Source organism: Schistocerca gregaria, chromosome 3 (assembly GCF_023897955.1).
Source record: "Schistocerca gregaria isolate iqSchGreg1 chromosome 3, iqSchGreg1.2, whole genome shotgun sequence".
NCBI lineage: Eukaryota > Metazoa > Arthropoda > Insecta > Orthoptera > Acrididae > Schistocerca > Schistocerca gregaria.
The window spans coordinates 446679993-446824171 of NC_064922.1; the positions used below are offsets into that span (position 1 = coordinate 446679993).

Consider the following 144179-nt stretch of genomic DNA (forward strand, 5'->3'; position numbering starts at 1 on the left):
ACACGATCGAGCGTCTGTTCATAATGCACGGCCTGTGGCGGAGTGGAATCCATGTAATGGACTGGCTTGCACAGAGTCCTGACCTGAATCCCATAGAACACCTTTGAGATGTTTTGGGACGCCGAATTCGTGCCATGCCTCACCGACAGACATCGATACTTCTCCTCACTGTAGCACTCTGTGAAGAATGGCGTTCCCCAAGACTGAATGTATTCCTGTGAGAGTGGAAGCTGTCATCAAGATTAAGGTTGGGCCAACACCATATTGAATTCCAGCGTTAACGATGGATGGCGCCACGAACTTCTAAGTCATTTTCAGCTAAGTGTCGGGATACTTCTGATCACATAGTGTTTAGCTGTCTGTAAATGGTTATCGTCTTACTTGTTACTTGGGATGATGATGACACGAGACTGAAATTATTCTTCGTTTTTATCAATTTCAAGCTAATGAGAGAAACAGGTTTGAATCCCTTAAGGAATGAACATGATGTTTATCCATTTAATATCCTTGCTTCTGACGTTACTAGACGGGTATAAGCATTTCGTTTCCACGCGTGTGTCCCTAGCGTGACTGTGGAGCGGTCATTACATGACTGGCTTCTTACCCTCTGCTGCCGTTGTCTTTTTCTGTCCAGCAGAAACCTACGCTATCTTTGTAGGCGTAATGGAGGCCATAATTCACACGGAATTTATTCGTACACGCCATGCTTTGAGGCAGTGCGTGCAGGGTGCTGGATTATCGCTTTTTCAGCCAATGAAACTACCATTTGTCACTGTTAGCGTATAAGGCTGCACCAAATGTGTTTTCCCCGTGAATTATCTCCACCATTCTTACGTTATTTTGGTAGTGTTCAACATTCTTTGCGTTCTCCACATATTCGTATCAGTTTCTAATTTCTTTTCGTGTTGATAGTTTCTGCGCATAATAACTGAACACAATTAATTAAATAATTGAAGAGTTTGTCTTCTTGATCTGTTTTTCATTTGTTCATCACGTTGTACCTTCCTTCTCTCCGTTGTAATAGCAAACATTAGAGGTAGCTCAATTGCAGAGGTACTCTGACTGCGTTTACTACCAGGAACCGTCTCATATACAAGTATAAGCCGAAACCGCAGCCTCTGTCCTGTAATACACTCAAGATTGCGCTCTATTTGCTATCCATCCTACCCTCCATATATCCACATATTACCTACAGCTCCATCTCAGTAGTGCCATATCCGTGTGTCACTTCAGAAAACCTGCACAATTATAACAACATATCGTTAAAACCAAATGGGTGCGATGCACGCGGGACCTATATCTATCAATCAGAAATCACCACACATTACTGAAAAATATGTACATGTACGGATATCATTCGACTAATTGGTAACTGAGGATACCCAGTTGCTCATCATTCCAATAAATCCTTGAATGGAAAATCGTTTAACCAGCCAGCTACAGTCAAAAATCACCAACCGTGTATAAAAGACCGTCATTCTCCCATCACCACTTATTCGGTGGTGCAGCATGGACCTCCACAACGTCCTAGTATTAACATTCTAATTTGTTGAAAGATATGCATGTCCCTTACTTTGCATATCATAATAACTTATCCCACCTTGATCCAGTACCTGCGCACAAGAGTTTTCTTATAGTTTTAAGAACGTGTAACACCTTCAAAATGGTTAAAATGGCTCTAAGCTCTATAGGATTTAACATCTGAGGTCATCAGTCCCCTGGACTTAGAACTACCCTAAGGACATCACACACACCGATGACCGAGGCAGGATTCGAACTGCGACCGTAGCAGCAGCGCGGTTCCGGACTGAAGCGCCTAGAACCGCTCGGCCACAGAGGCCGCCTTGTAACACCTACCACCATCGTTCACTAATGAACCTGACTTCCAGCACTCTCACTCCACTACCTCTCATTAACAGTCCTTCGTTGCCAGAATAACAACCTCTCTTTCATCGGCATAACTTCCACATTCTATCCTGGACCGTTTTAAACATGACCCGTACACAGTCCATAAGCTAACGTAGCAGACTATGAAGCCTGAACAGCGACAGGCTGGGTAGATAATTCTAAAAATAAGACAACTTCAACTGCAAATCCTTTATTTACAGGCACGATCGGATTAGAAGCAGTTTAGATTTATCGTCAGGCATAATAAAATCGAGTCATGTTACAATCGAAAGAGGAGAATAGGATGATCCAGCGTTCATAGGAGTTTTTCGCTAGGTAGCGGACGTCAAACGTTTGTTGTTGTTGTGGTCTTCAATCCTGAAACCGATTTGATGCAGCTCTCCACGCTATTCTATCCTGTGCAAGCTTCTTCATCTCCCAGTACCTACTGCAACCTACATCCTTCTGAATCTGCTTAGTGTATTCATCTCTTGGTCTCCATCTACGATTTTTACCCTCCACGCTGCCCTCCAGTACTAAATTGGTGATCCCTTGATGCCTCAGAACATGCCCTACCAACCGATCCCTCCTTTTAGTGAAGTCGTCCTACAAATTTCTCATCTCCCCAGCTCCATTCAGTACCCCGTCATTAGTTGTGTGATCTACCCATCTAATCTTCAGCATTCTTCCTTAGCACCACATTCCGAAAGCTTCTATTCTCTTCTTCTCTAAACTATTTATCTTCCATGTTTCACTTCCATACATGGCTACACTCCATACAAATACTTTCAGAAATGACTTCCTGCCACTTAAATCCTTACTCGATGTTGACAAATTCCTCTTCATCAGAAACGTTTTCCTTGCCATTGCCAGTCTACATTTTATATCCTCTCTACTTCGACCAAATAGCAAAACTCATCTACTACTTTCAGTGTCTAATTTCCTAATTTAATTCTCGCAGTATCACCCGATTTAATTCGACTGCATTCCATTATCCTCGTTTTGCTTTTGTTGATGTTTATCTTATATCCAGCTTTTTACACTGTCCATTCCGCTCAACTGCTCATCCAGGTTCTCTGACAGAATTAGAATATCATCGGCATACCGAAAAGTTTTTATTTCTTCTCCATGGATTTTAATAGGTACTCCGAATTTTTCTATTGTTTCCTTTACTGCTTGCTCAGTATACAGATTGAATAAAATCGGGGAGCGGCTACAACCATGTCTCTCTCCCTTCCCAACCACTGCTTCCCTTTCATGTCCCTCGACTCTTATAACTGCCATCTGGTTTCTGTACAAATTGTAAATAGCCTTTCGCTCCCTGTATTTTACCCCTGCCACCTGTAGAATTTGAAAGAGAGTATTCCAGTCAACATTGTCAAAAGCTTTCTCTAAGTCTACAAATGCTAGAAACGTAGGTTTGCCTTTCCTTAACCTTTCTTCTAAGATAAGTCGTAAGGTCAGCATTGCCTCACGTGTTCCAGTATTTCTACGGAATCCAAACTGATCTTCCCCGAGGTTGGCTTCTACTAGTTTTCCATTCGTCTGTAAAGAATTCTTGTTGGTATTTTGCAGCTGTCAAACATAAAATATCATAAAATGACATAGAACGTTCCCTTGATTCTCCTCCTGTTGTTACACATCCAATGTGCAAGCTTGTGGTGGTAGGTGTAGCCTCTCGCCATGTGACTTTGTAATGGGTTGTCTTCTATCCATTAAGCTAATCACGTAGACGAGGCACCGTGAGGTGCTTAATTTTTTACAATACCATAGATGAATATAAACGGTCGGATTTTGATGGTGTTTTCGGTACGTGGGAACTCGTTAAACCGAGCGATGTGGCGCACTGGTTAACACACTGGATTCGCTTTCCGAAGGACATCGGTTCTATTTCACATACAGTCATCCATATTAAGGTTTTATGATTTATCTAAATCGCTCGTGGTAAATACGAGGAATGTTTGTTCCTTTGAAAGGGTACGTCGAATTTCCTTCCCCGTTCTTGAAATTTTCCGAGCTTTTGCTCCGTCTCTAATGACTTCATTGTCGACGCGACATTAAACACTAATCTTCCTTCCTTTTCGAATCAATGAGCTCACCATATAATGTTACTGATGCTACTACGGGAGCGTTCTATGCTATTTTATGTTTGACGTCAGCTGTCAAACGAGGAACTGCTGAATGTGAACGGTGGGTCATCTTATTTTCTTTTCTCGATCGGAACATGACTTTATTTTATTACACCAGATGATACAATTAAAATGCTGCTAAATGGGTGGTGCCTAGAAATTAAGGGCTTAATACCTGAAACAATCTGGGTTCCTGGTTTCGATTCCCGGCGGGTCAGTGATTTTCTCTGCCTCGTGATGGCTGGGTGTTGTGTGGTGTCCTTAGGTTAGTTAGGTTTAAGTAGTTCTAAGTTCTAGGGAACTGATGACCATAGATGTTAAGTCCTATAGTGCTCAGAGCCATTTGAACCTGAAACAATCATAAGATAATGGCTGATTCGTGCTCCAGTTCTACAGGAAACCTTACCACACAACCTACTCAAAATGAGGGCTCCTTCAAACTGTTATCACTCCAGCTAACTATCGATTCCTTCATCAACATGAGTCATTTGAGTTATCATATTTCCTCCATTTCCTTCGTGGCTCAATTTTATTAATTGATTTACCAGGAGCCCAAGCCATGGTCATCCTAATCGTCATCATCAACAACGCTTTAATGGAAAGAGGAATTTTACCAACATACTCAGAGGCCTGTTTAATTTGTTTTAATGGAAATTCTGTTCTCCTTTAATTTGTAGATAAAAGCCATAAGAGTAGCAATTTACCTGCTGCCAGCCTGTGACTAGCAGGGTATACCTAAGTCACAGACAAAAAATTGAAAATATAATCGTGGTATTTTTGGAGGACTGTTGCTACAAACAAAAAACAAAATATACAGTGGTCCTAAACATTTCTTGTGGTCTCTACAGTTTTCTCATACTGATTAATAATGGCATCAGTATACTGAGAGAAGTCAGAGTTATTACATGGAGTAATCTATATGCACGTGTATTCTACAGCAATAAATATCAGGAAAATTCTGAGGTACAGCAGAAATATTCACCACATTATCTCCTACAATAGATTGTGCTCAATTCTATCCTTCTGAATACATTTCGGGTTGCCTGTCTCATTTACCAGCTGCCTCCTATCTTACACTGAGCTCCCTCGTACGATTCGTCATGCGCACTTCCTCTTTTGTTTCGGCAGTTATTTGCAATTCCGTTTTTGCAATGTCATGTGAAACAAATACTACTAACCGTGTCTTTTATCAGCCTCCCACTGTTGACGGAAGGTGTCAGTTTGTTTCCTATAGCAAACAAAATACTAAATTCTATTTAAAGTAGACGTTCAATTGCTGATTTGATAGTATTTTTAAACATTTAACAAACAAAGCAATTTATCAAATACTAACAGGTTATGATTTATCAATAATCCAAATCATAATTTTTACAAAATTTTTCAATTGACTTTTAAATATTGTATAATACCTTAAATGAGTGCTGCAGCTTTGTTAACAACAGCAGTAACAGAAGCAGTGCGTCACTTCCGTTGGTGACATTAGTTCAGATCCAGGAGAAGTTATGCAGATACAATTCACCCCCGTGACAGGCGGGACGTCCCGATGGACACAGTGGGCGGTGTGAAGTCGCCAACCACCGGCGTGCTGGTGGATTGCACAGGTCACGTACAGTGTGAGTTACAACAGACTAAAAACTTACCTCGGAAGCTAGTAACACTGTACTGCGTTACAAAGGCCGGCACATATTTGTTACCATTTAAGAGCCAAACATAAATAATTTTCCCCGAAATAGGACATAGTGTGTCACGGACATGGACAGGATTTGGGGTGGACAACATTAAAACAAAGGCGTTTTTCGTTGCGGTGGAGTCTTCTCATGAAATTCCAATCACCAACTCTCTCCTTCGAGTGCGAAAATATTTTGTTGATGCCCATCTACATAGAGAAAACGATCATAATAATAAAATGAGGGTAATTAGAGCTCGCATGGGATGATATGGGTGTTCGTTATTTTCACGCACTGTTCGAGATTGGAGTAATAGAGAATTATTGTGAAGGTTGTTCGATGAGCCGTCTGTCGGCCCCTTAAGTGTGATTTGCATGGTATCCATGTGGATGACGTGTATCTCGATGAAATATACAAACATCTACCCAATCAGCGAGTATTGTTATCAGCAACGAAGCACTTAACAAGGAGTAGCACTCTGATTACAGGATTGAGGAAACCAGTGAGCCTCACGTGTTCCAAAAATTAATTGACAAGCAGCTACTTGTCTAATTATGCAGTGGTAGAGTGATTACATACTATTTTGAAACAGAAGAAAATTTAAACTCGTTGATTTCTAATATCTTTTGCAGAAGATACTAGACGTAAGTAACGAATCAGGCAGCTCTTACTAACGTAAACTCCATTGTTTCAAATAATTAACTAACCTATTTCAGACGACAAACTTTGTTCACCAAGCTGCCTGTCACAATTACAGTGGAACAGTGCATTCCTTTTTTACAGAATTTAACATACAAATTCTCAGGGCAAGTCACCTAACAAACCCACCAAAATTCTTGACAAACACTTAATCAAAATGATAACAGTGAAAAGGCACTCTGATTAATTACTCACCCCTCTAAAACATTATAAAAACGCTTAACAGAAACGATTACAAAGAAAATTCACTCTAATTAAATTACACTCACCCCACTAAAATATTTTACACATGCTTAACAGAAACAATTACTATGAAAAGGCACTCAGTTTAAATTAGACTAAAACGCCTTGTAAATGCTTGACTAAGAAGATAGTAGTGAAAGACATTCTGATTAAATTACACTCATCCTATTAAAATGTTTCACACATGTTTAACAGAAATGATTACAATGAAAAGACACTCTGTTTACACAACCCACTGAAATATCTTGCAAAAGCTTAACTAAAATGATGGCAGTGAAAAGCACTCTTAAGTAAGTTAGACTTCACTGAAATTGTAAGGAAGAACAACACATACCTCAGATCTCAAAATGGTGTTTGGTAAGCCACCCGAAATGTGACCAATTTAAACAGGCAGTTCTGATTAAAATACCTCACCTAGCTCTCTAACACATATTTCCCAAACAGCAGCGGCTAACATCTGTAATGGAACGCAGTTGCTTCCATTAAGATAAACTACAGTTCTTGTGGAGGGAACACCCATAACAGTAAATACAGAAGACCTTCTGGGAATGAGAAACTAGTTGCCACACAACGATTTAACGTAATGAGGTACAGAAGCCACAGAAAGAATCTCGCCAAACTATTTTATGAAAGCAACCGCGAAATGCAACTCAAAACCTCCACACTCTCGGCTCAGCACCATCACAGCCAATTAAGGACATCATATTAATGGGATGGGGGTTTGTGCTCTTGAAAAGGCATTTACTATCAGCGACCTCCTGCTCCCCACTCTCTCCTTCCAATTAGGCCCGCCAATACTGTCAACCTTCATGCGGTCAAAGCTCCTCGTGTGCAGATTCAGCAAAGACCATACTCTATGACTACGATCTAGCAATCAGTTGGTAGATGCGAGTGGGCATGTCTCAACAAGTATCAACAGCTCGTATGTAGTATTCAGCAACAATTATTGGAATACATCCCATTGGGGATACGTTACTGTATATGGCAATTACACACACATATTTACAAATCTTCGTAACTCAACGTTTGGAGATCAGCAAAAACAAATAAATCTGCACTCTTTCGTCTGCAATTTTATCTGCACATAAGATAACAGATGGAGACAGTCAGTATGAATCTGTGCAAGGTAAGCAGGGATTTACTCGTAAGGCTACATTACCAAAACAACGATAGTGCTTCTCCCCTTCGCGAGTATCCACGCGTGGAAGATTAAGAAGAGTCCTCTTTTTGTAACGGGACTGAAGCACATGATTCGGAAGTTAGACTGGCAATGTGGCAACTGCTCGTGGGAGAGGCCGAGGTCCAATTCTGCTACATATTGTTGAAGAAGTTACTGTTGCCATAGCTGCGATTTCTGGAAGTTATGTGTGTTCTTGAAACAGCACACGACCTGCATCACAACAGCAGAACATTCCGCAGTCAACCGTACGAAATGTGCTCCAGAAATTTGTGATATGTTATCTCTAGCGTGATTACAGGCTTTCTTGGATGCAGATGGGCGCCACACTGAGCAACGTTTATAGCCTGAACCATAAATATGATACGAATTTTACAAATGTTAATCTCCTACATGGAGATTAAAATGTATTTCTTTGAACGGTTTATTTTTATTGATCTTCCATGTTGTTCATATAAAATAATGTTTCTGTGGAGTTTCATTCTCCTATATTCAATCCTTTTCCATGTTGCTCGTCCCAACTATCAAACTTGTAACAACAATCACCCTGTATAACCAGCAATCAAGGTCAACATTTTGACCACTTGATATTAGGGATAATAATGAAAATACAGCCTGAACCCGAGTAACACGATACAGTACCATTTGTATGGTGGCGTTGACGTTTATTTGGGGTACTGTCACATGTAACTATTTGAAGAAAGTTAGGTTCAGAAGAAAATGGAATCATTTGAAATTTGGTACTATAGGAGGATATTGAAAGTCAGGTAGTTTGATAAGGTAACAGAATATGAAATTCCTCATAGAATCAGCAAAGAAGGTAACATAGGGAATGCACTGACAAGAAGGACAGATTGCCACCACATGTGTTAAGATGTCAGGGAATAACGTTCATGGCAGTAGACAGTAGAGATGGATGATCAGCTCCTGAATGGACCCAAAGCCAGATCATTCTAAGGAGTAAGCAATCAGTGAAGAAAGTTCCGTTATCTTCTCTTACCCAAAATGTCCATCTGGCGACATTAGAGAGATGGCTGAAGATTCTGCAGCAGGCTGCGCCACAGGACATATTTTCAAAGCTGCAAAAAAATTGATTAATTAATTAATTAAAAAATTAAAAATAATAAATAAATAAATAATTTAAAAAATAGTGCAATGTCGACTATGCACATACATGGATTCACATATGTTACTAATGTCTGCAGCTTTCCTAAGGCCCCAGAAAATGGAAAGTGACGAAAGGTATGATGTCTGGATTAGTGCAGAAAACACTTTGCCATGTTGTACTGTGTGTGAATGATAAGTCTTTTACAGTGTGTTATAGTTGGATAGAGGAATTCCAGAAAAATCAGTTTGTATGAGACACTTGTGATCTGTCACGTCAGAATACTAATTGGCCTATAAAAACTTTTGAAGGTACAGAACATATGTCTTGAGTGAGAGCATCTTCTTTCGCCAGCTTTGTGGATATTACGCAGCCTAGATCAAAATATGAAAAAGAATAATTATGTAGAAAATTTAATGTAGTTTAATGTTTCGCAACAGAACTGTTTTTCCCAAGTTATTTAGGAGAAGCTTACGAAAGTGACCTTTACTCTCACCACGACTTTCACATTCAACCCTCACCAGTAGAAATATCTAACGTGTTACTCATGACAATTGCCCCCCCCCCTCCCTTTTCAATATACAGAAATGTACTGTACCACATATTACTTCCCATACTCGAAATACTTCAGGCTTTATTGTATTGTGCTATTACAGTCTGGCTTAGTTGTTCAGTTTAGAACTACAATACTGACTTTTTTGTAAATTTCATCTCACAGTTTTCTGATTTTTACCACCATAAAATTAATAATTAAATCGTTTTTTTATCTCACCTTCTGACTGCCAACCTGTTGTGCTGGTATGGGTTAACACATACATCGAACTATAAACGTAGTTAGTTTCTGTATAATGTTTACAAAAGTTTTCCTTTCTGTCGTTATCTTCACAGGAAACCTTAAATAGCTGTTTAGCCCCATGGTGTAATAGCCCAGTCAATTAAAGCCAAAAGGAATCGAATCTAGAAAATCGTTTAACCACACGCTTTTGTACAGTATTTGGAGGGAATGCGATTTCCAACATATGGGCTTTAGATGAATGTGGTGGTGGGGCTGCACTTTGAAGATCACTTTTGTACCTATATCTTGAGGAACTCGAAACAGGCGGCCTCACACAAAAAAATACCCAGTACAAGATTGAAGGACTTTAAATTTCCTGCAGTAAATTTCCTATTATCTTTCCATAAAGAGAGTAAGACAATGCTGAACATCTCACATGACATGCGAGGGTTGCAGTTTACGTGACTTTCTAGGCCAATTTGAGGTACTTTCCCGGCAGCATAGACCACAAGTGTCTTATGTCAAATTTTTTTCTCGATTTACTCTACAATATTGTGGTACATGGTAAACAGATTTGGTTTACACCATACACTTATGATTTTTATTAGTGAAGAAAATCTCAAAATTCCGAAGCGCAATAAATGTTCACACACTTTTGAGTAAGTTGTTATTTTTTATCCTTTACCATTGTCAGAACGGGTCTGTACTGTATCAGAGTTTACAAGCAGTTAACATTCTGGGGAAGACAACACACAAAACCTCAAAGATAGATATTAGTACGAAAGGGACGATATAGGAGGTCACATAACCATGCTGCAACTTCTCTGTATACTACAGCATCATCCGCGAAAAGCCGCATGGAACTTCTGACACTATCTACTAGGTCATTTATATATATTGTGAAAAGCTATTGTCCCATAACACTCCCCTGTGGCACGCCAGAGGTTACTTTAACGTCTGTAAACGTCTCTCCATTGATAACAACATGCTGTGTTCTGTTTGCTAAAAACTGTTTAATCCAGCCACACAGCTGGTCTGATATTCCGTAGGCTCTTACTTTGTTTATCAGGCGATAGTGCGGAACTGTATCGAACGCCTTCCGGAAGTCTAGGAAAATAGCATCTACCTAGGAGCCTGTATCTATTAATTTCTGGGTCTCATGAACAAATAAAGTGAGTTGGGTCTCACACGATCGCTGTTTCCGGAATCCATGTTGATTCCTACAGAGTAGATTCTGGGTTCTCAAAAGCGACATGATACTCGAGCAAAAAACATGTTCTAAAATCCTACAACAGATCGACGTCAGAGATATAGGTCTATAGTTTTGCGCATCTGCTTGACGACCCTTTCTGAAGACTGGGACTACCTGTGCTCTTTTCCAATCATTTGGAACCTTCCGTTCCTCTAGAGACTTGCGGTACACAGCTGTTAGAAGGGGGGCAAGTTGTTTCGCATACGCTGTGTAGAATCGAATTGGTATTCCGTCAGGTCCAGTGGACTTTCCTCTGTTGAGTGATTTCAGTTGCTTTTCTATTCCTTGGACACTTATTTCGATGCCAGCCATTTTTTCATTTGTGCGAGGATTTAGTGAAGGAACTGCAGTGCGGTCTTCCTCTGTGAAACAGCTTTGGAAATAGGTGTTTAGTATTTCAGCTTTACGCCTGTCATCCTCTGTTTCAAAGCCACCGTCATCCCAGAGTGTCTGGATATGCTGTTTCGAGCCACTTACTGATTTAACGTAAGACCAGAACTTCCTAGGATTTTCTGTCAAGTCAATACATAGAATTTTACTTTGGAATTCACTGAACGCTTCACACATAGCCCTCCTTACGCAAAATTTGACATCTTTTAGCTTCTGTTTGTGTGAGAGGTTTTGGCTGCGTTTAAACTTGGAGTGAAGATCTCTTTGCTTTCGCAGTAGTTTCCTAACTTTGTTGTTGTACCACGGTGGGCTCTTCGCGTCCCTCACAGTTTTACTTGGCACGTACCTGTATAAAAAGCATTTTACGATTGCCTTGAACTTTTTCCACAAACACTCAACATTGTCAGTGTCGGAACAGAAATTTTCGTTTTGATCTGTTAGTTAGTCTGAAATCTGCATTCTATTACTCTTGCTAAACAGATAAACCTTCCTCCCTTTTTTTATATTCCTATTAACTTCCATATTCAGGGATGCTGCCACGGATTTTTGATCACTGATTCCCTGTTCTGCACTTACAGAGTCGAAAAGTTCGGGTCTCTTTGTTATGAGTAGGTCCAAGATGTTATCTCCACGAATCTGTTATCTGTTTAATTGCTCGAGGTAATTTTCGGATAGTACACTCAGTATAATGTCACTCGATGCTCTGTCCCTACCACCCGTCCTAAACATCTGAGTATCCCAGTCTATATCCGGTAAATTGAAATCTCCACCTAAGACTATAATATTCTGAGAAAATTTATGTGAAATGTATTCCGAATTTTCTCGCAGCTGTTCTACCACTAATGCTGCTGAGTCGGGAGGTCGGTAAAAGGAGCCAATTATTAACCTAGTTCGGTTGTTGAGTGTAACCTCTACCCATAATAGTTCGCAGGAACTATCCACTTCTACTTCACTACAGGATAATCTACTACTAACAGCGACAAACACGCCACCACCGGTTGCCTGCAATCTATACTTTCTAAACACCGTGTGTGCCTTTGTAAAAATTTCGGCTGAATTTATCTCTGGCTTCAGCCAGCTTTCTGTACCTACAACGATTTCAGCTTCGGTGCTTTCTATCAGCGCTTGAAGTTCCGGTACTTTACCAATGCAGCTTCGATAGTTTACAATTACAATACCGATTGCTGCTTGGTCCTCGCATGTCCTGACTTTGCCCCTCACCCTTTAAAGCTGTTGCCCTTTCTGTACTTGCCCGAGGCTATCTAACCCAAAAAACCACCCAGTCCACGCCACACAGCCCCTGCTACCCGTGTAGCCGCTTGCTGCGTGTAGTGGACTCCTGACCTATCCAGCGGAACCCGAAACCCCTCCACCCTATGGCGCAAGTTGAGGAATCTGCAGCCCACACGGTTGCAAAACCGTCTCAGCCTCTGATTCAGACCCTCCACTCGGCTCTGTACCAAAGGTCCGCAGTCAGTCCTGTCGACGATGCTGCAGATGGTGAGCTCTGCTTTCATCCCGCTAGCGAGACTGGCAGTCTTCACCAAATCAGATAGCCGCCGGAAGCCAGAGAGGATTTCCTCCGATCCACAGCAACACTCATCATTGGTGCCGACATAAGCGACCACCTGCAGATGGGTGCACCCTGTACCCTTCGTGGCAACCGGAAGGACCCTTTCCGCATCTGGAATGACTCCCCCCGGTATGCACACGGAGTGCACATTGGTTTTCTTCCCCTCTCTTGCTGCCATATCCCTAAGGGGCCCCATTACACTCCTGACATTGGAGCTCCCAACTACCAGTAAGCCCATCCTCTGTGACTGCCCGGATCTTGCAGACTGAGGGGCAACCTCTTGAACAGGACAGGCAGACATATACGGCCGAACATCAGTATCAGCCGGAGACAGAGCCTGAAACCGGTTCGTCAGACAAACTGGAAAGGACTTCCGTTCAGCCCTCCGGAATATCTTTCGCTCCTTGCCACACCTCGAGGCGACCTCCCACTCTACCACATGTGAGGGATCAGCTTCAATGTGGGCAGTATCCCGGGCAGCCACAGTTGTAGTCCGATCGGGGGATGCGTGGGACGAGCTGGCCGTCCCCGAGGAACCCCCATCCGGACCCCCACAGTGATGCCCATTGGCAACAGCCTCAAGCTGCGTGGCCGAGGCCAATACTGCCTGAAGCTGGGAACGAAGGGATGCCAACTCAGCCTGCATCCGAACACAGCAGTTGCAGTTCCTATCCATGCTAAAAACTGTTGTGCAAAGAACGTCTGAATTAATCTACAGAGAGTACAAACAATTCGATACAAAATTTAAACGGTTATTAAAATACAAGAGTGCCTAGTAAATGCAGTAATGCTGCTACTTGCGCACTGCTGACACACTGCTTGGCGGCGGAAGGAGACTACGCGATTTTTCACTATTCAGGTACTAAAAACCCTCAAATACTATAATACTCCCGAAATTTATGAATTAAACAATGTAAGTACCAAAAACACGCAAAGAAATTAAGAATTAAACTATGTAACAAATGAGTGAGCCAGGAGTATACGACTTGCTGCTCATGCTGCTTATCCAACGGCGGCAGGGAGCCTTCAGCCGCCAGTGTAGCCTGTTGCAGTCATGTTTCTTAAAATGATTGTTTTAGAAAAATTATTTCGTTAAATGAAGTATACGTGTTTACTGTGTGGCTCCGTCCATACTTTTTACTGCCTTCCCTGAGTCCCAAGTATCAATAACATTTATCGTTATCTGAAGGTATAGAGCGGATATGGAACTGTAACACATAAAATGGCAATAATACATCAATTTTATGAACCATTAACTAGTGAAACACAAAACATATAATATGATCGCTATGGTATTACTACCGTTTCTGGCAAGGAAATAAGCAAAACGTTTCTCAGAATCAAATTACAAATTCTTGGGAACGCTTCATTGCATAGAATCTGAGTGCTTTGTGAAATGGGAAGGAGGAATACCGACTGCTGAGCGTAATTTAGCAGTAAATCCGGTGCGATGTTGGAGGTTGGAGGTGTAGTATCCGATGGACGGCCATGAAGTATGAGAATTTTTGATACCAGGGCTTCGACATGAAGAGGGAGTCGGAAAATTACACCAACTGACTGTCGGATCGTAATCTCACGACCATGAGGAATGATGTACCTTGCCCAAAAAAGAAACCTAGGCTGCGAAGATGAGGAGCATCCTACTGAATGCTCATGTACACCTTCAGTTAAACATAGTGTGCAAAAGGAACAGAACAGGCTCAGGAATATGGCTTGCTAAGGGTTACAAAAATTTCTTGTGCAACCCCTCATTAAGTTAATTATCATTTTTGAATAGCAGAACCGCACGACTGCTACAGTCGCAGGTTTGAATCCTGCCTCAGGCATGGTTGTATGTGATGTCATTAGGTAAGCTACGTTTCAGACACATTTTGAATAGACCATTCTATTTATCGGCTGCATCACTAACGCAGATAGTTTTTATTCAAGGTGATGCTACACCATACGTGTCAAATTTTATGCCTTGTGCTAAAGTACTCATTTATTGCTGTTATTATTTTGTGGCATTTCATGCTTCTAGCTTGTGACCACGCTTCGTGCTTACTTAATCGATCACAGTTTTCTACTTTATTCATCAATTTCACAGTAATATAGTTAATGAACCGTAATATTGGTAGTTGCAGAAAATAGTAATTAATGATCGCCGAGAAGGAAATATGCCTCCTGTGGTAAATCGTAGTCTAAATTCGATAACATGTGTGACTAATCGCAATTGTGACAACAACAGCGTCATTGACCTAAGTATTCTTTCAGTATGAGAGTCGATATTATACAAACTGACAACTGAATCACAATAGTGGTTTGTGACAATTTATAGACATTAATAAACAATATTTCAGTTTGTTCCAGTATTGTATTACTTAAAAAGATGTATCTGCAATATTGAGCACCAGTCATCAACAAATATGTGTTAAATTTGAATAGTGGTTAGCACCAATTTAATACAATACGATATGAGTATCATTGCAAATATAGGCAAAGAGGTGGCGGTGTAACTCTTTTAATTGGGTTACAATGACCATTCAACACAGAAAAGTGATTAGACGATATTTCTGATGTTTGACTGGGTAACACTGGATATGATTGTTCATTTTGCTAACGTTATTGAGGTTCTCCATGGTTTTTCTGTTTTTAGTGGGGCACGTACTCATTTTGCTTTAACTAATGTAGCCGCCGAAGTTGGCTAACAGTTGCCTTAGTGCGCGCTGATTCTGCACTTCGTTGTTGACAACGAGGCTTCAAAATATTCTGCCACGTAATCTTCCCGCATACAGTACGTTTATGGCAACGCCGTTTTATGGTTCTATGAGTGCATATACATCTGCTTATTGACCTTTTCGCATACAGACATTTATGATAACTCACGCTCATCTTCCTACTAATTTTTATTGACAATCCTGTATTTGTAAGGACTGTGGTAAGGTATAGTATTCGTAAGCAAGGCACATGGGCTGCTGGAGTGGAATGCTGTCCCCATTTGAGGATGTAAAAATTTATTTTCACTACGTTAATTAAAACAGGACACTGGTAACAACACAATGACTAATTAACATTTGCAATTTGCGGTTATCTACACCGCTTATTCAATTGTATAAAAGCAATGAGATTAATTAAAAGAAATTTAACACAAGTACAGCCTTGTATCCCCAATTTTAAATTAATAAAAAATTACTTTGAACAGATATAACTTTAACACAACTGCAGATCTGAGCTCACTAGTGGTCAAACTAAGTCAATTATCAGGCCTTGTGAATATGAAAAATAAGAATTTATAAGGGCTATTAAGTTTCAAAAATACTAAAATAGCAAGATATCGTAAACATACGCGAATTAACTATTATGGAAAATATTTGGCAATATGAAGTTATGGTAGCCTGAAGACCTACACAACAATCCGCATATCGTCGACATTTGGTGTTCACATCGGCCGCACATCTGAATTCCATGCACGAGAGCTCAAGTGTCAACAACAGGCAGGAGAGCCTCCGCACACCAATAACGGCTTCTAGAACGCACAAAACCAGTATTAACACAGAGCTCACTGAAATACTAAAACCAACATCCAGACACTCGGTAGCGCCAAATGCAAGGAAGAGATGTTAGACGTTATAGTGACAAACCGCAGTTACTGTTAAAACAACAGTTCATTAAACATTCTCCAATGACCTTAAATTTGACTTGATAAATTTATAAACCACATACAATGAAGGCTTTCACGACCCCATATTTCGGCCACCGAGAAATCGTCCGGGTTGTATGGCCGTGGTCCTTGGAACTTTTCTCTCCCTGACGTTTCGTCCAAGGTTTGTTGAGGATTGAAGCTATGTATCCCAGACTTTTACGGCCTACCAAAAGTTCGTAAGATTAACCTTCCTCTGAGACCCATTTTAGTGCTATTAATTCCCCAACGTACCAAATAGCAAGATATCTGGCAACTTGTTATCGACCACATATTGTCCGAACTGATTCTTATGTAAACAACTATTCCATTAAGAAACTGAAGGGACTAAAGTTGGCTCCTGAGGATATTCTTGTCAGTTTTGACGTAGTGTCTTTATTTACAATGATTCCGTTTAACGAAGTTATGGTTTACATAGCGAATGTTTTTTTTTGACGGCTCTTTTCAGGCACTGTTTCATCTCTAGTCATTTCCAATGGGAGGATGGGTTTTATGAGCAGGTTGATGGTGTGGCTATGGGTAACCCATTGAATCCTACGATCGTACGATCGCCAATTTTTACGTAGAAAAATTCGAAGAATTAGCTCTGGAAAAAGCGAATAAGAAACGATGTCGATGGTATCGATACGTGGATGATACATTTGTGATTTGATCACTTGGCAAGCTTTAGTGGAATTCTTTTGCTATTTATATAGTATAAACCCGAAAATCCGGTTTACCTTGGACATGGAGAAAGATAATGCAGTATTCTTCTTGGATGTCTTCGTTATGAGACTGAAGACAGCTTGAAACATAAAGTCTTCCGGAAGGTTACACAAACCGACAGATATATGTATCAGGATTCCTACCATCATCTGCAACAGAAAAGAGGTGTTATTACAAGTCTTGTGGATACAGCTAAAAAGATTTGTGCGCCGGAATACCTGGACGCCGAGTTAAAACTTCTAAAGCAGACTTTTAAGAAGAAAGAGTATTCTAGTGTTCTAGTAAGTTTAGCGACCGGATAACAGGAGGCCTAAGAACAACGATAGGACACAGCGATGGAAGAACACGGTTTCTCTACACTTCATCAAAAAAGTAACCGATCAAATTGACACGATTGGAAGGAAACATAGCGTTCGAACGATTTTGAGACCAACTAAGAAAATGGGCCGAGCACTGCTTTCCGTTAAGGGTAAACGTTCCCCCGCTGTCTGCAAGTGGTGTATACAAGATTCCGTGCACATTTGGTAGGATCTACATTGGAACTACCAAGAGAAGTATGAATACACGGTTGAAGGAACATAAAAGTCTTTGCCGACTGGGGAAAAGAGACAAGTCTGCCGTGGCGGAACATGCTCTTCCGTCCGGTGATCACGTAGTGATATTTTCGGAAATTGAAGTTTTATATACTATGACTAACTATTAATCACAGATATATAGAGATGCAATGAAAATATATAAATATGGGGATAATTTTAACAGAAAAGTAGAAGCTATGAAACTCAGCGATATGTGGACAATGGCGCTACAGAATCGATGAGAAGTTTTTATCTTTGACGTACTATGATCGAAAGTTATACTTTATCCTTGACAAGATTTATCTGTGCTATTACGTGAAATCCTAACGCCTACTTTCCACTGTAGTTAGGCCGTTCTTCGACGTCCGACCCGTCAATCGGCAAGACTCTGCACAGCTTTGGACCAAACGTCAGGGATAGAAGAGTTCCATGGACCACGGCCATACAACCCGGAAGAGTTCTCGGCAGTTGTAAACTACAACTAGCTCAAGGTGATAAGGACCAGACAATCCGCACACAATCTTAAATACCACAGCACTGTTTGACGGCCCAAAATTGTTACCGTTATAGTTGCCACAAAGGAGAAGTTTTCAATCCCAATTCAAATTATCGGCTGAAGTTTTATCTAAAGATTAAACTTTGATTCATAAAATTGACCACTTAACATATCAACAATAATAAAAGAAAATGAAATCGATGAATATCGGCCGTACATGTAACTCAAGATAAATGCAATGGAACCAGGGCACAGCACAGTTACAAGGACTTGCAATACCAAGTATCCCGGACCTATGTCCAAGTGGTTGAAGGAACGACTAGTAAAAATAAAATATTGGCTACATGGAGCAATCACATCCAACAGTTCTACCACAAAATGGCTCACCATTTAAGTCCAATGGCTCGCTGTTAATATGCACTCCAGCTTAAACTCCCGCGATCTCCTCAGCATTCTGGACACCGCTTACAGCCTATGTTGACCGGTGACTGCTTCCGCACTCCAGTTCCGCTCACCAGACCCAAGCGCCATAAAGCCAACACCGTGAGTCCTCGCATACGTCAAGCGCCGACTGACTACTCGCGATGCCCCGTGCTCTGTCTTTCCTCTGTCACTGCCGCCGACAGAGTCTCCGCCACTGCCCCCCACCGAGTCTCACCACGTGAGCCATGGCGGTCCTAAATGGCGCTAGCCAATCAGGACGCAGAGAAACTATACTGCCAAGAGCATTGCAGGATTCACGGCTACGACGAGACACATACTCCCTTTGATGACAAAATTTTAAAAAAAAGAAAACAGAAAATTGCACATGCCAAGTAATGATCCTAGCTCCTATTGATAGTCCCCTTTACTATCTATATTCATTTGCTGACGTTCCTGGAGCACTTGGAAGAAAGCAGGGAAATTTTTGAATGCTTGTGAGCTCATCCGACATAACACATTGAATATCTGTGACATCTCAATGAAGCTTTCCTTTCAGTTGCCTTTTCACTCGGTAAAACAAGAAAAAATCGTAAGGAGAGAGGTCGGACGAATACGACGGGACAGAGGTGGCAATAACAGAATGACTGGCGAGGTACTCGGTAACAGATAGAGCAGAATATGGTGCTGCATTATCATGCAGTAACAACCAGAGTACGCCACAAATTAGGTCAGCTTCGTCGAATTGCTTGTTTGCAGTCGTTTCAAGCCTTTCATGTAAAGAGTTTTGCTCACTGCTTGACTTTGAGGAACTAACCCTTTACTGTCAAAGAATACTGATGATTCAGAACTCCACCGTTCAGCACCTTGACGCTGCTTGTGAGGGTTATAATGGAAGCACCAACATTCCGCATTAGCAATAGTCTTTGACAGAAATATGGCATCACGTCTGACTCAGTCCCATAGTTCTGCAGAAATTCTTCATCTTTCTTCTCTCTGTTCGCCAGTTAGTGTGTGAGGGATGAGGCTTGCATTAAGTTTCCCTTTCCCTAAAACTTCGTGAAAATTTTATTACACTTCACCACGATTCAAATTAAGTTCTTATATTGCATGCACAGTTACATGACGATATTCTAGTAATGACTGCCTTACGCACTCCTCACTTGCATCGGAATGTGCTGTGGACGGACGATGAGCTCAGGGATCGTCTTGAACTGCTTTCACGAAACCTCCTGTGCCACTTGAAAACAACAAATTATTGAAAGTGCCTCACCCTCATATGCTTGCTTATCAGTGTCCTCGTTTAACTAGGGGTTTTGCCGAGATTAACGCAGAACTTATTGTTCACTCTTTGCTCACAATCACCATCAATTGTGTCACCGTAAGTAATGCGCCTAAAATTCTCACATTGCGTTGCTAAGCACTGTTGTGCGACCTAGTGTGTTTGCTCGGAAACATGCCAAATTAGTTTGAAGGACGCACATATATCAGGTAACACAAAAACAACATATATTCCTTTTTAGTATTGCAGACATATAAATAAAAAATTCTATCCTGGAACTTTTCTGGCAGACTGAGTACGTAATCTGTCGTAAAGAACTGGATACCATATAACATTATACATGCATTTACTGTATTATTTTTATGAAAACTCTGTACCAAATTAATTTATATATAAATGTAGTGTATTATTTTATCATGTTGGGATATGGTATGAATTTACTTACATATTATGATTGTACCAACACAGTGTCCACAGTGGATCTTCATAATACTTAGTAAATATATTATCTAACAATTTTTCTCTAAAATGTATAAAGTGGCCGAGCGGTTCTATTCGCTACAGTCTGGAACCATGCTACCGCTATGGTCGGAGGTTCGAATCTTGCCTCGGGCATGGATGTGTGGGATGTCCTCAGATTAGTTAGGTTTAAGTAGTTCTAAGTTCTAGGGGACTGATAACCTCAGAAGTTAAGTCCCATAGTGCTCAGAGCCATTTTTTTGTAAAATGTAAACTTTCATGGTCGGAATTGCCACAACTAATAAAGTATTCGGGCTGTTATGCCATGCTCGAAGGATATGACTTTAAAATCCAACGTATCGTCACCATCTGCAGAGAACCTTTTACAGGGTGGTCGTAAGCTTTGTCGAATGTCCGATCCACACCCTGGCTCGCTGCTGAACAACAAAGCTACGGACACCCTTGAAAATGCCATCCGCTGTTGGGGAGGAAATGTCGGGTTAAAGTTTAAATCCCTTCAACCAAGGCATAATAGCCCCGAATACTTTTTATTAATTGTGAAAATTTTATTTTATTGTAAAATAAGTCTGTGCGTTGTGAAACCTATACACTCTTAACCACCTCATTTTGCATATAATTGTATCTTAATGTGAAATTTGCCATTAGGTAGCATATAGTGCTCGACATCGTAATTTTGTATGAGCAATAATAATTAGTGTTCGAAACAATCTCACTGAGAAAGTTCCTGTCGCTGCTGAGAAACTTCTAATACCTTTATTGTGAAAACTACTGTCTCTAATTGTGGAGTTTAACAAACTCATATTTGAAGAATTTTTATCGTCGGGAACCAGTCTCTAGCCAAATAAACAGTCATTCCTTCTTCCAAATCTGAATATACTTCAGATTTAAATACGAAATCGTTCCACCACGGTGGTGCAGTTAATTCTGTTTCCTTATAATGATACATTTGTAAAGAAAAATGGTGTAAGTATTATAAGAGTTTTGGTAAACGTTACTAGAAAATCTACAGATTTTTGGCGATTCTTCTCAGTGCCGCTGCAGATAGACTAGTATGCGCTCTTCACGTCACTGTGCATGTAAGAGCACCGCGAGTAAGCCTGTTGACTAGGCGCCAGTCGGCAGACCATTGGAAGCGCACCGCTGGGCAGCCTATGCGCGCGGCGGCAGGAGCAGACAGCACGGCGCCTGCGCCCGCGCCTGGCGGGAATCTGGCGGCAGCGCCGGCGGAGCGTCAGTGCTCGGCCCGGCCTGGCCCGCGTCGCGACGCTTGTCTGCCTGCTACCAGCGGACGGGCGAAGAGCGCCTCGGAACGCCGACAGGTGCAATAGCCGCGCCAGAATTCCTGGCACGGTGGCACCACTCCCCTGTTAGCTGGGTACGTACTTGGGTTGTCACGTGTCATAGTTACGAACATTTCACCAGCACAGTGTCAAAATACCTTAGTAGCTCATTAAATGTCTAACAGATCAGTCCATAGCGACACAGGGGTAAATTTGTGTAAAATATTTCTAGATGACATATTACTTAGTTCGTGTATTACCTCTGTAAATAAAAAAGGATGATTCATCAGTTCAATGTCACAAAATCTCATACCTTTGAGACTACATCTGAGGTAGAGCTGCAGTTTATGTTTTTTTTTTTTTTTTTTTTTTTTTTGCCTATTAAGTCAACTGTCAAACGTTATAAGTAACTATTCGAAATTTTAAAAAATGGATTTATGTGTCTAAGCCTATAATATAAGAAAAATGTTGCTGTGGTAATATTATTACCACAGCTAAATATAATTTTTCTTCTAATAGTGGTTGGTACAGGAGCTCCACTAATGTCAATGATGTGAAGGCTAAAATTTGTTCCAAGTCGAAGTAATTCATACACATGTAATGTTTCTGAAGACGCAGGGATTTACTGATATGAAATAAATATATCAGTAGTCTTTACTCGCTAAATAGTGCTTGTAGTAGAAATAATACTATCAGTACTTTTTCAAGCCTTTGTGCCATAGTTCAATAACAAACGTGCTTCCTAGCTTGTTCTTCTTTGGGTTTATTACTGCACGAAATGGAGTAGTGGTTAAACCACTGGACGTCCATGTTTCAGCTTGGCTGGGTTGTGATTGTGAAACATAATTTTAAAACTGTGGCAGTTCATAATATAAAACACAAATGGAATCAATTGTCTGTGTCACTCAAATGTCTGTCGACAACTGTTTTCATTAGTCTTTTACACTGCACTTGCATTTTGGGAAGCGATACTTAAAATATTATCCATTCCGTCTAATTTATATGACTTTTCGTTTATTTAGTCATATTTTCAGATGCCAGGATAGTAAGCTTATCACGGATACGTCATATTAAGTTAATGCACTATCTCACATATCAAATATTTCGTCATTATCCTCCCATTCTTCCACATGTTAATTTAATCTAAACAGCAGAAGAATGCAAAACTAGATTTACTCTCGTACTCGTTTGTTCGAATCCAAGGATTATCGTAATTGCTGTCCTTAGGTCACATTGTGTGCTAAAGTATTATAAACTATGAAGTTTTTCTAGTACAAACAAGAATACTTGCAGTCAGAGCTAATAAAGTTTTTGTGTATGAAACTACTTCGCCATCACCTGCAAAGTATTCTGCAGCATTTATTCCGGTGATAAGTGGACATTTTCTGGAATTAGTGCCGGTCCATATATTCTGTTGAGAAATAGGCAAAATTCAGAATGTATGAAATCTGCGAAGCACTCCACGTTCCGGTAGTAGTAGAGTGTGCTATAGGGACGTTACTATAATGTGTAGAGCTGAGTCTCCACTAGCGAAAGTGGGCGGGGGCGCGGCCTGCGTGCCAGGGTTGCGAGATCCCGGCCGTTGCGCCTCGAGCAGCAAGTGGCATTCAGCTCTGCATCATAACACTGTACCCTTCCCTGTAGCTAGCTTCCTGTTTTTCACAATTCTCTAAAGGGTCTATATCCTGAAACCTTGACATAAACGAATTTATATCGACCTGTTTTCCTTTTTCTACATGTTACATGTTATTTTCTATTTTTTTAAAGGAAGAAACCCCTCAAATCACATTCGCTAGTTTCAGCATTTAATTTTTCCATACATACCGGCGAAAAAAGTAACTGCCAACTAACTGTTGCCGAAACAGCGTTAAATTATGAACTTTCAGTTCGAATGTGATTATGCTAGCCCGAGTGTTTAACGCTAAAACTATGGAGTGAAGTACCTGAACCACTGAAACCTGCATATTTAATTTCAATGGCGTGAGGGGTTTTCGGAGTTTTGTTATATTTATTAACAGATGGATTCAGTTTTAACGGGGTTTATGTGTTGAATTTTGTAAGATACTGGAAATTGGAAACATAAACAAAATTTTAAGAATACTTTCATAAGAAAGTTTGTATTAATTTTCGTGCTTTTGCCAAATATTTACAAACCTTCTAATGACCTTCTTGTCTACATTGACTACTTTCCAGAAGCATATGTAGAGTACATGCTTGTTTTCATACAGTAATATTGCAGAGATAATATACAAGGACACAGCGTTTTCATAGACCTCACTCATACATTAGAAAGAAATATGCTACATGTACTTCACAACTATAGGCGGTATTTCTTTTGCTGTTAATTATCAACAACAATTTGACTTTTGTGAAGTGAAGGATACAACGTATATACACTTCCGGATACCTCATAGCGACCAGTGTATTACTATTTATAAATGCAATAGGGTATTGAAGCATGTTTCTATGTACGTTCGCTGCTGTACATCTCTTAGAAGAAGTCATTTCCAGCCTTGATTCTTCATATATTCTGACATTTTATTTTATTATTTTACCGATATCCAAATTTTGCACTATCAAGTTACAACACAAAAAGATTGGTATGTCCACATGACGCTTACGCTATGTTATTTCTCACATTAGCTTAGAGACAAACGATTTGTGTTGAAGTCCCTTACAAACGATTCACACAAATATTGTAGTTACAAGAATAACTATCACAAATATCCAGATGTATAATGGAAAAGGTGCAAAACATTATGTCGTATGTTAATGTGGTCGAAAATATATCTAACACAACTAAATATGTTAGTGTCACTGTTAAATTGGAAACACTCAGGGAGTGGTCAACGTCTTAAAACCAAATAGTATCTTACTGTCAGTATCAAAGACTCCCTGAAATGAATTAACGAAAATACACTTTTTTTCATTGTTTTTATCCAAGAGTGAGTAGTATAGCGTCGATAAAATTATACGATGTATAGAAAGACATCAGTTATACAATCCTACAATTAGGATGAATTACACTCAGTCCTTTAAACCTTGCTGTCATTATCATCATTTAATTGCTCTGATGCTTAACAAGAGTTACAAAACCACTGCTAGTTGATATGTACTGTGCATCTTCATCATGTGATCGTTCATGCAGTACTAATATTCTCAGGAAAACGTAAGTATCTCATATTAGAGTTTAGAAGTTATGTGGTTACCTTTGCATGGCACCCATAACACTTGTAATGAAATGGTCGATTATTTAAATGGTTTTACTTAATACTGTTGTGTTTCCTCAAGTCGTTTCTAAACTGCAGGCAATTCACTATTAATGAATTATAATAAGGTAAACGCTGCGGGGTACTTTATGGCGATAGAAACTGAGAGAGTGAAAAGTAGTTTTAACTGTCAGTTTTATGAGCACTTACTTTTCCATACCACCCCAAATTGAAACTAACCTACTATCGACAAAAAGTATCAGCTTCACAACAGATCTTTCACTAATACAATGCAAATGTCCCGTTACAAAACTATGAATATTTCAAAGAATTTATGAACCTGTTGTTACATAATAGGTCGCAAAGATTTTATTGCTAATTCTTTGTATTCCATTCGCTGCTTTCCATTCACTAAGTGAAACGTTTATGCTACAGAATGTCTGTCTGAAGTGTAGGTCCACCTTGTTTCTTTTCTGCACGACTGTAGATTAACATTAGCTCGTAATATGACGTGAAGTGAGCAGTGCTTTAATAAAAGTTGTTGAAGTCTTTACATTATGCAAGCTGACATGTAGGAGGTTTGTAACACAGAAACTTACTGTAACATTAGGATGACGATTAACAATTATTATGACACTATTCTGATTGTAAAATTTAAATAAACCACTTTTTCTACTACTACTACTTCTACAATTCCAAGTATAAAGGACGTGTAATAACACCGGATCGCATTTTCTGATTTTAAGTAAAGTACGAGAGAGGAGAAGTAGGAATTGCAGACAGGATTTCTACATTTGAGTTCAGTAATCGGTAAGGCTGCTGTGATCAGATTCTGACACTAGTCGCATACCTTTCACAAGTACAGTCATTTATTTTTTGACATTCCCCAAGGGACAGTGTGCTTAGTACGTAACACCAGGCATTAGTATTATGTGTTTGAGGATTTCATAAACATCTGTATGGATCTTGCATATTAGTAATAAAATTTATTAGCGCAGAACAGACGCTATGATATGACACAAGTTGCTGTAAAATTTCATACAGGCAAATATCATCTATACGTCCTGTAAATAAGATTTATTATAACAGTGCACAACTTATGTAAACAGAATTATCGACGGTTATGGGTCAAATCAATAAACACACAGACAATTTGATCTCACTGTAAAAGATAATTATAATCTAACAGTTAACAGCGCAGGTATTTTATAAGCCTGTAATTGGTAGCAATGGCCTTGTTCTCAAGTTCAGTTTGTCCAAATTTACTACAAACGAGTTGCATTTGTATTCCTTTTGAGATGGATTCATTTATCTATTTTGAGATGATGAGATGTGCCCTCCATTTTCTGTCTTCTTTACACCCATGGCTCTTCTTTATTAGTACTCTTTCACCGTTTGTACTCACAGCTTTATTTCGCAGATGCTGTAGAAAATTATAAAGTATCGATTCAATATTTTCAGCATACCACTTATTTCGTAACATACATTTATACTTAGAAACGGTATTTGTGGATTTAGGCCTATTCGGCCACCTACGTCTGTCTGTTAGAACTTGAACTTCCAATGACATCTTAATTTCACTTGCAGATCAACACGAACTGTACCTTCCAAGTGCAGTTTATTTACGTTATGTAACTGTCAAAAGAGTGGAATGTGGCCTGGCCGTATAGCGCTAGGAGCAGCTAGCTGGGATCCGATCCAGGGAGTTTGGCCGGAGCCGCATCGAATTCGCACCACGGAATAACGGCTATAGGCTAGTACACTTCTCAGCCCGTATGTGGTATCTGGCGTGGATTACCACGATCGTTTCAATAAATGCTGGTCTGGTGTCCTGTTTCACCCCCGAGAACACGATAAACGAAATGGACACACACAGGACAAAGATTACACGATTAACTGCCGGACTGCACGAACAGTTTCCCTCCCTTAGTGCACTCTGACGACTGAGACGTCAGGAATGGCGTCGAGTCACAATTTCCAACAACAGAATAAAATTTGCCTGCTTCTGAAAATGCTGACCTCACGCGAAACGGTATGAACGCTAGTAAACAAAGTCATGAGTCTGAAAGGCAGGTAGAAACGTACGTTTTAGCGTGTGAAGCACTTGGAACCATTAGTGTCTCGTACCTTTTATAGTATATCGCACTGCTTTAAGTTTCCTGTTACCTTTATCATTATTATTTAATCCAGTACCAATTAGTTTATTCAGAACAACTTATAATTCAATGGTTTTTAGCGCTAAGTTCATCACTTACATTGCCTGTTCGAGAATTACCTAGTACGAAATAGAAAGGATTAAGAGCTGTTGTTTTACCTATTAATTTGAAATATCATTTGACATCTACATCCTTGATGATCTCCTCACAATGTACGAAGAGTACATATACTTTGTTTTTCATGTGACCAATGGGACGAAGTTCCTCAGGTTGCTAGTGAACAACTTTTTGTGGCGTATTTGTATGCAGTTGTTATTTGCTGTAAAACCGCGATAGGTGTCATTAACAATAAACTATTAAGAGGTAGTACACGAGCAGTTTACTGTTTACCGACTTCTGGTTTCCTTCTACTTTTATTTTCCTTAGATTTGAATGAAGATTTCGGTGAGTCTAGTAGATGGAAATTCTAAGCAAGTGGTGCTTTCCAAATAAGCCTTCTGCACAAAAATTTTTAAAGCAGCACCATTAACACATGCCTGGATTCCAGAGCCACAACATTACACCTTGATACACTGTTGTAATTATCAGTATGAATTTCCACCCATGAAACCCAAGGTGCAAGATTCCAGCCTGACACTGTAAACTTGAGTATATAATTGAAGAATAAGCATATTGTTGAAATGCAATAAATATAAATAAATGACTTTTGCTTCCCTTTAGAAACACGAAAAATATTTTAAATTTATTGTTCTAGATTGTGCCACCTAGTTCAACGTAAATATTTTTCACTGCCGAGATTTGTGTACCCACCTTTTTGATACAGTCATCTTTTATATAAGTAACAGATTTTTCAAAAGAAGGCTTTCTGTAAATCCTAGAGCTATGGATGACACACTACTGCCACATAAGCACTGGCTAACCTATTCTTTCTTTACTATTTTTGGTTTAATGATAGTTTTGATGCACTATTTATTTACCCATAGTGATACAAGTTACGTGACGAGCTCGTATTGGTGATTTGCCTTTACGAAGTATACATCCGATGATAATATAAAAGGTATATTATTGTTCCTAACGTCTATGTTAGTCTATGCCTACGTATAGCACCTTATGCTTACGTCTTAGCTAGTATGACGCGGTCCGTATAGTACATTGGAGGGTAAACGTCAGTTGTATTTTCGTTGTGATAGGACCACGTTATTTATCTATTTATTTGTGTAATATTGTAAAGTCGTTTTTCGACAGTTTTTGTGACAGCCTTGGCTCCAGCGATGCTACATGTTACAATGGAATTTCTACTTCGTGGAATGTCACTGATTACGTTTAACCTTTCAGATAAAGTACTTTTATTGTTTTTACGTAAATGACAAGAATTTTGTTAATTTGGTGTTTATCACGATAATTTACGCTTTCTCTTTAATAATGTCAATTAAATTTGCTAGGTATTTTTTACTTTCATAATCTGTTTGTTCGTTGAGGGTGTCTTCTGGTTATTTCTCTGCCTGTGTGTCAATTTCCATATCCCATCCAAAAAAAAAGGTTCGTGTAATCAATGACTTTCCGTGAAACAGAAACTCCGTTATAAACATATAGCACAGCTTGGGCAAACCTGTCACAAAACTGTCAAGAAATCACTTCACAAGGTCACTCAAATTAAAAGCAAACAGACAAATAGTGTGATCGTGTCATAACGAAAAGGCAAGAGACATGTACGCTCCAAGTAGTAAGACGTACGTATTACGTGCCATATGTAGACATAGACTAACATAGATATAAAGAACAATATTATACCTTTTATACCAAACATACATGTACACTTGATAATGGCAAAGAGCTCGTCGTGTAACTTGTATCACTACGAGTAAATAAATAGTCCAACAAAGCACATGTGCCTAATATGAAATGGGTCGTTCTTCAACCTTATGCTGGGGGTCCATTGGAAAGGAAATTGTGAATCCAGAGATAATAGATATACTATGAACTTTGATGCCCTTGTGACAGTGAAACATTTTACCAACAGTACAACGCGATAGATCTGTGAAGGAACCTTTTTATTTGAAGGACAGAGAGAGCTGTTAATCTTTCCGTTCACGTTATTTACTGACACTTCTTTTAGTGTGACTGAATGTACTAATTTTCAATATTTCCTCTTTTTCACACAAGTCTGCAATGTATACAGCAGTGTACGATTTACCGAAAGCTCTCTTAGTAATGAAAGCTCTCATCGCCTGATACTGAATTTTATGTATCTTTACTTGTGCAACGACAGCACACAGTGAGTCAGCCCAAACATCACTCTGGTTATGCTAGTGTTTGGTGGTGCACTTCGATCAGAGGTCTTCAAAACTGATTCGATTATTTTTGTATTAGATTACATGGAAAGTAAATTGTGAAACATATAAATGGAATAATGAATTTCTATACTGACTGAATACGAAGGATTGAGCACATTTCCTGACCTATGCTTAACGTTTAAACACTGCATAATGTATACTGAAGGTATTTTCTGTTCTTGAAACGTATTAAACTCCTTTATCGTTAATGATGTATCACAGAGAATGTTCCAGAAAATTTGTTTTACATCTCCCGACTTTTTACATAACATTTCGTAGAATGTAACGCAAAGGGTAGGATTCAACAATCACAATGTGTCTCGAAACATATAAAGGTGGTGCTCCCTCTTGTATCTCGCTGATACCTCAATTTCACATCCGTTTATGGTTCAATATAGTGATAACGCCCTATAAATTGGCCTTCCCCTGAAATCATTTTGTTATACACAATTCATTTTCCTGTATTTTTAATATTTGTTAATATTTATTAATATTGAAACTAATTGAACGTCTCTTCGTTTCTGCGTTAACTAACAATCAGTCTTCCACAAACGATTTCAACACCAAAACCCACATATATTCCTCTCATAAGAAATGTCCACAGTTGTTCCTTTGCTTTCATCGTTCACCATTAGTCCGCAGTACCAGCTGCGATGCACAGCTGAAGCGAAGATGTTAATAATGGGCAGATGTACCATTGTTTAACTATTGACCTTGCAAATTATGGACTTGTAACAATTATGGCCTCCAGAAAGTACAGCTTGGAGAGAATACTGCATGTGCAATGAGGCCGGTGATTGTCCCATTTTTCGGAAATGACCTAGAATCGTTTACGTTAGCAGTGAGGGTGCAGGGGAAATATAGCTTCTGCTTACACAACTAATTGATGAATTATTGAAAGAAATCTCTGTTGCAGAATAACTAAAGGAATATGTGTAGTACACTACGTGAAGTGCTCTCGCTTGGTAACCATTATAAAGCAGTTTCTTTAGAAAGCACAATACCTTTGATATTTAAATGTTAAATAAAATAATCTAGGAAACCGCAAGAAGAGTCCACGATATTTTCAAAAACGTAACGGGAAAACCGACCACAAGACGAAAACAAAAACTCATAGACGTGCTTCGCAGGAAGTTAAGTCTGTCATTGGCGTAAAATTATTGTCCGAACATTTGTAACTGACATAGGGAACAAAATGAAAACTATCGAACTAAAATTGTATTCGGAATCCAGGAGATCCTTCGCAAAAGGAAATCAACAGTAGCTGAATGTTCGTCCCTGTGCAAACTGTAGGCGATGTAATTAAATTTTTCAGTGACTTGTGTTACAACTCACATAAAATGTAAGCATTTAACTTTAAAGTGAACGAAATTATACACATTCCTTTTCTGTGGTGATAAAAATGTGGTAAAAATCTTCAGTGACGATTTCCCTTGGATTAGGGACGCATATCCAAGGAGTACAGTTATTTTCTTAGAGTAGTTTCGCGGCATTTAGACAAGAAATTACGTAGCACATAATTTTAAAAGCATGGTTTCCAGTGTTGTACAGCGAACTTCTTAGGCTCGTTTTCTGCAGGAACGTACCAGATGACAAGGAGTAAGCGCTTTAAAACTTCATCGGTCATTTCAGAGTTGATCGAGTGACCAATAGTTATGATGTCCACTAACATCACTCGGCTGCTTTCGAACGTGAAGATAAACACTGTTTTCAAGACTGGACTCTAGCAGAAGAATCATTTTGTATAATGAGAACTACGTTGAGAAACATCAAATTGTCCTCAGTTCTGGACTCATCCACAGCTGACATTGAAGAAACAGTGAGTGACATTGTGACTTTGCATCATTGAGCCAGTAAGTTCAATGTTTCATTGTGTGGAATGATTAATTGCTGACATCTCTGGGTGGCACTAAGTTACACCTAATGAAATATTGTCAATAACGCTGTAACACATGGACATGACATATCATGAAAAATTTACTGTTAGTCAGGAAAGCTGTTGAACCAATCTGTAGCTCATTCGATGTTCTCTGCATTTGTTCTAATGTCCGACAGATTGCCATGTGTTACCAGTATTCACATTCACCATGTTGGACTGCTGAAACCATACGACATTACTCGATATTGCGACATCCATTGTAACAATTCAATCACCGAAATTTTGAAGGTTGCCCTTTGAAATACCAAAACTGATTGTGTCAGGAAACTGTCGTCAGCAGTAAATATCTCCAAGTCATGTATCCTAACGGAATCATTACTTGTTGTAAAATTGCTTTTCAAGTAATTCTTCTCCGCTTAGTCGTATTTTATAGAAGGTCGCTTAAGTAAAGTGTCCATCGGTCAGATCCATTGACGGTTTACCTTTCGGATTCATAACTATCATAGCCACATTTCAGTCGTGACAGAGACCATACGATTTTTGTTGCCATACAGGTGATTGACGGATGGTACAAAAGTGATGACTCGAATAAAGTATGGGCACCCCTTTGGACTGCTGCCTTTGCCGGGAGCGCTAATGTAGCTGGACGTTCCTTTTGTAATACTTACCTACGTTATTCCGAATATTTTGAGCGACTGTGGAGCTCGGCCAAGGCGCAGCGGATTTTCAAACGGACGGAAGTGCCCTTACAACGAGAGCGGATTCAATAGACCCACTGGGACCTGGCAAGCACAGACATTAACTTAATTTCTCTCCAGGAATGGAAATTTCGCACTTGGTCCGCGAGTTGCGCTCACAGAGGAAATAGTAGACAGTGTTGAAGCAGGGATTCGTAGTGCTGACACAGTTACAGCTGCGGAAATCCATGTAGAAGCTGTAAGAGAATTACCCCACGCAAAGCCTCCAAAATATAACTTAACTGTGGATGAGGGGAATGCCATACTACGCCTAAATGCGCTGACAAGGAAAATGCGACGATTGTTTTAATTGAGACCGACTATCATCAATGGTAGACCCGCAGACATGCAGGAAATGGAGCTGTTATTCAGTTGATAATAAAGTCCTCTATTGAAAAGAGCGTTCAGAATAGTGTGTTCGATTCAGTTGCGCTACCATCAAGGCATTATCGGTTGCCGTAGGTTCTTCTAATAACTACAGTGAGTGCTAATGTTTCGCACTCCAATTCCATTGCCAAGTTTTTGACGACATTATTACGACCGTATATAGATTGACCGGGTTCGTATATCAAGAGCTCGGTACATTTTAACAGTGAATTAAGCAGCATAGTGTTGTTGGCCTCACTATTTACCATAGTTCCGCTCAGTGAACAGATGAATCGGATTTCTCTTCCCGATATTGTAGAACTCTTGGAATACTTTTTTAAAACGACGTGTTTTAAATGGAACGATGAATTCTATGAGCAGACGGATGGTGTCCCTATGGGGAGGCGCTTAAGCCTAGTTATAGCAAATTTCGTCTTGGCAAAATTCGAGGAGCAGATACTGGAAACTTCTAAAAAGAAACCGTATACTTGGTTCCAGTGCTAGGGTAAACGTTTGTGTAGTAGAGGCGTAGCAGAGAGGAACTAAGTCGTTTTCGCAAGCATCTCAATTTAGCATGGAGAAGGAGGCAGACTGAATATTAAATTTTTTGATGTGCTGGTTCTCCACAAAGAAAATGGTAGCTTAGGTCACACACTTTACTGAACCGACGCACACAGACGGTTACCTACACCAGGATTCCAACCACTACCCACAATGAAAGCGATGCATCGTGAAAACGTCGGTGGATATAGCAAGGTACATCTGTGAACCAATTATTGACGAGGAATTAAAACATCTCACCAATGTATAGCTCAAGAATGGTTATGCATCCTCCGAGGTAGTAAGAAAAGCGTTAAGACCGCCGCACAGAATTCATAACTATACACACGCGCCTGTGGAATCCCAAGTTTCTTCCCTTTCATTAAAGACATTACTGAACGCACACAAAAAATCTTTAAAAATTAGAACCTTGAGGTAATCTACAAACCGACCCAGAAGATACATCACCTAAAAATCGCCAAGGATGCTATGAAACAGCTGTAAATAGTAGTAATTTACAGGATTACGTGTAGTTCTGTGGAGGTGAACGTGGATGCTACAAAAATAACGGTCAAAGAAACGACTGGAAGAACATAAGGGATATGCTGTTGTGGAATATGCTTTGCCGCCAGGAGACCACAGTATTCATTTTGATATGATTCAAGTACTCGTAGCCACAAGTGGATACCACGAAACGCTGTACACAGGGGCTATGCAGGTGGGAAAGACGTCACAGAAATTCCAGTCGGAAGGAGGAGGGTGTCAAACTGAATGACATTTGAATAACGGTGCAGAAGGATATATGTACGACGGTAATCTATAACGTCCAGTTGCGCTGTGGTATACAAACATGTGACCTCGCGCCACTGCGAGGAAGCAGGCGTAAACCAAATTTTTCGGAAGTCCGTAAAGAGTCAGGGTGTGATTCGACACTCAAAGAGGCTACGATGTCCTCCGCAGATGGGGACGAAATGTTTGGTTTAATTGTGAAATCCATTTGACCACGGAAGAATAGCTCGTGACATTTTATTCATTCCGATTTTATTCATAAGTAATTTGGTTGCAGGAATTCTTACATTTATTACTTCTGAACATGCAGAAAATGGAGGAATTTTTGTATGAACAGTCACAAATAATAACAACAATAAACAATAATAATAATAAGAAGAAGAGGAATATAATGCTATGTGAGCCCTAACCATTCTCATAGCTACTAGCCTGTTCTGTGCTGTCAATTAGTTCGAAGAAATTGGCGTATTCTTTGTACGACCAGAGTAAGTAATAATAATAATAATAATAATAATAGTGATGGCCCTAAGCATTATTTTAGCCACTAACATAGTTACTGTTGTGTTGTGCTGTCAAATAGTACGAAAATCCGTTTTGAAAGGAGTAATAAAAGAATTTATGGTCCATTGTGGGAACTGCTTACAAATTGCAGAGGGCATTCTTATGAGATATTTAATCATATGTAATGTATATAACTCATGTTTACTGTCAAAGACGCATAGTACCAACTATGTGTATAGTGGGCCCACTGTGGGAGCAAGAAGACGTTCGTTTATTCGTTTCACAAGCTGAAACCTTCACCACAGTGTGTGATGAGTTAATCCCAGTATTTGAAACAAGTAATTATTGGTAACGTACGAAATTAGTATTATAGTCTCTCAGCATAGTGATTTTAGTAAAGATCTTAAAGAATAACTCAGATTTGTGACGGAAATATCGAGGCCCTTTGTTTTTACCTTTAATGAAATTTCGTTTTACCCATAAGGGAGTAATTAAACCGGGTCGGAAGCCAGTGCTCTAGTTTCTCCTAAGGCTTTCACACATTTACTCGTGCATGAGATTCATTCATGCTGTGCGCGTATCCGTGTAGCTGGAGAGCGTGCTCGGAATGAGGCGTAATAAATGTGGGAGTGAGCGAAAGGAGCTCTTGCTGGGAGACGGAACTCGTTACTTATAAAATCGCGCGCCTAGCGGCCACACAAGCGGCCCGGACAAAGGGCCGACCGCGAGGGGACCTTTGTTTGCGCAGCAGCGGCGGTGGCGGCAGCAGCAGCAGCAGCAGCAGCAGCAGCAGCAACTCGCGCCGGCGCTGCTCACCCAGCTTTTGTTTACGCCGCCGAGCAACTGCCGTCTGCCCCACCCTGGGCGGCAAACTCACACGCATACAAACTCAGACCGCCTCACCAGAGCTTCTGACTTTCTCTGCCACGAGCTAAGGATGTGAAACTAGCATATTTTACCACATTTTCATTAACTCGCTTTCTTGCCTGTCTTTCTGTTTGGTACAGATGATGCAGCTGATATTAAACTAAGTTCCCCAGGGAGTAGAGACTTTATACTTTGAATATAATAAAGAACTGATAGATAATAAAATATTAGATCGCTTTCTTGTTGGTCTGTTTGGTAGGGGCGAAGGTTCAGGTGAAAAATGGTAGTAGCACCAGAGATCTAGGCAACCCTACACGACCAAAGTGTTTTGCAGGTGGAAGCAGGTGAAAATGGTTAGTACTGCCAGAGGTGTAGGCAGCCATAAACAAACAGACTGTTGTGCAGAGGCATACAAACTCAGACCAGCGCACCAGAGCTTCTGACTTTCTCTGCCACGAGCTAAGGAATTGTGGGCAAATACTCTACATCTGGGATAAGAAGCACAACTCAGGACCTGTTCTCACAGCTTAACATTCACCAATACGTCATCACCGGCCTTCCAAACTTCAAAGAAGTTAAAATTTCCTGGCAGATTAAAACTGTGTGCCGGACCGAGACTCGAACTGAGGACCTTTGACTTTCGCGAGAAAGTGCTCTACCTTCTGAGCTACCCAAGCACGACTCACGCCCCGTCCTCACAGCTTCACTTCCGCCAGTACCTAGTCTCCTACCTTCCAAACTTCAAAGAAGTTCTCCTGCAAAACTTCCTGCACTAGCACTCCTGAAAGAAAATAGAAACATGTCTAATCAGGATCTTAGTGCTCAGATACGTTCTTTATACAATGTTTTTCTTTGATTAGTAGAACTACTTGACTTAGATATCTGGTACTGTTAATGTGATACGGGAAAATTGTGTATTAGTGTCCGCGGAACCTGTCCATCAATATGGTCTAAATGTATAATTTCTTCTACTTCTTCTGGTTCTTGCCAGGAGTATAGTATCCTTGAGAATTGCCTATGTTAATCCGCCCCCCCCCCCCCCCCCCATTCCTTGCGAAGGGAAAGGCTAGTGTCTGATGGAATACTCTGTAGCACTTTTTTCAGTGGGATCTCTACTTCTGAGCTAAATCTTGCAACACAAATCTTGTGACGCTGCACACAATACGATGCCGTTATGTATAGAATAGGTACAAACAAGAATGCTTTAAGTTCACAAGTTGGCTGGCGATGGGCCGTTGCCCCACAGCGGGACAAATAAAAGAACTGTCACAGCCATCAGAACGACAATGTTTCCGTTGCGTTATTTTGAGCGAATTCTAATCGCTGTTGACAATAAAATAATAAAAAACATGCATGTACCCCAATCTGACAGTAATACTGAAAGTACAGAAAGAAATAGTGTGATAATTACGAATTACTGAATTACTGTGCTGCGGTGTCGTAATATCAGGAAGCTTAGCGTATCTTGTTGCAACATAGACACACAGTGACTGCCTTCCAAACCTTCGTTTCATCTTCGCTGCTCCAAAGATGTGTCTTTTTACAGTTAACGTCTAACGCCTGATAAAAGCGGATCCTGTACTACTTTTCGCACATAAATATACGTAGGAACATTTTTAGGTGCCGATATAAGCATTCAACCGGATGCACTGTGCTGTACGCCTACCAGGACTCGACTCATTGTCTGGTGTGGGGCGTAGCGTGCACTCGCTGTCCACATATTTCTTTGAAACGTTTGCGGCCACGAGGAGCAGAAGACTGGCCTCCACCTCCAGGTTTTTTTTTCAATCGTTACTCCAGTTTTACTACCTATACACTGTATGTATGAACAAGTAAATATACATTAATGGTTACAAGTAGTCAGGAAGGAATCATTTAAAATATGCAATAATTAATAAAAAATTATTTTACAAGTTTCAGTCAAAAGAGTAATGAGGAAATTTCATTATATGTGTGAAGAACATGTGGCAGTTCTACAGGCTGGTCATGTTAGATACGAATTTTCGGTGACATTTTGTGTAAAAGGCTTGACTATTTTGTCAGGTACGCCGAAGATATCATAATGCTGTTGGTTTGCTAAGAGAAAAAGGTGTCTACAGAATCAGCGTTGCATTAAGATAGCCAGCGTATCATATTTTCGGGGGCCATGTTATTAATAATGAAATCTAAAGACCACACTTTGTAATATTAACTAACCTAGAGAGAGCGGGTGTGAAAGTTTATTGCAAAAAGTGCAGTACTTTTTTTAATGTGAGTCCAGACAGCGGTGAAAATGGAAACAGAAAGAATTTTTTAAACTCTCTTTTTTGTGAAGTCTCTTTTACAAAAAAATATGGGAAGTTCTTGTGCACTTCATTGGTACATTGTTGAAGTCGTCCATGTACTGATTTTCGCAACGTATCGAATGTTCCTGGGTTTGTGAGTTTGGGACTCATTCACTCGTTCGCATTCCGGAGAAACTTAAGCTGCCGTTTTCCGTGTGTAGCACATGGGCGAATTTCCGAAAGACGCTAACGACATCACCTCTCTGATTTCACCCTGCTAAGTTGCTTTACTCCTCTGTATTCTGAGTTAAAAGCATAACGAGATGTCCCTTACAGAAAGAAAAGATGCGTGCCAACGAGCAAGGATTCCGCAATCATCCGTCGGGCAAAATGTAACTTCACTCTTGCGTCATTCACAAAAACACGGATCAAGGCAGCTACGAAGATGCAGTGCAACTGCACATCCTGCAGTATCTATAAAGGATGACTAGCTGGAAAAAAGCCAGTCACATATTGGCAAGATTTAAAAATGATGTAAACATTATTAAATTCCTTCATTGTTTGAGAAATGTGGTACTGAGCACTTACGCAAAAACGTAGTGGACTGTAACTACAATATTACTGACTCACAACTGGAATCGGTCAACGGACACAAATACTAATGTGTAATAGTCAATAAGGATATGAAACTAGACACACAGGCTCCATCACAGGTAAGGCAGTTGGCAGACGTCGTTGTACTGGAAGTATACTTTCACAGCCCAATAAGCCTACAAAAGTGATTTCGTACAGTCCACTGATCAGGGGTAACCTAAAATATTGCTTCCGTGGGTGAGATTGGAGCTTATTAGGATTATCAGGATATAATCCGCGTATACAAAGAAGGGTAGCTGTAATAGGCACAGGTTTGGTAGACTCGTGGGAAAGCTTCATAGACAGTCTGGAATAGGAAACTGCAAATTCTAGACTTCGCCAAAAAACAAGATTTCCAGAAATACGTATTAAACCGAGAAACTAAGAATGTACTACAGGTCACTCTGTATCGATCCACTTGGGAGTGTAAGGAGAGATAAAGGTAATAAAACCGAGCACAGTAACATTTAAAGTGTTACACATCCTACTGTCCATAAGCAAATGCATCACGTGGGACCTAATGCGTTAACAGTCTTCTTCATCCTTTGCCATGCCCTACACACTACTTTGTAGAATGCTATTGGAAGTAACAACTTAAAATTTTCCGGACGTCTTTGTAATTTGTCAGTAATGGTTTACAGTATTTATTAATAATCTTACCACTCCCATCCATTTCAAGATATTTGTAAAAATTAGTTACCGTGGATTATCTGTCCTACAAAAGTGACCATATCCTAATGGTACAGTGGGTCTAATTTATTATATGGGCGGTTTAACTGTCATTGTTGTATAATAAAAATATGTTTACATAAGGAGGCTATTTTTTGAGTCTTCAGTTCTCTCACAGGTTTGATGCGGCCTGCCACAAATACCTCTTCTATGCCAACCTATTCATCTTGGAGCGAATCTTACAACGTACCTCCTCAACTGCTTACTGGATGTATTTCAAACTTTGTCTTCCCCTGTACTGTTTTTCCCTCCGCAACTCTATTTAATACCATGATGGGAATTATTCCCTAATGTCTTAACAGGTGTCTTTTTCTTCTGTTCCGTCTTCTTGTCTGTGTTTTCCACATATACCCTTCCATGACGTTTCTGCTGAGATCCTCTTCATTTCTCACCTTATCAGGAAACTTAAAATTCTTAAGGAATGTTCAGTTGGAGACTGGCTTCCAAGGTATTCATCGGTAGAACAGTCTTTTTTACAGCCTTCTTCTTTAATGTTATGTTTGATCATTATCGCTTTCTGTGTCATTTTCAAATAGTCGGGTACCTGCTAGGGAAGCACTGCCTGTAGCTAAAAGCACATAATAAAATGCAAGTGCTCATGTGAACCGAGTTTGAAGGAACTCTCTTTCCTGAGTTCGTAAACTTGTTGATATAGGATTACTGCGTGCACTAGTCGCTGATAATCGAGAAGTTCCGGATATATACACATCCTGACAAGAAAGTTAAGCACCCAGAGATGGAGGAGAACACAATTTTAACTTCTTGAGTTGAGAGATATGTATTGCTGTTTCAGTGATTAAAATGTCAAGTCAAACGTAAAACCAACATAGTAATATGAGTCCACTTATTAGCACAACAATGTACTCCCTCTTGAAGGGATGCAAGCAGCAAGCACTGAATCGGTTGAGCAGGACTTCGTAGAGCTCTTGTATCCTCTCTTGGGGCAACCAGGCTGGTGACTGTTGTATCTAGACTTTTGTCTTCTCCGTAATGGCACTGGGGCTGAGTTGACTTGTGAGATGGTTCCACACATGTTCTATCGATGCCAGATGTGAGTATATTGCTGGCTACGAGAATATCTCAACAGTAGACAGTTCATAGAGATACTTTCGATGTGCTGAGGAGCATTGTCCTGTACATAAATGGCACCACGATAGTGTCGCATGAGAAATACTAGATTAATATGTAAGATGTTGAGGCGTTATAGGTATGGTTCCGATGTAGAATTGTAGCAGAAGTCCTGCTTCCAAATTTTCAAATGTGTGTGAATTCCTAAGGGACCAAACTTCTGAGGTCATCGGTCAGTAGACTTACACACTACTTGAACTAACTTACGCTGAGGCCAGCACATACACCCATGCCCGAGGGAGGACTCGAACTTCCGGCAGGTGGGGCCGCGCAATCCGTGACATGGCTCCTCCAACCGCGCGGCCACTCCGCGCAGCTCCTGCTTTCAATTAATCAGCCTTGCACTAGGCTAAAAATTAACTTCTAATTATTTATGACATGTTACTGTGTTCCAAGTTGTAAGCCATAAGTAAATTTGGGAATCAGTTAAATAAGCTCTCTGATAAGAAATTAGTAGATCCGCAAGTCGAGGCATTCATTCTTGAGTAATATTGCTTTAACTTCGTCCAAAATTTGTCAGCTATAAAGCCTACATTTGGAATGGACAGGACCGCGGGTAATCTACGACTTATTTGACGTATTTGCGTAGATCATAAATCCCTAATGATTTTCAATTCTCTATGTAACTAACACTCAACGACGGTAAAATTTCTTTCTGTGAGTTTCTGTAAAATAGTTAATCACAGTCACCTGAATGATAAAGGTAAAAAAATTATTTTCGCTTTTGCGAGAATTATTACGTCGATAGGAATTACACAAAGGACAACCACGGACCTTGACAATAAGACGTCAGTAAGTGTACTGAATCATATCATAACTTGTTAAGAAAATGAATACAATAATATTCGTTTTGCATCAGTGACAGAATATTCGTAGGCAATACTGTCAATAGCAGAGGTGAAAAACAATCTCCGACTGGGTCTTGGTCTACACGCTGGCCGTCACTTGGCACCTGGCAGTGGTCGGCTTGCCGTATCGGATGTCGGCGGGGACGAAGATGCTGGCGTAATCACATTGCTGCACTCTTCCTCACGGCATGAAAGAGACAAAAACAACTAACCACATACAACTGTCTAATTACAAAACTATCTTGATGATAAGTTGAAATAAGAATTTAAATTCTGAATCTAATACACTGAGGTGACAAAAGTCATGGTATAGTGATATGCACATACACAGATAATGGTAGTATAGAATACGCAAGGTACAAATGGCAATGGTTTGGTAGAGCAGTCGTTTGTACGCAGGTGATCCATGTGAAACGGTTTCCGGTTATTGCCACACGACGGCAATTAAAAGACTTTCAACGCTGCTTGGTTATTGGAGCGACATTCATGCGACATTCCATCTCGAAAATCGTTAACGAATTCAATATTTCGAGAAACACAGAGTCAAGAGTTTGTCGAGAATACGAAATTTGTGGCATTCCCTTGCCACTGACAATGACCGAGGCCAGCGCCATTGGCGTAGAATGGTCATTGCTAACAGACAAGCAACAATGCGTGAAATGTGACAAATCAACGTGGGATATACAAGTAATGTATCCGTTACGACAGTGCAGAGAAATTTGGCGTTAATGGGCTACGACAGCAGACAACCGAAGCAACCGCCTTTGCTATTAGTACCACATCGCCTGCAGAGCGTTCCTGGGCTCGTGGCTATATTGGTTGGCTCATGGAAGACAGGAAAACCGTCGTCTGGGCAGATGAATCCCGAATTCAGTAGGTACGAAATAGTGGTAGGGTTCTTGTTTAGCTCAGCCCAACGAATTCATGGAGCTGAGTTGCAGACGAGACCGTTCAAGCTGGTGGTGGCTACGTAATGGTGTGGTCTGTGTTTACATGGAATGGACTTGGTTCTCTGGTCAAACTGAACCGATCATTGCTGGATATCGTTAAGTCTGGCTACTTGGAGACAATTTTAAGCTATTCATGAACCTTATGTTCACAAGAAACTTTTGAATTTTTATGCATGACAATGCGCCATCTCAGCGGGCCACAGATCTTCGCGGTTAGCGAACTCCGTGGCCAATTCGAGAGAATGAGTTGGCCACCCAGATATCCAACATTAATCCAATAGAACATTTATGGGACATAATCGAGATATCAGTTCATGCACAAAATCCTGCGTCGGCTACACTTTCGCAATCATGGACGGCTATAAAGGCGGAATGACTCAGTATTTCTGCAAAGCACTTCCAGCGACTTGTTGAACACATGTCACGTCGAGTTGCTGCACTATGCCAAACAAAAGGACCTGTGACACGATATTAGGAGGTACTCACGATTTTGTAATGTCACTGTAGCTTATCAGAAATCATAACATAATAAAGGCTGTATGAGAAGAGTCATCAGATTTTTTACGTCTATATTTCTGAAACTAATAAACATGTACAATCAATTTTGTTTTTCGATGAACGAGAAACTCAAAACTTCTTTTTCGTACCTTTTCATAGGTGTTAAATATGCCTCCTTGAGATGTACGGCATATGTCTATGTGGTACTACAATTTTTCTCACCGGTAGTGAGCCTGTCTTAAGTACAGCTTCCGTTGCTGCTGTCATAGGCTATCTCAGTTCATTGATAGTTACAGTTGAAAGAAAACATCCCTCGGTCACTATTTTTAACGAATTAACCGGGTTTCAACACTTCTAGAAGTGTCTTCCTCAGAATTTAAATCAAAGAATGGTCTATCTAAATTCTGAGGAAGACACTCCTTGCAGTGTTGAAACTCGGTTAATTCGTTACAGATAGTGACGAGGGCTGTTTTCTTTCGATTGTAACTATTCACGGTCTCTGATGCCCTGCCATGTACGAAATATTGTCCTTGATTGTTGTTGGTCACGGAGGCACATGTACAGAGTCTTTTATAATCCCCCACAAGAGATAATTACATACAGTGAGGTCCGGTGACTTTGGAGGCCGGTAATGGAAGACTTAATTACGTGGTACAATACGACCCATACTATCGTTGAGGAATCCTTTGATTTAAAAATTCACGCACATCCAGATTCCAGTCTGCTGGTGCCCCATCCTGTAGGTAAATAATGTCGTTCAAATCAAACTCCAACTCTGAGAAAAAAAGTTCTCAAGCATATAAAGATATTAGCTCCCTGTAACAGTATTAGCGAAAGAGGGAAATGGACCATAAAACTTGTCCCACGTAGTGGCACGACACACATTCAATTTTGTATTGTCCCTCTCATTTTGTACTGCTTCATGTAGTTGTTCTGTTCCGATTATTCTCATATTATGACGGTTCACCTTTCCTTTTAAATGGAATGTTGCCTCGGCACTAACCACTAAGCGTGGAAGAAAACTGTCATCCTTCATCTTGCCAAAAAAGAAATTACAGAACTTCAATCGTTGTTGTTTGTCACCTTCGCGAAGAGCTTGCAGTGGCTGAATTTTGTATGGTTTCATGTGTAAACTTCGACGCAACAAACGGCAGAAGGACATCGGGGGCATGTAGAGCTGTCGAGCTATACGGCAAACGGATTTCTGCGGACTCCGTATGAAACTAAGGCGGACGCGTTCGACGGCTGTATCGGACACTGGGGGACGGCCCGGCGATTTGCCTTTACACAAACAACCTGTTTCTCGGAATTGTTCATCCCATCGTCTAATTCTCTGTGCTGCAGGAGGATCCACAACATACAAAGGACGGAAATCACGCTGGACAGTTATTATTGACACGCACTGCGAAAAACGCAGAACACAGAACGCTTTGTCTTGTGGCACAACTTTTACTAGAGCTGATGTGGGCGCACACTGCTGCTACCTAGCGGGAACCATGTAAAACTCAAGAGTTCGCTGTTTTCAACAGTTCGTTGTTCACGCACATATCTCAAATAACATATTAGTTGTAACTGTTTATTTTAATTCGGATGATTCTTTTTGATTTTTTGTGAGTCCTCCTTGTGGGGGCCACACATGGTTTGCTGGAACCTTTATGACAAGTATGTTCGCCCTCGTGTTCCAAAGGAGTCCAAGGTCGGGGCACTGCTATATCAATGTGACCTGAAAATCTGAATATCTTCTCACATGCATACACTGGAGTGGTAAGAATCCTGTTGTAACCACTACTAACTTCTGTCACACCGCAATGTCCTAGTCTTATCGTTGCACCTTCTGAATTGCCTAAATCACTGTCAGTCTAGTGATAACTGTGACGCCTGGAGTGACAGCGCAGTGCCAGTCCAAAACATTAGAGGAACGTGACCTTTCGCCAGGTCGCCACCATGCTCGCCGATGACGGTCCTCCGGGGCAGCAGAGAACCGCAATTCGTTGGTGAACTCAATACGACGCCATTTATCAGTGGTACCAATGGTGCAGGATGAAATGGTGTTATAGAGAGTCCATTACCTCTTCTCGATGATGGTGATATCTGGTCTTTGGGGCGCTCAACTTCGCAGTCATCAACGCCAGTACGAAGTCCCAATTTTTACTAGTCCAATTTTTATACAGTCCAAGTTAGCTACTGTCACGAATGGTAATGATGATGATGAAATAATGAGAACAACACAAACACCCAGGTCCCAGCCAGAGAAAATCTCCAAACCGGCCGGGAATCGAACCCAGGACCCCGGGATACAGAGACATATCTATTCTCGGATGGTAAGCGCAGATGTGAAGGGCTGACGACATCCTGGGGAACAGTATGGTGACTCCTCCTTGTGGGGGGGCCACACATAGTTTTCTGGAACCTTTATAACAATTATGTCCGCCCTCGTGTTCCAAAGGAGTCAAAGGTCTTGCCACTGCTACATCAAAGTGACCTAAAAATCTGAATATTGCGCGTTTGACCAGCTGGCCATCTTGAAAACTCCTTTACGTGAAATAATGCTGTCTCAGACGACTATGTCACATTTCTATGACCTTCACGCTACGTAAAAGTATATACATTGCCAGGCCTAGTAACAGCACTAAACATGAAGAACACTAATGCTCTCTGGTGGCCGTTCTATCTGTAACAAAGAACTGAAGCTTCAATCACTTACACACCCGCTGATGAACGATCTATTGACACGTAATCAGCATGGCTTCAGAAAACATCGCTCTTGTGCAACGCAGCTAGCTCTTTATTTGCACGAAGTAATGGCCGCTATCGACAGGGGATCTCAAGTTGATTCCGTATTTCTAGATTTCCGGAAAGCTTTTGACACCGTTCCTCACAAGCGACTTCTAATCAAGCTGCGGAGCTATGGGGTATCGTCTCAGTTGTGCAACTGGATTCGTGATCTCCTGTCAGAAAGGTCGCAGTTCGTAGTAATAGACGGCAAATCATCGAGTAAAACTGAAGTGATATCAGGTGTTCCCCAGGGAAGCGTCCTGGGACCTCTACTGTTCCTGATCTATATAAATGACCTGGGTGACAATCTGAGCAGTTCTCTTAGACTGTTCGCAGATAATGCTGTAATTTACCGTCTAGTAAGGTCATCCGAAGACCAGTATCAGCTGCAAAGCGATTTAGAAAAGATTGCTGTATGGTGTGTCAGGTGGCAGTTGACGCTAAATCATGAAAAGTGTGAGATGATCCACATGAGTTCCAAAAGAAATCCGTTGGAATTCGATTACTCGGTAAATAGTACAATTCTCAAGGCTGTCAATTCAACTAAGTACCTGGGTGTTAAAATTACGAACAACTTCAGTTGGAAGGACCACATAGATAATATTGTCGGGAAGGCGAGCCAAAGGTTGCGTTTCATTGGCAGGACACTTTGAAGATGCAACAAGTCCACTAAAGAGAGAGCTTACACTACACTCGTTCGTCCTCTGTTAGAATATTGCTGCGCGGTGTGGGATCCTTACCAGGTGGGATTGACGGAGGACATCGAAAGGGTGCAAAAAAGGGCAGCTCGTTTTGTATTATCGCGTTATAGGGGAGAGAGTGTGGCAGATATGATACACGAGTTGGGATGGAAGTCATTACAGCATAGACGTTTTTCGTCGCGGCGAGACCTTTTTACGAAATTTCAGTCACCAACTTTCTCTTCCGAATGCGAAAATATTTTGTTGAGCCCAACCTACATAGGTAGGAATGATCATCAAAATAAAATAAGAGAAATCAGAGCTCGAACAGAAAGGTTTAGGTGTTCGTTTTTCCCGCTCGCTGTTCGGGAGTGGAATAGTAGAGAGATAGTATGATTGTGGTTCGATGAACCCTGTGCCAAGCACTTAAATGTGAATTGCTGAGTAGTCATGTAGATGTAGATGTAGATGTAGATGTAGATGATGTTCACGTGTAGGAAGTTGCACTTTGCTTATCTAGTACTAAGGGGAGAAAATACCGTATGAAAACATGGGGAGAGGAAATAGAGCAAGTGAATAACTTCAATTACTTGGGAAATGTAATAATGGATTATATGTATTGCTCAACAGAAATCAAAAAAAAAATTTAGATGGCGAAAGAAGGATTCAAGAAGAAACAGAAATTACTTTGTGGACCGCTAAACAAAGATCCGAGGAAAAGCCTTGCCAAATGTTACATTTGGAGCATTGCACTATATGGTGTGAAGACCTAGATATTGTGGAAGGGAGATGAAAGAAGATTGGAGGCATTAGAGATGTGGATATGGAGAAGAATGGAAAAATTGAAATGGGAAGACCAAGTAAGGAATGAAGAAGTATTAAGAAGAGTTGGAGAAGAAAGAAACATGCTGAAAGTTATCGGAAAGAGGAAACGGAACTGGATTGGACCTTGTTTGAGGAGGGACTATTTATTGAAGTAAGGAAAAGAAGGAATGGTGGAGGGAAAAAGGTGAAGAGGAAAAAGAAGATATCAAATGCTGAACAATATCAAAGGATGCAAATATTCAGAAATGAAAAGCCTGGCTATGGACAGACAAAATTGGAAGAGGCTTAACCCATGACAAGACCTGCCGTAAGGCAGAATACCACACAAACATACGTCTAGTACCACCAGCAAGAGAAATAAGTCTGGATTTCATGCTTCACAGGAAGTGTCTCTGAAAGTTAAAACCAACATATACAATAGATGTACTGTTATTGGTTTCATATGATAGCTCCAAGTTTTCTATAGACCGACAAATGCAACATACTGCCATCAAATGACGCCGATCATGGTGAGTTTAAAAACAAGTTTCTGCTAACGAGAGATAGTAACATTACATCATACATCTTAGTAATTGAGAACTAACCTTAATTCAGCATAGCAGAAGACTGGTAAACTGTTTGGTTCAAGTCAGGCGTATTCCTGTTACATGGTAAGTAACCTACAAGAAAATAAAATATACTATGACAATATGCTAGTACAAATATGCGTTTTCCCTTCACCTACGGGATTATTATTTTATAAATAAAGATGCATCTAATGAGCTGAGTGATACATGTTTTTATAACACCATTTCTCGGGGCATCCGATAAAATGCGTTACAGTTTAAGGAAAAGTTTCTTTTTCTGTTTCATTTCTTCCCTTGTGTCCCGATTATTTTATCGACAAACAGTTGTACCTGATAAATTTACATTAAGTACACGGTTTCAACTTTTCCCTCAGTCCCAGATTTCAAAATAGTGTAACAGCTTTTCTTGTTAGCATATGCGGTGTGAATATTCAAATATCATAATCTGTTTCCACCTCTCTCACATTATAAACATTTTTGTATCCTTATTACAGTGCTCAAAATTGAAATTGGACTGGGACTAGGAATGTGATGAATAACGATGTCCTGTAAATATTTATAGTAAATTTCATTTTTAAGAAACATGACGTTTAACACATTTTAATGTTAGGTATATCTAAGAGCCAGTTTATTACCTTATTGGCTTACTGTGAGAAGTTGGTGAAACGTTATTATATGCTAAAACTCAAATTTTTTCATTAGTTTCATTACTGAAAAATGCGTTTTTTTACGAAAAACGTATTACTGTAATCTCTGTAATCGTGATTGTCAATGAAAGAAAATTTCTACTCTTAAAAGCTTCATTTAGAGCTACAAAAATCGATTTCACCCTTCTTAAACCTAAAGGAGTCTTAGGCCTACAAAAGAAATGATCTATGACTGTTATGGTTGTTTCTAATGAGAGACATGTTTTCTCCTTTCTTCCTTGTTTCTAGGTGTTCCGATTTTGTTACAAAAAAGAAATCGCCAGTCGCTTGACTGTAGTGATGAGTATGGCGTTTAAACGAATACGTGCCTCATTCTGCCTATTAGATTTTCAGATTGAAAAGCAGATCGTCTCGCTTCCAGATTTTTACGTTAATAAGAATTTTTTTTAAACCAATATTGCTGTTTACATACTCTTGGGCATTAAGAAATATTTATCAGGTAGATATAATGATACTTGTGAATGTATACAGGACAGCCATTGAAGCACCATAAGGATATACTTGGTGTCATTAATTATTATGTAGTATGGCTAATATCGTGCAATCGGTACAGAGACTAAAATTTCTGTAATAGTTTTCTCAAGAATGGCGTAAAATGAAACAATATTCGATATTCGGAGTTTACCATCTGAATAATCAAGACTTGCAGATTATTTTAATCGGCACTAAATTATGTGACGTTAACGGCCTTGTCACAGTGGCAGCAACGGTTCCCGTCAGATCGCCGACTTTAAGCGCTTGGTTAGCACGTGGTTGGGTGACCGTTTGGGTCTGTCGAGTGCTTTTGGTAAGCGGGGTGTACAGCTCGTTTGAGGCCAATTGAGGAGATAATTAATTGAGGAGTAGCGGCTCCGCTCACGAAAACTGACAACGGCCGGTAGAGCGATATGCTGGCCATATGCTGCTCCACATCCCCATCCGGTGATGCCTCTTGGCTGACATGGTGGCTAGTTGGTATCGGTAGGGGTACCGAGGCCTGTTCCGACGTGTTGGTAGTAGTAGCAGTAATGGTAGTTAAGCATAAGACAGTACGTTCCTAAAATTGTACCAGCATTATTTTGTGAATTACATATTACACAGCTACCAATTTCGCGTGATATGATCATGAAATATCGTTTTCTCCTATCATGAAAGATTGCATACGACTCAATGCTGAGTGTATATGCTTGCGGCCTCGCCTTCTTTCGTACACGTTCTCGGTCGTGCGCATATATGTCCGTGTGATCGTGCTTAGGTGCGTACGTGTGTGTATGTGTGTGTGTGTGTGTGTGCGTGTGTGTTCTTCACCTGTACTTGACGCACATCTGCAAACAGAATGTCAATTAAGGTTTTCCTTAAGTACTAAGGATGCATATTCTCACAGAATGGGAACATAGTGATTGAACTGGAAGCGAGGTGTAGCAAAGCTAATGCAGTGAGCACTAAACTACGATCTACTCTCTTCTGAAAGAAGGAACTCAGTACCAAGACTAAGTTATCTGTGCACCGTTCAATCTTTCGATTAACTTTGATGTATGGGGGCGAAAGCTGGGTGGATTCAGGTTACCTTATCAATAAGGTTGAGGTTACGGATATGAAAGTAGCTAGGATGTTGCAGGTACTAGTAGATGGGAACAATGGCAGGAGGTTGTCCACAATGAGGAAATCAAAGAAAAACTGGGAATGAACTCTATAGATGTAGCAGTCAGGGCGAACAGGCTTAGATGGTGAGATCATGTTACACGCATGGGAGACGCAAGGTTACCCAAGAGACTCATGGGTTAGGCAGTAGAGGGTAGGAGGAGTCGGGGCAGACCAAGGAGAAGGTACCTGGATTCGGTTAAGAATGATTTTGAAGTAATAGGCTTAACATCAGAAGAGGCACCATTGTTAGCACTGAATAGGGGATCATGGAGGAATTTTATAAGGGGGACTATGCTCCAGAGTGAACGCAAAAAGGCATAATAAGTTTTAAATGATGATGATGATGATGATGATGATGATGATGATTTGCCTTACCTCCGTCCGTATGAAGGGTGACTGGGAACGTGGCTCCTTGCGACTTTATTTTCGGTGCTGAAGAGCACCATGAAAAGACGTCGTTTTGCCATCACCGATGAGATAAAAACAAATCGATAAAGGAGCTGAGCGTCATAAAGAAATGTGAATTCCCGAATTGCTTTCAAGATTGCAAAAAGCGCTGGCCGAACTGCATTGTATTTGGAGTTGAGGGGGGAAAAGTAGATTTTGGTCAATAAATGAGGATTCAGCAAGGAAAAAAATTTCCGTTAGTTTTTGCTCACACCTCATACATCTGTCATCCAAGCTGCGTTCTTCTCAATGTAAGCACGGATTGTTGCTGACTGTTGTAGGAGCTTTGCATACTAAATTTGGCATCGTCTCTATGTCCAGATCATCTACAGATTTAATACCGTTTTCTTGCTATATACTGAATACACACGACTAAATAAAATTGGCAAATTTTTTGTCATTTATGCTGTGTTAATAAAGCCCCTCGGTCTAGAGACTCAGTAGCTACTACAGAAACTGAAAGAGATAATTAAAGTACGACTTGCATAAACAGTAATGCCGGGGCGTATAATGGGATTAGACACCAAGTTGCTAATTTTCGGTGTGTAATGATTTTGATGGAGTGCATAATTCTGTAAAGCAACCTACGTGCATGCCGGACAGCTTAATAAAGTTTGTAGCTCGTTTTCGCTTTGAAAGCCTCTGTTGTTACGCTGAGTCTAATTTTCTCGCTGTCTGCAAAACGGCGCAATAAGACAAATTGGCGTGTAACACGCGTTTCCAGGAACTTCTTCATATAAATTTCCACAGGCTTAGTGCCGCGACTTAACGGAACTCCGCTGGTCGCATATCCAGTGTACTCGAGTCACGACCCTCTCGCCGAGACTTAGAAGCACCCTTAAAGCCGCCAGAGTTAATTACCCGGTTACAGATGAACAAGCGCCGGACAAGGTGCTTAGACGATGCACGAGAGTATTACATTAGCTAACGACTATGACCGTGGCCACTGATCTAATGAAGCTCCGTGCGGGTCACCTTCCTCTTATTACACTCTTCACTATTTAATCCGAAAGAGCTCGTAAGGATGATTAAGGAAAGTATGTGCTCCCAGAGACCTCAATTACTTTAACAGCATCTATATACGAACAGAAATATAACCACAGTACGTACACTTCATGCCAGGTAAGAAACCTCTCACAAAGTTCGTCGCTTAAGATAACACAATTCATGGGCACAAGGGATCCATTGAAATCATTGTTTCCAACTACATTTTATAACACAATGTTGTTTCCAATAGCTATATCGATCACCTTAAAATTATTTCTTGTACAAAAGAAACCTTTAGATTAATACGATCCCTTGTTGTTTTATTACGTAATAGAAGACCATGTGCACATTAGCATTGAAATTTAATATAATAACTAAATCATCTGTCTAGCCAGCAGTACCATTGAGGAAGGTAACGAACGAAAATAGTCGAACAGATAATTTATTGACACAGAGTCAACAGGGATACAGAAGACATCGTTCTTGTGAAACACAACTATCTCTTTACTCACACGAAATCTTGAGTGCTACTGACAAGAATTTTGACACTGTACCTCATGAGCTGCTTGTAGCAGAATTGCGTGCTCCTGAAAGATAGCCTGATTTATGTGACTGGACTATTGATTTCCTGTCATATAGGTAACAGTTCGCAGTACTTGATGCAAATTCTTCGAGTAAAACCGAAGTGATTTCTTGCGTTCCCAAGGTATGTGTTACAGCCCGTCTGCTTCTCCTTATTTATATAAACGATTTAGGGGACAATCTGGGCAGCACACTTAAGTTGTTTGAAAACGATGGTGTTGTTTATCATCTAGTAAAAGCATTAGAAGATCAAATCAAATTCCAAGACTATTTAGAAAAGATTTCTGCATGGAGCGAAAATTGGCAATTGGCCCTAAATAATGAAATGTGTGAGGTCTTGACATGGGTACTATGAGATTTCCGTTAAACATCGGTTACACAATAAGCCAGTCAAACCTAAAGGTCGTAAATTCAACTAAATACCTTGGAACTACAATGCGAACAGCTTAAATTGGAAAGAACACATAGAAAATGATGTAGGGTAGATGTAATGGTTCTTTATTTGCGAAACCATTACCACCCGCCACTCCGTTTTTCGATACCGTAGATTAATAAATATTTTTCTACGTAATGTCTCATATTTTTCACTCTATTCAATTTTGTTTAATTTTTATGTGTACTTACGTCGATATTTTGAGATTTTGAAATCGATATATTATTTAGTGTGTATATCTTTGTACTTATTGTTATCTTTGAGGCTGGCTTGTGACTTTCGCGCAGGAAGCGTAGAGAGTAGTCAAGTTTTTGTGTTGAATATATGGTCTTGACTTTGGGTTGCAAATGAAAAGATGAGCCTGAGTTGTGGACAATGAAAAATGTTGTGAGTTTTATTAAGTGCAGTAACGGCTGCGAAAGTGTATTATGAAGTAATGTTTTGAACATGTGAAAGTATAAGAAGTTTAATAAATGTGAATTTTTGTGAGAAATTGTTTTCGTAATTTCTTCAAGTTGGCGTAATTAACATCCGAGTGCCTTTCACACCAACAGCGATAGTCATGCTAACTAGACAACATTTTTAATTACGAGCCGAAGCCAGAGCGAGATCGTCGTTGGGTTGCAAATACAAGATAAGTGATATATTGTTAATTTTCTTCAGTGACTGTTATCATTTGATGTAGCATTACTTGCCACATTAAAGACCTTTTAGTTGCGCAATAAAAAGGTCATAGTTTGAGTGCGCGACGTAATAATTAACTGTTACTGGAGGTATTATTATAAAGGAGAACCAAAAACAGTGTTTTATTGTCAGGACACTTATAAGGTGTAACAGATCAACTAAGAAGACTGCCTACACTACTCTTGACCGTCCTCCTTTGGAGTGCTGTTGCGCATTTTGGGATAGTACAAGACAAAAAATGGTTCAAATGGCTTTGAGCACTATGGGACTTAACATCTATGGTTATCAGTCCCCTACAACTTAGAACTACTTAAACCTAACTAACCTAAGGGCATCACACAACACCCAGTCATCACGAGGCACAGAAAATCCCTGACCCCGCCAGGAATCGAACCCGGGAACAGTACAAGATAGGATTAACGGAGTGAATGGAAAAATTTCAGAGAGGACCAGCACTTGTTGCATTATCGAAGAAGAGGGGAGAGAATGTCACTGAAATGATACAGGATTTGGTGTGGGTCCCGTTAAAACAAAGACAATTTTCTTTGCGCCAAAATCATCTCACGAAATGTGTCGGCCGCCATAGGGAGAAATTATCATTATAATAAGATAAGGAAATTCAGAGCTCGCACGAAATGATATAGGTGTTGGAGCGCTGTTAGCGATTGGAATAACAGAGAATTAGTGTGAAGATGATGCGATGAACCCTTTGCCAGGAATTTTAGAGTGATTTGCAGAGTATCTATGTAGATGTAGATGTATATGTTGAATAGGACGTGGAGCAGAATTAACAGTAACTGAAACAAAAGTGATAGATAGTGACCGACACAGTAAATTATAATATAAGAAGTACAAAATTTTTCTGGGAAAGAGAAATACAGTGACAGGAACGACTTGGGAATGAAATCAGTAAGAATCGCAATTAAGCCAATGTGAAATAGCAAGAGGGCGAAAGTGAAGAAATCGAAATAGAAAGGATCGACGGGACGACTGATTCAGCATGTAGACAAGTCAAAAGAATCTTCGACGGACCTAAAAGCGAGGCCCTTACTACTAAGAGAGCAAAGGGAAAGTCCCTTCTTGGGGATGGGTTATCAGTGTAATATTTGCTGGTGATTCTGCTATAGATGAAGAAGGATTACAGGTCATTTTGAATCGAATGAATAGTGTAATTAGTTGACAATATGGATTGAGAGTGAAACAAAAAGGTGAAAGTAATAAGGGGTATCGATAATGAAATAAGCGAAAAAATGAACATCAAAATTGATAACCACGAAGTAGGTGAAGTTACGAAATTCTGTTACCTTTTAACTACAAAGCAAGATGGAGAGAGTGAACTAGCACTGTCAAAGTGGGCGTTCCTGGTCAAAATAAGTCTGCTAGTAGCCAACAAAGGTCTTAATTTCTGAAAATATATGTTTACATAGTGTTGTATGGTATGAGGAAAATCCGGAAAAGAGCAGAATCTAATGATTTGTCATGGATAATAGAAATCGGGTGGTCTCATAATATATGCAATGGAGAGGTTCTTCGCAGAATTGGTGAAGATAGGAACATGAAAACACTCATAATGGACAAGAAAACAAGCAAAATTGACCGCATGATAGGATATATGTTAACACATCAGGAAATAGAATGAGATTTCGCTGTGCAGTGGAGTGAGCGCTGATATGAAAGTTACTAGCAAATTAAATTTGTGTGCACGACGGAGACTCGAACTCGGGATCTTTACCTATCACCGGCAAGTGGTCTAACAACTTTTCCCCCCTTTTTTCAGTATCATTCGTTGCGTTTGGTCTAGGCGGACGTCACAAGACATCCAATCAAGTTGATCGTTGATTTTTTTACTCAGTTTTTTTTATTACAGAGGAAGAGCAGTCCTCTGACCGAACACGCTGAGCTACCGTGCCGGCTTACCAACACAGGTATCCAAACATGACTCATGTCCTCTCCTCACAGCTTCAATTCTGCCAGTACGAGTCTCCTACCTTCCAAACTTCACATAAGCTCTTCTGCGAAAATTTGGTGAGCTAGCGTTTCTGGAAGGAAGGATACTGCGGATTCATGGCTTAGCCACAGTCTAGGGAATGTTTCCAGAATGATATCTTCCCTCCACAGCGGAGTGGTAGAACACTTGCCCATGTAACGTCCCGAGTCCGAGCGCACAGTTTTAATCGGCCAGGAACTTTCACATCAGGAAATAACTTCCATGTTACTAGAGGGTACGGTAGAAGGTAAAATCATAGAAGAAAATGTTTTTTTATGGCAACAGCTGAACAGTTTTATTCATCCTCAACCGATTTCAGTACTGGCTACCACGGGCACAGGAGATAATAATGTACAATACCTGGTCAAAAAGGCGTCTCTGACAAATCGGGCAGCATCAAGTGTGACATGAGGCGAATTTTGTCACATGTTATTCTTGCTGCCGTATTTGGCAGATATGCAGTTTTGACCAGTTGATTTACAAGTACACTTTTACCTCCAGTGAAGATGATAGTAACGAAGCTAGTATGGAATAAATAAAACTGTACAGCCGCTGGCACAAAAATGACCTTTTTTCCAAATATTTACGGACTGTAGGTAACCACTTGAGCAAAGCTTTAGTAAAATCTCAGGCGATGACAGAGACTGGTATACACGCAGCAGAAGATTGAGGTCGTGTGGTACATGAGCTATTCTGAGATGAACAGGGTGGCGCAAGGGGGTAGCGCGTCAGTAGAAAAAGATAATAAATAATTACAGGAAATCTGAATTGTCAGAATTTCTGTAATCCTTCCCGTTCGCACATTAAAACTATGCGAAATATTGTCATTCAAGCAATTATCCTTACAAATTTGGTAGCTGGAGATATCTCCTTCATACCCCATGTACCAATGATCCAAACCGATTTATCCATTCAGTTTCAGCGGCTTTTATTTCCTATCAATGTTTTGCAATAACAGCAAACAACGCTGAAGGTCAGAGAGTAGGAAGAGAACTGTAATGGCGTGGGAGTGGAGTGAGGAAATGGACGCAGAGAAGGGGGAAGAGGAGCGTCGGAGGGAGGGGGGAGGAGTAGACGGACAGAGGAGTGGTAAGACGATGGACAACGACATGGGGAGGAGGCTGACAAAGTGAAAGAAAGTAGTACAGGGAGAAGGAAATAAGAATGTGTATCAAATTCCCATATATATTTAGTTACTACGAAGCACTGCCGGATTTAGTAGTCCTGTGTAATATTATAGAGAAGAGGCAAAAAACAAACAGAGAACCGTAAGACCAGTGTTTATGTACGCTATGGTGTAAGTCTGATCTAATGAGCTGTTCAGTTCCCCACTGCACGAACGTAAAACGTTGTCTCTTCGGGAAAATATTCACGCGTTTTTTGTCATTGGTGAAATAAACTGTATTCTAATTCGACAAAATAAAACAGAAGTTTCAAAAACAACGCATGTGGCGGACAATGTAAAATTTCGGCATCTTTTAAAATTGTGTAATTTAGTAACGGAAAGACATACGTACAAGCAAATTTTTGAAACCATCAAATGAATCGAATTCACTATTGTGAGGCTGTAAGTCGACTGTGAACAAAATTTTAAAATTTGGTTCGACAGTGTTGAAAATCATAAAGTGTTAACTTATGTACCATTTTTTACAGTCATCCTTTGTAAACGTCGAAAATTGTACATCCTTCCCACCGTGTACTACACTACATCATAATGCAACTACTTACGTTTTCACACTGCACACCGGAAATCTTTTACACGAATTCACATTGGCGTCATTATAATTTATTCAACACCTACTCGCTAGAGCGTCAGTGATGGATGGGCGTATCCAACGGCAACATGCGCTATCACGTTCTACGATCTGCAATTCGCTTCGCCGCTTATAAGCAATTGTCCGTACCCAACACATATGTGAAACACTAGCGACGTATCGATTTGTTGTGACAGTTTACGAGGAAAGCCACGACCAAGGAACAGAAGGAAATCTGTGGAGTTGGAAACAGCATGAGAGTGCAGGAGTAGCATTAAGGAGACGTAATGATAACAGCTAACGGATATAAGTCAGGGAAATGAACAACCTACGGTGAGCCACACTGCTTATTATTTAATACTTGGCAGACATAATATCTATTACCTGCATTTCTCATGCGTCGCTGAAATTGGCTATAACGATACAGGAGGACTGATGTTCTCTAAGCCAGCACCGAAATGTAGCGGAATAATTTCTTGGCAGTAAGTAGAAAAAATTTTCGTCTCAGTTTAATATTCCAATGGATCATTGAAAAAAACAGAACTGGTAATTACATAAGGTTTTCATCATACACACTACCAAAGGGACACGTCGTTCCATAATTATATGAATTAAATGGTTTCACATTTATGCTTTCATGGTTTGATTTATGTTTACAATGATAGTCTAGGTCTAAGAAGTGTAATGTCCCTGACCACAACATCTCTGGCCATAGAACTACACCAAGAAGCTTTAACGACAATATAAACTTGCACTAGCTACGTCCAGCACTTGTGATCGCAAAGTCTGTCTGTTTCCTTCATGTGCTGCGATACATTACACATAATCATGCCACTCCAAGGAGGTTCTACCGAGTACTGCAGTGCACCTACAAGTGACAGACGTAAATGACTTTATGTTAAAACACAGCAACCAAGTCACTGTAACACTCAGAACGTTCTATCAGTAGTTCATTTCGTCGACAGTAAGAATCCGCTCCTTTGTCACGTATCTGTAAGAGAACCACTGTGTTAACGTCTGCATCGTTGGAAGAATCTCTTCGCCTACTCATCCTTTCCCCATCCCCCCCCCCCCTCCACCCCTACCCCCCCCCCCCCCCCACCCGCTCAACATATGTTCTTTCAGTTGACTAAAAACTGGAAGCCAAGGGGTGTAAAATCTGTATATATAGCTGACCAGCATCACTCACATTTGTGCGGTGTTTGTCATAGTGTTGGTCTTTCACCAATGCTGGTCCATACACATTAAGGAAAATGTCATGTATTAAAAAATCAATATAGCTGCTGTTATCTCGCGACGAATATATGGACTATAGTAAGGGCGTGGCACGTTACGCTCCAATTAAAAATACTGCACCAATAAGTGGCCACTACAGGCAACATGTGAACATTATTAGGAAGCAGAACCGGTATTTAATCCTGTTATATCACTCAACTAGTGTGATGCAGTTTTCGCCGTTGACTTTGCTGATGTGCTGGCACGTTTCTGTACTTGTCGATTAAAAACTCACATCATTTCTGTTACGCTGTGTTCAGTGACGCTGTGTTGAGTGAAAATCCAGTGAAACCAGTTTTTGTGGGATGGAATCGCTTCATCCTTTCGGCGAGTTCTGCCGGGGTGACGTATAACAGGTTACCACCTGTTGCAGCCGTTTTCAACGTTAAGGCCCTCTGTCAGGGAAGCAATAATTCAGTCCGCTGTTGTAAAAGTTGCAACATCAGCGTAGTGAATAGCTGACCTACGAATTCCAAAAGGTAGTACTGGTGCTTCTGTAACGTCCGTAACTGGCCGACATACAGGTAAAGTAGAACCTGTCTTTTTATGTACAGAGACGACTGTTTCGGGATAAGCGCAATAAATGTTGTCTTTTGTGGGTACTAGCAAGCCAACAACACCAGAACGTTCATTCAATTAACTGACAGCAGAAAGCCTTCATACTAAAAACTTTAAGCGTTAGTGTTACGACATCGAATGTTACGGACAGACTTACGAACATTATTAACATACCATTTTATTGGCTGAATTTGCGTCGACACTGAATAACGTTCCTACCGAATTTTGTACTAAGTGTGTACGAATGATAGTTTTACCTATGATATCTGCCAGCAAGGAAGAGAGAGCTTAATTCATTTCTTTGATATTACCCTTTTAGTATTAGCAAATTCATCATTTACTGCCAAAATATTGATTCCGTTCCCACTTTTAATTTTTTTTTTTTTTTTTTTTTTTGCATTAGATGTACCTTTCGATATAATCAAAATCTTTAGTTGGCCACACGGCGAACACTGTCCTGCGTCAATAGAAGAAGAACATAAGCATTAATGCTGTGGACCTAAATAGAGAAAAAAACCGCTACTTACTTAAAAACAGAAACACTCTCCGCCCTCCCTCTTCCCCCTACCCCTACTCTCTCCTATTCGTTTAGGCGATTCCGACTCTCCGTGACTTCATGAATTAGGAAACGCCATTTCCTTCTTTCCTGAACTTTCTCCCGCGTCTGTAATGCCTTAGATCCATATAATTATTTGCCGGGCGCGTCACCTTCCGCCTTCGGTCTACCCCAGCATTAACTTATTTTTCCACCGACTTGCGTATTGTCTCAGAAGAGGTGAGGGGAGCTGTTAGCTGAGTGACGGCTACGTCTTTGTATTACTTCAAATGGTGCAGTGTTTTCATTTCTGAGTTATTGTACGGAAGCACGGTGATAGATTCCGTGTCGGAGGGACTGAGATATGCGTACTACACTCATGCTCATAAATTAAGGACAATGTTGATACATGGTGAAACAACGCTCTGGTGGGCAGCTTGAGGGTTTAAATCACCTTAGGGTATGGCAAAGCGGTGCATCTGACCTGCGGTCGTCGCACGGTGGCGCTGGCAGCAGTCCACATACGCCGAGGTGTGTTGGTGCATGTCAGAATACGGTCCATCGAGTAAGTGTGCAGACGTTTTCAGACGTTCTAATGGTGATTGTGTGTTGAAAATGGCTCAAAAAACACTATTGATGACGTTTTGAGGTGTAGAATATTAGAGCGACTGCGGGCTGGTCAAACATAGCAGGTCGTAGCGCTTGCCCTCCGTCTGCCACCAAGTGTGACCTCACGATTATGGCAGCGATTCCAGCAGACAGGAAACGTGTCCAGGTGCTACAGTACGGGTCGTCCATAGTGTACAACACCATCAGTGCCCCCGCAGACGGCCACGGCGTACTGCTGGTAGCCTTGCTCCAGGAACCTTACTGCAGCCACTGGAACAGTTGTCTCCAGACACACGGTCTACAGATTGCTGAACAGACATGTTTTATTCCTCCGGAGGGCTGAAATGTGCATTCCTGGTCACAGGAGCGCCCGTAAAGTCAGGTGTCAAGAACACAGTACTTGGTCTTGGAAACAGTGGTCCCAGGATTTGTTCACGGACGAGTACAGGTATAGTCTGAACAGTAGTTCTCGACGGGTTTTCTTCTGGTGTGAACGAGGAACCAGATATCAACGCCTTAAGGTCCTAGAAAGGGACCTGTGTGGAGGTAGTGGTTTCATGGGGTGCGGTAGGATTATGATTGGTGCACGTAAACCCCTCCATATCCTTGACAGACGAAATGTAAGAGGTCAGGTGTACCGGGACGTCATTTTTCACCAGTATGTCCGCCTTTTCAGGGGTGCAGTTTGTCCCACCTTCATCTTGATGGGCCGGCCGCGGTGGTCTAGCGGTTCTAGGCGCTCAGTCCGGAACCGCGCGACCACTACGGTCGCAGGTTCGAATCCTGTCTCGGGCATGGATGTGTGTCATATCCTTAGGTTAGTTAGGTTTAAGTAGTTCTAAGTTCTAGGGGACTGATGACCACAGCAGTTGAGTCCCAAAGTGATCAGAGCCATTTGAACAATTTTTTGGCACCTTATGGATTTATTGATTGTTTATCTTTAAATGTTGTTGAACGTAATGTAGATGTGGTACTCTGAGATTATAGTGGTATGCTATATTGTTATTCTGTAGGCTCGCTGAAACTTGGCATCAGGGTCGCGAGCGCACCTTTAGGTGAGCACCCTTTAAGGAGCTTTTGCGCATATGCAGTGGCATGAAGAAATTGCCTCAGGGGCAAATACACACGGACTGATTAACAGAGCGCACAGTTCTCGGCGTGCACAGCTAGCCCTTCCTTCTCAACTACGAGTTTACATCAGTGCCAAAAGGTGGCATAAATCCTGATGGACGGTAGCACACTACCCAGATAGCAAAACTGTATTGGGCGTCAGTATATGTTACACTTGTGCTGATAGAAAAACCTATTTTTCAGTATTCTGAATGAGATACAGTATATGGAGGTTTGGATTTTATCGTAAAGCAATCCATTTTAGGCGCTTAGAACCATTACTCACATCACAGTCGAATGTGAAACTGCTGCATTTATTCATGCTTCCGACATCAGTTGATCCAATGGTGGGTTTTATCTCTACTGTATGCCAACATGGTACAAATGTCCAGTAGGTGATCAAAAGTATCCGAACACCCCCCAAAACATAGTTTCTCATATTAAGTGCATTCTGCGGCCACCTACTACCAGGTATTCCATATCAGCGACCTCAGTAGTCATTAGATATCGTGAGAGAGCAGAATAGTTCGCTCCGCGAAACTCACGGACTTCCAACGTGATGAGGTGATTACGTGCCACATGTGTTATACGGCTGTAAGCGAGATTTCCACACTCCTAAACATCCCTTGGCCCACTGTTTCCGATGTGATAGTGAAGTGTAAACGTACTGCACAAAAGCGTACAGGCCGACCTCGTCTATTGACTGACGGAGACAGCCAGCACTTGAAGAGGGCCGTAATGTGTAATAGGCAGACAACTGTCCACACCATCACATAGAAATTCCATATTGCATCAGGATCCGCTGCAAGCACTATGGCAGTTAGACGTAAGGTGAGAAAACGTTGATTTCACGGTCGAGTGGCTGCTCGTATGCCACACACCACACCGGTAAATGCCAAACGACGCCTCGCTTGGTGTAAGTAGCGTAAACGTTGGACGATTGTGCAGTGGAAAACGTTATGTGGAGTGACGAATCAGGGTACACACTGGCAGGGTGTGGGTATGCCGAATTCCCGGTGAATCATCTACCAGTGTGTGTAGTGCCGACAGTAAAATTCGGAAGCGTTGGTGTTATGGTGAGTTCGTGGTTTTCATGGAGGGGGGGGGGGGTGGCTTGTATCCCTTGTTGTTTTGGTGGCACTATCACAGCACAGGCATACATTGATGTTTTAAGCACTTTCTTGCTTCCCACAGTTGAACAGCAATTCGGGGATGGCGACTGCATGTTTCAACAGGATCGAGCACCTGTTCATAATGCACGGTCTGCAGCGGACTGGCTACATGACAATAACATCCCTGTAATGATCAAGCCTGCACAGTGTCCTGTCCTGAATCCTATCGAACAGCTTTGGGATGTTTTGGAACGCCGAATTCGTGCCAAGCCTCACCGACCGACGTCGATACCTCACCTCAGGGCAGGGGTGTCATTCTCCAAAAAACCTTCCAGCACCTGACTGAACGTATGCCGTTGAGAGTGGAAGCTGACATCAAGACTAAAGAAGGACCAACACCATATTGAATTGCAGCATTACCGATTGAGGGCGCCACGAACTTGTAAGTCATTTTCAGCCAGGCGTCCGGATACTGTTGATCACATAGTGAATGAACACTGATGAAAATCTGTCTCACTGGCTTCTCTGATATTCACTTGAATGTGGTATCGAAGAGGCGTCCATATGGCCCTTATGTCTCTCAGCGCACTTTTGTTCTAGGCAAGCAATCTTGCTGGTGGGTAGTATTTCTTGAATGTAATCATTTCCACAAACGACAGCTTGTGTCTGGAGTTGGCTGTTCACTGGACCGAATTTGCTTTCCTATGTTATGTCAACATGAACTGTACTGAATCTGTTTTAAGTGCTAACAGGAAAGAAAACTGCCAAGAAAAATTGGCTCTGAGCATTATGGGACGTAACGTCTGAGGTCATCAGTCTTCTAGAATTTAGAACTACGTAAACGTAACTAAACTAAGGACATCACACACTTCCATGCCCGAGGCAGGATTCGAAACTGCGACCATAGCGGTCGCGCGGTTCCAGACTGTAGCGCCAAGAACCGCTCGGCCACTTCCACCGGCTGCCAAGAAAAGTTAGCCGTAATGGAACGAGATCATTTACCCTCTCGAGTGATGAAATCAGTTAAACGTGACTGCAAGCGAACATTCAACAAAGAAATATATAATAAGCGCGACTTGTCGTGATGCAATGTAGGAATGTTAGGTTTCCAACTCGGCGGTTAATTCATCAGCTACGTATCTCGTACATTACATAACATTTCATTCTTGTACATAAATCATAAGACGTATTAGTGAGCTTGTACATTGGCCCGAAAGAATAAAACAAAAGCGCGGAAACGCCCACTTACACAAAAATGCGAAATTTCTAACAAGTTAAGCATCTCATTTTTATTATTATTATTGGTATTGACACCGGCTGACGTTGTCCAAATATGTCGATAAGCATAAGTGTTACACATCAGGTGCCATTAATTTCACATATATATCTGAATCTAAAAGTTTGTGAACACACAGATGTATACTTACGAGCGGCCACTTGTGATAAGTAAAATAAATAGGCAGTGCAGAGACTATAGGGGGATTATTCTAGCAACGACACTGGCAGAAAATGAGGAAATCCACAGACGTTAGCATCTTTGACAAATAGTAGATGGGTGTGGTCCAGCATCTACACGGTGAAGCTGGTTAGCAGTTCGCGTGGTCATGTGCAGATTGATTGGATGCGAGACGCCGACAATTAGTTTAACGTACATGCCTCAACGCAGAACGTGGACTTCGAAGGCGTGCCCGTTTTCTGCAGTAGGATAGCCGACCGTCTGTGGCAGGGTTGATGACAGGGTGACAGGGTAGAGTGCAGTTGCAGGTAAAAGAGTTGCTGAGCTCCCCATATACCGCAAATTGTGAACCATTGTGCAACGCAGCACACGAGACGAGAGTCCTACCATAAAAAAATGTAAAACAAAGAACGCCTTCAGCCGTCTGTAGTTAGAAAGACAGACGGCTGGACATGATTTTTATTTTGCACTTTATATTGAACACTTGAAGTCCCTCATTCTGTACGAAGAATGTCTTACAGGGACATTAGTGCTCCAGTCTTGAAGCATCGACGTCGTAAACTCTGACTGCAGTGTTCACGGGAACATCGAGACAGACCTTAAATCAGTAGAAAAGTGTCGTCTGGTTCAAAGAAACACGTTTCTTCTTACCCTAGATCAGTTGTCTTATCCGGACACCCTGTCACCAGATTAACGGCTGTTGCTCATCGTGTACTATTCTGCAGTGAAGTAGATTTTGATAGTGATGTCTTAGTCACCAAATTCAGGTAATCTAAACCATGTGCAATACGTATGGGTCTCAGTTTGTTACCATCTCGACACTCAAAAACCACCGGAACTGCGTAATCTAGGCGTCGATACACTACTGTCTATTAAAATTGCTATAGTGCGAAGATGACGTGCTACAGACGCGAAATTTAGTCGACAGGAACACGGTGCTGTGATATTCAAGTGATTAGCTTTTCAGAGCATCCACACAAGAATAGCGCCGGTGGCGAAAACTTTAACACGCTGACGTGAGGAAAATTTTCAAGCGATCTCTCATACACAAACAGCAGTTGACCGGTGTTGCCTAGTAAAACGTTGTTCTGATGTCTCGTGTAAGGAGGATAAATGCGTACCATCACGATTCCGACTTTGATAAAGGTCGGATTCTAGCCTATCGCGACTGCGGTTTATCGTACCGCGACATTGCTGCTCGCGTTAGCCGACATCCAGTGACTCTTGGCAGAATATAGAATCGCTGGTTTCAGGAGAGTAATATGGAACGCAGTGCTTGATCCCAACGGCTTCGTATCACTAGCAGTCAGCATGTCAGGCATCGTATCCGCATGGCTGTAATGGAGCTTGAAGCCACGTCTCGATCCCTGAGTCCACACATGGGGACGTTTGCAAGACGACAACCACTCTGCATGAACAGCTCAACGACGTTTGCCGCAGCATGGACCATCAGCTCGGAGACCATGCCTGCGGTTACCCTTGACGCTACATTACAGACACGAGCGCCCGCGATAGAGTACTCATTCTTCGGATGAATCCAGGTTCTGTTTACAGCATCATGATGGTCGCATCCGTGTTTGGTGACATCGCGGTGAACGCACATTGGAACCGTGTATTCGTCATCACCATACTGGCGTATCACCCGGCTTGATGGTATGGGGTGCCATTTGTTACACGTCGCGGACGCCTCTTGTTCGCATTGAAGGCACTTTGAACAGTGGACGTTACATTTCAGATGTGTTAGGACCTGTGGCTCTACCCTTCATTGGATCCTTGCGAAACCATACTTTCAGCAGGATAATGCACGTCCCCATTTTGCAGGTCCTGTACGGGCCTTTCTTGATACAGAAAATGTTCGACTGCTGCCCTGGCAAGCACATTCTCCAGATCTCCTACCAATTGAAAACGTCTGGTCAATAGTGGCCGAGCAACTGGCTCGTCACAGTACGCCAGTCACTACTCTTGACGAACTGTGGTATCGTATTGAAGCTGCATGGGCAGCTGTGCCTCTACACGTCATCCAAGCTCTGATTGACTCAATGCCAAGGCGTATCAAGGCCGTTATTACGGCCAGAGGTGGTTTTTCTGGGCACTGATTTGTCAGGATCTATGCACCCAAATCGCGTCGCAATGTAATCACATGTCAGTTGTAGTATATTATATTTGTCCTATGAATACCCGTTTATCATCTGCATTTCTACTTGGTGTAGCAATTTTAATAGCCAGTAGTGTACTCGGTCACATATATCTCTGGAAACCTGCAAAGTAGTTTACGAATCTATGCCAAGCAGTATTACTGATGTATTTCGTTCGAAAAGTTGGCCAGCTCACCACTAAGGAGGTGCACACCAGTGTTTTAGAGTATCAGTGTCAGTGCACCTGGAGAGACAATAACGAATACACCAACATCAAGGCAGTAGTACGTCGTGCCGAAGTTGAGCAGTGTTGTGCAGAGAGCCGTAGACGGAGATCTGGGCCACTCCTGGCATAGGCAGACGGTATCTGGCGCTCGTAACTGCCTTCATTAGCAGTATCGCGGCACTGGCCGAGGAGCAGCCGTCCCAGCTATGGAGGCACGCCTCCACGTGACCCCGTGCAAGACGGTTTGCTTGCGCCGTGCCTGCCGATATCACAATGCCTCACATTAACTCTGCTGGTCGCAGCCAGCTAATCCCAAGCAATCCGGTCACTGACAAGTCCGTTTGCGTTGTGAAATTGCTTAGTGTAAACCGTACACAAAGTTTTAGACGTTCAGGCTCACTATAATAAGGAGAAACATTTGGTATTAAATGCGAGAAGATAAGTCTACTACCATTGCATTCCTCACGTTCGCTTCGACAGTATAGTCACAAGCTCAGACATTTATATGGAAAGAGGAAAATGCAACCCTTTAATACTGGGGGCAGCAGAATGGAACTGCCAACAAGCAGCACACCGTGCCCACTAGTCGCAGAAGAAAGTTTACTCACTTGGATCGGGAAGTGTTTCAGTTTCGTGTTACAACTTAATTTTTACGATTGTTCATATTACATTAGTCACTTGCGACACAGAGTGGTCCGTAAGTTAGTACTCCGGTTGCTTTGAGCTTATTTATCGATTGCAATTTTTTATTTGTAGTTCACATTTGTTATTTGAGTTTACATATTGTCACTTGGACATAGTCTGTGGAACAATATCGAGTCCAAGTGAGGAAATCGGAACATTTCCAACACATTCTTTAGCTTGAGTTCAGTAGATAGGTGACAGCAGTGGAGGCAGCCAAAAACATTAGGGCCACTGGACGGAGCACGGCGGGGAAACGGGTTCCTCGTGTTAAGGAGTACCGTTTTGACGTTAGTGACTCTCCGCGTTCAGGAAGACCTTCGTGGTTTCGTTTAAACGCATTAATCTCCAATGATCCACGTCACGTATCTCGAGAACTGGCAACAGTGATGAACTGTGATGACTCCAGCATCGTGGGACATTTTCATGCAGTGTGAAAGATTCAAAAATTGGGTGTATATGCACCGCATGCAATACGTATGGGTCGCTATCTGGCGAAATCAGAAAAGTCAGCGGATGGCTATGTGTTCATCTCCCCTTGTTCGTCATCTACTGACTCGTGAAAAACACCGACCGCTCGTACTATGACGAGAAATGGTGTCTTTACGCTAACGCAAAGAAAAGAAAGGAAAGACTGAACCCAAAATAGCAGCAACCTTCCGTACAAATATCTGTCGCTCATCCACTAACAACAATATCTTCCATCTAGTGGAACAGCGACGGCGAGGAGTACAACGAATTGCGTCCCTGATACGCAAACATCACTGCTGACATTCATTGTCGACAGCTGAGACGTGTTGCAGACCCAGTTGTGGAAAAACGAACAGGTAGGATTCGTGAACTGCGCTACTCCACGATAACACTCGCCCGCAATCTGTTAGTCTATCACAAAACTCTATGCGGGAGTTAGGACGACAGGTCATTCCGCACCAACCTTGTTCACCTGATCTTGCACCCTCAGACTTTCAACTTTTCCACTTTCTGTCAAACAGCGTCCAAGGAACTTTATTTCCGGATGAAAATGCGATCTAAATGTGGCTCTACGGGTTCTTCGCCTCACAACCCCGTGATTTCTACCCTCCTTGAATCGAAAAGTTATACCAGGTTGGTAAACGTTTGTAAATAGCAAAGGTGAATATATCATTGAGGACTAAAGTCAGAGATATGTGTATCTGTAGCGTTTATTAAAATTTTGAGAAAACGCGACGAACCTATGCACCAATATAATATCAGCACCTCACCTTATGACTTTAATTCACAGTAAATTCTAAATTTCGTCCTCGTTACGTCTAACTGATTTGCAGTTCTCGAGTTCATTGCTAAAGTCCGAAATCCGACACAACTCCTCAACAATTATTCTGTACGTATCATTCTGAATATGTCACATGAAAATGAGCAGAATTTATTAGAAAATTAAGACATGATTTAATGAAATTAAATGAATAACGTAAGTGATCGCAAGGAAGATAATATAGAATTAAACCACTGGAGATGACGACTGAACAACGAGAAGCAAATCGACCGTGATTAAATGTAAGATACCATCACTGATCTTGCCCTGTTAGTATACGGCAAACAAGGAAAGTGTGAACTACAAATGGTTAGAACTGTCAAACGCGAGTTACGTCTCTTAAACCTAGTTCCAGTTCAGTGCACTCGAAAAAGAAAATAACAGGCCACGATTTCACTATCTATCGCTGTGCCTTCTCCACCTATGATACAACGAATTTCAGTTGCTCGTAGAATACTGCTAGGTTCTGTTACTGCGTATTTGGTATGATTACTGTGCTATGAAGAGTTTTAGAAGTATGTCCTACGACGGAAATAAAGCACATGCAAACCCGCCATTACTCTTCAGGCCAGATGAACTCACGTTAATAACTTCTAACAACGACCTCAGTTTCAATTATGTCCTCAGTTTGGCAAGTAGGGCAGCCCACAAGTATGAACGTATCATATGTCCAGCCGAAGATCCATTGAGGATTATATGTAGTAGATTCACCAAATTGCAATGCTTCACTCACTGTTACGAATATTCTCGTAAGTGTTGAAGAGAAGTAAGATAAGGCACTGTAGAAGGACAATCGTAAAATGATAGGTTTATTTTGTGTTTATCAGACCATGATCTTAAGCATTCCTGTGAACACTTCTGGTCTCCCGGAGATGGAAGTGTCCGCATTACACTTATCATGAAAATGTAGTGTAACATGCAGCAATTGTTTGCTGTGAATTCCGAAATAAAAATCAAGGTACACGTTCATGATATCCTCAATACGTGGGTTGAAGTGAAGGTATAAAAAAACACCGCCGAAGTATTACAGTACCACCTCAATCCACAATGACGCTCGTATCTCACTACTGGTTGAACCACGCATTGAGCCGCCGGTGTAGTCGACGCCTCGTAACATTTGAGAAGACCCAGAAACGCCACTGGGCGTGACCCCTCTACACATCTAGAGTCAGGTACTGTCAACTTCATGTGCTGCTCGATCCATAGAAGACATGAGGATCACTGTATCGCTTTGGCCACTGGCTTTTGCGAGCTACTTATTGACACTGACCTGCTTTTATTTCCAGCAGGAATTCCTCTCAAGTTACAAATTGATTGTCATTGACAAAGGGTGATACACACTCACTTTCATGCAGGACAGAATTTTATTATAACTGATGTTCTTACGCCATGTTATATGGTGACACTGACACACCGTTCTTTGTAGAGATGTAGGAAATACACGACTAGATCAGCATACTCCTTCCAAAATGTGCTCATAAAATAAACAATCACGATAGCGTTTTTCTCCCATTCTATAAAGTCTTCTCGTGAATCCACCATATAATCCACGGACACATGCGGTATTGCGACATCATCATCGGCTAATATTTTCCGCGGTGAGCTTATTTTCTTCTTCTGTGTTTATGAGAAATATCTGCTGGAAGTTTCATCTTGCCTTTCTGTTCCCCTCGTTTATTTTTAGACACAAACGTAGTGCGCTTGTAATATTATAGTTAAGGTAATCTGACGGTAAATACCAGCAATCACCTGTCGCGTTTTTACGAATCACTGTAAAACTTAAAACACAAGAACCAAATATCCAAAATTGTGTTCGGTATCGTAACGTTTCCGGGGCTACCCTGGCCATGGTGTAAAAGATTCATATTTCGCCTGAGCTCGTAGTACTGAGAGACAGTAATAATAAACTGAATGTTCACTCAACTACATAGTCACATACATATCTACGAGTACTACTTTATAGATTACGGGGTCACGAACGTCCGATATAAGTTATAGTGACAGGTGAAAAACAAATTAAAATTAAATAAGAAATACAAAAGAACTTAAGATCTGCAGTGGGTCGTAGCAAGCATATATTTACTTCTGGAGGAGGTAGAACAGATACTGAAACACACAAAAAATAGTAGATCATGTTCTTAAATCATGAACAATCCGAAATACTTTAGTTGGTAATAACCGATGTCCATAGGAACGAAATATGTATTTGTTACTGCCGCTGAACTCTACCACGTAGTGCAATAGGTAGTGCAATAGATAATTATTGATTCATGCACCTTTAAAAACTTATCGATATTTACGTATTGTGTTTTCTGTTTCTGGGTTTCGTATATTCTCAAGCGCTTCCTTCGAAGACATGACTGCCCTCCGTTCCACTCTGAAGTAAGTAATCTCCCGGCAGCAGTGGCATATGGAACCTCTTGAGGACTCGTTACACCTGAACCTCTCATTCCTTGCTGAGTCAGGCAGCAAAATTCCGTGCTTGTAATTCTGTCGTGAAGCATCAGCTTTTACATGGGACCTCATTTTTCGGACTAGACTACAGAATTCATTTATACTTCTTTCAATGTGATTTCTTCTGCGTATTTCACAGGGACTTCATATCACAATTGATACTTGGGTTTCACCGATGGGACGGTTTCACTATGGTGGATTTCTGCACACTCGTCAACAGTTACCTCGTTAGACAATAAGTTATTGTCACGTGGTATGCAACGTCACAGATATTCGCTTATCACCCTGGTGTTATGTTTAGTTTAAAGTCCAGCAATCGAAATGCATTTCAACAGAGAATGACTGTAACGCAAATTCTCTATCCTGCATAGGTAGAAGACAGATTATGAACACTCTCGCTGATAGGAACACAGAGTCCGGTGGAGCAAACAGAGGTCGATGACCACGGGGTTCACGAAGTAAACGGTTAGCCAGAAATAAAGTCCTGGGCGTAGCGAAGTTGTCTAAAGCTCGAATCAAAACGAGATATAGGCAAGGTCAAATACTCAAGTAATGAATGGAGCGGGCTAGGCGCTTCAAGGGACTAGAGACAGAGAGACAAGTGGCGGAACGTGGTGTTTACCTCCACTCTAAAGTCAGTGGACGAACCCACGTCATATATCGAAGTCAAGACCGATTTAAAAGGCAGACGATTTGAAAGGCACCTCTGCGGCCACTGTGATGGTAAATCTATGCGCTTTTGATTATAACACATCTTATGTACTAGAATAAATTTGGCATGAGTGTTTGTTGGCACCTAATTGAAGCTTATCACATTAGAGCGAGCTAGAATTGTAGCATTTCGTCGTTTAGTGCTCCAAACTTTTGGAGTGAAATGTGTTTAGCATTCATGATATTTCCGTATCTGCCACACCACGTTATTCACGTATCGTACCACATAAAGTGTACTGGCGAATTCTGCTGCGTGACTGGTCCTGAGATCAACATCTGAGCTACTTTAAAGCATCACAAAAAGAAACATTTTGAATATCATGTCCACCGGAACTGTAAAAAATGAGAGCTATTGTTAAGAAAAATAATGTAACTTAAGTGATGTTTCTCTTCTGAAATCTGGGAGTCCCTAATATAAAATAGATAAAAATAACCATATAACTGTACACTACTAACCGTTAAAATTGCTACACCAAGATGAAATGCAAATGATAAACGGATATTCATTGGACAAATATTTTCTACTATAACTGCTATGTGATTACAGTTTCAAACAATTTGGGTGCATAGATCCAGAGAAATCAGTATCCAGAACAACCATCTCTGGCCGTAATAACAGTCTTTATACGCCTGGGCATTGAGTCAAACAGAGCTTGGATGGCGTGTACAGTTGCTCGGCCACCATTGACCAGACGTTTTCAATTGGTGAGAGATCTGGAGAATGTGCTGGACAGGGCAGCAGTCGAACGTTTTCTGCATCCACAAAGGGCCGTACAGGACCTGCAATATGCGGTCGTGCATTATCCTGCTGAAATGTAGGGTTTCGCTGGAATGGATAGAAGGGTAGAGCCAGGGGTCGTAACACATCTGAAATGTAACGTCCACTGTTCAAAGTGTCGTCAATGCTAGCAAGAGGTGACCGTGGCGCGTAACCAATGGCACCCCATACCATCACGCCAGGTGATACGCCAGTTTGGCGATGATCAGTACACGCTTCCAATGTGCGTTCACCGCGATGTCGGCAAACACGGATGCGACCATCATGATGCTGTAAAGAGAACCTGGATTCATCCGATAAACTGACGTTCTGCCATTCGTGCAATCAGGTTTGTCGTTGAGATTACTATCGCAGGCGATCCTGCCTATGATGCAGCGGCAAGGGTAACCGCAGCCATGGTCTCCGAACTGATAGTCCATGGTGGTGCAAACTTCGTCGAACTGTTCGTGCAGATGGTTGTTGTCTCGCAAACCTCCCCAGGGATCGAGAAGTGGCTGCACGATCCGTTACAGCCATGCGGATAAGATGCCTGTCATCTCGACTGCTAGTGATACGAGTCCGTTGGAAACCAGCACGGCGTTCCGTATTACCGTGCTAAAGCTACCGATTCCATATTCTGCTAACAGTCATTGGATCTCCACCAACGCAAGCAGCTATGTCGCGATACAATAAACCGCAATCGCGATAGGCTACAATGCGACCTTTATCAAAGTCGGAAACGTCATAGTACGCATATCTCGTCCTTACACGAGGCATCACAACAACGTTTCACCAGGCAACGGTGGTCAAGTGCTGTTTGTGTATGAGAAATCGGTTGGAAACTTTCCTCATATTAGTACGTTGTAGGTGTCCCCACCGGCGCCAACCTTGTGTGAATGCTCTGAAAAGCTAATCATTTGCACGTCACAGCATCTTCTTGCTGTCGGTTAAATTTAGCGTCTGTAGCACGTCATCTTCGTGGTGTAGCAATTTTGATGGCCAGTAGTGTAATACTGGATCGTTTCCCGAATTTAGTCATTCCATTAAACGCTGCACAGCTCTTCACAATTTTTCTCTACGGTCGCAGTTTCGAATCCTGCCTCGGGCATGGATGTGTGTGATGTGCTTAGGTTAGTTAGGTTTAAGTTGCTCTATGTGCAGGGGACTGATGACCTCAGAGGTTAGGTCCCATAGCGCTTAGAGCCATTAGAACCATTTGAACCATTTTTCTTCACGTGCACTGGGATGTCTTGATGGTTCAGTTACAGCAAACAAGTATCGTATGGATGCACCAATGAATATATAATGTCCGATCTTTGTCCCTACTATCCGCAATAAACATCAACATGCCAGATTCTTAGCACCACAACAGCGTCCAGCCCAAAATATACACTCCTGGAAATTGAAATAAGAACACCGTGAATTCATTGTCCCAGGAAGGGGAAACTTTATTGACACATTCCTGGGGTCAGATACATCACATGATCACACTGACAGAACCACAGGCACATAGACACAGGCAACAGAGCATGCACAATGTCGGCACTAGTACAGTGTATATCCACCTTTCGCAGCAATGCAGGCTGCTATTCTCCCATGGAGACGATCGTAGAGATGCTGGATGTAGTCCTGTGGAACGGCTTGCCATGCCATTTCCACCTGGCGCCTCAGTTGGACCGGCGTTCGTGCTGGACGTGCAGACCGCGTGAGACGACGCTTCATCCAGTCCCAAACACGCTCAATGGGGGACAGATCCGAGATCTAGCTGGCCAGGTTAGTTGACTTACACCTTCTAGAGCACGTTGGGTGGCACGGGATACATGCGGACATGCATTGTCCTGTTGGAACAGCAAGTTCCCTTGCCGGTCTAGGAATGGTAGAACGATGGGTTCGATGACGGTTTGGACGTACCGTGCACTATTCAGAGTCCCCTCGACGATCACCAGAGGTGTACGGCCAGTGTAGGAGATCGCTCCCCACACCATGATGCCGGGTGTTGGCACTGTGTGCCTCGGTTGTATGCAGTCCTGATTGTGGCGCTCACCTGCACGGCGCCAAACACGCATACGACCATCATTGGCACCAAGGCAGAAGCGACTCTCATCGCTGAAGACGACACGTCTCCATTCGTCCCTCCATTCACGCCTGTCGCGACACTACTGGAGGCGGGCTGCACGATGTTGGGGCGTGAGCGGAAGACGGCCTAAAGGTGTGCGGGACCGTAGCCCAGCTTCATGGAGACGTTTGCGAATGGTCCTCGCCGATACCCCAGGAGCAACAGTGTCCCTAATTTGCTGGGAAGTGGCGGTGCGGTCCCCTACGGCACTGCGTAGGATCCTACGGTCTTGGCGTGCATGCGTGCGTCGCTGCGGTCCGGTCCCAGGTCGACGGGCACGTGCACCTTCCGCCGACCACTGGCGACAACATCGATCTACTGTGGAGACCTCACGCCCCACGTGTTGAGCAATTCGGCGGTACGTCCACACGGCCTCCCGCATGCCCACTATACGCCCTCGCTCAAAGTCCGTCAACTGCACATACGGTTCACGTCCACGCTGTCGCGGCATGCTACCAGTGTTAAAGACTGCGATGGAGCTCCGTATGCCACGGCAAACTGGCTGACACTGACGGCGGCGGTGCACAAATGCTGCGCAGCTAGCGCCATTCGACGGCCAACACCGCGGTTCCTGGTGTGTCCGCTGTGCCGTGCGTGTGATCATTGCTTGTACAGCCCTCTCGCAGTGTCCGGAGCAAGTATGGTGGGTCTGACACACCGGTGTCAATGTGTTCTTTTTTCCATTTCCAGGAGTGTAAAACACCTCTCACCTGCAACGCCCTCGGGGCCGTCTAGCTATTTTCGCAATTTCTTTGGTCGGTGGCTACGGTGTTCCGCCTCACAGGAGCAGGCTGTTGTCAGTGTATCAAGCCGAGTAACTCTGGTCTGCCCTGCATATAGATACTCGGACTGAGGGGAGAATCCAAATCCACACTACGGAAAACGTGCGGAACTGAAAAATGTTGTAATCCAAGTAACCACAGCTATTGTAACGTATTACTGTCATTGATCAAATTAATCTCGACTGTAGACCAGTCACAACTGTAATAATGACAACCCCTCCCAAAAGAGTTCGTGGTTCTGGCCGGAACTAGTGGAAAGGTCAAAAACCTTTAAGGAAAGGAAGAAGACGCAATCAGGAATTTATTAAAGGACATCTAATAACCGTCTGAGCTGCACCTGAAATGTTTATTTGCCAAACGTGTATTCCGGTGTATAAAAACAACTTTATGTACATAAATTTCTCCAGCAGGATAGCTGCCCACGCTGTAGTGGAAACAGAAGACTAATTACAATGTGATATGCATAACAACGACAGGTGTTTTTGTTATTACTATAGGATGTGACCTTCGCCATATCACTTTGCACACATGCTGTTGTGTATGATATTGCCTTATAATCTTTGTCGATCTTGTTCACGTCTGACATAACTGTGATAGTTTAAGCATGCAACTAACAGGTCAAACAGTACAGTACCTCTCTTCTGCAATTTCTAAGATCATATTTATATGCAATTGTGACATGTATTCACATATGTAAAGAAAACCCTTGGATAATTTTTTATGTGAAGCTACACTAAACAAAATATGTAAAATTGCAAATTATTACAAAATATCACATCAAATTAGACAATTTACATCCATGGTACAGGGAGACACCAAATCGAATTTATTTGGTTAAAACACTGTTGGTATGTTCTATATACATATTATTCCGTATCTTCGTACATTAAATACGTTGTCTGGTTGTTCCGTCATATGGGTGTACATTTTGATTTCCTCTGCAATATTTAATAATCTGCATTTGGTTAAATAAAACCCTCCGATTATTTTTATATGGAGATACTATACACAAAAGGTGTAAAATTGCAAAACTATAATATCACATCAAATTAGACAGTTTACTTCCTTGGTATAGAGAGACATCGAATCGAATGTACTTGGTTAAGACACTGTTGATATTTTGTATATAAATATTATTCCGTATCTCTGTTTTTACATTATGTACGTTGTCTTGTTGTTTCGTCATATGTGCATACATTTTAATTTCCTTTACATTATTTAAAAATTTATATTTTTCTGCCTAATGAAGAATGATGACGCTATTATTAACGTCATTAGCAGAATGTTTATGTTCTCTTAAAAGCTCGCTGAATACTGAGGAATTGTTTTCACTTGTACGAACGTTTTCTCCAAATCCCATTTTGAAGTTTCACCCTGTGTGCTCAATCTAAACGTATACCATTCAATACATGTTATTTTATATACATCTGAAATATGATTCAGTACGTTATTAGTTATCTAACCTATGACAATCATCTTCAGGATTCTTGTGCTACAGCACATTTCAAACCCTTTTCTAATCTTCTTGTCTGAACTATATAAACTACACGATTCATTTCCGTATAAAGCTTTGCATCAAAAGACTACATCAAAGAAATACTTTCAGGAATCAGCTTTCTACTCCATAAATTTATATTCAAAGTTGAATTTCATTGCTGCTGATAGTCTGAGTTTTACATTCCTTCTAATTCGTCCATCAACAAGTTTCTCCTGCCAAGATACCATAACGCACTGTCTCATTACTGCACGGTCTCATTTCCCCAACTATCTCCCCCACCATACCTGAGACAATTTCACCATCCTTATTTTACTATTGTTAAATGGAGGGGGTGGACGAAAAAATGGAAACGCTGCAAACAACACATTATCAAATCCAATACGGTGTAGAAGAACCGTGGGTATTCAAAACAGCTTCCAGTCGCGTCTCCAAAGTAGACCAAAAAGGAGCGTTACTACTGACTCTGGCGAAAGCGACGGCCATGGGAGGGTCGTCAGTTTATCCTCCTGTTCACAAAACAAGTCCTGGACGACGCGAGCAGTATGGACCACTGCATCACCATTGAGTTCACTCTGGTGGACGAATATAATGACGTAATCCTTGACAGTAATGCGACCTTGCAGATTAACCATGGCGCTCATGGAATACCACGATATGGATGCCCAAATCATCACCGAACGCACTCCTTGCTACACACTTGGTACATAAATTGAGCCAGAGACTGGAAAAAGTGTGAAACAAGAGTTATCCTGCCAGATAACGTTTACCAGCCTTTATGGCTTCGTTACTACGTTTTCCTGTAATTGGTATTTGGATTGATGGAAATTGATAAGTGGTTTTGGAATTCCAGCTCGTCGTGCAATTTCCGACTGTAGGAGCTCCCTTCGTGTTGTTTTGGGGCTAACAAGGTTCGTGAGTGTGACATTCAGTTCTACAGTGGCTTTTACAGCTGCTCTCCTCAATGAGCGTCCGTCACCAACACTCAAGACACACTTCCATTTGCGTTGCGTCTTTGCGGGTGATGTGTTCCCTTTTTCTCTTCGGTACGGTATCTCTTGAAACCGTGGCCACGGAAGCGCCAACAATATACTTACTTTCAAATGCACCGAGCTCCAACAAACGCCCTATCAGCCAAGCAGAACGTGTTCTGAACTCGAATGACACTTGCAACATATTGATGACACTTTGTAGGTGCCGTTTGTGGTCAAATACAACAAATACAACAACCTGTAGGTTTCTCTAGAATCTTCATTAATGTTCAAGCAGATATTTCTCAAGATGTTTCCATATCTTTGTTCACATGTTAAGTATCAGCTACATGACAGCTATATGCACTTTCATGACATTTGTGTCTGGTATGCAACCGGATCATACAATATTCCAAAGGTCCTGGTCTCCATCTTCAGAGGAGAGCATTCTTCGCTACTCTCGCCGGAACCGTTCTATATGAGAAAAGAAAAAGTTCTTTCTTGTAGCGCTAACTTTCTCTAAAGCATCTTAATAAATTATGTTTATAGCTCCACAGGAAGATTGCCATTTCTTCCATTTACCTGTCTCAATGAATATACCTTTCACGTATTATTATGTTACCTAGGAATACAATCACCTTATCTGAAACGCCTTGTATATATGGCGAAAAACTGATTCAGTGTCAGGGAGTTTTGATACCGAGACACGAACTACTAGTAGCGACCGACGCTGAATTGTGTCGTACGTGCCTGGCAGTCACCCAGAGTTCGTTCAGAGTGTGCCGACAATAGCGATCTTCACCCTCCCGCCCACGGAACACCATCTCTCCCTCGTCACCCCTAACTCCAACGGACGCCCCCTACCGGCTCCGCAGCGTGACACTTATCTCCCCAAGTGCGCTACTCTTCGACGAGATGCATGTTTTATAAGCCCGGAACCGAGGATCTGTTCCAAGAACGTGCTCCCAAGAATACAGCTTTGTTTAGCTGTCGCCGTTCCCACTTTTGAGCAACACCTGTAACTGATACAGCTGTCCAGAACAAGACATTCTCCTTTCAACATCAATTTGAACTGGAACAACATACTAGCGTAGATACCATTCTTCAGCCTGCTTCTGTTTAGCAATTTTAAATAAATGTTGGCCTTTTTGTAAACGTTAAAGAAAAAAAATCACAGCCTGGGAGATGTAAATAATCGTACATGAATATTTTAGGTTCATTGTATTTTAATGAATGAGGTTTTTTAACGAAATATTGTGGCATGAACTTGGAAGTGAATTCCTTTGGTGTAGTTAAGCAGCTTACATAACTTAATAAAGGCAAGGTCTACAGTCCAGACTGTGCACCAGTTAGTTACTTGTCAGAGTAGGCTGTTACAATAGCTCCTTACCCAGTAATCATATACAACCGCTCTCTCGATGAAACACCCGTACCAAGGGACTGTAGAGTTGCAAAGGTTACACCAATACCCAAGAAAGGAAGTAGGGGTAATTTGCTAATACAGTCCCACATTAGTAGTATCGGTTTATAGGTTACATTTGGAACATGTTATTTCTTAGAACGTTATAAATTACTTTGGAGATAACGGCTTAGTGTTTAATAGCCAACACTGATTCAGAAAATAACTTCTTGCAAATACAACTAGATTTTTATTAACAGGAATTAACGAATGCTATCGACACAGGATCCAAAAGTCATTCCATATTTTTAGACTTACAGAACATTTTTGACATCGTTTCTCACAAGCGACTTGAAATCCAGTTTCGTGCCTACAGAGTATCGTTTGTATTCGTGATTTTCTGCAGGATAGATCACAGTCCATAGTAACTGATGCAGAGTCATCGACCAAAACAGAAGTGATATCAGCCATTCCCCTAGGACGTTTTATAGGCCCTCTGCTGTTTTTGAGCTCTATAAACGATTTAGTAGGCAACTTGAGCTGTCTTCTTATATTGTTTGCAGACGATGCTCCCATTTACCGTTTCGTAAAAATATCAAATGATCAAAGCAAACTAGACAATTATTTAGACTCGATACCCGTATGGTGCGAAAAGTACCAATTGGCTCTAAATAAGGAAAAGTGTGAGGTCATAGACATGAGTCAAAAGGAGATACCTTATATTTCACGCAAATCTAAAAGTGGCTAACTCATTTACATTATTAGGGATTACAGTCACTAATAGCTAAAATTGGCACGATCACGTAGATAATATTGGGGGAAAAGCGAAATAAAGACTGCTTTTCTCTTCAGAACAGTTATAAGGCGCCACTGTTCTAACAAAGAGGCACCCTATTAGGTTTGACCATAATCTCCTACAGTATCGCTGCTCGGTATGGCATCCACATCACATAGGGTTGACGGAGGACACCAGTTAAGACCAAAGACGGGCAGCTCGTTTTGTATTATCGCGAAATAGGAGAGAAAGTACCACGTATAAGATAAGCGACTTGGTCTAGCAGTCATTAAATCAGTTTTCTTTGCAGCAGAATCTTCTCATTACATTTCAGCCACTAACTTCCTCGTGCAAATGCGAAATGATTTTTTTGGCAACCATGTACACGGGGAGGAAATATCATTGTTAAAAAATGAGAGAAATCAGAGCTACCACAATAGTTTTCTGCGTTCGTTTTTCCGGCGCGCTATTCGAGAGTGGAACGTTAGAGAAACAGCGTGAAAGGTGGTCGACGGGCCCGACTGCTAGGCACTTAATTGTGAACTGCTGAGTAATCATATAGATATAGGCCCGAATGAAATTCCAATTCGGTTTTACAAAGAGTACTCTACAGCATTCACCATTTGCTTGGCTTCATTTACCGTGAGTCTCTCACCAAGTGTAAAGTCTCGAGCGACAGCAAAAAAGCGCAAGTGACTACTGTATATAAGAAGGGTGAAAGAAAAACACGCAAGATTACAAACCAATATTGTCAACATCTGTTTGCTCCATTACTCCTAAAGATATTCTCGGATCGAAATAAACTTTATTGGGCCCGAGAAGCTTATGACGAACCAGCACGGTTATAGAAAGCATCGCTCGTGCAAAACCTAGCTGTCACTTTTCTCGCATTATACACTGCGAACTATGGATGAATGGAAACTGGCTGATTTCATATTTCTAGGTTTTCGAAGAGTATTTGACTTGGTGCCCCAGTGCATATATTAACGAAGTAACAAGCGTATGAAATAGATTGCCAGAAATGTGAATGGCTCGAAGACTTCTTGAATAATAGCATCCAGTTTATTGTCCTCGGCGGCGAGTGTTTATCAGGAACAAAGTTATTGTCTCTAGTGCTCCAGGACAGCGCAATAGCGTCACTATTGATCGTACTTTCTATACACATATGTGACTATCAGACAAGGTGGGCAGCAACCTGCAGTTGTTGCTGATGATGCAGTGGCACACCGGATGGGGTCTAAGTTTAGTGACTGTAGGAGGATACAAGGTGATTTAGATAAAATTTATAGTTTGTGTGATGAAATGCAGCTTACTCTAAATGTAGAAAAATGAAAGTCGATGCGGATGAGTAGGAAAAACAAAAACCTAATTTTCGGATACAGTGTTAGTAGCATCCTGCTTAGTCGCGGCTTTTAATGACAAAGTCGTAACGTTGCAAAGTGATAAGAAACGGAAAAAGTTCATGAGAATCGTGGTAGTATATCTGTGTACAGGTAGAATATTGGGAAAGTGTTGTTCATCTGTAAAAGAGACCGCTTGTAGAACGTCAGGGGGGCGTATTATTGAGTACTGATCTAGTGTTTGGGATCGGCACCAGGTCGGATAAAAGGAAGACATCAAAGAATTCCAAGGCGGGTTGCTAGATTTGTTACCAGTAGAGTCGAGCTACGAGTTAGTGTTACGGAGGTATTTCAGAAACTGAAATGGGAATTTCTAGATCGAAGGCGACGTTCAAGGGACACTCTTGAGGAAATTTAGAGAACCAGCGTTTGAAGCTGTCTGCAGAATGATTTCGTAGGCGCCAAATCCATCCCACCACACGGACCACGAAGAAATTATACTAGAAATTACGGTTCATATGTAAGCGAGTCGAAGAGGGAAGGAAATGACTAGTAGTCACGCACAGTGCGGTAGCTTGTGGAGTATACAAGTCGACGTAGATATGTCTCCTTAATTGTGTATCGCACAACGATAAATGGGGTGTAACTAAATTTCTTATACAGACTTTGCAGACTTATAATGGCGCCAAGACGGTTACGTTTAACATGGGAACTAATGTCCGGAAACGAACCGTTTTTCTGTTATACGCTAAAATACCGTAACGGCTCCAGCTGTTTGTTGTCTACACAACGTCACCAATCCCTGATCCTCCAGCATCTGCAGCAGCATAATCCGGGCCAGTAAATATTCTTCGGATACCATAAGCGTTCGGAAATCAAGGATTCCATGTGACTCCATATGTAGTAGCCTAGAGGGTTCAAGTCAGGATAGCGTGCTTACCAAGCAATCAGCCACCACCATATGTCCACTGTTGCCAAATCACTGGTTCAGATGCTCTCTGACCGCACATGAAAAATTAGGTAGTACTTCATAGTAGTGGAAACAAAGATCTGATATACAGGCAGTGACACATCTTCGAAGAGCCAATGCAGTACGAAGGTCAAACATCTTTTGGAGAGTACTGTAGGACAGTAGCAACGAAGACCACAAGCACAACAGCAGATACAAACATCTGTCGGCGGGCCACAAACTTAACTGAGTGGCACCTAAATAAACCTGTGTTGGGCATGGGACATCAGATGATTGCTGAATGACGTTCCTAATACCCTAGTCAGTGACGCCGAAAATGCAGGAGATTTAAACGTGTGTTGTGGTATTTTGCGTCCAGTGGGAAAACGACACGCCTTCCTATACTATACGAAACTGTCTTGATCACAAGTCCTCAACGTCTGTAAACGTGATAAAGTTATACTGTGCATAAGAGGCAGTGAAATGAAAACCAGAAGGAAAATTGTAAGTAAAGTGTTTATTATTTGAAATGTTATCGCTATAACTGCTAACACATTTATCTCATTACGAGACAAGATGGTAAATGCTTTAATGCACAATTGTTTACGTTTGCCAAGGAATCACGATTGTATCCAGGCGTGTACCTCTTCGTCAGAAGCTAATCGACGGTCATGAATTTCTTACTTCAGGCTCCAAAAACATGGAGATCGCAGGGGGAGAGATCAGGACTGTATGGAGGATGTGGAAAGGCTGTCCAGCGAAGCGTCTGCTGCGTAATAAAAACATCTTTTGGCAGCATGTCGACCGGCACTATACAGCAACAGAATAATGTTGTCCACAAGACCGTTACTCATTCACATTCTAGAAAAAGGCTCCACCATAAACATACAGCAGTACGTGGGTATTTTGGAGTAACTGAAACGTGCCATGAAGTCCAAGCGCCCGGGAATGTTGACCGAGATCATCATTCTGTTACATCATAAGGCCCTTGTTTAGACTACCCTGAACACTTTTTGATGGGAATATCCCGTGCAGACCCCTTCCCAAGAAGTGTCCATATTTTTTTAGCCCTGACGGAAGAGATTGTGGACGCCAGTTTGATTCGGTCTGAGACATGTACGTTAACGTACAATTATGATCGCGTAGGTAACCACAAAAATTATTCGAAAAGCCACTGACTGTTTCATTCGATAATGGCACAAACGAATCAAGAGCTAAGATGACTACTTTTGAACTGACAAAATGTTTACTTACTTTTCTTTTCACCTGTCTTGTTTTCATTTGACTGCCGTATACAGTTTTGCTGGTATATTCGGTGGTGTATATGGGTACTGACTGCAAACTGGGTTGGGAGTAAAGTCGGTAGTAAAAAGAGTAGTAAACTAAATAAATCATGTCGGATGCTGACCTTTACCGCATCAACAATGAAAATGTAGCAATCGATGAACTCCTTTCCTTTCATCATTTTGTGGTAGGTGTCGGTGACGAAAGGTTTTGCAAAGATTTGAAATTACATGCAAAGTTTGTTGGAAGTCGCTAAGTGCTCATACTCCAGTACTCGAGCAATATAATCATTATACACTGATGAGCAAAATAAACTGGTACACCTGCGTAATATTTTATAGGCCCTGGCGAGTACGCAGAGTGTCGCAACACGACGTTGCTGCAGGTAACTGACACCATGAATCATGCAGAACTGTCCATAAATCCGTAAGAGTGAAAAGGGCAATGCATCCCAGATATTCTTATCAGTGCTCATCTCTCTTGAGTCCGGTGACCAGCGGAACCGTTAAAATCAGAGGCGTGTTCCTGGAGCCACTGTATACTAATTCTGGACGTATCGGCTGTCGCATTGTCCTGCTGGAATTGCCAATGTCCATCAGAATTCACCATGGACATGAATGGATGCAGGTGTTTAGAGAAGATGCTTACGTACGTGTCACTCGTCAGAGTCGTCTCTAGACGTATCAAGGGTTCCATATCACTCCAACTGCACACGCTCCACACCATTACAGAGCCTTCACCAACTTGAGCAGTCCGCTGCTGACATGCGGGTTCCATGTATTCATGAGATTATCTCCACACGGCCGTCTGCTCGATATAATTTGAAACGAGCCTCGTTCGCGAGGCAACGTGTTTCAAGTCATCAACATTCTAATATCAGTGTTGACTGGCCCAGACGAGGAAAAATTTGGAAATTTGTGCTATCTTTTTATGGGACCAAACTGCTGAGGTCACCTTATGCTAAGGAGAACACACACACATGCCCGTGGGATGACTCAAACTTCCGACAGGTTGAGCCACTCGAACCGTAGCAAAGCGCCTTGAACCACGCGGCCCCAAACGAGGTGTGAAGTTTTTTGTCGTGCAGTCAAAGGTACACGAGTGAACCATAGGCTCCGAGAGCCCATATCGATGACGTTTCGTTGAATGGTTCGCACTCTGTTGATAGCCCAGCATTGAAATCTGCAGCAGTTTGCAGAAGGGCTGCACTTCTGTCGCGTTGAACGAGTCTCTTCAGTCGTCATTGCTCCCGTTCATGCAGGATCTTTTCCGGCCACAGCGGTGTCGGAGGTCTGAAATTTTACCGGATTTTTGATATTCACGATACACTCGTGAACTGGGCGTGCGGGAAAATCCTTTCATCACTACCTCGGAGACTCTATGCCCCATGGCTCGTATGCTGACTATTGCACCACGTTCAAGCTCACTTAAATCTTGGTTACCTTCCATTGCAGCAGCAGTAATCGATCGAACATCTGCGACAGACACTTGTCTTAGATAGGCGTTGCCGACCGCAGAGCTGTATTCTGCCTGTTTGCATGTTTCTGTATTTGAATACGCATGCCTACACCAGTTTCTTTGGCGCTTCAGTGCATTTGCATGCTAGCAGTTACATTGTCTTGTGAGAAACACACATTTCTAACTGTAATACGTACCTTTATCGTCCTGAACTTTTAACAAAAATCTATACCTCTTAATGAGTGCATTATCACAGGATTTTAAATTTATAATTTCGCTTAGGTTCTGAGCGAAATATCGGAAATATAGCTTTTGTTGTTCCTGGAAGCCTTAGATACGCAACCTGTATATGTTACTGGGTTCCGTCTTTTGAGATAGTCGCTTTTTTATAATTAAGGTCCATGTGGACCTTGTATATATTGGAAATCTTGGGACTACTAAACCAATATATGCCAGTTTCTGGCCTAAAGTTTGTTAAAGTCATTTACTTTAGTTTCTGTGGAGAATTAATTTACGAATCTAGATCATGTTGAGCAATATACCGACAGTAAAGCTAATGATTAATTGTCGTGAACTTAGCTCAATTTGGTAACCTGAAGACACTCAACGAGTGAAACTGATTGAAGTACAGCAATGTGTAATATAACACCACAACTGGCTCTTATTCTTAATAAAAAAAAGTTACGAATCACATAAGTATTAGAAATTATGCTTATAAAGCGAACTATTACACCAAGCGATGTGGCGTAGTGGGTAGCACACTGGAGGGTGACGGGTCAAACCCGAGTACTGCTATCAGGTTTCCTCTGATGTCCCTAAATCGCTCCAGGCACATGCTGGGATGGTTGCTTTGAAGCAGCACAGCCGACTTTCTTCCCTATCCTTCCCTAATCCAATAGGACCGATGACCTCGCTGTTTGTCCCCCCCCCCCCCCTCCCCAAATCAACCAGCCAGTTATCCAACCAAACTATGATCTAACCCTAAACAAAACAAAAATGGTTCAAATGGCTCTGAGCACTATGGTACTTAACATCTGAGATCATCAGTCCTCTATAACTTAGAACTACTTAAACCTAACTAACCTAATGACATAACAGATATCCATGCCTGAGGCAGGATTCGAACCTGCGACCGTAGCAGTCGCGCGGTTCCGGACAGAAGCTCGTAGAACCTCTCGGCCAGCGTGGCCGGCTCCTAACCAAAACAAAATGACACTTGTCCAAAGAGGTGCATGAATAACCAACTTCCAAATGTAGAAAGCAGAACTGAGGAACAATTGTGGATGTGATCCCAGTGCTCTGAGGGTGGTAGTGGATATGCCTTTCCTATTTCTTAATGTAGTGCGCTCCGGGGGACCACCATTCGCTGCATCGGGGAAACGTTCTGCGTCATAGTGAATTTCTGTATATGGTGTTAGGAAATTCCCGTTATAAACTTCTATTATTTGTACTGGAGGGTGACTACTGGAGAATGACTACATAATATCTCGACAGGAACCCACGTACAGAACCGCACCGTTTCCGTACTACAACCATTTGTAAACTTCTTGGTAACGCGATCACTTCAACAAGTAATTTATTAGGCGTGACAAGTGGTTCAAATGGCTCTGAGCACTATGGGACTTAACATCTGTGGTCATCAGTTCCCTACGACTTAGAACTACTTAAGCCTAAGTAACCTAAGGGCATCACAAACATGCAAGCCCGAGGCAGGATTCGAACCTTCGACCGTAGCTGTCACGCGGTTCCAGAATGAAGCGCCTAGAACGGCACGGCCTCACAGGCCGGCTTGGGCGTGACCCAGTGCATCACTTTTGTTACAGTTCCACTCATTCATAACCAGAGAAATTTCTTGTGTATTCGCTGATGGGTTCTATTCAACGTGATGTAGTATGGCCTCTTCCACGTCGGGTGTTAACGTCTCCTTGGAGCACCATAGTCATGGCGGCTAACGGTGAATGTACCCTTTTCTGGAAGTCGTAGCTTAATTGTGACGAAAATGGTATGTGATGGAGTCTTATGCTGCGCATAACGATCTCGATAAAGGCGACGAACAGCTCTTTCATCACGAAATAACATGAAGCGATGCGGCATAACCATCACCCCCCCCCCCCCCCCCCTCAGTTCCCCGTCCTTGAGTACCGAGTTGTCTACCACATATTTTCGAACGGCTCTTGCAGGGAAGCGGTTACCTTTCCGGACACGAGATCCAATTCATATTATTGTCAACTCAGTCCCTTATATAATTCCTAGATGTTAATAAATATAATTTTCGAACATCTGGTACATGCATGATCATAGATAACAATTCTTAATTGTGTACTTACGACGTCGACAGGTTCGGAGGTGAAGGCCTCCTCAGCAGGCAACTTCTAGTAGGCTAAGAGTTACCTGACGTTTCATAGCAGTCTAGCTCTACACTCCCACTAAACTTAAGGATTAGAGAACCCTCATAGGTTACCCTGTCGAATTAAAATGAAGTGTCACATATACGGCTTCGGTAAATGATGTACTGTCTTAAATGCAACATTTTGTTCGATCTCGCTCCATTAGCTTTGGTTTACTTTGATTCACTCCGTATCTCTAAAATGATCTCCGTCGAAACAGTCATTGGAAGGTCCATCGTTGCCGACCGACTACCGTGTCGTCATCAGCTGATCGATGACAGTAGTTGGGGATGTGTAGGGACATGTGGTCAGCAAAGCAATCTTCCGCCCGTTGTCAGCTTTTCCAACCGGAACGTAGCTCCTCCATTGGCCTCACAGGAACTGGTGCACACCGTTTATCAACAACGCTCGGTAGATCCGAACGGTCATCCATCCAAGAGCTGACAGCTCTTAACACCGGTGGTTGACAGGAACTAGTGCTACCATGCTGCTAGGCTGCTGGCCATTATTTATATCAGAACCATGCATTTTCCCTTCTCCATCATAACTGAAAATTTGTGTTGCCATCACGGGGAAACTGTGTAACATGTCTTCCCACGGAATTGCCGAGTCAGTTAACACTGAAGTTACCCACTCAGTCTGCCGTGAACGAAAATTCAAGGGGCCCGCCAGACACGGTGTCGCCAAACGCCTTTTTCGTTTGGTTTCCTAAATCCGAACGAGAGGTCGATACAAAAATTAAATATGGGGCGATAGTAACAATCGAACCTGAGCCAAAGTCTGTTATTCTCTTTTGCTATAACCTACGCTATGAGAACGATTGACACAAATTTTATTTGGCACGCCGCTTGTATATGTGCACGCGACGGCCTGATCGACTAACTTCAATGCTAATTAGCTAGGAACCGGGGCAAAGCATCGAATTTTTCCTTAACAATCATTTCTCAGCACGAGCCACCACACTGCACCCTAACAAGCTTTGAGACTGTTTCTGACCATCCTGTATAAAGCACTGTTCCAAATCAGTTATCACCGGTGAACGATTTCTGCTGAGAATATTGGCCACAGTGACCTTATTTACAATACACCTTCGAAGCGGAGCATGAGATGTCGTAGTTCTATACAGTTACATCGTACTGCTACATGTGCTAATCATGCTCATGGTGGTGTGCGCTTTGACGACGGTAATTAAATAATTAGTTAATACTTGGTTTTATTACATGTACAAAGGAACCAGTAATTCCATAATGTTGGTCATTGTCGAATGAGTCGGAGTCCACGTTGCACCTCGCCCGTCTTAATTAGCAGCGTATTTCACACTGCAAGTTAACATCAGTAGAATGCCATATTAGCAGTTTAATTAAATTAATACTAACCCTAATCACCAAATCAAAAAAAAGTGTAATAAATTAGAGATCTTTAAGAAAAGTTTAATATACAGTACTGTGTGCCAATACACACACACACACACACACACACACACAAACACACACACACACACACCACATAAATAGGAAGATAGACACATAAAGAGACTGAGAGAGGAAGAGAGATCACAGCAAGTAGGAGCGCTTATCTCATTGTATTACGTAATTAAATTTCAGTGTGACACTATGTTATACACTTAACGATGAAACAAGTTCTCGTCAGAAGTGTATGAATTACTTAGATAAGTGTCTTAGACACGGTTAGAAGTATCCTTTATCCGCTATGTCGCTGACAGTTTTAGGTCTACTGTTTCACGCGTATTTCCTGGAATGTATCAACCAAATATCTTTACCGGAATACATTCTTTAATCCTTCTCGACCTCTGTGTTATGATATTTTACAAGTAATCAATATAGGTTTTACCCTGTATGTGCTACTCTCCATTACATTCATAGAAGTTCTCTATGTGTATCGGATATACACTCCTGGAAATGGAAAAAAGAACACATTGACACCGGTGTGTCAGACCCACCATACTTGCTCCGGACACTACGAGAGGGCTGTACAAGCAATGATCACACGCACGGCACAGCGGACACACCAGGAACCGCGGTGTTGGCCGTCGAATGGTGCTAGCTGCGCAGCATTTGTGCACCGCCGCCGTCAGTGTCAGCCAGTTTGCCGTGGCATACGGAGCTCCATCGCAGACTTTAACACTGGTAGCATGCCGCGACAGCGTGGACGTGAACCGTATGTGCAGTTGGACTTTGAGCGAGGGCGTATAGTGGGCATGCGGGAGGCCGGGTGGACGTACCGCCGAATTGCTGAACACGTGGGGCGTGAGGTCTCCACAGTACATCGATGTTGTCGCCAGTGGTCGGCGGAAGGTGCACGTGCCCGTCGACCTGGGACCGGACGGCAGCGACGCACGGATGCACGCCATGACCGTATGATCCTACGCAGTGCCGTAGGGGACCGCACCGCCACTTCCCAGCAAATTAGGGACACTGTTGCTCCTGGGGTATCAGCGAGGACCATTCGCAACCGTCTCCATGAAGCTGGGCTACGGTCCCGCACACCGTTAGGCCGTCTTCCGCTCACGCCCCAACATCGTGCAGCCCGCCTCCAGTGGTGTCGCGACAGGCGTGAACGGAGGGACGAATGGAGACGTGTCGTCTTCAGCGATGAGAGTCGCTTCTGCCTTGGTGCCAATGATGGTCGTATGCGTGTTTGGCGCCGTGCAGGTGAGCGCCACAATCAGGACTGCATACGACCGAGGCACACAGGGCCAACACCCGGCATCATGGTGTGGGGAGCGATCTCCTACACTGGCCGTACACCTCTGGTAATCGTCGAGGGGACACTGAATAGTGCACGGTACATCCAAACCGTCATCGAACCCGTCGTTCTACCATTCCTAGATCGGCAAGGGAACTTGCTGTTGCAACAGGACAATGCACGTCCGCATGTATCCAGTGCCACCCAACGTGCTCTAGAAGGTGTAAGTCAACTACCCTGGCCAGCAAGATCTCCGGATCTGTCCCCCATTGAGTATGTATGGGACTGGATGAAGCGTCGTCTCACGCGGTCTGCACGTTCAGCACGAACGCTGGTCCAACTGAGGCGCCAGGTGGAAATGGCATGGCAAGCCGTTCCACAGGACTGCATCCAGCATCTCTACGATCGTCTCCATGGGAGAGTAGCAGCCTGATTGCTGCGAAAGGTGGATATACACTGTACTAGTGCCGACATTGTGCATGCTATATTGCCTGTGTCTATGTGCCTGTGGTTCTGTCAGTGTGATCATGTGATGTATCTGACCCCAGGAATGTGTCAATAAAGTTTCCCTTTCCTGGGACAATGAATTCACGGTGTTCTTATTTCAATTTCCAGGAGTGTATATTCGTGCGGAAACACCGCGCGGTAAAGCAGAGAATCATCGATGAGTCTTTCTAAAGTGTTTTAACCATGTTGGTGAAATGTTCGTTGCTGCATTTAAAGATTTCATGTGTTCTACTTTAAAGATTAGTGCAACTTATCGCTGAATATGTTTGTTGTTTTTTATCGTAATAGTGCAATAACTATCCATGTGAAGAAAATAAAATAATAGTGTGTAATTTATTCTTGTGGAAATTCTTACCTATAATGTGGTTCGAAACTACACTGTGTGATGAAGATGAAGTTAAATTTACCGCAACACGTTAACTAATTTCTTCAAGTGCGTCATGTATGTTCTTCCAATCTGTTTTGTCACCATTCTTGAACCTCTGAAATTTAGTTTCTTATTTGGTTGTTTACAGTAGGACTGTTAGTGCAATTGATTCCATTTCGTTGGCCTTTAGCTGCAGTTTCAACTTCCACAGTAGCTGTTCAGCTAAAGTAAAGTAAGAAACGTCATTTGATTGTTTTAGTTTCCAGACACGTAAGCAATGTAGAAGTGCTTCTGTTTACAGTGTAATACTGGGGAGCTATCTCCACACTTAAAATGTGGACGTAAAGCTAATTTTGACCGCGTAACACTAGGCCTAGAGGAACGTCTAAAATAGAATATATATGATGCATAATAAGAAATAAACCTCTAATACCAACAAAGGAATACCATTATCAACCAGAGGGAAGCAGCTAACCAACCAAACATTGTAATTAACAATAAAAAACAGTGATGGTGGTGCATTAGATGATAATGTCTTGATGGAAAAGACACATGAACTCATTTCTGTTCAGAGAAATTTCTTTAGTGAACAACGTAGTAATATGAATCTATTAACAAATAATTCTCGGATTTAATTGTCTGGACTACACGAGGAGCGTGGTCACGCTGTCGATACCTTACAAACATTAAGTTCCTTAACAAAATAATAAAATATCATTCTTGATGATAGATTGAGTTGCCAATAATCTTGTACTCTAAAGTCAAATTCTGACGGAAATTCTGCGTAATCCAGAATCTGAAGTTCCTCTATGTTCTAGTTTTTCTAAAACACTAAAGCGTATCACAGATGATTTTCAGCTATACATACGAATTACACGACATGGACTTGGTTGAAAAGTCAGGCCCTTCGCCCACGGAGCGACTCAGATGAAACGTGTTGACGAACTGAGATGCTAACTGGTTCTCCCCCACCACATCTCCCCACCAACTCCCCCCTCCCCAAAAAAAATCGCTTACTATGTAGGTAGATAGGGACTTGCAGATGGTGTGACTAGTGACTAAGTCAGCCGTAAATCACTTGCGACGCGTTACCAACCAGTTCCCAGCTAGTCGGCCTCTATGTTGCCAAGCGATCCGAGTTTCTTCGTCTCCTCGAAAACAACTCTGTACTGTTTAACCCTTCTACTACTAAAATTTTTTTGTTGCACTGAGTGCGGCTGGAGTCAATTTGACACCAAATAATTAACACGGGATATATTAGCAGTATTCTATTTATTTTAATGAACTGACATGAAAGTATACATTACTGATTGAAACAAGGTAAACTCTGCATGTAAGCACTTACAGATCCTGTCTTAATCTTTGATCTTACAGATCCTTACTTTAAAACTAAGCAGTTCTTTACATTTAAATCAAAGAACCTCTGAATGTTGTTTGTAGACAAAGGAAAAGCATCTTCTGCACTTTTTGAATGTTTTCTATCCACTGAAATTTCACAAGGGAGCACTGTCCAGGGTTTACCACGGTGTCTACTTCTGCTGAATGAGGATGACCAGGGAGAGAAGCTTTGCTGCGCCGAATTCTGTTTATATGTACTAAATTTGCTCCCAGTTCCAGAAGAGATTCTCTTCTCTCGTAGTTGGTTTTTTTATTGCAGGCACCATTTAGGTCCTGCCTAATTATGACGACGACTTTTTCTTAGAGATACTAGCAGTCATTTGTTTCCGTTCCAGTTCCTTTGCCGACTCCAAGCTTGTAAAGAAATTATGTGTTGTGATATTTCTACCACACCCGGATAAATTTTCTGTCAATCCTAACACTGCTCTTTTTCCCTGATATATTTCTCTAGACTGCCCTTCGCCCTTTTCTGTGTACACCTGCAGATGTGTGACGTAGTTATTAGTACAGTCTCATGCAGCCTATGTCTTTATACCATACTTTTCAGGTTTTGTGGGTTTGTACTAGCAAAATGGACAGCTACCCCTAAAAGTTACCAGTTGTTCATCAACAGTGATAGTCTCGTGTGGTTCGTATGCATCATGTAATGTGCTTATCCACTGTGCAGATAAATCCCTTATAGGGGCCAGTTTATTAGGGCAACTATTCTGTGACCAGTGCTCAGCATCATCAAACCGAATAGAGCGTGATATTTCTGTAAAGCAGTGACTAACAATAGAACTACTGAAAATAGGTCAGCCCCTCTCTTCGTTCCATAAACTCACTATGCCCTCTTTGTAGCTTTTGTACACTCTCCCAGGAATAAGGAGGCCAAGAATGCATTCAAATTCTTCTGTGTCAAGATCTGCCCATTTGTTACCGCAAGTAACGTTATCTTCTTTTATAGTCCACTTCAATATAATCTGGAAAACACTGGAGTTCGTAAATAATTCAAATGCTGACTGCACAGTATTTACGTACCTTACACTATTCCTGGGACCATTTTCAGTATATTTTGTGCTGGCTGTCTCCCATGTAATCTAAAAGGCTCTTTCCCCATGTTCCATTTCCATATCTCCACCTGAGAAAAAAAATGGAATTATTATTTTACATATGTTCTTAGAAATTTTTATTATTAGTACTATCATTAATGTTTTTGCAAACATACGGTAGATTACGGACACTTACTTGAAAACATTCTGATTTGAGATGTCAGCAACTTTAGGAAGTAGAGTTTCCAAATCTCCAACATCTTCATCAAAATTTTCAGTTGATTCAGTGCCTCCAGAAATAATAGCATCAGTATCTTTATTCGTCATCAGACAGTATATCTCTAATTCCGCTTATTCATTCAAAATTGCTTTTATTTCAGCACTACTGAAACATTTTCTAGTCATAATGTATTTCTTGTAAGCTCTGAGGCAAAACACTAGTAACAACAGAGGCGATACACAACAACGGCTGAGGCAAGAAACGGCAATAATGGGTATAAATAATAAGTGGGAAATGTTAGTTTCATTGTTGCAAATGCTTTGTATAACATGTCTCCAACCTAACATTCATCATTCTGTTTTCATAATGTTACATTCAAGAAACAAAACAAAAATTTTAATATGTTATAAATGTAAAACTGAACAATATGTCATTACATACAACCAACTTAGAAAATAGTCGTTTTGATTCAAGGCATATATATATATTTCAAATTAGCTTATGGAGTCACATGACCCCAGTGGTACTAGGAGGGTTAATTTGGAAACGAAATAGAGACTTTGAACATTAGCTTTGTACAGAAAGTCGAAAAATGTCCTGCTATACAAGACTACAAGTTCCCAGGCTACTGCTGGGGAGATTGAGAGAGAAAGCGTGGTATGAGACGGGAATAGAAGTTCAATGACACGTACGTAACGTATTGTACATTTATTGTTTGAAATAAATGTTCCTGTGAGTCATTGGGGCAAACGTACAAACAAAATCTAAATAATATCAGCAGTATTCTTTTGTGTGACTGTTTCATTCTGTAAAATTGCGAGTACCTAGTCGTATGCAAGTTAATAGCGAAAAGAGACGAAAAAGATAAATCTTCGACATGTGTAAACACAGCAGTGCTTAGATAAAAATCATTTAAGAAATACAAATCACCGTCAATACACTTCCGAGAATCCCAGGCGATTCCGTGAGCCTGTTAGAAATTTTCAGGGGTAGCGGAGAACGGTAAATTTATCAATTTGAGGTAAGGGACTCTGGTCAGGAAAGCCCGAATCTAGATTTAAAAAGTAAAATCGTTCTGATGCCTCTGAAAATGGACCCCATTTTACTGTACTGTAAACATGGGCTCTGAAGTGCAAACATTAATAGGTATCAGCACTTGTTCATCTTTGCTACTGTAAAACGCACCTCTTGTACTGAGCAAATGCTTATAGCATATAAGTTATGGCCTTTAGAAGCCATGTTTACTACGTTTTTTTTCTTTCTTTTGGTCCGTACTACTTTCTCCCGAAAACAAAGATCTTGTAGTAGAAGGGGTCCACTGTCACAGTTATTAGAATAATGTTAGCTTACAACTTTCTTCCTGGTTGATTCCTGGCCAGGATCGGGTTCCGCTAATTGATTCATTTACCCTTCTCCGTTTTTCCTGTAAGTTTATAACATCATCACGGAATCGCCCTGTATAAATCTGATAACTTTTGGGTTTACGCTGGGACAGAAGAAATCATCTGTGCCAAATCACTATGGAACCGCTTAGGTGTTCAATGAAAATAAACACATCTCTTCTGCAGGCATCCGTGGATGTGGTATCACATCTTAGAAGCAAAACACCGTGTACAGCTTTATGGTAATCTTTAACGTAACATGACCAGTCTCGTTGCGTATTGCCGCACCTCCCTGTGTACATAATACTTCAAGACGTTAAAGACATGGGTGTAGCAAAGAAGGGAGACACAACCTTCCATAGTTAAACGGCTGTGCCCACCAAATGCAAGTAGTCAATTAGAAAAGGGGGTCGAACGATATTGTTCGCCATTCACTGCACTGTGGCTTTTGGAGTGCGTATGAAAATGTACATGAAGATACTGTTGTTCCTCTGTATGCACAGCTCAGTCAAGAATATTCTTCGTGTATTCATTTGTGTGTAATAATAACAGAGAACCATACCTTCCTCTGACACTGATCATGTACCCGACGTGCTAAGTGTGATCAAAAGATGACCGAGTGCAATTGATACTATGCCCGCTTCTCCACACTCGCACAAGCAAACTGCAGCTTTTATTTCAAAGTAGCGGACTGTGCAGACATGCATTGCTAGCCAGTCTGCAAAAGCCACCACCTCTTTTTAGTTGTTTTGTGTACGGATGGGCTGTGAATGTGGTGTGAATGAAATATGCATGTGCTTGACTTACTCATTATATAACGAGTTAGATTTCAGACTACTAATGATTCATCATCATACGCACTACCTGATTAAAAGAATGCGGACACCTAATAGTGGACATTGCCGACGGCAGTGTCTATCCTTCGCGTTCATGATGGCATGAACTACGCTAGGAACACTTTCAACGACATCTGTGGAGGAATAACACTAACGACGGAAAACATCCCTACACCACCTCCTCCATACTTCACTGTTGGATTACACATGATTAGAAGTAGTATTGTCCAGGTATCCTCTAAACCTGAACCCTTCCCTGAGATAGCCTCAGATAGCCATTGGGTATAGAGAGATTTATTATTCCAGGTTCTCGTTTCCAGTCACCCACTTTCCAGCGACTTAGCTCTTTCGCCACCTCAAGCATAACTTAGCACTGACTACAGAAACGTGTGGGTTATTAGAAGGTGCTCGACCATAGTATTGTTTATTTTTAACTGCGCACAGTCATTCCGCTGATTTATTTTTGTTTTTTACAGTCGTCCTTCGCAGTTATCGATGGTCGTGAGATCTGCCTGATCTTAGTTTGGCTTTTATTTTCCTTTCATGTTTCCACTTCACAGTCACATCACCAACTTTAACATGGACTGATTTAAAAATGTTGAAATATCCGTGGTGGATTTGTTACTGATGTGAAATCCAGCGGCTAGACCTCTCTCCCATGCAGAACTGTAAATATGTAACAGCTTGTCAGAATCCAGAAGCTATATTGAATTTTATGATGTAAAAGGAAATGGTAATATTACTTACTGGGCGTGAGACTGGTTTATAATCTATTAGTATCAAGACGATCTACACTAATTTTACGAAATAATCGTTGGTTAAGCAGCAGCGCGTGGTAACCAGTGATAGGTTGAAAGCTAAATGATTCAAATAGAATTTAAGCTGCAACTTCGTGCCGCGGAAACCAGAATACGTAAATCTACTTTTACGTTAAAAATGTTTGTTTTGCAGGGACATGTTCATTGATGTTGTAAGTTACCTGAATAAATGTTTTCTGCTTTAAGGTACTGACTTCATGAATGAATGACACTGATCCGTAAAGATCTTCATTATTTAATCTGTAATCGGAAAACGCCGATTAGTTTCGGAAATTTTATACAAAGTTAATTTTATACAAAGTTAAGTGTCTGTCTTGTTCGGGAACATCACAACTGCGGTTTTGGCTGTTAATTAGAGCACTACACAGATTTGGCACTACCCATGCATAACTACTGTTTCCCTAGCAGTCCGTCTACTCGACTTACACATTATTGATGACGTAGACTACTAAAGGTTGCTGATTAACGGCCTAAACCGGCCAACTAACGTTATTGTTAGTCATTGTTGTCAACAGAATCACACTGAAGTTTGTTGTATGTTTATGAGTTTATCTCTATCATACTGCTTTCATAAATGATTCACACTGATCTCTAAAGATCTTCACTATTTAATTTGTAATCGGAAAACGACTATTAGTCTCGGCAATTTTATACAAATTTAATTTTATACAAAGTTAACTGTCTGTCTTGTTCGAGAACATTACAAGTGCACTTCTGGCTGTTAATTAGAGCACTACACAGATTTGTCACTGCCGATGCATAGCTACTTTTTCCCCGGCAGTACGTCTACTCGACTTACACATTAATGATGGATTAGAGTGACATTCTTAAGCTAATGAAGGATGCTGATTAACGGCATAAACCGACCAACCTTCGTTATTGTTATGGTCATTGTTGTTAACAGAATCACAATGAATTTTTTATATGTTTACGAGTTCATTTCTATCATATTGCTTGTAATATGTTACAGATCACTGGCTGTCTTATACGACTGTCGAGAATGAAAACAATCAGCGTTACCAGCTGATGATGATGCACTGAAGAGGCAGTGAAGAAAGACCTATATTGGTGGGCAGTCAAAGATAAGTGACGTGTTTATGTTCCGAGATACATCTACAGTGAATACCACATCATGATTAGGCAAATGGACTAATATAAGACATTGGATCATATTGCCAATATAACTTACTTCTGCGTAACAGGCTTCAGAAATCAGTACCATTTTGCGTGCTGTGATATGGGGTGAAACAGATACGGGAGACCAAGAAGAATAAAACACATACTTCTTAGGTGATATAAACTAAATGGAGTGTACTTGAGCGTGAAGAAAGCCAGATATTATCAGGGATGTCATCATTTTGTTCTTCGGATTCCCGCCCTCATAGCACGTGCAGGCGACCGTGTGACGTAATGCGGCTGGTCAGCAGCCACGATCGGCGGAGAGGCCCCAACGACCTCCGCCTCCGGTAAACGATGTGCCAGACGCAACGCGAGCGATGGCCGTCGCGGCAGTGCTGCGGCCTCCCGCCGGTGTCGCTGGTGCTGGCCGCCGCTGCCGCCGCCTGGGCGCTCACCGCCCCCTGCCTAGCCAGCCACCCCCACCGCCACCACCACCAGCTGCAGCAGCGCTACCTGCAGGAGGCGGACGGGGCCAAGGCGCACCTCAGCGCCTGGAAAGGCGCGTGGCCCGTGAAGCGCGAGGCGGTGGTCGAGGGCGAGCTGGTGCTGGGCGGGCTGATGATGGTGCACGAGCGCTCCGACACGGTGACGTGCGGGCCCGTGATGCCGCAGGGCGGCGTGCAGGCGCTCGAGACCATGCTCTACACGCTGGACAGGATCAACGCGCCGCCCTCGCTTCTGCCCAACGTCACCATCGGTGCGCACATACTCGACGACTGCGATATGGACACTTACGGTCTGGAGATGGCGGTCGACTTCATCAAAGGTACAGGAGATGTAAATTACTTATTTCATCTAAGAATACAGAAAACTGTGGTGTACTGTCTGTACAGATGTACATTACGGGCTGGAGCGTAATATGTCCGTTCTACAATGTGTACCTTTTGTGCGTCAATGTTTCATTATTCTTCTTTCAGAATTTATCCTACATACACCGTATTAAGTACGACATATCTGAAATAGCGGTTAGCTTGCTTCTGGGAGTGGTGATGTGTTGAGCCAAAATTTGATAAAAAAAATTGTAATATTTATTTGCCTCATTGTTTTAAAGTTGAGATAGGAAACAAGTCAACAGAAGCGTTATGACAAACTGACTTGATAAGGCTCTCCACAGTAATCCATCCTGAGCAAGCACCTTCATCTCTAACTACATCCTTCTGAGTCTGCTTACTGTCTTCATCTCTTGGTCTCTCTCTACCAGTTTTACCCTCCACGCTTCCCTCCTGTACTAAATTGTTGATCCCTTAATGAGTGAGAATGTGTCCTACGAACCGATCTCTTCTTCTAGTCAGGATGTGTCACAAATTTCTCTCCTCGCCAGTTCTGTTCAGCACCATCTCATTAGTTACGTGATCTACCAATCTAATTTTGAGCATTCTTCTGTAGCACCACATTTCATTTCTTGTCTAAATTGTTTATGGCCCATGTTTTACTTCCATACATACTCCATACAAGAAAGGACTACCTGACACTTAAATCTACACTTGATGCTAACAAATTTTCCTTCTTCATATACGATTTTCTTGCAATTTCCAGTCTACATTCTCTATCATCCCTACTTCGACCACCATCAGTTATTTAGCTTCAAAATGGTTCAAATTGCTCTGAGAACTATGGGACTTAACATCTGAGGTCATCAGTCCCCTAGAACCTAGAACTACTTAAAACTAACTAACTTAAGGACATCACACACACCCATGCCCGAGCCATAATCCGAACCTGCGACCGTAGCAGCCACGCTGTTATGGACTGAAGCGCCTAGGAACGCTCGGCCACAGTGACAGGCTGTTTAGCTTCCCAAATAGCAAAACTCATCTAATACTTTAAATGTCTCGTTTCTTAATCTAATTCCCTCAGCATCATTTCATTTAATTCGACTACTCTCCATTATCCTCGCTTAGCTTTGTTGATGTCCATCTTATATGTTCTTTTCAAGACACTGACCATTCAATTGAACTGTTGTTCTAAGTCCTTTGCTTTCTCTGACAGAATCACAATGTCATCAGCAAACATCAAGGTTTTTGTTTCGTTTCCCTGGAGTTTAATTCCTACTCCTAATTTTTCTCTTGTTTCCTTTACTTCGTGCTCAATATTCAGTGTCAATAAACATCACGGATAGACTACAACCGTTTCTCACTCGCTTCTCAACGTCTGCTTCGTTTTCGTGCCTCTCGACTCTTATAACTGATGTCTGGTTTCTGCATGGATTGTACATTACAGACAATATAAAATCATTAGTAGTTACAACAGAGGAAATATATCAGATTTTACCCAAAACATTAAGTTTCCAGACAGTAACAAAAGAACTGAAAACAAATGACTTGTTAACATAAGGCTCGTTCCTTTCAAATCTAAAACAGTCACGGTTACATTAAACCCAGGTAAGCACACAGCGCAAGCCAGAAGGTCTTACAAGTCTCTTAGAACTCTTAACAAAAGAATAGAAGTGTGCATACCACAGGACTATAATCTTGAATTTAAATAATTATTGTAGCAACGTAAAAGGAGTACACAGTAAAAACGGTTGCCCATCTTGACAAAGGAGCCGTTACTCGAATGCACATAATTGAAGATGTTAATCTATTGCGGATGAAGAAAACAGACATACGATTTGCGGGAAGCAATCAACATTAAAATAGACTTCTGTTTGATTTCTACAGGTAAGTTTAAAGTAAGTCAAGCAATTACTATTAATACAGAATTCTGATACATGTAGAGATCTAACACAATTATAATTGTCTCTGCTCATAGTTAAGCAGCATTACACACGATATCCTACACTGAATGAACGAACAATTCATTTAGTGCATGTGAACGGCCCATTTTGGCGCTGCAGTCAGCCGTAAAATTGCCCATAGTTTTTTCCTTCTTATCAATGTGTTTGGCTGTAAGTAAACACCAGCAGCACAACATCCACAACCAAGCCAGGGAAGTGAGTTAAATACCAACTCCGGCGACACAAACTCACGACTATAAACGCATTGGGAAACAATGATTCTTCAACTGACATATGCACACCGTTTCCGCAAACTCCGGTAACATGAAGAATCCGACTGCCGTCCTCGGTGAGAGGTCCCAGTTACCCACCGAACAGCATTTTTGTAAGTGAACTCGGCGAGTCGCTGACTAATTTGTCGCTTGGGAACACCAAACAAAGCAGTTTCATGACGGACAGGAATCAATTGTAGCACGCGTGAGGCTCAGTATCACTGAAAACAAATCTTCACCAATTTTTAGTAGCGCTTGGCTTCAGGTAACACAATATTAGAGTTTGCTCAGGGATACTTTCTGAAAAAGGACGTGAGGTTTCGGTGGTTCGTTGCAAAGTAATAATGTAACCATTGTTCATTAACTTTTATTACCTTTGATTCTTTGAAAATACCTCCACAACAATCAAGTGGCCTGTAGTACGAAATCATTGAAACCTTGAAATAGGTAACTGTAATGCAGGAAAACTGTGCTGTGGTTGCGCACAACGGGAAGAGCGCTGCACACCATCGTTGCGTCCCTTCCCCCTTCCCCCCTCCCCCTCCCTCTCCCTCTCTGCCTTCAGTGAACACTTGTAGGTGAGTATCGTCCAGCGCTTCCTCGGTAAGCCTGTCCATCACTTTTAACGTACAGCTAACATTGTCATACAGACAAAAGTGAGACAGAACTGAGCAGTACGCAATGCAAGCCTGGGGCTGAACAATAATACGGGCTTCCCACTATCAGCACCAAGAACTGTGATCGAGAAAGTGTTCTGAATGTTTGTGTAGCATTTATCTGAGGTGTAAAATGAAATCGACCCGGTATTCACCTAATGGGGTGTTGGCAACGTCCCAAAACCCACATCCAGGGTGGCTGTCAGGTGCAGCCTTCGTCGTTACTTCGCTGGGCGGATTCGATTCGGGCGCTCGTCACTCCTTTCGTTCCGGAAGCTACCGCGGTAACACGTGCTGCCATTCACGTTTGTTTTCAGACAAGACACGTATCGCATATCGTCGATATTTTCACTTTGGCGCATTTTCACTGTAGCGCCAGTATTTTTAATACAGTACAGATAGGAAGCTAAATTGTGGAAAGAAATTAACCGACAGGTGGCGGCATTGTAACGAACAAATGGGGCCACAGACCTCTTATACCAAGATCTACACAGAATGTTCCTGAAGAAGATGCAAAATTTTTAGTGAATTGAGTAGGTGTTCATGTAATACGTACAGTAAAGCGGCTAAGACTGAAGAGTACTAATGTATACAAACATGGTGCGATTTTTCGTCAGATGTAACTGAAAATGCAACGAATGTTCTGATCCACGTAAGTAAATTTTAACGTTTAATCGGTCAGTCTCTTTATTTTAATGGCCCCATGTGTATCCCGTTCCACTGGGGCGAAGACTGCTCGAACGACAATTGGAATGAAATGTATACGCACATGGGAATATGAACCATGAGCTGTGTGACTGCCCAAGTTACGTGCTAGAGAAACCAAAATTGCAATTTAACCACAGCTACTCAAAGGAGATAGGAAGCTCGGAATCTTTGCTGATGGACAATCTTGTGAGAATCGGCTGGAAGCCTCAGTGTGGATAGAAGAGTGATGCTGAAGTAATGAGGAATAAGGAGGTGCATTTGAAGCTACCTGCGGACGAGGATAATGCCATAATGAATACCACAGTAGGCATTTCGGCTGAAGAGGACTAGAAAACTCTGAGAAAGTGCCATCACAGAAGGTGAACAGACAAAGCAGATCCAAGAACGGTAACTGCGAAGAAACCTGATAACAGAGGGAACACTTCGGTCGATCAGACAAAACTGTTCAGACAAAGACAGCAATATCAGTTAAAGAAATTGGAAGTTTAAGGAAGGCAAGGCTAACTGTCTGCGGGAAAAAGATGAAGAAATCGAGAACGAATAGTCGTCGGGAAGGTTTAGTCAGTAAAAAGAAAAATTGCAGCAGTATTACATGAAAAATCAAGGGCTTCAACCTTAAGAGTGGAATAGGAATTCGGCGGTTAAGTGCATGGGGAAAAGCAGACAAGTGGAAACAGTAAGTTAGGATTTGGCTTATGACGTAACTGAGGAAGTAGCTGGAGTCAAAATTAAGAAAATACTTTAGTAGGACTTTGGAACAATTGCTAAGAAATAGACAGAAAGTATATATAACATCCCTTCCTACATTTTACCATCATCAAGAGAAATGGTAACCTAACGACTACTCGAGTTGATGATTAGAATCTGTGAGACCTTAGGCATGCCATCAGACATCCGGAAGAATATCATCCACATTATTCCGAAGACAGCTATGGCTGAAGAACAGTATTCAAAAGCATGGAGAAATTGAGGATCTGTTGTATGACGAACAGTTTGATTTTCGGAAAGCATTCCTGACGTTAGCTTTATGATGGTAGCAAGAGTCTTGCATGTGATTTTTCGAGGCGAGGTGAGAAAAAGCAATCGACTGCTTAAAATCATGCAACACGTACGAAATTCAGAGCAAAATATGAGTAAGCTGTAGGAAAAGGTGGGTAATATACAATATGTCCAAGAACTAAGAGGGTTCAAAATGGTTCAAATGGCTCTGAGCACTATGGGACTTAACATCTAAGGTCATCAGTCCCCTAGAACTTAGACGTACTTAAACTAACCTAAGGACATCACACACATCCATGCGTGAGGCAAGATTCGAACCTGCGATCATAGCAGTCGCGCGGTTCCGGACTGAAGCTCCAAGAACCTCTCGGCCACAAAGAAGGAACAACGAGCATGAACGAACAAAAAATAGGTTCTCTCATTAAATCTGATATAAGGCGGGACTGCTGTCTTTCGAACACCATCTGCGAGTTCATACATCGATGAAGATTCAAGATGGGGTTAAGACTGAAGTTGAAACGGTATTAATAATACGTTCGCTGATGACATTATTGTCGTTACTGGAGGTGCAGAAGATTTACAGGACCAGTTAATTCGAATAAAGGCCAATGAGTAAACGCTATGGATTGAGAGAAAGCCGAAAATGATGAGAGATAACAGAAATGAGATGAATTCTAAAATTATCAAAATTCAGATCCAGGAAGTAGACGGAGTTAAGGAATCTTCCACATTAGAAGCAAAATGGCAGGTGACGAACGAAGGAAGAAGATCATAAGAAGTAAACCTACGGGCGAAGAAAGCATTCCTGACCAAGAGGAGTTTACTAGTATCAGATGTAAGCTCTGATTTGAGGAAGGAACACGGATTGGCAATGTACGTAAGAAGCACAACTTAGTGTGATAGTGACTCATGGACCATAGGAAAACTTGAAAATAAGAGAATCGAAGCTGTTTAAATATATTACCCTGGAGGGATGGTTGGGCTGGTAAGTACTGAGAAGTTTCTCCACAGACTCGGCAAAGAAAGAAACATAACGAAAAAGTTGACAAGATAGAGCGATATGGTGACAGAAGATTTGTTATGACATAGGGGAGTAACTTCCATGGTACTAAAGGTAGGGACAAAGCGAAAGCATTTCAGTGGAGGGCGCTGATTGTGGAATAAAAGTTCAATTATGCAATTAAGAGGTTGCCATAAGAAATGATTTCGTGGAGGGTAACGACCAACCTGTCAGTTGACGACTCAAAAAAATACATAGATGTGTTAAAAAGTATAACTTTTCAAGTTTCATGGAAACACACTTTCGTTTATGTGTATCTCTAAATTTGGAAGGAATAGTTCGTATAAAATCATTTGGTAATTATTTGCACTATGTTATTTACTAACCTGTTACACAGTGTACTTCAGGTTTATGGCGTACTGTACTGAAAATGGATGTATTTTAGTTGTGCGAAATTTGACTCAAGGAGTACGGTACTGTATAGGTAAAAGATCTTTAAATTTATTGACATAATGACTCCTCTGAGTCTGTTGAAGTAGTTATAATATATCCCAGTACTATAATTCATTCCACTAATAAATGCATAAAGTTGTAATTTACGCGTTTCAGTGTCAGTATCACATTGTCACAAATCTTGAACAGGTAAAACGTAGTGGCTATCGCAGGTCTCGTAACTGTACCTTGAATTTCAGTGGTGATTGTGTAAATGACAATAGAGCAGTCAGTTCTTAAACGAAAATTATTTTATAGTTCCAGAGAAGATACTGTTGAAAATTCTTAGAAGTTTTGGCAGTAAAATGAGGCTAAAAAAATGGCTATCGTAGAGACAGTGGTTTTATAGCTATATTTAAATGTGTCTGTACACAGGATTCGAGCGATTGTGTGAGAGTTATTTTCGATAAAATTTACTCTTATCTTAATTACAGAAGATTTAGTTGAGATGACTATGAGATATATTTATCGCCAACCGCTTTTTTAAATTTTAGCACTTTATATTTAGTGTTCTACAGATCAGGTTCTCTTCCGCACCAGTCTAGTATGAATCAGTCAGTATATTTAATGATTTGACTAAGACTTTAGTTTGTATTTTAGTAAGGAAGAGGATGGGAAGCCTCGGTACATCATGTGTAAGTTGCCTTGCATCTTCCAAAGGTCCAAAATGTCTATATTTCCACATCTCAACAACAATATCCAATGGTAACTGAAACTGTAGAGTTGAGGTACCAAAAATGTTGAATAATTAAGCTGTCTTAGGTCTTGATTGTATTAGTATACGGCAACATTGTTTCAAGATGGTAAATAGCTTCATTCCTGTCTATATCAGGAGCAGAATTTATGTAATATTTCGTCTACGCAATTGACGTATTATATGGGAATTGATGGACAATATGTAATGAAGCCTCATTGCATTTTTCTGGTTACGCCTGTGACAGTTGCCTAACGTGTAAACAGCCATGTGCACATTAAAGTCAGTGAGAGCTGCTGCACTGTACCTGTGTGAACGCGGCAGTGTAGCCGCCGGAACCGATGCTAGGGCACTCCGTCTCTGCAGTCCATTTCAGTAATGGACGAGGTGTCGCCGTCTCGTTACTCAGCTGCCTTCGGCTCCCTTTGTGGTCCTCTCGAGCCACTTCGCAGAATGATTCTCCCTCCAGGTATTGTGGACAGCCTCCACCTGATGATACATTGTTTGTGGTCCATGTCCATCACGGATAAAAACGGGCAATTAACCATTGGGAACATGTGAGTGGCCAGGCACCTTCGTACCCACGATGATCCTTGCTAATTTAGAAGCTTCTAATGCTAGGTTTTCTAGGTGAAATTAAAACACTAGAGGCATCTGTCTCCTAAATGTAGAGGTGCAGTTATCAAGAGGTCTAATAGAGTGAACCCTAGCACTAATTCAGTACAGAAATTCACAAATACGTTTCAAACGTGTTTAGTTAATAGTCCTTGTGCATGTAATTTATAACGATCCGTAAGATGGAAACGAAGCAGAGTGAGTCAGCTGCCGGTACTGCTGGATTTTATGCAACCCGCAGCGTGTTTAAATGCTACGCCCAACATTTTTATTACCTCTCGCTCGATAAGTGCAAACAGTTAGCCTTACAGAAAACTTAAACAATATCCTTTTCTTAGGAAATTTAATGTATTTTAAACTTGTACTAGTAAGAGTTTTCACTAGATGCTGTGGTCTTCGAATTATTCAAGAAACCTACAAAAGTGATCTTCAAACGCGTTTTCCTTCAATAACTCGAAAATCGTGGCCTCCATTTAAGACGTATCCGAGGCAAAATATAACTGCATTGTATTTCTTACAAAATTTGCTTTTCATTACTTTTTAGGACTAATAACTTGAACGTAACATGCGATAGATTATGAAAATCGTCCTATATCATGAGCTTCCTGCCGATGTTGGTCACTCTGGTAGGTGTGTGTATAGAATTGCCTTGTATCAGGATCAGCGCGAACATTCATTGCTGTGCGATTTGTCTGTTACACGGTTTAGTGAGGTCAGAGAGTCGTGTGTGTGTCCGACTTCACTATGAAGGCTCAGAAAGAGGAACAGTGGTTTGTCTGAGGGAGGAGAAGCGAAATTAATGCCCGAATATCTTCTAGGTGTTGTGAACGCAGTACGTCGCGTGCGTGTGTGTCTGCATGGAATAAAAGACTTGGGGAAGATCGTGTGTCATTGAAAGACAGCATTCGGTCAGGATAGGTTTATCTCGTCAATATTCTGTCACTGCTGCATGGATTCTGGATGCTGGATGCTGGGATATGTTACGATACGGTCCACCCTGTCGCGATAGAGCATCAGTACGCAATGGGTTTCCCACATCCTGATAGATGGGCCGACGTTGAGCTGAATATTGACATCATTAAAGAACATGGAACGGTATCACGATGAATAACATATTTTCCTTTCCCGCGGTGTCGCTGCGGATGAAACGTGCTGTCACAATTTTAAGCCAGAGAACAGGCTTCAGAACCAGCGATGGACGCACATAGATTTACTCCTACTGAAAAATTCAAAATTGGCGCACGTTAGCATCGGAAAAGTAATTATGACATTTTTCTTTGAGTGCAAGGGACCAAGGCTCCTTAACGTTCTCAAACACGGCGCCACAACGCACAGCGGGCTGCGGACAAACAACAAAAACTGAAACGTGCCATCAAGTCCGGGAATGTTGGCGGACGGCAGATTTCTGTAGCGGGATAATGGCTGCAGACATTTCGCTGAGACGCCCTTACATTCTGTGTACAGTCACGATGTGTTCCCATGCCATATTCACGTTTTTGAGGCGCTGAAGAAAGACATTCGTGGTTGTCGATTTGCTTCGAACGAAGAGGTGTACGCCTGGGTAAAATTGTAGCTGGATACCAAACCGCAAACGTGTTAAATGAAGGCTTCGACCGTACTTTCTCACATTAGGAGAAATGTATTAACAGTTATGACGATTGCTTTTGAAATAATGAATAGCTCACTTGCTTTTTTTAGTCGGTCTCGCTTTCAGTAGGCTGCCTTTTATATTAATACACAACTGTTCGAACACCACAGGGCGCATTGGGCTTGCTTGGGCGGCATGCGTGGCCCAGACCCGGATGTAGACCTTTCTACCGCTCTAGGAAACGATGAGCTACTCCTCAGTCTACGCCTCAGAAAATACGGTAAAACGCATGAGTTAGTATACACGAATCCCAGAGATATGGCTCAAATGAATTCTCTCACGACTCTGGCGACAGGAAGGGCATCCACATATTTAGTTAAAATAAAATAAATTTCGCAAACTAAGAAACAGAGGACAAGGCACAGCGGGATAAAGAAAATGTGCCAATACAGTGGTGACATATATACTAATGCTCAGCCTACTAATAGCGCAACTAATAACTACTGTATATTTTCTCCGCTCCTTGACCATTTTTTTTTTTTGTACTCAAACAGCGCTCTTTTTTTGTATGTTATGAGAATCTATGTAGGTCAGTGTATATAATATTCTTCGTCCATCCAAAACTAAATGAAACTAATGACACTATCCATCTCTCTTAGTAACGGAATATCATTCTGGCTGAATGTGTTGTTACCGTTGTAGAGACTTTTTATCAGAGATGATATGGATTACTCGATGGATCAAACACTAATTCTCATCGGTAAAAGGCACAGAATTCTGTCGTTCCTTCATGAGAATCCATGTTTTCAACCCCAGCACCCCAAAAGCCTCAAGCATATTCTGCGCAACTTAGGAATAATAGACGACGGCAAGTACGTATTGTTGCTTGAATTTCCCCCCAGACGCAGGTCTCAACTTCTATTCTAGTGAGTGTATCCCGAACGAAAATTGCTTCAATTACTTCTACTTATTTTCCATAAAGCACCGTGAGTCCGACGCTGTAGAGCGATATTTGATTTGATAACACCACAATCTCTTGTTCACTCCCTGCTAGCAAACGTCACCGCTGCACACAAGGAGAAATGATACACTACACGCTACAACACTGTGCCACACAATTTAAGAGCCACTCTTTCCAAACAGCGTGATTATCTCCCGTTACGATGCAGAAGTTTGAAATTTGGCTTAAAGCGGCCTGCCACCTTCCTCCGTATTGATGCTTGGCGTCCCGCGACGTCAGCCCGGAGCTTGGCGGCGCTTCAAACGGCAAGGTGTTACCATATCCGTAAAAAAGCCACAGCTCAGAAGTTAATCTGGAGTAACGATGATGAACTGGCACCAAATTTCACCGCAGTTCTACCGAACGCCAGCTAAGACGTGTCACACATTAGGAAGCACATTTGTTTCCATATTTTACCCTTTCTGTTGATGCCTCTGCGGTGGAGGTTAGGATAGCGACACCATCGTTGAAATCAGCGATTTTCTTGCGGATGACAGAGGAAAATATTTCAGACACACCGTCATTCATTATAAACACGGAAAGGCCTCAGGGGGTAGCATAAAGTGCGTCAATGGAAACAGCCTTTCCTTGGATTGTCGTTTCCCACACATTTCGGGATCGAAAATGATAGTTCACTGTGCGATGAAAAACAGAACGTTGTTCTTGACAATCTCTAACACCGCTGAAATCATCCGGATGGACACTCGGGGTAGCCGCGCAGTCTGAGGCGTCTCGTCACGGTCTGCGTAGCGCCCCATTTCGGAGGTTAGAGTCCTCCCTCGGCCTTGGCTATGTGTGTCGTCCTTAGCATAAATTAGTTTAAATTATATTAAATAGTGTGTAAGCTTAGGGACCGATAACCTCAGCAGTATGGTCCCATAATACCTTACCACAACACCTGGGTGGTACACAACTTCTCTAAGGTGATCGCGTTCATTCTACTAAATTCGACGTGATCGCTCTGTTTTGGAATGTAACGCGATGTTCTGACATACAGGGAGAAACCGCCAGAGACCGTTCAAACCGATTCCACGAAATATGAACGTGATCCGAAGCAGCAAATGGCCTGTCTAAGCGCCATCTTTTCTGTCACCCCTCAGATTTCGCCACGATGCTATTGGCAATAAGTCTGGTTAAATCTGTTGCCAATGTGACATCATAATCCACCTTACACTTCGCATGGAATTATGAGCTCTGGACTTTTTTTTTGCATGTAACCACACCTTGTTCTTTCAAGTGACGCAGAGCCAGAGAGTAACGTGGCAGGGCACCAAGCATTTCCACTGTTACAGAGGATGGCTGCAGAATTTGAAACATCTGCGTTGCAATGGGAGACAGTAATGGGGTTTCAAAAACTGACCCTTTAATTGTGTTACGCACTAAGGGTGGATGAAAGGCGTATAAAACCTACATTCTACGATAAGGCCAAGGCCAACATTCCACCGTGGCACGCACTATCACGCTCTGCCATAGAGACTGATTCACATTCATTACAGAGGGGCACATGATAGCACATTGCTACCATGTCGCCTGTCGACAAGTAGGCACCAACACCTCTACCTCTGAAGCCGGTACTTATTCAGCTAACGTCATGTGGCTGAGGATCCCATTCCACTCCCTAAAACAAGTACAGACCCTGGCGATACTGGAAACTCAACGCGGGTTCCCCACGTTGCTATTAAATGCGCTGATTACTGACAAGCGAATGGTCCAATAAGACATGCCAAAAACTATAATTCACACCTGAAGAAAGCAAAGAAAGAAATCCACTCCCAATTCTTAGCTCCAAAGAGACACTGCACGTATTACTGGCGCTCTATAAACTGCGACTGCGCAACTAGGACCTAAACGGCCGACGTCAGCGGTACATTTGTGAACAGGCCGCAAACCGAAAGTAATTAGTAATGAACATTACCGTTCGTTAATAGTTTTTGTGACACTACAGTACACAGGTGATAGTCTCTCGAATTAGCCACTCAAGTAATACACTCCTAGGAAATTGAAATAAGAACACCGTGAATTCATTGTCCCAGGAAGGGGAAACTTTATTGACACATTCCTGGGGTCAGATATATCACATGATCACACTGACAGAACCACAGGCATATAGACACAGGCAACAGAGCATGCACAATGTCGGCACTAGTACAGTGTATATCTACCTTTCTCAGAAATGCAGGCTGCTATTCTCCCATGGAGACGATCGTAGAGATGCTAGATGTAGTCCTGTGGAACGGCTTGCCATGCCATTTCCACCTGGAGCCTCAGTTGGACCAGCGTTCGTACTGGACGTGCAGACCGCGTGAGACGACGCTTCATCCAGTCCCAAACATGCTCAATGGGGGACAGATCCGGAGATCTTGCTGGCCAGGGTAGTTGACTTACACCTTCTAGAGCACGTTGGGTGGCACGGGATACATGCGGACGTACATTGTCCTGTTGCAACAGCAAGTTCCCTTGCCGGTCTAGGAATGGTGGAACGATGGGTTCGATGACAGTTTGGATGTACCGTGCACTATTCAGTGTCCCCTCGACGATCACCAGAGGTGTACGGCCAGTGTAGGAGATCTCTCCCCACACCATGATGCCGGGTGTTGGCCCTGTGTGCCTCGGTCGTATGCAGTTCTGATTGTGGCGCTCACCTGCACGGCGCCAAACACGCATACGACCTTCATTGGCACCAAGGCAGAAGTAACTCTCATCGCTGAAGACGACACGTCTCCATTCGTCCCTCCATTCACGCCTGTCGCGACACCACTGGAGGCGGGCTGTACGATGTTGGGGCGTGAGCGGAAGACGGCCTAACGGTGTGCGGGACCGTAGCCCAGCTTCATGGAGACGGTTGCGAATGGTCCTCGCCGATACCTCAGGAGCAACAGTGTCCCTAATTTGCTGGGAAGTGGCGGTGCGGTCCCCTAAGGCGCTGCGTAGTATCCTACGGTCTTGGCGTGCATCCGTGCATCCGTGCGTCGCTGCGGTCCGGTCCCAGGTCGACGGGCACGTGCACCTTCCGCCGACCACTGGCGACAACATCGATGTACTGTGGAGACGTCACGCCCCACGTGTTGAGCAATTCGGCGGTACGTCCACCCGGCCTCCCGCATGCTCACTATACGCCCTCGCTCAAAGTCCGTCAACTGCACATACGGTTCACGTCCACGCTGTCGCGGCATGCTACCAGACTGCGATGGAGCTCCGTATGCCACGGCAAACTGGCGGACACTGACGGCGGCGGTGCACAAATGCTGCGCAGCTAGCGCCATTCGACGGCCAACACCGCGGTTCCTGGTGTGTCCGCTGTGCCGTGCGTGTGATCATTGCTTGTACAGCCCTCTCGCAGTGTCCGGAGCAAGTATGGTGGGTCTGACACACCGTTGTCAATGTGTTCTTTCTTCCATTTCCAGGAGTGTATATACTTCAAATTAGAGGTTGCTTTTGGCATTATTTGTAAGTAATGACAATGCAAACAAAGCTGAATTAATATTTATTGTGCTTTCGTTAAGTACACCTACTAATAGCGCCTTTTCTTTTTCTTCCAGTTTCTCAGTAATATGCAATAGAAGTAACGTTCTTAATTCAGCAGTGATGAAATATGAAAACGTGATTTCCCGTCGAAATCATCTACTTCTCTTCAGGACGTACATATGTGTCGTTTGTTAGTTGATTTCCTTGACATTCATTCAGCCGATTTCGAGATTTCATTTGAAGTTGTGGATACTGTAGAAGAAATAGGAAATTACTGTAGCGTTCGTTGTATTTTGGTTCGGACGACGTCAGTTGCGCTAGTAACAAATGGCTCAAGTGGCTCTGAGCACTATGGGAGTTAGAACTACATAAACATAACTAACCTAAGGACATCACACATATCCATGCCCGAGGCAGGATTCGAACCTGCGACCGTAGCGGTCGCGCGGTTCCAGACTGAAGCGCCTAGAACCGCTCGGCCACACCGGCCGGCTGTGCTAGTGTCAGTTCCGAAAAGAAATCCTTCCAAACCTTAAAAAACACTTACTGCAACAATTTACAACGACAAAAAAAGGCCGTGAAATATTGGTTAAACGAAGAACGGAAAAAATACTTGAGGTTACGCAGTGTGCAAAGGCGTTTCCGTTTCGTGAAATTGGTGAGTGAACTTTAGAAATGGGAGAATGAATTACGTGAAGTAAAAAAAAAAGCACCAAACGGAAACCCGAAACCATAAGAATTAAAAACTGTTCGAAACATTTAGAATTGCTCGGTAGAGGCTATGCACCGTTACTGATGCAGATCTAAGAGACTGGGCCCTCCGAACTGCATCTGAAGTGAACATTGCTAATTTTGAGACTTCGTCCACCTGGCTACGTAGGTTCAAGAAATCGTACAGAGTAGGAAGTCGCATAATTACCAAGTTTACGACACGTAAACGTGTAGAGCACTTGTCAGGGATAGACAATGCTATAGAGAAATTCATAGCTGTCGTATAGACGAGACTTACTGTGATCCCCGCTACTGCTGTTTATAATGCTGATCAGTCAGTTTTCGAGAAAGAACAGTGTGCACACTGCAATTTATTATTCAGGGGTGAAAAAAAAAACCGAGTCGTTTGCACAATTAATCGGTTGCCCAACCACTGAATGCAATGACATATTCATATACGACACTGTCGGTGATACGTATGAGTGGTTTACTGTTTCCGCAGCTGTATATCTGTTTTCAAGAACTGCAAGCAAATTAGGACCAAAAATAAATTTTAAAAAATGTCTGGTTACTTGCAAAAATCTTGTAATCGACGTATCAAAATCTGGAAAATTGGGAAAGAATAATTTTCATCATTTCGCTCGAAACGTATTTCTACCAACTCAGAAAGTAATTCATTGCTTTTGTTGGATTCATTTCGTGGAGGACGACGAAAAATCTGTTCATGTAATTTGGATTCCGTCTGGAAGTACTAGTGCGATTCAGTTTCTCGATAAAGAATTTTTCCAAGAGAGGGATGCATTTTTCAGGAAATTATCAGACAATGTAATTTCCGATACCTCTCTCTAATTTCAGGTTTATCGGCGGAACAGTATTCTTAAGCTCCAGTCATCTGTGCATTGCCAGTTTTCTTCGCCACGCCTTACGAATTTGATCAGGCATGCCTGGTACCCAGCGCAATGTGCAGAACAACGGCCGGGACCATTTCTGATCCAATCCCAGTTCCGTCTAAATAAAACTGTCGGTTACTGCGAAGCGCCATATTACATCAATTTTTCCTTGGTCTGGTGTAACTGGTGCAAGAAAAATGTTTGTTTTGGTCATTCAATAGACACTTCACACTTTTATGTCGACTACAGGGAATAAACAAAGAACTGTTTCACCGATAGTCAAATGCACAAAATTCAAACTTTATGGGTAAGGAATTACATAAGGGAATTGTTATAAAATGTAATACTGCAAGAAACATTTCATTTTAAGAAATTATAATTTTTCATTGATGGAAGTTGTCTGAGACATCAAATACTGCCATGATTTTATTTTCTCTGCCAGTTATTTTTGTGAGAATTACATATGAAGGAAATGAACTGTCGGTATGAAGTTATTGAAAAACATGTTTATATATTTTAAGCCAGGTTTTCAACGGAGCCATGCTACTAAACACGAGCAAAACAGAATCCGGTTAGTGTACCCGGTAGGCTTCCTGCAGGTCTTTCAACTGGACGCCACTGCAGATACCTGCGTGTCCCTAATCTTACTCAGTTGTCTAATAGGGAAATGCTGACGTGCAGTTTAACGTGGAGTCCGAACCACATGTCTTTCTTGGTTACTCCATCTTTGAGAAGCGAATGTTCTGTTAAAAATCGTAGTGAAATAGTTGTGGTCTGAACGGGATTTGAACTCGCGCTCTCTGGATCACGAAGGGCGGGCTTTCCGGTAGACTATTTTTGTTTGAGAAAAAAAAAAGAATATGACCATTAGACCGTACACCTGCAGTGGAAACGCTAGCTGTGTCACCTCTTGGGATGATGTTCGATGTCAGTGATTAGTGTTCTGTTTGCAAATTCCCCTCAATGGTGATGTGAAACCAGGGAAAAATTGCAGACAATATACAAAGAAAATTTTGGTCCAGTGCTAAGGAGAGATGGAGATGCAATTCCATGTAAAGTGTACCATCTGCACCATGTCACGCTTGCATACCCCGTCAACAACAGTGCGCTCGCTATGCAAAGTAATCCTCACAGAATAGTGAGTTTCACATTGTGGCTGTAACAGGAAATAGTTGTATCCTGTATGCATAATGTTAGCTCCAAAAACTAAACACTAATAACACCGCGAATATAGGCATTGATCGATACTTCGTTTTCTCTTCCGTTTTCATTAGTTTAAACTATTCTAACCCATATACATGCGAATGGCAGTACATTTTCTGCAAATGCTCATTCGCACGTTTCGCCTCCATTCCCTCCATTGTAAATGAGGCTTTAGGTGCTTAAAATTAGTGTCTGTGAGCTCCGGACCATTCCACTACGAGGGGGTGTACAAACCGCTGTTATAATATGTGTAAATTGAACATTTTGTAAAAATACTTGAACTACCTCTTATCGGCTAAAATTTTAGCAGTGCATTTCTTCCGTTGTCTTCTTCCTGTGTAAAAAATTTCAGTGTAGGTTTCGACATGTCTTATTGGACCATTCCCTTGTGAGCTATGGAGGCCGACTCAAATGCTTGTACCCTATTTTAATATAGAGTCAGGTAATACGGCTATGAATTATGTTACACAGTAAGTAAGCTGAAACTCATAAAAGCTGAAGCTTGAAATCGCCAAGATCAAATCTCTATAACGACAGGTGGATTTAAGCTCTGCTTGTTTGCTCTATTGGTTTCTGAAGGTAAGCTTTGCTTCACGGCTCAGTAAAGGAGTAAGTTAAATTAGATGTCAGACATATACACAGAAGGACTGTAGTACGAACTCTACCCTAGTAGCTACAAATTCTGGATTGGAAATAGCGTCGAGAGTCGTAAATTCTTTATGTAATTCAAACAGAATGTGTAGATTGGCCTCACTCACTATAAAAATTTCATTTACTGACTGCTGAGTCACTTTAAATCACTTCATTAAAATTCATATGATACTTCGGTTCCAAAATGTAACGTGATCAGCTGTTTCTGCTCGTTTATATTTCAGATGAATTCCTTATTCCACGAAGGCTCTGATTATAGATTTCTTCAGCTTAACACTAAATTTGAAAAGTGTAGAGTTTCTGATTTGCAATCGTGCTGCGATAAAAAATGGAGCTTATATTTGTTGTGCAGCCTGGTGACAGGGTGACAGTACATCAGAACGCTTCATGTGTTCTTTTAACTAAGTGTCAGCGTGTTGCCAAATGTTGGACATGCTTGCCCTTCAATAGATAAAGTAATTGGTAGGCGTGGTTTGTGTTGGCGGCTAGAGCCAGGTATTGTGTACGGACGACTTGGCGAAACTACACTGAAGAGCCAAAGAAACTGGTACACCTGCCTAATATCGTCCGAGGGCCCCGTGAGTATCCAGAAGTGCGACAATAGGACGTGGCATGGACTCGACTAATGTCTGAAGTAGTGCTGGAGGGAACTGATGCCATGAGTCATGCAGCGCTGTCCATGAATCCGTAAGATTACGAGGGATGAAGATCTCTTCTGAACAGCACGTTGTAACGCATTCCAGATCCGCTCAATAATGTTCATGTATGGGAAGTTTGATGGTCAGCGGAAGTGCTTAAACGCAGAAAAGTGTTCCTGGAGACAGTCTGTAGCAATTCTGGACGTGTGGGGTGTCGCATTGTTCTGCTGGAATTGCCCAAGTCCGTCAGAATGCACAATGGACATGAATGGATGCCGGTGATCAGGCGCGACGCTTACGCACGTGCCATCTGTCAGAATCGTATGTACACGTATCAGAGGTCCCATGTCACTATGACTGCACGCGCACACACCACGACAGAGCCTCCACCAGCTTGAACAGTCCTTTGCTGACATGCAGGGCCAATGGATTCATGAATTTTTCCCCGTGCTCGTACACCTCCATCTACTCGATAGAATTTCAAAAGAGGGTCGTCCGACCAAGCAACGTGTTTCTAGTCGTCAACAGTTCAATCTTCGTGTGTTGACCGACCCTGGAGAGGCGTAAAGCATGGCGACGTGCAGTCATATAGGGTACAGGAGTAAACCTTTTGCTCCTAAAGCCCATATCAAAGATGTTTAGTTGAACTGCTAGCACGCTGACTCTTATTAATGGTCCAGCATCGAAATCAGCAGCAATATGTGGAAGGGTTGCACTTCCGTCACTTTAAACGGTTCTCTTTAGTCATCGTTGGTCCCGTATTTGCAGGATCTTTTTTCAGCTGCAAACCTGTCGGAGATTTGAAATTTTACCGTATTCCTGATATTTACGGTAAGCTCATGAAATGGTCTCACTGTAGGATTTCCACTTCATCACTACCTCCGAGATCTTGTGTCCAATTGCTCGTGCGCTGAGTATAGCACCACGTTAAAAGTCATTTAAATCTTGACAACTTGCCATTGATGCAGCAGTAACCGATCTAACAATTACGCCAGACACTTGTCTTATATGGGCGTTGCTGAATGCTGCGACGTTTCTGCCTGTTTACATATCTCTGTTTTGAATACGCATGCCTAGAACAGTTTCTTTGACGCTTCATTGTATAAATTCGCTAACTTAGAGGAGGATGCTATTAACTACCTCAGCCCTTTTCGTAATCACGCAGTAGCCAGACATTCTTCGAGAGTCAATCCAATCTGTGAACAGGTTTTCCACATGACATGTTTCAGTTCCGTCGGTGATATCTCTATGGCACAATGAAGTCTCTCAATAGCAGTTAGGTCATTGTTAGGATACTACTTGGGTCATTAGCTGTTCAAAAACAAAACAATACCCCAGAGTCAAGAATTCTAGTTCGAAGTTGATAGAATCCCTAGCCACTCTTCACAACATTGCAGGGAACACGATCATAGTAACCTAGTAACGACCTTTCTGTGATTATCAAGATCGAAACCCGCTCTACAGAATTTATTTTGATATATAGGTGAATTTTCAGTTTTATATTCCGATCGGACTCCAAACGAGTTTTAGGAGCCATCTGTGCCGTGTATCATGTTAAATGTGTGCTTGTTCTCGTGTGCGTATTGTTTTCTTCAAATATAGCCATTCCTCCAACAGGCTGCTATTCTATGCTCGATTATATAATTCTGATAATGCTAGATACACATCTCTCTCTATGAAAAATGAACTAATAAATTTCTTTTCTCCTGACAGACTTTTTTGGTGTTTGGTGGCGTGTCTATGGTAGGGACATACCACATCCTTTGTACGCCACAGTCATTAAAATTCCATTAATATCATTGCTACACGAGACTCACCTGCTATTAAGTAACGAGGTACAGACTGCCTGTGCAAGGGATAACGCCGTTTCATCCAGACAATGCCATAAATGCAATAGTTACCATTACATGTGAATTATTTTCATATTCCCGATGATTTCTCCCTCCTAATCACGGCCCTGAATGCCACACCGTCTTTCCCAAGCTATATGCGTGGAATCAATGGCGTCTGTGATGAGAAATGGTGGAACTGTATAAAAGAGTTTCTGTTACAGCTCACGAGCTTATAGAACTATCAAGTAACTGAACTGCCGATGTTTCGACGGACTTTGTACCGGTCCCGTTCTGGGCCGTTAAGTGCTGGATATTGATGAATGTCTTGCCGTGTGCACTGTCCATTTCGGTTATGTTGCGGCAACCGACGTCACATATCTGGGATGTCATTGTAGAACTTGAAGAAATGTTGCTATGGAGCGGGATGGTTGTACGGTGGGCTGCTGCCTGTGCTACTTTTGTAAGTGACTCATACGGAACTCTCTTAAGTGACTGGTAGGCAGCAGAGAGTGGCAACGAAGTGTTGAAACAGGACGGCACTCTCTCGTGGCCGCTGTTTACGCCATTAAACGCGGGTCAAGTGGTCTGCTTCTTGCGCAGTCCATCGTGCTGGAATCGCCGGAAGACAAGCCATAGGTAACCTGGAGCCATCCTTCCTCTTCAGGCTTTTACAGCATTTAGAGCAGCCACATTCCTGGCAGCGTTCAGCTACAGCTGACTTGTTCTGCCACAGTCGTACGTAACGTTCACGCTCCAAAACACGAGTGCTAAGGAGTCTCCCTGTTTCACCATCACAGACTTCGCCACATTCATGTCGAAGTTCGGATACGTCTGCATTTTGGATGGTTTCTATGGGATCCTTCGTGAACATCAACAGACCTAGGCTCTTGGGGCCACTCTGGAATGTGTCTTTAATTGCTCCGCAACACAGCACCTTGCCTACATGGATGTTAATGCCTGTCAGAATTAGGTAAGAAAGCACCAGCGAGAGCTTTTTATGTATCTTTTCCACTCACATGGAATGTGGTCTTGAACCCTCTCAATTCATTTTGTATGGTTAGCGCAACTAATGCTGTCAGCGTACGTAGTACAGCGTTCTTTTGTGGAGAATGGGGGTGCGGATCCGCATGCACTCACCTGTCGGTATGAGTCGGTTTCCTTTAGACTTTATGTTCTAGTTTGGTACTATAATTTCCTTACACATCTACACCCAGAAACGGAATCCCTCCGTCGTTATTTTCCATTTCGAGCGTGAGCTGTTTGATGTTAAGTAAGCTGTTGAGGGGCTAATGGAACTGCGCGTTGCTCTGTTGCTCTGCTCCCCCCTCCCCCCCCCCCCTCCACCGTTGTCACCCCACCAGGGGCCATATGAGAAACGTGTCGTCACAGGCAAGTACTTGAGCTAGCAGCGTGGTGGGCGCAGCAAAGCGAAATTTAGCACCGTCTGTTCGAAAGTTTCCATGGATACGTTACTTGCTGCAACTGGAAGGGGGAAGCTCATTGCCATTCCGTCTATCTAAAAATGTTGACGACAATCACAGTTGCACAGTAGCACAGATATCTGGTGGTATTTGCTCCCGTCGAATGTTGCTGGTTTCAAATATAAGCATGTTTGTAAAAAAACGTTTATCTCGGTGCTAACCGTAATGTTCGTAACTAGTACTTGCTGTTCCAATTGGACCTGAATGAAACAAGTAGACTCCGTGTGACCAACCAGTCTGTGGAATTTGCAAGGCAGATATTTTGCCAGATAATATGTCCCCGATTTGGTCCCACTGACGGTCGGTCTCTAGCTAACCTTTGGTAGTCCGTATATTCCCGGCCAAGAGAAGTCTATCATTATGAAACATAGGTCTTAATATAAATAAGAAGTTCCTGAGAATGTACGTTTGGAGCACATCGTTGCAGGGTATTGAAACACGGATTGTTGAGAAACCGGAACAGATGAGAATGAAAGCGTTTGAGATGTGTTGCTACAGAAGAACGTTGAAAATTATGTGAACTGGTTAGGTAAGGAATTAGGAGGTACTCCGCAGAATCGGTGTGGAAAAGGCTATATGTAAGACTGGTAATGAGAAGCGACAGCATGATAGGACAGCGGTTAATACATTAAGGAATAGCTTCATGGTACTAGAGGGAACTGTAAGAAAATGGCTCTGAGCACTATGGGACTCAACATCTTAGGTCATAAGTACCCTACAACTTAGAACTACTTAAACCTAACTAACCTAAGGACATCACACACACCCATGCCCGAGGCAGGATTCGAACCTGCGACCGTAGCAGCCCCGCGGTTCCGGACTGCAGCGCCAGAACCACACGGCCATCGCGGCCGGCAGAGAGGGAACTGTAGAGGAGAAAAACTGTAGAGAGAAACAGAGACTCGAATACATCCAGCAAATAATTGAGGACGTAGGTTGGAAGCGCTACTCCAAGATGAGGAGTTTGGCACAAGAGAGGAATTCGCTGTGAGCCGCTTCAAGCCAGTTTTGAGACTGAAGACAGAAAAGAAATGTTCTTGGTGGCATTGAAACTTTTATTCAATATGACACTGGCCGTGGAAGGCTACGAACTTGTCTAAGCAAGAGATTTGACGTGCTACCTCTCATTGCATTCAGTGATGGTAGTGTAGGGGAGCAAATGTGTCTGAGTTTCAAAATAAGATGGTAATCGATCCTCAGATTAAAAACATCGACCCTTTTCGTAATTAATTACATATACTAGTAGTAGTAGTAGTAGAGAGGTTTTGGGCGCACGAGAGCAAGGTCTTCAGCGCCCGTTCAGTAACATAGTGAGACGGGTGTCAAGAAAAACCCCAGAACAGGAACATAAAACGAAACAGAAAACATGGGTAACAATCGTTGAAAAACATGTGCTCACCCACACCAAAGCGTGGGATGAAGCAGAGCGTCAGCAGTAAAGCATGGACAACACAGGAAGAAAATGTTAGAGGGAGCTAAAACAATGTAGCAGATGGAAGTGGCTGGCTGACCGCAAGGAAAAAAGGGGAGGAGTCAGCCACTCTGCAATACACTAAAACCTCCAACCTAAAAGTTTAGGCCAGAGTCCAGACACATCACAAAACTTAAAAACCCTAGACACACACGTCTCATCATTAGCTAAAACAGAAGGCAGATCCCCATCAACTTGTGCTTCTGCCCGTGCGTCACGGTATAAAATGCAGTCTGTTAAAATGTGCCGGACAGAGATGTACACACCACAAGCATCACAAAACGGAGGATCCACCCGCAGTAATAAAGGTCGAATGAGTGACGTGGGTGTTGTAATAGTCAACACTGAAACAGCTGCAAGCCACGTTTTGCTGATCGCGAATGTCACCTTGGACTTTGACATTTGTCAGATTCTGTTACAGCGTTGTTGCCCAGAGCTCAAATTGAAACATAGCGTGTCTCATAGGTTTTACAGCTGTTAATCTAGTCGCCGGCGGGGTGTCCGAGCGGTTCTAGGAGCTCCAGTCTGGCACCGCCCAACCGCTACGGTCGCAGGTTTGAATCATGCCTCGGGCATGAATGTGTGTGATGTCCTTAGGTTATTTAGGTTTAAGTAGTTCTAATTTCTAGGGGACTGATTACCTCAGAAGTTAAGTCCCGTAGTGCTCAGAGCCATTAGAACCGTTTGTTAATCTAGTCGAGTAACGATGTAAAGTGAAATACAAATTTAACAATGATTCGATGACGGGGACTGCAGTCTTTACGCAGATTAGTTTAGATTAGATTAATACTTGTTCCATAGATCATGAATACGACACTTCGAAATGATGTGGAACGTGTCACGTTAATGAAAGATGTCTCTACAAGATATTACATTACACAAAATATTGCATGTTTAAGTTAGTTTTTTTCCCTCCCTTAATTTATATCTAAAAATTCAGCCAATGAGTAGAAGGAGTTGTCATCTAGAAATTCTTTTAATTTATTTTTAAATGTTGGTTGACTATCTGTCAGGCTTTTGATGCTGTTTGGTAGGTGACCAAAGACTTTTGTGGCAGCATAATTTACCCTTTTCTGTGCCAAAGTCGGATTTAACCCTGTAGAAGTATGTCCACTTCTTAACAGACAAACGATTCGTTCTTTAGACCTAATTTAACTCTTCAACCTAACGATAGGAAGCTCAAGCCATCCAGCAGCCTACTACGGAGTCAAGATTATGTTTCGGCTGAGTAGAAATGACATTACATTGCAGTTTGTTGGACAAAAACACATAGCAACTTACATTTTGGTGGTCTTACGAAGAAAGCCATGAACGCCTTAAAGAAAAATATAAACTAGTATGGCCAGGAGACCTCACCCAATAGATGTGTCATGTCTTGAGAAAAGAGTGGGACAGTAAGGGGAGCGGCTAGTGGGTTTCCAGGGGAAGATACTGCAGCATTACAATACAAGCGATACTTCGGGAACGTGGATTCAGCTGCGGCTGGGAATTCTTTGTCATTAGATTCCGCATATTGTTTTATCACAGTCATTTCAGACAACAACACTACATCAGCATCATGCGAGCTTCTGTCTCTGACTAAGGTGAAGGGAGGAGGCAACCACATTTTCTTTGGTGGTACATGCAACCACTAGAGTTTGTCGGCAGACAAGAAGCAATAAGCGTTTGAAACAGCAGTTATCAATGTCAGTTCCTATAGCTACCGTAAGAATACATTGAAAAATGTATAAGCTTCCTTTGTCAAAACTAAAGTATCTGTGTACGAGACCTTCACAAAATATAATAATTTTAAGTTTGTTACTTACCATTATCATATTAGCTGTAATTTTGTCCTAATTACAGAGCTGCTTTAGCTATGTATCTACCTGTTACGCATTGTCTTCATATATTTCCTTTATATTTACCATGTGTGCAAGTAGCCGGATGGCGCCACTAGAAGTTTAAAATAAAAAAAAAAAATTGTCATATTGCGCGTGAAGCTCCGGAGGGACTGATTGTGTATCCAAGCACAACAATACGTGCTCCGCACATTAAGGGAAAGGTATAAATATACGCGACACTAACAACAGTTGACTCTTGTTCCTCGGTAGAAGATAACGCTTCTTGCCCTGTACTCCATTGGATGCATGGACAGTGGTGTGGTAAGCGAACAGTGTCAGAGAGTGATTCTTAAGTAACTATATGTGTCAAACTACAAGACGGTGGCGGCGTGAGAAAAGTTTCTTGTGATACGTCGTGTCAATATTAGTCGTTAGGCGATGAGTACAATAGTCTAGTGCCAGTCGTTTTGTGCCAGCAAGCTCTAGGGTCTTGTTGCATGTGAAGAATCCACAAAGATACAAAATTGCAAATGGCACGCTAGTGCTTTCATTTTATTGCCAGTACATTGAATTCCAAAGATCGTAGAAGAACTGAGTATAAGTGGAATCACCTTGTCCGTTGCTGTCCCGCCAGCAGTTATGGGGAACACCTGAGACAGCATGGCTCATCCTCCCCATGGTGACACAATCTGTCAGACAAACAAATAATGTCTGATTAAGTTTCTCTGTAAGTATTATATACTCCGCTATCCACGGCGAAGCGAGAATTGAAATCTGGGTTCTGCAGGATGACTAGCACATCACAGGACAGCATGTTAAAATATAACTCAGCGATATTAAGTCATGTATTCCTGTCATGTGTCCTTATTGTAGAACAAGCCCCTTTATAAATTATTAAAGCAGCACACTATATCATGGCAGAATATAAAAAGTGTGACACTGCGTGATGTGTTATCATGAGATATGCTGCTACCGTAACTTTTTAAAAAATATTTATTGCTACAGTTTTAATTTCTTTAACTTATACGATTAATATTTTCAATCAGTGAGTGATGGTCTTCAGATATGGTTAATTACGAGTTGCGGAAAGTCTAATTTCTTTCTGAAGAATACAGTCAAAATGTGAAAAATACAAGAAACAGAATTATAGTAAACGTGTGACGGTGTTGAGTGGTGTCCATCATTTCACTCAGAGTACTGGATACCCTAAACGTCGACGCAAGAGTATTATCGGCCTGTCCTTTTTTATTTCAAACCGTATGACATAACTGTTTTTAAAGGAACATTACTTCTCACATTCGTCATTATCAGATCTGAAGGTGGACATTATATTGTTGGAACTGCTTATCATGTCTGACGAATTTTCGCATGAGACTATTTCGACAAATGCTTTGTAACACAAACAAACATTATCAGTTGTTATAAGAATCGGCTGTATTTATGTATCTATACATACAGAAGTACATTGCGTTCTGTTGCGTGGCCTCTAATGATATGCAAACTGTTTTGTATCTGAAGAAGCTTCACTGAAGAATTAATTTGCAGCATAAAATTAAATTAACAATTTGTCTGCTGACCTATGAAATATACAATTACTTGTAATAAGTATTACAAAAAACAATAATTCTGGTTTCTTCAATAGGGTTCTCAGCCATATGCAAATTTCCAAAACAGGTCATCATGGCTTTTGACTGTTGTAATTGATTTATGTATGAAGTCTCACGATTGCAATTTCGATACTTAGTCACTGCAAACAGTGAAACGTATACAATTTCACGTACGTAGTATCATGTATATGGCACTAATGTTATAAAACAGCACCTAAAAATGTCTAAATGCTGACATTGGAATCTGAACTTTCTACACTAACTATTTTTAACCGTCTAAGGCGACGATGGCGTCCTTCAAACGTTAAGTATTGAAATGTACGGTCATTACTGTATCTTTGAAATAAATAAAACTGCCGCCAAATTATTGCATCAAGTTTGGACTGAATTTGATAAAAAGAGTACGTAACAGAAACTGAACAAATTTGGCACGCTGTCCTGCGTTTATTTTAGCTTTTCATTTATGTGGTTGTATATGAACAGGGGTGGTTGTAATATGAACACTACAGACCCTCTGGTGTCGCAAAAAGTTTTTCTTTCCTTTTTTGTTGCTACATGTAGCCTACCTGATATCTGGCGACTTTCAGTAACTTTGAAACTGAATTAGCCTTCTTTTTTAAACCGTAAGTAAACTGACCTGTCTCTGTACCGAAATTCATTAATTATTGTTCGCATATTATGGACACTTTACACATTGTTTTTCTTTACCGAACTAAATGTGAAAATTATGAGTAATCGCAAAACAAAATCTAATAGCTAAGAGAAGTATTTCTTCCTGTAAAAATAAGGTGGAGATACACTTTAAGAAAGACTTATCACGGAATTCACAAATCGGAATGCTCTTTAAGGTTCTTTGAATAGCTTCCAGATGTCACGTTACGATGAAAAATATTAGTATAACTGTCTCCCAGTGTCATTAACATGAACATTAAAGATAGATGCTCATCATGATCATGAATATTGACTGGTACGTAATTGTTGCACATAAATCTTCTAAAGATTAACAGCATTATGAGCAGCTACGAGTAAATATAATTGCGTAGGCTTCCGGGGCCAGAGTCAATAGACATAAAAGTTTTCTGGGTACGGTTCTGCGTCGTAATATATAAAACTACTGAAGCTGGAGAAAAACCAACGTTTCAGCCACGGTTGCACCGGCCTTCTTCTGGGTTTCATTAGACCCAGAAAACTTTTATGTCGAGCTACGAGTAAACTTTTGGTGCATTTTGGAGTGGCAAAGAAGATGACAAGTGACGTTCTTATTTAATAAAAGCCGACGATTTCTGTGTCACTTTTCACAGGGGCAAAAAATTTCATTTAAAGTCAAATATTCGAGCTCATGGCTGTGTTCTTTGGAAATTTAAGGCATTAGGGAGAATATTTCTGTTGGTGCAATAAGAGACCCGGATGAAAAATAGAAGCCTTTTATCTCCTTTTAAGAGATCATACCTCTTTTCTGGCGATAATGTACGTATTCCGATCGTTGCTTTAGTATCGTTGTTGATCGGAAGGAAAAAAAAGGGCGTTCGTGAATTATTTATTCGTCGGTTAGCGCTCCGAGTTGAGTCAATACACAGGTAGCATAACGCGCAGAATTGCCCTTGTGCCAAATGGACGGAATAAACACAACAGCCTGTGGGTTTTATTGTTCGCGTGTTCACGATTTTGCTGACTGCTGATCGCAATGCGCTCGCAGTATTTGGAGCCTTACTCGTCTTTCCTGAGCACCTCTTATCTGGCCTATACTGCAGTGTAAACCCGCCGTTCGGTTGCGCGACGGAGCTTTCACTGCCACCGTAAACTCTAGCAAACTTCTGCTGAGGTGAGGACATAAATGAAATCATCATTATTTTCTATGAGGAATAAGAATCTGCACACACAAAAACTGTCGAGTCTCGTAATTTGGATAATATTTTAGTAAGTCAAAGTATCCTCTGTATGAATGTCTTGTAGCTCTCAAATATGAGAATGAGCACCCTCTAACTTTAAAATAAACTGAATAAGAATGTAAGTCATCTTCTTGTCGAACAAAGTCATGCACAAATGTTCTGTTGAGTTACAGAGTATTTCTAAAATTCAAAACTTTCTCTGAGAATTAAACGCTCGAAGAGATTTCGGGATTACAGCCGGAGGTTGTAAACTTCCCTTCATATTTTCTCTCTCTCTCTCTCTCTCTCTCTCTCTCTCTCTCTCTCTCTTTCTCTCTCTCGCTCTCTCTCTAGCCACACGGAGTGGTCGCTATGTTTGAGGTGTCATGTCACGGACTGCGCGGCGCCTCCCACCAGAAGTTCGAGTTCTCCGTCGAGCATGTGTGTATGTGTTGCTCTTAGTATAAATTAGTTTAAGTAGTGTGTAAGTCTAGGGACCGATGACCTAAGCAGATTGGTCCCTCAGGAATTCACACACATTTCAACATTTCTCTCTCTCATGAACTGTGTGCCATCATATCAAAACAAAAACACTAGTGTCTATGCTTGTCTCAAATCTAATCGCAATAATAATTTGGAATTCAAGTGCATAGCTGTAGTTGCTACTGTGAGAAACGTCTATAACCACAATCAACATTCCTCGTGTACAGCATAAGCACGCTTGTCGATATGAGAATTTTTAATAGACGTTAAGAAAGACACGATAATCGTATGTGCCCTGTGTTACCTTTTTATTTTATCACGTTTTATATACTTTTTTTTTATCCAACACACGTTGCGAAAGCTATCATGAGGATTGGGGGCGCGCTATATTAATTTCTGAAGCTTGTGCATTGCTTAATGTGATATATGACGTACTAGAGACAACCAGGCAGCCTATTATGCAATATAATGTCATCAATAAAACGGTAATCTGCCCTCCACTGGAGGTACAGCGTTTGCGTGACTTTGCAGTGGAGTGGCTATAAAGTAATGCTTGGCTGCATTGCAAGAGCCGGGAACAGCAGTACACGTAACGAATGCACAGTATGTTTCTGCACATGGTAAGATGTCGGTTGCAGTTTTGAACGAAACTCGAGATGCTTTTGCACATAACACGCTGTTCTGAACTACAGTGAACACGCCGCGCGGGATTAGCCGAGCGGTCTCAGGCGCTGCAGTCATGGACTGTGCAGGTGGTCCCAGCGGAGGTTCGAGTCCTCCCTCGGGCATAGGTGTGTGAGTGTGTTTGTCCTCAGGATAATTTAGGTTAAATAGTGTGTAAGCTTAGGGACTGATGACATTAGCAGTTAAGTGCGTTAAGATTTCACACACATTTGAACATTTTTAGAGTGAACACCTTTTCCCCCAAAATGTAACTCCGTCTTACTGTCCACACGAATTATGTATATTATCGAGGCATCGCTTGAATCCGATTTCAACAGTAGAGGAGGACAAAGGAGTCATGTTTTCATTTCTCCCAATAACTTCAAGTGTATGTATCGTGATATCGCAATTCTGATGAATTCTTTCTGTGGTGTTTACCAGATTTATGCACATAAAAATGATGTGAGCATTTTGCGCATTAAATCACAGAATAGTCCTACAGTTTAATAGGATGTTCAGTTTCGGTGCATTGGTTTAGCAGTGGAAAATTATAGAAGTTTTATACTTGTGACAATAATGAGATAACAAGAGCAATAGCCACTGCGAAAAGTTGATGTATATTGTTTCCTGTATGTTCTGACTAAAGGACATTACCTATAAACATTCAATACTGGTTTGAGAGAGACAACGGTGTTAACATTCATCTCATTAGATTCGTTCTTAGTGTTGGTGTCGCAGTAATGTCAATCGTCTGGCCACAGAAAAAGATGTACCGTAAACAAAGAACAGAAACTGGAAACGGGACAGTGCAAGAAAGGAGGATAGCTAGCAGCAAAACCTTCCGGAAAATTGTACAGAAGGAAGGAAATGTGGTTAAAATAAATGCTTCATTATATATGTCTATCCCATTTGACTATAAATGAAATTCGTACTTGTATGAACGAAAATAATGTAGAAGCTAAATTTTATATTCACGTATCTGTCGTGTAAGACCTTGAAGAAGTGGGGTTTTCGTCATGGGGTTTGCATCATGAAGTACACTCTTTTTATTTCAGTGTCCCAGTTTCTTTCTGGAATTTTTTTAAAAAATGGTTCAAATGGCTCTGAGCACTATAGGACTTAACATCTGTGGTCATCAGTCCCCTAGAACTTAGAATTACTTAAACCTAACGAACCTGAGGAGATCACACAACACCCAGTTATCACGATTGGAGTTTTTCAGAGAGCATTTCAGTGTCCTAGTTTCCTCCTGGAATTTTTTCAAAGTGAATCAATTAAGTAACTGAGTTATAAAGTTAGAAATTTAGGGATCTGATCATCAGTCTCCATTACTCCTGTTAGGAATGAATTATACTGATCTTTCTCCTTTTCCGACTATTACAATGAATTGCTTCCATTGTTCTTGTGTAAACGAAGGAACTGCTGCGATCACTAATGATGATGCTCTAGGCGTGGAAAGCACGTAGGACCAAATATTATATATCTCCTTATAACAGCACAATGAATGCTTTGAAGCATTGTTGACGGAGTAAACGTAGATGGTAACGTTCCTCTGCCGCATATGTGCGTATCACACGGTAGTGAATAATGTGGCGATACTTGGACCAGAGACTATTTGACTCATTAGGGATGACACACAACCAAGATGCCAACTATTTATTTGTAATTCATCAAGAGTTGCAGATTTTTACCATATCACATTTAACATACCACATTAACTACTAGCCGGCCGCGGTGGTCCCGCGGTTCTAGGCGCTCAGTCCGGAACCGCGCGACTGCTATGGTCACAGGTTCGAATCCTGCCTTGGGCATGGATGTGTGTGATGTTCTTAGATTAGTTAGGTTTAATTAGTTCTAAGTTCTAGGTGACTGATGACCACAGATGTTAAGTCGCATAGTGCTCAGAGCCATTTGAACCATTAACTACCCGTTTTATTACCCCAAACGAAAAAAATAGTTTTAGGAGAATAAGAACCTATGATACGAACCTTTATAGGTTCACAGGGAATATTTAAAAAAAATCGGAAGATGAGGTCCCTTCCTTTAAAAAAAGAAGAAATTACGTTAGCCATAGATAATTTATTATTAAGGTATTTATGCTCATTAACGGAATTAAATCAAACCACAATATTTACAGAATACGAATTGCAGACATTGTTGGCAGGAGATATATCATTTAATTCGACGTAATGAAAACTTCCAATATGAACATTTTTACTGCTTTCACGTTGGATTACTAGCTTCCACAGAAGTAAACGGCCATTTTCAGATCTGCAATATTACAAAAAAATTACAAAAAGATATACACCGTAGTAACTGTAATCCAAAAATAACTATTTTGCGGCATTTCTTTTTGGCGTATCCACAGACTGCAGGTTATGAAATCAAGCTGTGTGATAAACCACACGATTGTTTTCGTTCCATTATAACAGACTGTGAATTATAAATAAAACAAAATTACCTTTACATAAGTTCTTACAGTAAATATACAAATCTTGCGGCGTTGCCGCAGTGGTAACACCGGTTCCCGTCAGACCACTAAAGTTGAGCGCTGTCTGGGTGACCATCCGGTCTGCCGAGCGCTGTTGACAAGCGGGATGCACTCAGCCCTTATGAAGCAAACTGAGGAGCTAGTTGACTGAGTGCTCCGGTCTCGTAAACAGCATACGGCTGTGAAAGCGGTGTGCTGACCACATGCCCCTACATAACCGCATCCAGTGATGCCTGTGGGCAGAGGATGACACGCAGGCCGGTTGGTACCGTTGGGACTTGATGGCCCTCGAACGGTTCTGTGGTAGTCCTCTTTTTCTAAGTACATGTCTGTGATAGAATGCAATGTGTATCATTGAAAATAGAGAATATTGCAATGTCAGTCTAACAACATGGAAAATACGTTAGTTAAAAATATTTCGCCAATTTTTAACAACGGAAATATTATTTTCAAGAAGGCTAAAAGAACGACATAAGGAGGACACAATGTAAATAACGGTATGAGAATCTTTCATTCTGAAGCATTATTTCACAAAGCCTACTTTCAGAAATTCTACATCATGTGCTCTACATCGCAATTCACTGCTGGCGTCATTTTGAAATATCCCATTTTAGTGTTATTTTATATAATTCTTTAGTTTTAATGCATACGTCAATACACAAAACGTTCCTTAAAACTAATAGCATCTTGGCGTACAAGAGTAATGGGTATCTGAAGTGATAATCTATTATCTAAAGTCCAGGGTACTATTTTAAGGTCGACATTTATATGTTTCACATTGAATGCACATATATACAATTTCCTTATGCAGTGATAATAGTGTGAGATGTGGAGAAAAGAGATAATGAAAAACAATTTTCAACTCGTAATACATTTTGTTTATTGATGGCAGCGAAACCACTCAATTTCTAGGTAACAGCTGCACAATATTATTACCGAGATTGGATACTATGACAATTTACAGAGATACTATTCCACCTGCTGCCCTTATAAGGCACATAAGAAATTACAAGTGAGAAAAATGACAGATGCAGAAGTGCTCAAGTATGATAAATGTTTACATTGCAATGTTATTACAGAACCACAAAATTATCATCAACATTTTAGTAAAACGTAATGGCATTTTCCAGTCTACGTACAATTTTTGTGGAATTAGATAGAGACAGCCGGTTATAGAACTGGGCGTTATAGTTACAGTATAAAACAATCTGATCCGGCGGCCTACATTTTAGTGAGAAACAAGCCGCTTATAGAACATGGGCGTTATAGTTACAGTATAAAACAATCTGATCCGGCGGCCTACATTTTAGTGATAAACAGTAAATCATAATCAGTACAGTGATAGGATCTAATGAATGCAGTGATACGATATAATCTTTAAAAGGATTATGGCCCGTAATTATGGTATCTAATTCGGCTATCTACTATGGAAACTCGGTCTCTTAAACTGGCTTGCGACTGGAAGAACGATGTTCTGTCCACATGCGCATTCATATCATTATCCAGGGACGGCTGTGGGCTGAGGATGATGTGGCGGCCGGTCTATAGCGTTGTGCCTTCACGACCTGTTCGGGCGGAGTTTAGTATTTTATGAAAACAGCATATGACTTGGTACAGGGTGTTTCAAAAATGACCGGTATATTTGAAACGGCAATAAAAACTAAACGAGCAGCGACAGAAAAACACCGTTTGTTGCAATATGTTTGGGACAACAGTACATTTTCAGGCGGACAAACTTTCGAAATTACAGTAGTTACAATTTTCAACAACAGATGGCGCTGCAAGTGATGTGAAAGATATAGAAGACAACGCAGTCTGTGGATGCGCCATTCTGTACGTCGTCTTTCTGCTGTAAGCGTGTGCTGTTCACAACGTGCAAGTGTGCTGTGCACAACATGGTTTATTCCTTAGAACAGAGGATTTTTCTGGTGTTGGAATTCCACCACCTAGAACACAGTGTTGTTGCATCAAGACGAAGTTTTCAACAGAGGTTTAATGTAACCAAAGGACCGAAAAACGATACAATAAAGGATCTGTTTGAAAAATTTCAACGGACTGGAAACGTGACGGATGAACGTGCTGGAAAGGTAGGGCGACCGCTTACGGCAACCACAAAGGGCAACGCGCAGCTAGTGCAGCAGGTGATCCAACAGCGGCCTCGGGTTTCCGTTCGCCGTGTTGCAGCTGCGGTCCAAATGACGCCAACGTCCACGTATAGTCTCATGCGCCAGAGTTTACACCTCTATCCATACAAAATTCAAACGCGGCAAACACTCAGCGCCGCTACCATTGCTGCACGAGAGACATTCGCTAACGATATAGTGCACAGGATTGATGGCGGCGATATGCATGTGGGCAGCATTTGGTTTACTGACGAAGCTTATTTTTACCTGGACGGCTTCGTCAATAAACAGAACCGAAAAGCCCCATGTTGCAGTCCCATCGTCCCTCCATCCTCAAAAAGTACTGGTCTGGGCCGCCATTTCTTCCAAAGGAATCATTGGCCCATTTTTCAGATCCGAAACGATTACTGCATCACGCTATCTGGACATTCTTCGTGTATTTGTGGCGGTACAAACTGCCTTAGACGACACTGCGAACACCTCTTGGTGTATGCAAGATGGTGCCCGGCCACATCGCACGGCCGACGTCTTTAATTTCCTGAATGAATATTTCGATGATCGTGTGATTGCTTTGGGCTATCCGTAACATACAGGAGGCGGCGTGGATTGGCCTCCCTATTCGCCAGACATGAACCCCTGTGACTTCTTTCTGTGGGGACACTTGAAAGACCAGGTGTATCGCCAGAATCCAGAAACAATTGAACATCTGAAGCAGTACATCTCATCTGCATGTGAAGCCATTCCGATGATCACGTTGACAAAGGTTTCGGGTAATTTCATTCAGAGACTACGCCATACTATTGCTACGCATGGTGGATATGTGGAAAATATCGTACTATAGAGTTTCCCAGACCGCAGCGCCATCTGTTGTTGACAATTGTAACTACTGTAATTTCGAAAGTTTGTCTGCCTGAAAATGTACTGTTGTCCCAAGCATATTGCAACAAACGGTGTATTTCTATCGCTGCTCGTTTAGTTTGTATTGCCGTTTCAAATATACCGGTCATTTTTGAAACACCCTGTAGATCCTCCGTACCTTAGATTTGTTCCTGGAACAATTCGATACAGCGCTCTAGGTCTATGTGAGAACAATATAGCAGCTGTCACCTACATGGGCTTCGTTCTGTGTGTTCACTGTTGTTTACACGTTACTGCTTTGTATCATATGCACCTAACTGAATTAGTTTGTTCTAGAGTGTTATCTGAGAGACCCATCTGTTAACACTGTTCTCAAGAAGATTAGATGAGAGTAAGCTGCTGCCATGTTCTTACACTGTGAAGAAAGTCATGAGGTACCTCCCATTATCGTGTCGGACCTCCTTTTACACTGCGCAGTCCAGAAAAATGACGTGCCATTGACAAAACGTTTGTAAGTCCCTTGCAGGAATAGTGGAGCATGCTCCTTCTATTACCCGCTAGGGTCGCAGGTTCGAATTCTGCCTCGGGTATTTGTGTTTGTTATGTCCTTAGGTTGGTTGGGTTTAAGTAGTTCTATGTTCTAGGGGACTGATGACCTCAGAAGTTAAGTCCCATAGTGCTCAGAGCCATTTTAACTGTTTCCTTATATAACCGTCCATAACTGCGAAAGTGTTGCCGATGCCCGTAAATGTTCATGTCGGGTGATCTGGCTGCCCAAAATCATTCGCTCGAACTTTCCAGAATGTTCTTCAAGTAAACTGTTGGCAGCTGATGTGGCACATTGTCATCCATAAAATTTCCATCGCTTTTGGCTGCAAATTTTCTCCAAGTACCCAAACATAACCATCTTAAGTTAACGATCGTTTAGTTGGACCATAGAATCCACTGTGTTTCATTTATTTACAACATTCGTCATTATGGCGCCACCAGTAGTATTGTGTTTTTTTCGCAACTTGAGTCGATGGCTTCTACACCACACTCAAACCTTACCATCAGCTCTCAGCAAATAGAATCGGGAATCATCTGACCAGCAACGGTTTTCCCGTTGTCTAGGGTTTTACCAATATGGTCACCAGCCCAGGAGAGGCACGGCATGCCATGTAGTGCTGTTACCAAACGCACTTGCGTCGATCGTCTGCTAAAGTAAGCCATAACTGCCAAATGTCACCACATGCCCTAACGGATACATTCGCCGTTCGTTCCAAATTGACTTCTACGGTTAATTTACAAAGTGTTGCTTCTCTTTTTGCACTGAAAATTCTGCTGTTCTCGGTCGTTACGTGAAGGCCGTCGGCCACGATGAGAGGTAATGACCGAAATGTGGTATTCTCGGCACACTCTTGACACCGTGGATCTCGGAATATTGAATTCCATAACGATTTCCGAAATGGAATGTCCCATGCCTCTATCTCCCATTACCATTCATCGTTCAAAGTCTGTTACCTCCCGTCGTGCAGCCATAACCGCGAGGTAAATCTTTTACATGAATCATTTGAGTGCAAATGACAGGTTCGCCAACGCATTGCCTTCTTATACCTACTCCCAGCTGTATATGTTAATATCCTTACACCATGACTTTCTTCACGGCAGTGTGTATGTTCATGTACTGTAACTACTTACAAGCGTTATTTGTAGCCAAGAAACCCGGCTTAAATGACATAACTTTGCCAATAATTATACAGGGTGTTACAAAAAGGTACGGCCAAACTTTCAGGATACATTCCTCACACACAAATAAAGAAAATATATTATGTGGACATGTGTCCAGAAACGCTTAATTTCCATGTTAGAGCTCATTTTAGTTTCGTCAGTATGTACTGTACTTCCTCGATTAACCGCCATGATTTCATACCGGATACTCTACCTCTGCTGCTAGAACATGTGCCTTTACAAGTGCGATACATAATGTGGTTCATGCACGATGGAGCTCCTGCACATTTCAGTCGAAGTGTTCGTACACTTATCAACAACAGATTCGGTGTCCGATGGGTTGGTAAAGGCGGACCAATTCCATGACCTCCATGTTCACCTGATCTCACCCCTCTTGACTTTCATTTATGCGGCATTTTAAAGCTCTTGTCTACGCAAGACCGGTACCAAATGTAGAGACTCTTCGTGCTCGTATTGGGGACGGCTGTGATACAATACGCCATTCTCCAGGGCTGTATTAGCGCATCAGGGATTCGATGCGACGGAGAGTGGATGCAAGCATCCTCGCTAACGGAGGACATTTTGAACATTTCCTGTAACAAAGTGTTTGAAGTCACGCTGGTACATTCTGTTGCTGTGTGTTTCCAACCCATGATTAATGTGATTTGAAGAGAAGTAATAAAATGAGCTCTAACATGGAAAGTAAGCGTTTCCGGACACATGTGCACATAACATATTTTCTTTCTTTGTGTGTGAGGAATGTTTCCTGAAAGTTTGGCAGCACCTTTTTGTAACACCTTGTATTTTATCACTACAGTGACTATAGTTATACTGTCTCTGACCTAGACCTAGAGCACTGTATAGAATTTTTCCATAACGTAACTGGCATATGGAGGATATCCAAGGTCATATTTAGTTTCGGTAGTAGATAGCTAATTACAGGACTTAATACTTTCGACGAATATACCTTATCATTACATTATTTTAACCTTGAAACTAAGACGTCTGGGACCGTATCCGATTGTTTTATACAGTCACAATAAAGGCCACAGCTACAAGTGCTTCTCTCTACCAAATTCCACAAAAAGAGCACATAGGCTGGATAATGCCCTAATGTTTTACTAAATGTTGATGGTGATTTTATGGTTTTGTCACAGCATCGTATTGTAAACATGTATCATACGTAAGCAATTCTGGAACTGCCACTTTCCTATCTTGTAATTTCTTATATCCTTGTCTACTTAACTTGTGTATTGCCTTATAAGCCCCACAGGTGTAATGTATCTTTGTATATTTTTATAGTATCACATCTCAGTAATAACACTGTGCAGCTGTTACACAGACATCGAGTGATTTCGCTGCCATCGATGAACAGAATTTGTACGAGTAGAAAATTGTCTTTGAGTATCTGCTTTCTCTGTATCTCATACTGTCATCACTGCATAATAATTCGTATATATGTACATTCAATGTGAAGGTTATAGGTGTCCACTTTAAATTGGTAACTTGGACCTTAGATTATGGCATGTTACTTGAATATCAATTACTGTTGTACGCCAAGATGCTACTACTTTTTTGGAACGTTTTGTATACTGATTTATGTATTACAAATAAAGTACTGTGTAAAACAACACAAAAATTGTGTATTTCAAAATGATGCCTACTGTGAGGTGAGATGTATAGTACATGTTCTTAAAAGCTGTAAATGTAGGCTTTCTGCCATAATCATTCAGAATGAAAGATTATCATAATGGTATCTATAATGTGTGCTACTAACGTCGTTCTTTTATCCTGTAACTAATTTTTAATATTAACTGCCTTCTTGGAAATAATATTTTCGGTCTTCAGAGGCAGCGAACTATTTTTACTTGGCATATTTTCCATTATTATAAGACTGTCATGAAATATCTTTCTTAAATCATCCATTTTGCCTTCTGTCACATACCGTTACATGTACTTTTTTTTGAGAACCTAGAAAACTTTTACTAATGGTCATGAGACTGCTGCCGTCTGGTGGTACTACTCTGTACTTTTTACTCTATTGGCTCTGACTGGTACTCGACAGTATGTAGCCGGCAGCCAACGTACACACATGCAGCACTTCGTGATGCGCCACCCTTGTATGGCTTGCTTACTATGAAGCTACAGCTATATTTTGTGATGTTCTACTCTGTTTTTATTAAGAGGTAATATTATCTTTGGCATATATTGAAATTTGTATATTAACTATATTATTTTATGTTAAGATAATTTTGTTTTATTTCTAATTCACAGATCTTTATGATAATACGGAAACAAACGTGCGGTTTGTGACACAGCATGATTTCATAAAACTCTGTGGATACGTAAAAAACAACTTACATAACAACGTTATTTTTAGATTACAGGTAGTACAGTGTAAATATTTTGCAGGCCTGAATATTGGAGTTTAGTTCTGTTGGAGATAGTAATCGAGCGTACATACAACAGACGTAGACAATAAAGAACGTTGTATCAGAAGTTTCCGTTACATATTTCAATAGGAATAAAATCACCAAATTTTCAACACAGCATAAAAATTAAACAATATCAGCACTTATTCTGAAGTAGTCCCATCTTACTGAAATTGCTATGTATTTGCTTTGGAATCAGAACAGCTTAGAATTATTTCCTTAGGGTATACATACCAACAAGACACAGGTCCATGCCATGCCCCTTACACACGCAACACAAAATTATTTTCTTACTTTAGAGTAAGTATTCTCTGTAACACAAGTACTTTACGAACAGTTCAAATGAATAATTTATACACACCCACAACCCATATTTCACAGCAAATATCTTCCCCAAGTATCATACAATACGAACTGTTCACGTTTGCCAGAACAACAGCAGAAAATTCATGAAACAATCACATTAGGTATTATTATTCGAGGGTGAGTGAAATGAAAACCTTAAATATGTAATAACAGATCGAAATTCCGCGCCGGTATCCTGTACGTTGGTAAGTATGCAACAAACAGCGTGCGTAATGGCCTGTAGGTGTCAGCTTAGTGCAGATGCCCACATACTGTTGCAGTATCAGCATAAAGATGACCGTCCCACTTGCGACTTACAACAGGGATGAACAGCGTTATGTTATTCGGTTTTTGCGTAGTGAAGGTGTGAGACCTAATGAAATTCATCAACGAATGAATGTTCAGCACCATGATGCATGTTTGTCAGAGCATCAAGTCTATGAATGGAGTAGGAAGTTCGTAAATGGTGTGACTTCAGTGGAAGATGCTCCACGTCCACGTCAGGTACAACAACAGGAGGTAAATTATCTGAAGTGTTTACGCTGAGACAGTTAGATACATAGCAAAAAAACAAGACTAACACACTCGAGTGGGTAGATATTAAGATACCAATGGTCACAATATCTAAGCTTATACCTCTAACACTCTGTATGTTAATAGGTTTCCACGATCAATGTCAGTCTGAATAACATCATTTCTGTGTTTATGTCGTGTATAGGACTCAACTCTCGACCGTCCTTGCAGCTGTTCTCTTCAGGTCGTTTAAACTGCTGAGGTGATTTCGTGATCCTTTGAGGGTATCGTTAGCATCATGACTTGGGCCTACTCGTTCATGTTGCCCGAACACAAATAATGAGACTCATTTCAAAGTCGCCTGTGACTGTTTACTTTTCTTTCACATCTTCATGAAGACTAATCATTATACACCCTCGTGATCTAAAATTGCAGCAGCCATATTTACAGATCTGCTAGCATATATTCTTAAGTTTTTCAAACAGGCGTCATATTCCATTTCGACTGGCCCATTTCGGCGACTGGAGCGTCCAACCAGGGAAAGGAGACCTACAGTCTAACGTCGAATCCGAACCACTTGTGGTTCTTCGCGACTCCCCACGTAGTTAAGAATCGAAGTCTACATTAAAGTCAGGCTCATTTGTGGTCCGACGGGGCCTCTGGGCCTCCAGGCATGCGCTTGACCGCTAGGTCGACGGTCATATCGGGATGTGCCATCACGCAGGCAAACTGGTGCTCGAAACGTGCAACACGCAGCAGACGGGCTCTGCGAAATTCCGCTGGCCTCCCGAGGGAATTGTGGAAGTGGTCGAAGGTACCCTGAGAACTGTGGACTACATGAACATTATTGCATACCACGTGCTTGGCTTCTCTGATGGTAGTGGTATCTTCCCCTTGCCAAGCATTCCATGTTGGAAGGCCAGAACTGTGCTACAGTGCTTTGAAGAGCGTCATTTCAACTTACGCTCATGTCTTCTCAGACAAATTGGCCTGTTCCCAAATTGACGAAACACATCTGGGCGCTATCGGGTGTTCGGAGCTAGCTCACAATCCACTGGCAAGTAAATTAGAGGAATTGTTTGAACTGTGCATATATATTTAGTGTCATATGTCTCGGGAAATATAAGAAGGCTTCATCGATGAGAAGCAGATTCACTGTTGTACTGTGTTCAAAGTGTCGACCAACGCAATATGAACCAAGTGGTCATAACGTCTGGCCACAGTGAGGGCAGGTTGGGGGTGTGGGAGGCAGGTGGAAAGCGGATTCTGTTTTTGAGTACTCATATTTGGCAGAATAGAAAGCAATATAGATGTCCCTACGTAGACAATACTATGTAGCAAAACGTCATTAACGAAAGTGGACTTGTTGCTATTGTCACTTCGCTTTATATGCCTTATTGTGAACAAATTAAACGCCTACAGCTGTCATTATGATCGTAGGTATTTTGCAGCTGCCAGTTTAGGCTTTTGGATGCGTCATCTTCAGACCGTAATTGATGCTGAAGGGGTTGACACGATCCCTATACATACTGTACCAGTGGCCAACGTAACTGGTTAAGCAGATTGTTTGTGAACTTGAGTGTCAGCACTCCAACTGTCAACTGCCAACTGACTGGAGTTGGACATATAAGAACTAATACAGATGTTACATGATTTCTTAATCATTTATAGAAGTTCCGTTGCTCAGAAAATCCTGCGACCTTATATTTCTGGATGTTGTTGTTTTCTCGTGCTTGGTTCAGGTCAAGTAAAGTATTAGACTGATACTGCGGGAGTTTACACACCAACTTTCAGTGACTGGGAAGCTGTGTACTGTTACCTATTGAGCAGCTGGAGTCCAGGCGTTACGTCTCGCCGTCTCCAGTCGCAAGCGACTGCTTCCAGCGGAGGCGGTGGCCGAGTCTCCAGCGAGCGGCTTTGGGCGGCATTATTCATGTCGTAGTCAGTGTTTGTTCGGGCCACCATTGTAGCTGCTAGCAAGCCGTTAACCTTTCAGCACGCGGCGAGGGGCGGCTTCCCGACTCCCTCTGCTGGTTCGCCGTAGCCCTCAATGTGCGGCAGCAGGCGTTTCACTGAAATGTAAATTCCAGCCGCCATCCCAACATCATGACGCCCAAATACCATTCTCCTGCTTACGAATAACCACTGTTTCGGCTTCTGATATGTTTACTTACTGGAACAGAACGTTCTACGTCTTAGTGTGTACTTATTTAGGTAACAAATAAGCGCGTTCTATTTGAATCGAATATTGTACAGCAACGCTAACATTTGAAATTGCCTTCTTTTCCACTTACTATTACCGCCACACTCCCCGCTCTCCACCTACAAGTAAGTTTTGTTAGTAGTGGTTCTACCTTCGTCGCAGAAAAGGACCCTGTCATTAGCAGCTGAATGGCCAAAGAAACAGCGTTACTAATGAGTTCAGCCATTCAGGGACACCAGTGGAAACATGAAGACGATCCCAGTAGAGCGACCGAAACATCGACCACTGAAGAAGTTCGTAGATGACACTGCCTGACATAAAAGATTTTACCTTCGACCGCAGCGGGGGATTGTATTGGTATATAGTTCCGATATTTCAGTAAAATCACATGAATGTAATTATTTTATCAATTTTACGAAGTGAATTCACTGCCTGCTATTATTGGCTGAAACCTTAACATTTATTATCCTTCACTGGTGACAGTTTCGCACCTTCCCAAACATCACGTTTTATGTTCGACTATCATCTTGTTGTATTGAAAGCCAGTAGCATTAATTTGCACCGTCCTATTTACTGTAGGCCAGTGACTCCCAATGTTTCTGAGCGCATTGTCCCTGAGTGCAGTAATATATTAGCTGAGTCATTGACTCAGTTGGTTCCTCTTATTTCTAACATTTTTAATGGAATTATAAAACAAATCTCAGTGCATTGATATTACTACGTACAACACCTCCTCTGGAAAGAAAGCTAACTATCCATATTGATTATGGGCATTTATAGCAAAACATGCTTTCTCAGTACCAATCCTGTCCCCTGGAATACTTGCTCCACCCACACCCTGTACTCCGATCTAAAATAAAAACGGAAGTAACTTAAAATTTGTGCAGGATATTTACTATATCGAAATAATCATCAATCAGTTGCACAAAGAAATTTAATATCTTAACCAGTTTGAGGCACTCAGATTCTTTTTTCAAAACGTTACACCTATTGCTTTGTTTGCCAGTGTCAAGAATAAGATGCATACAGCAAAATGCTGTCGTCCAAAAAATAAACATCTTATTGTTAACAATCGCAAATAATGAGATGAATATAACTCCCTGAAGCAGACACTTAGTGCCCCAAATCAGCCAAACTAGTTAAGAAATTAAATTTATTTTATGCAACTGGTTTCTGATTATTTCGATGTATGCAGCTACAGTTGCTGGAGGTGGATAAAATATTAAACTACGTTTATTGTTTGTAAATAACTTCACTTTGGACTCCTTACTTCTGAACTGCAAGGGACTGGGAGACTTCTTCTGCCAGAGGTTTGGTTCTGACTACTGCCACTAATTGTAAAAGTAATAATAATAATAGCAATGAGTGGGCGCTAAAGCATTATACCAGACATCACATAGTTACTGTACTGTTGTGCTATGATGTCAATGAGTACATTTAACGTTATGACGTGACTAACGAAGCCATTTATGGTCTTTTGTGAGAACTACTTACAGTTTGAAGAACGCATTATCATGAGATACTTAAGTGTACGGGATGTATACGTGGCCATTTTAGTATCCAAAATGCATGCTACATAGTATGTGTGTAGTTAGTTGATAGGCTACGTGAGGAAATTGTTGTTCATACAGTCATTTCACAAGCTGAAAGCTCTTCCATATTGTGTCATGCTTTAATGTTAGTATTTGAAAAAAAATTAGTAACTTAATTTAGTAACTTACAGCCTTAAGAAATAGAATGACAATAATGTTCTTCTAAAATTAATTTAGTTTTATGATCGAAAAACACTTCAACCGCTGAATTTTACTCCTCAAGAGATATTTACCCTCATGTTGGGAATCAATGTTGTAGATACAGCAACATTTTCCGGTACTTAGTGGCTAACAGTGAGGACGTTGTTTAATCAGTAGACATTCGAGGTCATTTATCTAAATTGTAAGGAACAATTGTACCTTGCAAGTAATTCTCTGTCCGCAACGACCCCAGTAATACTACTAAGGAGCTATGTATTCAGTAGTGAATAATTACTAGCCATGCTTATGAAACAATGCTTGCGTCTCTGCCATGCTTCCAATCTTTGCCTTCTTACTTATGTTTTCAGTATTACCGGTACACATTTGAAATAACGGAAGAAGTTTGATTATCTCAGAGGACCAACATTGCACGTCAGAAGCAATAGCAGTAATCTATTGAGTAGTTTGTCGTGTAGCATCAGCACTTCGCAGAAATTACCTAAAATAAACGTGTAACGTTTATTACAATATGGTACATGGGTGTTACATTTCATCATTGGAATATGATAACGGATCATTTAAGATTCTTCGCTTTTCCTTTCGGTAATTAGGAACACAATCCCTGCGGTGTGTCTCGTTATCCCCCTACCTGATTTTAGATAAATTTAACCAGTAGCTGAACATTGACTTGATGCAGCAAATAAAAGAACATACGATGGTTGTGTAGCTACTTTATTTGTTAAATAAAGAACTAAGAACCAAAAATTATTTCATTACCGATAGTTTTTTTTATATGTCAAACATTAAAAATTCTGTTTCACGACTAGTAAAGTAAAACTAAATTATTTATGAAGTTACGTACTACAAGTACATTTGTTTACAGCATACGACAACTTAGACTGTGTTTGGTCTCCTTTTCGAAAGAATAAAGTATTTTGCAGTAAGGCAGAAATTAGAGGTAACTGTTTATTAAGATAGGGCTTGTCAAATGCTACAGCTTTCAAGTCACTGAGTCGTCGTAGTGCTAACAATTATCAGATTTTTCCGAAAATTCAGTTGTAAGTAAATTCAAGAAGTTAAATTTGCGACGAAATTCCCTAATTGATCTCAGTAGCCAAATACGTCTATTTCAAAATTGAAATCCAGGAACATCAAAAATAGAGGTAACTTGAAAAAATTAGTTCCACCTTCATATGTCAGGCCATGTAATTTTAACTCAATGGTGCACTACACTTCAAAGTGGCACAAACACACCATAAAATTTTTTGCATACGGTCACTAAGTATATGTTCTACCAAACGTTCAGTTCCTGGACTGTAGAAATCCGCTCATTGATCCCGAGGCAATTCCTGAACCGCTGTCTTAAACTCCTGATCGTCGGAAAATTCTTTTCTTCCGTATGTTCTCTCAGTTTGCCGAAACTATGTGAATCGCTTGGTGTGAGATTGTACTTTCAGGTCTTCATTTCAGGACAGCTGAATGTGGTATTGCGTTTGGTCCGAACACCGCCATAGTTTCACTGCGAATGTGTGTGCAGTCTAGACATTTTTGCCAGAATAATCGTACTCTCTTACGTACTTTAACTTTCAAGAAAGTTTCCAGTTACCAAACCATTTCAATCGCACATTGTAATGCAACTGTTATTTGTACCGCATCAGGACAGTCTTTACAGGTAAGTCAAAATATGCACTCTTCCGCGATGTACCAAACTCGTAGCCCAGTGGTTTTAGCTCGGACGAAATGTGTAACTTATTTTCCGACGTCCTTAGGTATTACAAGACACATCTGTCCAGCGCTTAGCTTGAACGACGAACTCTCTAACTTTTCAGGAATTCTAATAGTTAAAACAAGTACATAAACCTTTATGTCACAGTGTAATCTTCTTTTTTTCTTTTGTTTTCCTACTGTTTTTTCGGTACTAGGTGAGTACCCAGCATAGCCGTAGTACGTATTTGTTCCAAACGTCTATTAACCCATATCCGCGTTACCCCTCTCTCGCCCTTTCAGCCCACCTCCCCCTCACCCCTACCTGTCAGACCCACTAATTTTCAGTCATCTTGCAGGCCGGTGTGGCCGAGCGGTTCTAGGCACATCAGTCTGGAACCGCGCGACCGCTACGGTCGCAGGTTCGAATCCTGCATCGCGCATGGATGTGTGTGATGTCCTTAGGTTAGTTAGATTTAAGTTGTTCTAAGTTCTAGGGGGCTGATGACCTCAGATGATAAGTCTCAGTGCTCAGAGCCATTTGAACCATTTCTGTCATCTTCTCCTGCTCCACTCTCTGTGCGCCTTCTCCTCCGCATTCTCTCTCTGTCTACTTCCTCCTATCCCCTAAACCTATTTTCTTCTTCCCCTTTTCTCTGTCTCTGTCTAGTCATCAATTGTGGGGTGTCTAGGAAACCTGCTTTCTTGGATCGTTAGACAACAACTCAAGCAAATCGTATTAATGACCTTTATTACGAAAATAAAACGACAATAATTAACTTCGTGTTGAACAGATGTGTCGCAAGCCTAGGGCGACAGATCTCTTCAGTATAACAATTCAAAAATTGAGCTGCATAGATTGTACAAGCAAAGTAATGAGCTTTGGCGCTTCTCTTCAGGTCACTAGTCCTGAAGCTTCTGTAAAAGTGGACAGCGGCCAGTTGGGCTCAGCGCTTATGTTCTCGTCATATACAGGTCGCTGCTGTCGCATTGTCGTCCTGGAGAGGCATCGGTCAGTGTGGAATCGGGTGACGTCTTCTTCACAGCCCTCTCTGCTCTCACGTTCCTAGCAGCCGTGATGGCACTAGACTTTACGCCGCAAGACACCCACCGCAAAACGAGACTGCTAGACCTTACCCCGACAGTTTTTCTTTCCAGGTAGTAAGTAATATTTGTACCAAGTTTGGTTTAAATCGATCCAGGAGGAGCAGCATTATATCTGTGGGTTTCCAAACACAGCATCATACATATTTAATATTTTTCACATTTATTTGTACAGGTTTTCACCTGTATCTCAACCGAATTTCGCCATGGATTTCCCTTTTGACGTAGCTCAATGTTTATGACGTCGTATATGTGTTTTCGCTCTGCAAAATGTGTTGCTAGAAGAGTTATCACTAAAGAAGTTATAAAAGAGGCCATGCCTTATGCTGTAGTTTTACTGCATGAATAGCGAAAAGGAGTAACGATAGACTTGCCCTTTTTCATAATTTTGTGGTGGATGTCACCGATGAAATGTCTCGTAAATGTTTGAAATGACGTGGTAAGTTGGTTGTAAGACACAAAGTGCTCTCATTCTCAAGTACTGGATGAATACAGTAGGTCCGTTTGTGCCGTGTGAGATACGCTACTTTCTCACCACCACCCTTTTGAGAGATGGAAGGTTCTTGTCACAGTCGTTCTTCCCAGACACTGCTCGTGTATCGAGTTTTTAGTGGTTTAGGAGAATATGTAAACTATACATACGCATACGAGTACATATTTATAATGTATGGATTTCAGTTTAGTGTGTTAATACTGCAACTGTTGGCAATAACTGTGTGACGCGTCGATAACGACCACTTTCCGTACGAAAGAAGAGGAAAAAGAGTGGAATAACCAGCTGTCGCATCATTTCCGATTCATTTCGCCTGCTCTCCATTCCTGCTGCGAAAACGTTTCGG

General features: G+C 41.6%; 1 protein-coding gene across 1 annotated transcript; it reads left to right on the top strand.

Annotated features, from left to right (window-relative positions):
- Positions 1-21767: 21767 nt before the first annotated feature.
- LOC126355413 (metabotropic glutamate receptor 1-like) lies at positions 21768-97459 on the top strand. Its single transcript, XM_050005717.1, has 2 exons — positions 21768-21909; positions 96393-97459. Exon 2 carries the CDS (start codon positions 96896-96898, stop codon positions 97457-97459), a length of 564 nt encoding a protein of 187 aa, XP_049861674.1. The 5' UTR covers positions 21768-21909; positions 96393-96895.
- The last annotated feature ends 46720 nt before the right edge of the window (positions 97460-144179 follow it).

Coding starts and splice junctions, on each gene's coding strand:
- LOC126355413 (XM_050005717.1), top strand. CDS start 96,896: ATGTGCCAGACGCAACGCGAGCGATGGCCGTCGCGGCAGTGCTGCGGC.